Genomic DNA, 144,179 nt, shown 5'->3' with positions numbered 1-144,179 from the left:
CCTGTGTGAATCTAAGTGTGCGTTCTCTAATTCTCTCCTTCTCTCTTTCTTTCTCTCTCTCGGAGGACCTGAGCCCTAGGACCTGAGCTCCAGGACTACCTGACATGATGACTCCTTGCTGTCCCCAGTCCACCTGGCCATGCTGCTGTTCCAGTTTCAACTGACCTGAGCCCTAGGACCATGCCCCAGGACTACCTGACATGATGACTCCTTGCTGTCCCCAGTCCACCTGGCCATGCTGCTGCTCCAGTTTCAACTTCCACCTGACTGTGCTGCTGCTCCAGTTCAACTGTTCTGCCTTATTATTATTCGACCATGCTGGTCATTTATGAACATTTGAACATCTTGGCCATGTTCTGTTATAATCTCCACCCGGCACAGCCAGAAGAGGACTGGCCACCCCACATAGCCTGGTTCCTCTCTAGGTTTCTTCCTAGGTTTTGGCCTTTCTAGGGAGTTTTTCCTAGCCACCGTGCTTCTACACCTGCATTGCTTGCTGTTTGGGGTTTTAGGCTGGGTTTCTGTACAGCACTTTGAGATATCAGCTGATGTACGAAGGGCTATATAAATACATTTGATTTGATTTGATTTGATTTGACTTCCAGTTTGGTGTGGCGCCATTTCCGTTCCAATTTTCTGGAAGCTTGCTTCAGAGCTCAGGTATTTTCTGTGTACCAGGGAGCTAGTTTCTTATGAGAAATGTTTTTAGTTTTTAGGGGTGCAACTGCATCTAGGGTATTGCGCAAGGTAAAATTGAGTTCCTCAGTTAGGCGGTTAACTGATTTTTGTCCTCTGGCATCCTTGGGTAGAATCTGGAAGGACATCAAGGAATCTTTGTGTTGTCTGTGAATTAATAGCACGACTTTGATGTTCCTTGGTTGGGGTCTGAGCAGATTATTTGTTGCAATTGCAAACGTAATAAAATGGTAGTCCGATAGTCCAGGATTATGAGGAAAAACATTAAGATCCACAACATTTATTCCATGGGACAAAACTAGGTCCAGAGTATGACTGTGACAGTGAGTGGGTCCAGAGACATGTTGGACAAAACCCACTGAGTCGATGATGGCTCCGAAAGCGTTTTTGAGTGGGTCTGTGGACTTTTCCATGTGAATATGTCACCAAAGATTAGAATATTATCTGCTATGACTACAAGGTCCGATAGGAATTCAGGGAACTCAATGAGGAACACTGTATATGGCCCAGGAGGCCTGTAAACAGTAGCTATAAAAAATGATTGAGTAGGCTGCATAGATTTCATGACTAGAAGCTCAAAAGACGAAAACGTCATTTTTTTTTGTAAATTTAAATTTGCTATCATAAATGTCAGCAACACCTCCGCCTTTGTGGGATGCACGGGGGATATGGTCACTAGTGTAGCCAGGAGGTGAGGCCTCATTTAACACAGTAAATTCATCAGGCTTAAGCCATGTTTCAGTCAGGCCAATCACATCAAGATTATGATCAGTGATTAGTTCATTGACTATAATTGCCTTTGAAGTAAGGGATCTAACATTAAGCAGCCCTATTTTGAGATGTGAGGTATCATGATCTCTTTCAATAATGACAGGAATGGAGGATGTCTTTATCCTAGTGAGATTGCTAAGGCGAACACCGCCATGTTTAGTTTTGCCCAACCTAGGTCGAGGCACAGACACGGTCTCAATGGTGATAGCTGAGCTGACTACACTGACTGTGCTAGTGGCAGACTAGAAACATATGGATATGGGAAGGTACTAGAGACACTTTTGAAAGATCTTGCACAATTGGAGGAGGAAGGACTATTTATTCCTGTGCTGGGAAAGATACTGAAGGGCACTGTTGTTTGTGTGGCGGCAGATCATCTTGGAGCCCACACTATTGGTGGATTTGTTTGGCTGAGCTGTCTGAGATCCAGGTAAAAGAAATGAGAACTGGGGCATTCCAACCAAGAACAAATACAGACGGTTTTATAAAATCCCACCTTAATACATTGCTATAGTGTGAAAAAGCAGTGTGTTTTAACTGAAAAACGTAAACATTTTGATGTGATGTCTGGCTATCCACCAGATGTGCCGCATGACTTTTTTGAGGGAATCCTGCCTCTGGGACTGGCACTGGCTTAAAAGTTTTAATCAAGAATAAATATTTTACTCTGTTGGAACTCAACAATTGTATCACACAGTTCCCCTATAAGTAGAGTGATAAAGCTGACTGCCCACAATCAATTCCTCTTGACATGATGAATCCAAGGAAAATAAGTATCGGAGGAAATGCTCATGAAAACTGGTGCCTACTGCGTCTGCTTCCATTCATTATAGGAACTAAAATACCTGTAGTTGAACCATCATGGGAAATTCTTGTGGACCTCAAAGATATTGTTGAAATTGGTTTCGCCAATTCACATAGAAGAATCAATTTGGTACCTTGACAGCAAGATATCTGAGCACAGGCATAGATTGTTAGAGGTTTATCCCCAGGATAGTCTTATCCCGAAACATAATTTCATTGAACACTACCCGCAGCTGATAAAGACATTTGGACCCCTTATGGATTTGTGGACTATGCGCTTTGAAGCTAAACACAGCTTTTTAAAGCGGATTGTTCGACAGACCCAAAGCTTTCGAAACATTTTGCTATCTCTTTCAGTTAAGTATCAAATAATTTTGTTCAGAAGGCAAACACACTTTCCAGCGTGGTACCAACTACTCGGTTGGAATGATCCTAACCTACAGATCCACTGGAGGTCTACCAGACTTTGTTGAAATACTTCTAATGGTCGTTGTTCATGGTGAACTTGCTTTTATTGCCAAGTGTTAGAATGTTTGGTATAATGAGCACCGTAGGGGATTTGAGCTGGAATCCACACAGAAACTTAAGGTCATTGAGCAAAAGGAATTGGCAGACATCTACCCACTAACAGCATACGCTGTTGGCCAAAAGCGCATGCTAACCATGAACCACCATATTTGCCTGCAATATTAGGTAAAACTCTTTTAAGATTGAATAGTTTTAAATGTGGTGTATTTATACACGGGTTTAAAAACAATGCATTGTTCATAGAGTTCATGCCAAATTTAGTATTTGGTATAGAATAGAAATGCTTTGGTTTTTTATTATTATGAGATCTAGTAAGCAGCACTTGATATCGATTTAATGGGATACCCATGTTTGACATCATACCCATTTGATAACATTTATGCATTTTTTTCTTGACAGGATCACTTTCACTACAACAGAACAGAAATGTCTGCCAGGCTACGGGTCCTATTGGAGGGCCCTGATATCAGTAAACTAACATTGCCTTCTGGAATCCCTGCTACTGTGGCTGAGCTTGGCTCAATTGTGCAAGAGACATTTCAGCTTCAAAAACAATTTGTTCTACAGTACATGGACAGTGAATTTGGAGATCAGTTCTTTTCTTTGCTTGATACTGAAGACCTAAAGGATAAAGACACCATCAAAAATTGTTGACCTTGACCGCTCACTTCTTATTACCTGAAATGTACAAGAACTCAATAACAGCTCCACAGAGACATCGGATGAGAGGGGCTCCCTTGGATCACGTGATACTGTGATATTGTCCTCTCCAGAAAGTACCTCTTCCCAACACTCCAGTCCGTGGCCATCTGAGTCTGAAGTTCCTTGCTTTGCTTATGATACAGAGCTCATTCTTGAGGCAGCTAATGAAGCACACATGAAGGATGGAACACTACTCAACAACCTGTCTGTGAAATCAGACATCCTGAAAAAATTGAAAGGATCTTCCAGTTAACAGCCTATCCGTCATGTCTACATATTTGTCAGGTTACAGAAGCTTTGGTAAAAAAGTACCCATGTCTTAAAGAGCCTGGGTCCTTCTCAGGCCTGTATGGATGGCAAACCAGCCTGAAGTATAAGGTGGGCAATTACAGATCGAAACAGAGAGGAATTGGTTGCCCAGAACTGAAAGTGAACTCTGTTAAGAGAAAATCACCAGAGGACAGGCCCATTGCCAAGAACATTAAAAAAAACAAAGAAGACGGAGGTAAATTACCTCCCACCCCACCCTGCTGGAGAAACAGATGAGACCCTGGAGAGGGAGCAAGTGGATCTACTGGGAGAAGTACAAATACATGACAACCACAACATTGTGTGTGCCAAAATGGCAAAGACCTTCTCATATCAAAGACAAGATGTCATTCAGGCCTTTCCTGTGAAGGACTTCAGGGTAGCCTAGTGGTTAGAGAGTTGGACTAGTAACCAGAAGGTTGCAAGTTCAAACCCCCGAGCTGACAAGGTACAAATCTGTGAAAATAAGAATCTGTTCTTAACTGACTTGCCTAGTTAAATAAAGGTAAAAAAAGAAAGATGGCCAGCCCTGTTTAAGCCCACTTAGGTAAAAAATACAGCCAAATGTCAATGTAGGTAAAAAATTGTATATTGATTTAAATATTTTGTGATGTCTTGACCTAATATTCTAATCTACAATTAAAATGCATTACAGATTAGTCTGAACATTCTCACTCTGCACATGCTTTGGGAGGGGTTTAACAATAGCATTATGGCTCTCAGATCATCTTCTGTCCTTATCTGTTCAGAATTCTCTCTCACTCACTCAGATTAAGGAAGAGTTCAGAAGAATTACAACTGTTGCTCTTGAGTCCACCTTTATCCAGAATCTGGACGAATATACACCAAAACTATTGGACTTATTTAAGTCCAAAGGAGGTGCTGTAAAGGCGGACATGCAGAACATCCTTGAAGTTCTGTACGGGGTATGCACAGTAACACCTTCACAATAGTATGTAGGTTATACTGTGTATTTAGTTGCCGGTATTAAATGCAAATATTTGAATAACATCATATTACAGTGCGACACCATCCAGGAAAGTAGAGACAGTGTGATCCGTATCACAGAATACAAGGTAAAGGTTTTTATTTTTGTTTCCTTATTTATCTCTAAATGAGGTATCTTCCTTTCTTTCCCTCTCCCTCCTCTCAAGTTGCACAGTTAATGTAATAGCCTAGTCTGTTATTTCTTAATTTTTTCACTCAGGATGCTGACGACACCATGATCCGAGAGGACCTTGTTCAGCATGTGATGAAAGTGTTCACTGTGAAGGATCTGCACCAGAATATAGAGCATGGGTTCTGCACCAGAATATAGAGCATGGGATCTGCACCAGAATATAGAGCATGGGTTCTGCACCAGAATATAGAGCATGGGATCTGCACCAGAATATAGAGCATGGGATCTGCACCAGAATATAGAGCATGGGATCTGCACCAGAATATAGAGCATGGGATCTGCATCGAAGGAGCAGAGGTCCTGGCTGGTATTCCCAGTCTTACACGGTCATGTGTGTTGCTTATTAGCCTCATCTATGGCTTAGACCTAAGGTACCCCAAAGAACTGAAATATACCTTTGAGGTGTTCCAAAAAGTATTCTCGGAACTTGATGATCTCAGGACCTCCCCACGGATCCAAGCTCTAAAGATGAAGTTACTTGTTTTCAGATATATCTAAAGATATCGATGAGATCTCTCAAAGGGCCACTCACAAACTGTGATCTAAACGCTACTCAGTAAGATGAAAATAAATTGTTGCTAGGTGTTTAAGGAGCTACAGTTTACATGCTGCTCTTTGTCAGGTGAAATCATAAGAGACATTGTCAATTACTGTTTAAAAAACAGCTTTGTTTTAAAACTTACTCCATATGCACTAGTGGATATCTGAGATTATTTGTCAGGTGCAAGCTGTCTGGATGTGACTTTACCTAAAGAGGCACGCTGGGGTTATACCCAGAATGCTTATACCTGTCAAAATAATATGTCCATATGGGCTTCACTAGTGCGTAAGGAGTCAGCTTAACTTGCAGTACTGAGTAGCTTGGATGAATAAGGTGCCCATAGTAAACTGTCTGTTACTCAGGCCCAGTTGCTAATATATGCATATCATTAGTATATTTGGATTGAAAACACTCTGAAGTTTCTAAAACTGTTTGAATGATGTCTGTGAGTATAACCGAACTCAAATGGCAGGCAAAAACCTGAGAAAAAATCCAACCAGGAAGTGGGAAATCTGAGGTTTGTAGTTTTTCAACTCCTTGCCTATCAAATCCACAGTGTCTATGGGGTCACATTGCACTTCCTATGTCTTCCATTAGCTGTCAACAGTCTTTAGAACCTTGTTTGATGCTTCTACTGTGAAGTGGGGGTGAATGAGCGGGGAATGAGTCAGAGGTCTGCCAGAGAGGCATGAGCTAACCACGCGCGTTCACCTGATAGTTAGCTTGCTTTCCATTGTAATACTACAGACAAAGGAATGCTCCAGTTGGAACATTATTGAAGATTTATGTTAAAAACATCCTAAAGATTGATTCTATACATTGTTTGACATGTTTCTACGGACTGTAACGGAACATTTTGACTTTTCGTCTGCACCCAGTGATCGCGCGTCATGACGTGCGAACAAAAAGGAGGCATTTGGACATAAATTATGGACTTTGTAGAACAAATGAAACATTTACTAAGGAATGGAGATTCCTGGGAGTGATTAAGCTCATCAAAGGTAAGTGAATATTTATAATGCTATTTCTGACTTCTGTTGACTACACAACATGGCGGATATCTGTTTGGGTTGTTTTGGTCTCTGAGCGCTGTACTCAGATTATTGCATGGTGTGCTTTTTCGGTAAAGCTTTTAAAAAATCTGACACAGCAGTTGCATTAAGAAGAAGTTTATCTAAAGTTCCACGCATAACACTTGTATCTTTTATCAATGTTTATTATGAGTATTTCTGTAAATTGATGTGGCTCTCTGCAAAATTACCGGATGTTTTGGAACTACTGAACATAACGCGCCAATGTATACTGAGATTTATTGAATAAATTTGAACTTTATTGAACAAAACATACATGTATTGTGTAACATGAAGTCCTATGAGTGTCATCTGATGAAGATCATCAAAGGTTAGTGATGAATTTATCTCTATTCCTTCTTTTTGTGACTCCTCTCTTTCGCTGGAAAATGGCTGTGTTTTTCTGTGACTAGGCACTCACCTAACATAATCGTTCGGTGTGCTTTCGTCGTAAAGCCTTTTTGAAATCGGACACTGTGGTGGGATTAACAAGTGTATCTTTAAAATGCTGTAAAATACTTGTATGTTTGAGGAATGTTAATTATGAGATTTCTGTTGTTTGAAATTGGCCCCCTGCACTTTCACTGGCTGTTGTCATATCGATCCCGTTAGCGGGATCTCAGCCCAAAGAGGTTTTAAGGGACAATTTAGCAAATATTTTGTAACAATATGTGCAATGTATGTTTTGAAAACCCATGTTTTGATTCATATAAAACCGTTTGAATGAGGTTGTATTTGAGCTAAAGTTCATATTGTGCATTGTGTAAAGTCTATGAAGACAAAGGGTCAATTTACGTTTCTGTTAAATTGTCAATTTGTTGTTAAGGGAAACACGGACCACCAGGGAATTCTTGCCAAACTGTACAAGATGCGAGGTCAAAGTGATAATCCCAAACTATCACCTAAAATTTGTAGTCAGGTGCAAGCTATCTGGATGTAACTTTACCAAAGCAGGCAGGGTGAAGTTATACCTAGAATCCTTAAAGATGACAAAATAATGGGCTCTCCACAAATGCCCAAGGACTAGAGTTTAAGGGGTAATTCGAGATTAAAGTTTGAAGAAATGATGAAATGATAACATTTATTTTATTCAAAATAAAGGTGCTGAAGTTTTGAAGTTGAACACTGTTGTTTCTTTTTGCATATTCCCTTGTATTGAAATAATATTTTTTGGTAAATTATCCCAAATATATTGAGGTAACTATTTGCATCAGCTTTTTAAATATCGTTGTGAGTATATATTTGAGTAGTAGGAACCCAATTTATATACATTTTACTAACCTGAGTACCATAAGTAACTGAGCAAATAACATTTGAAGATAAACCATAGAATATAAATTACGATACTGAGTAAATTCAGCAAATTAAACGTATAATATTAGTTTTGTAACTGATTACATTAAGTATATCAAACTTATAACATTAGTTCTGGGACTTGAGGGGTTTAAGCAGGTCAAACAAACAAAAATGGTTCTAAACCTGATAAAATTAAGTTGAATGTGTCACGCCCTGACGTTAGAGCCTTTTTTTATTCTCTTTTTGGTTAGGTCAGGGTGTGACTTGGGTGGGCAAATCTATGTGTTCTATTTCTTTGTTGGCTGGGTATGGTTCCCAATCACAGGCAGTCGTCTATCGTTGTCTCTGATTGGGGATCATACTTAGGCAGCCTGTTTTCCACCTGAGTTTGTGGGGTCTTGTTTTTGTACAGTTACTGTGTAGCCTGCAGAACGTTATGTTCGTTTATCTTTTGTTGTTTTTTTGGTGTTCATCAAAATAAAGAAAGCTGTACGCTTACCATGCTGCACCTTGGTCTCATTCTAATAACGGACAAAACAGAATGAAAGACATTTTTGAGATCCAGTTAGTTGTTTGCACTTCATATATTTGAATTTGTGACACAATAAAAGTGAAGTTTATTATACTTAAAATATCATTCTTGTTGGATTTACATAAAAAGCTGATATTTTATTTTAATTTTTTACCCTTTAATTTTTATTTTTTATTTTTATTGAAAACAATCAGAATGAGACACATACAGTTGAAGTCGGAAGATTGCATACATCTTAGACGAAAACATTTAAACTCAGTTCTTCACAATTCCTGACATTTAAATCCTAGTAAAAATTCCCTGTCTTAGGTCAGTTAGGATCACAACTTTAGTAGAGAGAATGAGTAATAGTAGAGAGAACGTTTTATTTCTTTCATCACATTCCCACTGGGTTACCCATTTGGTAACATTGTCTTTAAATTGTCTAACTTGGGTCAAACGTTTTGGGTAGCCTTCCACAAGCTTCCCACAATAAATTGGGCGAATTTTGGCCCATTCCTCCTGACAGAGCTGGTGTAACTGAATCAGGTTTGTTGGCCTCCTTGCTCGCACATGCTTTTTCAGTTCTGCCCACACATTTTGTATGGGATTGAGGTCAGGGCTTTGTGATGGCCACTCCAATACCTTGACTTTGTTGTCCTTAAGCCATTTTGCCACAACTTTGGAAGTATGCTTGGGGTCATAGTCCATTTGGAAGACCCATTTGCGACCAAGCTTTAACCAAGCTTTAACTGATGTCTTGAGATGTTGCTTCAATATATCCACATAATTTTCCTACCTCAGAATGCCATCTATTTTGTGAAGTGCACCAGTCCCTCCTGCAGCAAAGCATCCCCACAACATGATGCTGCCACCCCCTTGCTTCATGGTTGGGATGGTGTTCTTCGGCTTGCAAGCCTCCCCCTTTTTCCTCCAAACATAATGGTCATTATGGCCAAACAGATCTATTCTTGTTTCATCAGACCAGAGGACATTTCTCCAAAAAGTATGATCTTTGTCCCCATGTGCAGTTGCAAACCGTAGTCTGGCTTTTTTATGGTGGTTTTGGAGCAGTGGCTTCTTCCTTGCTGAGCGGCCTTTCAGGTTATGTCGATATAGGACTCGTTTCACTATGGATGTAGATACTTTTGGACCTGTTTCCTCCAGCATCTTCACAAGGTCATTTGCTGTTGTTCTGGGATTGATTTGCAGAACGCGTCTTCTTCCTGAGCGGTATGACGGCTGCATGGTCCCATGGTGTTTATACTTGTGTACTATTGTTTGTACAGATGAACGTGGCACCATCAGGCATTTGGAAATTGCTCACAAGGATGAACCAGACTTGTGGATGTCTACAATTATTTTCTGGGGTCTTGGCTGATTTCTTTAGATTTTCCCTTGATGTCACGAAAAGAGGCACCGAGTTTGAAGGTAGGCCTTGAAATACATCCACAGGTACTCCTCCAATTGACTCAAATGATGTCAATTAGCCTATCAGAAGCTTCTAAAGCCATGACATCATTTTCTGGAATTTTCCAAGCTCTTTAAAGGCACAGTCAACTTAGTGTATGTAAACTTCTGACCCACTGGAATTGTGATACAGTGAATTATAAATTAAATAATCTGTCTGCAAACAATTGTTGGAAAAATGACTTGTGTCATGCACAAAGTAGATGTCCTAACTGACTTGCCAAGACTATAGTTTGTTCACAAGAATTTTGTGGAGGGTTGAAAAATGAGTTTTAATGACTCCAACCTATGTGTATGTCAACTTCCGACTTCAACTGTAATTGTTACCCAGAAATTATTTGATATTGAAATTAAAACGTCTACATTGGACCTTTAAAACCATTTTAGATTAATCAAGTGCAGCAAAAACTTGTATGCATTTATCTTTGAATTACAATATACATAACCATCTAGCATTTGCAGAAAATGTATATGTTCATGTCATGCCAAAATGAAGGAAACTGCATGCTTTTTTGGCAAAACACGCACAGTGAATCACGGTGAGAGAAGAAGAAAGGAGCTAAAAAAACAAAATACAGATGAATTCATATTTGCAGGGACACTGATCCATGCTACACCTGTTCTGTTTTATGAAAAGATAGAAGATACCTTTTTTTTGTCAAATTGACCTTTAGACAAATAGCAGACTGTATGGTCATCCCAAAACAATGGGAGAGGGGACTGTTTGAAAAGGAAAATAACGAGACACACAATGAGAGACACTTTCAGAGGTTTAACTGAAGGATCAAAGCGGTGAACTGTCCTGTGTATTGTTAATTAATGTAGTTGTATTGTACATGCTGTAGAACTCTGCTGTCCATTCATGGCAGCAGGAGAGTCACTCATGGCAACTGTGGTGGGTGTTTCAAACGGATTCCTGCTGTTCCATTTGAATGTTTCAATATCTCAACATACACCTACAGTATGTTATCCCTATTTATCTGCGCAAAACATACCGACATCATCTCAACTGAACTACACAGCTGACTTTAATGACAGCAACATCATCTGCCTAGTCAGAGTCATAGTTGATCAGATGATATATCGCTGATTCATAACCTTTACTGCTAAGCATGACACATTCATGGATCAGCTTTCATTTATGATTGACAGAAGTGGTCATATAATATGGTAAATACACATGTTTATTATAGGACTATTTGTGCTTTATGGTGCAAAGTTCATGTTTCAAGTCATAAAATATATTTTTAGGTCAAGTAAAGATGCGTGATATGTAAAAAGATATGCGGACACCCCTTCAAATTAGTGGGTTCGGCTATTTCAGCCACACCCGTTGCTGACAGGTGTATAAAATCGAGCACACCGCCATGCAATCTCCATAGACAAACATTGGCAGTAGAATGGCCTTACTGAAGAGCACAGTGACTTTCAACGTGGCACCTTTCCAACAAGTCAGTTTGTCAAATTTCAGCCCTGTTAGAGATGCTCCGGTCAACTGAACGGGACCACCATGTGCTGAACCGCGTAGTGTGTAAAAATAGTGTAAAAAAAACTAATAATGGTCTGAGGCTGTTTTTCATGGTTCGGGATAGGCCCCTTAGTTCCAGTGAAGGGAAATCTTAACTACTGTGACAATACAGAGGCGGATGCAAGATGCAAGCAACGATGGTTTAATGAATACAGTTTACAGCAGCAACAGGACAGACAGACTGTACTCAGATGGAATCCGACCCAGGGACTAGGGCGCATCTTCCTATGGATAGCGTGCTGAGAAATCCAGGGGAGTGTGTCCGGATGGGTAGGAGGAAGCACAGCAGATAATCCACACAAGGGCGGTGAGAGATGAGCACAGACACACGACACAACCTCAGAGAAGTAACAACGATCTGACAACAAGAAACACTGGTTACAGAACATATAAAGGGAAGATAAGTGATTCCAGCTGGCTCAGACAATCAGGCCGAGATTGGGAACCACGCCCACACAAACACGAGAGAGAGAGAGAGAGAGAGAGAGAGAGAGAGAGAGAGAGAGAGAGAGAGAGAGAGAGAGAGAGAAAGGGAGGCAGTGGATTCATGAACCGTGACAACTACAGCATTCAATGACATTTTAGACAATTCTGTGCTTCCAACTTTGTGGCAACAGTTTGGGGCCCTTTCCTGTTTCAGCTTGGCAATTCCCCTGTGTACAAGGTGAGGTCCATACAAAAATAATTTGTCGATCGGTGTGGAAGAGCTTGACTGGCCTGCACAGAGCCCTGACCTCAACCCCATCAAACACATTTGGGATGAATTGGAACACTGACTGCGAGCCAGGCTTAATTGCCCAATATAAGCGCCCAAACTCACTAATGCTCTTGTCGCTGAATGGAAGCAAGTCCCCACAGCAATGGTTCAACATCTAGTGGAAAGCCTTCCCAGAGGAGTGGAGGCTGTTATTGCAGCAAAGAGGGGACTAACTCCATATTAATGCCCATGATTTTGGAATGAGATGTTCAAACAAACAGTTGTCCACATACTTTTGGTCATATAGTGTATTTTTGATTTTCAGTGCCAGCCACAAGGTCCGATAAGTGCTTGCTAGCTGGGAAATGTAAATAACACCTGTAGAACACACATTATTACAAAACAACTTACATGCTAAAGTAGAAAGCCATCAGTATTTCCAGTGTTGATACCTGATTCTCAGACTCAGACATTGGCTAGCTCTGTGTTTAAAGTGGGAAATTCTGCCCCATAAACGCCATGATTGTAATTGCATTAAATTGATGTCTATGTCATTAAAGTTGTTCTGCACTCTTATCTCTGTCAGTATCTTCATTGAGTATGGCTGTGGGAGAGGAAGGAGTTCTGTACTTGACGACAGAGTCCATTTAAACTTCAGTAAACAAATAAGTCAAATTCAAACAGCTCGTAAGAGTTTATGTTGGGAAATATTATTTTGACTCCAATTATGAAGACCCTATCATTATGATTTTCCTGGCAGAGGTTGAAAACAGTCAACATGCCCTCATTATGTAGTATACGGATGAAAAGTTATATTTGGTCTGGTATTTACATTTTCCTAGTTGTGTTTTGCATGCAAGTGTGTGTATATGAGTGCATAGGGGTAAGAGCAACATGTTATGATATGGGGGGGAAGGTTAGTGTTAGGACATAGACAAACACACTACCCAGGATACACTTCCACACCATCCCCTAGGTGGCAGCAACCAGGTCTTTGTGCTGAGCCAAGGTTCGATAAGCACATCAGGTGCTGCCAATAAAGATCATCATTGAGAGTACCAGCTTGCAAGCTGTAAGGCTGCTGGTTTTGTTTGGTAGCCAAGAGGCCTTTCATTTGTTTTTGAGTCTTTAGTTTGGACATGCCTTTGGTATTTTACCTTTTTGTACATATTTATGTTTCATCACCATCTGAACAAATAATAATTTGATTCAACTGGCCGACCAAGAGGTCAAGATAGACAGAGCTGGCCCTGGACCAAGGTAATGTTGCTGTCTCCCTGGGCAAATGTACATTCAACACCTAGGCACATACACACATTTCTCACAAAATGCACACATTCATTCAGGTTACAGACCACTAATCCTAGGACCCCTGGACAAAGTGTCTAGCTATTGGTTTTGTAACAAACACATGAACAGGAGCTGTGTGTCTATATTGCATTTCAATTCTACCAGGCACAACACAGAGCCAAACAGTCTAAAGATAGACAAACACAGAGCCAAATAGTCTAAAGATAGACAAACACAGAGCCAAACAGTCTAAAGATAGACAAACACAGAGCCAAACAGTCTAAAGATAGACAAACACAGAGCCAAACAGTCTAAAGATAGACAAACACAGAGCCAAACAGTCTAAAGATAGACAAACACAGAGCCAAACAGTCTAAAGATAGACAAACACAGAGCCAAACAGTCTAAAGATAGACAAACACAGAGCCAAACAGACTAAAGATAGACAAACACAGAGCCAAACAGACTAAAGATAGACAAACACAGAGCCAAACAGTCTAAAGATAGACAAACACAGAGCCAAACAGTCTAAAGATAGACAAACACAGAGCCAAACAGTCTAAAGATAGACAAACACAGAGCCAAACAGTCTAAAGATAGACAAACACAGAGCCAAACAGTCTAAAGATAGACAAACACAGAGCCAAACAGTCTAAAGATAGACAAGGAAGCACACATACACTAACACTTCAGAAACCCTTCTCTGTTGTTCATATGCATTTGCTACCTAATGGGGCAACTGGGGCCTGTTGCACAAAACTAGGATAAGGGATTAAGCCAGGATATCTTGGTGATCCTGGCTCAATTGATCCGTAATCCGGTTGCACTAAAGATGGATAGGGGGCAGGAGGATATGTTATGGTATAAATTACCATGGAGATTTATTCTGTGGAGCTAGCCTGCTCCAGACCAGGCTAAATTCCAGGATCTATTTAATCTCATCCCTAATGTCAGTCAGCAGTCACCACAAATGGAAACCAATAGTTATTTCACTGCTCACTATACATTGTTATCACATATAACTAGACCCACTGTTATTATTTAAACGTTTGTGATCATTAATTTCAATGATTTTGGATAAAAAATGATTTTTAGATGATGTTGCTATCATTAGATAATTTACAGTTTCCCATAGACTATAAGGCTATATATAAAATGATAGAATATTAGGGCCACAGAGGGGAAAAAAAACACAAGTCATAATATTGTAACAGTTGTTTTAAAGGAGGACAGTTGTTAAAATGACAGATGTGGGGCATTTCGTGAAATTGTACTTCAGTATGGTTTCATAAACAAAGACATGCTGATGTGCCAGAATATTAAGTATCACAAGTATCAAAACTGTAAAAACAATATGTAGCTTTTCTGCAGAAAGAACCAGCCTCATAAATTTATGACTTTATCCTTTTTCTTCAGTGTGGCCCTAGTACTCTGTCATATAAACAAATACACATTCCATATGAATATAAAAACACAATGTGTAACATTATGTTCCTTTATTGAATAAGGACAAAACAAAGCAGGTAAACCATCAGCTCCTTTCGAAACTGAAGTCACAGTGACTCTACAAGATGGAAAGCACAGAATCCAAGCATATTATACAAAATGATACATACACATTCAAAGGTCTGTATATAACACACCCTGCATGTCTGCACACTAAAATAAATGCAGGACAAATCCATACACATCAACTGAACAGACAAATGAATGGATGCAGTAGCCTCCCTGCAGCCTTGTATTACACACAGTATACCGCACAAACATCATAAGAGGCCAAATTCGTCAAAAACGAACCCAAAAAAACCCAAATTCCTCTGCCACCGCAGGACATATTTAACCAAAATTGAAAGCACACATACTAACTAAAATAATTCAACACATATTGGTCCCTCAGCAGCCGACCACTGTCGTCATCAGGGAAGATTGCCGGATTGTCCCAGTCCATGGCTGGTGGCACTCTGGGGGCCCTCTCCTTCCTCAGGCAGGCCACATTGTGGAGGACAGCACAAGCCACAGTAATATCACATGCCCTAACAGGGCTGACCCTTAATTTGTGAAGGCAGTGAAAGCGTGCCTTCAGGAGGCCAAAGGTCATTTCAACTCTGGCCCTGGTCCTGGCATGGGCATGGTTGTAGGCCTGCTGTGCTTCCTGGGGGTCTGTGAAAGGTGTCAGGAGAAAAGGCTGGCAGCCATACCCCTGTCTCCCAGCAACACACCAGAGAATTCACCTGTCAACACAAAATCTCATCATTACTACCTCATAAACACAGTGATATTCTTGACACAGCCATGATGGTTATAAATGGGGGTTGTGTGGCTTACCTTGTGATAGGCACTGATAGATTTCAGAGGCCCGAAAGATTCTGGAGTCATGGACTGAGCCAGGCCATTTCGCCACAACATTGCTGATCACACAGTCAGCATTGCAGACCATCTGAAATCATAAGATGAGGAATATTACACAAATCAATGCACATCACTGGCAATGCAGAGTGTTCGTCAATGGACAATATCAAAAAGTTATGTTCACCTGAACATTAATGCTGTGAAAGGATTTCCTATTCACAAAATCGGCCTCATGGGCACCTGAGGGGGCTTTTATCCTTATGTGTGTGCAGTCCACTGCACCAATGACATTGGGGAAACCTGTCACACAAAGTAATGAGTATCCTACTTTGTGTTAACAGTTGTCCTGTAATTTGTAGATCCTCTTACCTGAAATCCTATAGAACTCCTCTTTGATGTCACAGAGTCTTCTGTGGCCAGGGAAGGAGATGAAGACATCTGCTAATGCTTTGATAGCCAGACACACACTCCTTATTGTGCGGCAAATTGTGGCCTTGTTCAGCTGTTCTGCATCCCCCACTGAGTACAGGAAGGCTCCACTAGCAAAAAAGCACAAGGCCACACAAACCATTTGCTCCACACTCAGTGCATGGCTCCGTGCAGTGCGGTGCTTAATCCTGGGACCCAGTAGTCTGCATAGATACCTGATGCCATCTGCAGAAAACCTGTATCTTTCATATAGATGGTCATCAGGGAAGGCCAGTGGGTCCAACCGGTCCCTGAAGACCCTTTCTCGCCTGAAGGCTCTCCTCAGCACAAGTGCTTCTTCATCCACCTCATCTCGCACGAATGGGCATGCCATTGTCAGAGCAGAAAGGAACACACAATTTTGGGCCTTCATATAGGCTAGTGGCCACACCTGGTGCTGGGGGTGGGCAAAAGAGGGCGATGCCTTATAACGATGACTTGGTTGTACTGATTGCTGGGAAAATAAAAAAACCTTAGAAAGATGCCACCGTCCTGTGTGCTCACAATAAGAGCTCATATGTCATGGCTCACTTGACTTTACGAGAATATACCTAATTTTTATTTTGAGCTGTGTCATCTTCTTGGAGCTGGGGGAGGAAAGAAAAATAATGATTAATACATTTGTGTTACAGTTAGCATACAGTGTACATTGAAGGCATATCTCACCTCCCTCTCAAGTTTTTTTATTTCAAGGTCCAGTTTCCTAATTGTCCTCTTTTTTATTTCGAACTCCAGTGCAAGATTTTCCATCTTTTTCTTCTTGTACTGAATGTCTATGTCTGCCAGTTCTATTTGGCGCCGGAGGTGGTTGCCATACAACTTTCTGATAGCTTGTGAGCTCTGTGAACACAATACAATTAGCGCAGCTGGAATTTGGCAGGATGTGGTGTCCTTTTATTAATACGCACTATGTTGCCAGGCTGGTTTTCCCACTGTATAGCATCTGGGTCCTGTAAAAGAAATTAGATTTTTTGATTTTGATGAGGACTCCTCACCATTGTAGAGTAAATAGTACTTTCACAGTCTTAACATGATACCTCATGCCTTCTGGAATCCAGAGAGATGGTCTCCTCCTCCTCATCGTCTCCATCATGTGCTGTTGCTGCTGCACTGGGGCCTTCACCCTATCACATTTAATCGGATTCATATTGAAGCTAGTAGACAAGACATGCCAGGCCTACAGTATGCCTTTGATGGAGTACTCACTGGATCAGCATCGTCTGGTGCTTGTGCTGGTGGCTCTAACAGGAACACAGTGCTGCCAGACACTGCAAGGCAATAGGTAAACCAAAGTCAGACAGTCCAAATTGATTCAATATGAATGTGGTTGTATCCCATGTAGAGATGGAAGGACATACCTTGAATGAAGCGGGTGGCATCTTGGGAGGAACCTATGCTCGTCTCTTTCCCCCAGGGATCCCCTCTAAGACGGGCCTGCCTTTATTTAGCTCCAAGGCCATGTCCTCTGCTGGGGTAAGGTCAGCCTTTGGTGACCCACCACCCGTGCCTTGTCTGTGGGTATTCTTTTTCACTGCTAAAACAGTACAGACAATGTGTGAGCAGGCACCTTCTGGGTACAATATATGCTTGTGCTTTGTTAAATATTAGTCAGGGACCATACCATTCTGCAGAATGTTCTTGTATTTGATTTTGACCTGCTGCCATGTCCGTTTTGGCCCGTTCATGTTTAATCTACACACACACACACACACACACACACACACACACACACACACACACATTTAATGGAGTCACACTGCAAAAATTACTTGGTATTTTTGTCTTGTTTTCAGTAAAAATATCAAAAAATGTATCATAGCTTTATACAGTGTGATGGAGTTACTTTACACAATTTCACTCATATCTGCAGTGCATTTAAATAAAAAAATGTAACCGTTTCATAATTACAGTACAACTGCATTTTTGGAGATGTGAATTAAATATTTGAATTGTAATTGTGATGTTTCAGCGGAGCGGTGAGTGTGTAATTGTGCACTACTTACGCATTCAGGCGGTCTGCAATACTTTGCCACGCTTTTTCTCTTTGCTTTATCACTGTGGCGGTGTTGCCTTTCTTCTTAATTATATCTTTTACCTCCTCGTATGCCTCCATGAGGATTTGTGCTTCCGACGGGGAAAAGTATGCGGCTCTAGTTGCCATGGTAAATCAGTTAATCTGTGATCTGTGGCGGGGTCTATTTGAGTGAGCCGTGAGCGCGCACCTATCCAGGATTGGTTTCACCTGGCTTAATGAATCCGTGTCTGCTCATCCTGGCTTGGTCTTTGTGCAACCAATTAAGCCTGGACGCACATGTTTTGGCTTCATTGAGCTCAGCTGAGTCATTTATCCCGGATGTCTTAATTCTACTTTTGTGCAACAGGCCCCTGGTGAGTAAACTGGAGAAACTTGAATCCAGTATTGTTGCCATGCTGAGGGGTTGCTGTTGACCTGAGTGACTCCTGTCTGGCATGCGATGTGGGCTGCGGGATAAAAAGTGTATGACTGAGTCCTGAGTCACACCCACCTCCCTGCTTGACTAGTGTTAAAGTTTAGTTTAGTTTATTAATTCAGCCATTTAAAAAACAAGCACACATACAACTTGAAAAAGCCATACATGCATGTAAAATCATGGAGGATAACACAATACATTCTGGGACTTAATTCCATTGTGGTCCTCTTGAAACAAGATGGCTTGTTAGGCAAGATCCAACATGGTTGAACACAGTATGACAGTGAGATAATAAAAACAAAGAAGAAGAACATCTATCTCATCATTGCAGTTACATCATAGGGTACATTGTGTTTTTATGGGCAAAGGTAACTCATTCCACTCTGAGGCTCTAGTCATTCAAGAAAGTACATTTCCCAGCATTACTCCTGAACCTGTATGAGCAACACAGTAGCAACACCTGATCTGGTGCTGTGATTGTGTGCATCCCTAACACGGGGAAAGTAATCAGTTAGATATCTGGGCGCAGAACCATAAATACTCCTGTAAACCAAACCCAGTCTAATCTGGGACACCCTAGCCTCAACAGGCAGCCAGTTGGGTTGCTGAAAGTAGCTCCTGCCTATGTGTGTACGTGGACTCACCTTCAATACTACCCTGATCAGCTTATTCTGGGCTATCTGGAGACACCTTCAGAAGCTTAGATAAGCCCCCAAACCAGGAATACTAGCATAGTCAAAACTGCATTGAATGAGGGCAGTAGCTAGCACTCTCATGGAGTCCTTATCAAGCAGCTTGGACTTTCTAGCCAAAAACTTAGTCCTGGCATTAACCTTCCCTAGCACTTTAGTGGCCATGCTCACACCTCCAAAGCTTCTATCATGGATGCATCCCAGGTAGCTAACAGAGGTTTTAATTGTCAGCACCTCACCCCCTAACACCACTCTGATTTCAAACGACCTACACAATTTAGGTCTGGACCCAAAAATAATTGCCTCAGTTTTACCTATTTGCAGAGATAGCTTATTATCTCCAAGCCATTTGCTGATGTTAGTAAGCTTTGTGTTAAGTATGCTCTCCAACATAGTTTTACTTTTGTGGGACACCAGAAGTGTAGAGTCATCCGCATAAAGGAAAAGACGGCAAGAACAAGCATCTTTCATATTGTTTATATACAGTAAAAACAGTAGAGGTACAAGCACGCTCCCCTGCGGAATGCCGCAACTCATTGGTTTTGCCTTAGACAGTGAACTATTAACCTCTACCACTTGCTCCCTACCTGACACATAGGACTTTACCCAGTGTAGAGGGTTATCGCTTAACTCCAGTGCCTCCAGTTTGGAGATTTGGAAACAGTGGTTAACTGTATCAAAGGTCTTCTGTAGGTCAAGCAGTACCATTCCACAGAAATGTCCCTCATTAATCTCTTTCCTGAGGAAGTCAGTCAAGTAAAGTGGACAGGAATCAGTGGAGTATGTTTTTCTAAAACCTGACTGAAAATCATACATTGGACTGTGTTTGTTGACATACTCATAGATTTGCTCATGTACAACTCTCTCCAGGATCTTTGATGTTATACGGAGGATAGATACAGGCCTATAATTCCCATGGTTAGACTTTAGCTTGTTCCATGTCCCTGGGAAAGATGTCTTGTTCAGGAGAGAGATTAACAATATGTGTAATACAAGGGACAATTTGCACAGCATAGTCTCTATGAAACATTGCAGGAATATTATCCAGGCCTGTGGCTTTGGAGCATTTAAGCTCTGCTAGCATACTGGCTATTTTGTCTGTTGCTACCTTTGCAAAATAACTGAGAGGACAGAACTGGTGGACAACTTGCTAACCAGCTTGCTGGCAACAGAAGTTAAAAAAAAATAGTTGAATGAATTGGAAACCTCTGCTTTTTCATATACCATCTCCCTCCTGATATTCAATCCAATACTGTGTAGTTTGTTTTTATAGTACTACTACAGCCTAGTTCCATGAATTATTTCCAAAGCTTTTTAGGGTCATTTTTGTTGTCATTGATTTTATCAGCAAACTAACCCCTCTTAGCTTCATCCATCCTGCTCTGTGATTTATTTATGTGATGTTAATATAGGAAAAAATCAGGCTTCTCTTGAGAGTTCTTCAATTTCTTAAAGGCCTTATTCCTTGCTTTGATATATTCTAGAATCTCATGATTAAACCAAGGTATAGATCTCTGCTTTACCCTGACCCATCTAATGGGAGCCATCACATTCACCACATCAAGGAATCTACATTTAAAGGCTTCCGAGGCACTGTCTACCCCTACACTATCCAGCACAGTTGACCAGTCCATTTTACACACCTGCTGCCTAAACATTACAACACGGTATTTTTGAATCCCCTGATTCTAACAGTTTTGTGACACTTAAATATATCTTTAAAAACCCTCCTTGTGCAAAACAGTAACTCTGGGTAGATGTACACAAGGAGACCACCATCGGGGGTTTTCTACAGTAGTTGGCAACCTAGAGCTCCCCAGAGAGATATAGTAACACCAGGTCTGAACTCACTGACCCATTTCTTAGTAAACCTATATCATCTCAAGTAATAGTCAAAAATAGATCCCATGGGGGAGTTGATATGGTAAAATCAAGATGCTCATGCTTGTTGATTGTGACCCACTGGATTAGCGGTCACGGTCATCTGTAACCTAAGAATTTAAACCCTTACATAATGAGGACTGGGATCATGTTCATTGTGTGTCAATGAGGTTGGGACCCATGCTTAGCACATACAGAGACCTAGTGGAATAGGATTCTAACAGAGCTGGTGACAAGTCCTATGGGATTATGACGTGGACACCAGCCTACAAAGGTATGCTTGTTCTTGCACAAGACCTGTGATGGCTAGCATGTGTCTCTCTATAGGTGGTCATTAGGGAGTTGACACAGCAATAATGGAGGATACTGTCTTTCTTTTACTGTTTGATCTAATCGTGGGACAGTTGAGCAGGGCGGCTCCCTTACTGGTCTATTTTCCGTGGATGCTGATTCAGAACACGTGGCGTTTACGGTTTACAAGCAGAAATTGTGTTCTAGCTTTTAATGGACAAATAGGATGTAACTTCATCCAGGTTTGTAAAAGTGGGACTTTTTGTTCTTTCATTAAGGTATTTTTAAAGATAATTTTAATTGATATATTTAAGACAAGTCTAACTCGTAATAACGGTTTGGGGTTAAAGTCACAATTTGAATAGGTGAGTGTGAAGAGGGCATTTTATTGAATTCAATGCATCTTCCCTTATACAGTATATTTTAAATGTGCAATTTTGTTATATGTGTGTTAATTGGGCCCAAAACAGTGTTTTATTATTCAAGCCATTTCATATACTGTACAGTATGTACCTGTATACATTTACCATCAACTTCATTCTCAAAAGTCAGTAGTTTGTCTTGTAAAGTGTGTTAAGTGTGTTAAGTGTGTTAAGTGTGTTGGCCGTGCCTAGTAATTGGCCGCATCTGATCTTAATTACACACTGAGAAAAGAGGGTTCCTCAAGGGTTCTTTGGGAAGGGTAATGGTTCTATGTGGAACCATACTGACACAAAGAACCCATTGAGCCCCTGCAACCATAAGTGTGTGTCATTCCAGTTAATCTAATCTGTTGTGTTATCCCATTACATTTTTTTATATGACTATGGCCAGTGAAGGTGGCTGGTGAAAGACTCACATATGACCTTGTGTCAATTGAGAACGGTTCACTAAGTCAGTGGTTCTCAATTCTCTGCTCAGCGACCCCCAGCTGTTCCAGAGCTAGCACCCCTGATTCAACTTGTCAAATAACACAGTAACATTTTAACAATATAAAATGGCTAACCAGAATAAAGAATCCTGTATGGTTATTCAAAAGGATCTAAAAATAACCTTAGGGTTTAAAAAGAGGTTAAAATACAGACTGTGCTAAAAGGTTATTAAAACAACAAAAATCTTTCTTTCAAAGCATATAAAGGATAAAAAATATATAGCATGTCTACCTCTTCCAATCATTTTTCCCACTGTTCAAACAAACACCTTTTCAAGACACACAAACACTACACACTAAAAACAAATGGTGTATCTTAATGGAATCGGTATGGCGCTATAAAGAACCCATTCCTAAGGTTCTATAAAGAACCCATTCCTAAGGTTCTATAAAGAACCCATTCCTAAGGTTCTATAAAGAACCCACTCCTAAGGTTCTATAAAGAACCCACTCCTAAGGTTCTATAAAGAACCCACTCCTAAGGTTCTATAAAGAACCCACTCCTAAGGTTCTATAAAGAACCCACTCCTAAGGTTCTATAAAGAACCCACTCCTAAGGTTCTATAAAGAACCCATTCCTAAGGTTCTATAAAGAACCCATTCCTAAGGTTCTATAAAGAACCCATTCCTAAGGTTCTATAAAGAAGCTTAATGTAATCTGTATGGCGCTATAAAGAACCCATTCCTAAGGTTCTATAAAGAAGCATGAATCAAAAAAATCTATATACCACCAAGAAAGGGTTTCGCTATGGTTACAACCTTTTGTTGGTGCTACAGTATATAGAACACTTTTTTTATGGTTCTTTATAGAACCCAAGGAATGGGTTCTTTATAGCACCGTACAGATTCCATTAATATCCACAATTTGTTATTAGTGTGTAGTGTTTGTGTGTCTTGAAAAGGAGTCTGTCCTGCCCTTTAATGATGTCATCCTGTGTGGGGATATAGCAGAGATCCCACTCTGAAGCTGTGATATGCCCATATAGTATATATTGAACATTTAGCCAAATCAAAAATGGTTCACAAACTAATGTAAGAAAATTGTTATTGAAGTCGAAGTTGTGCCCATATTACAGAGCAAACTGTAAAACTTCATATGACACCAATATTTGCTTATTTGCACCTACAGATTATTATCGAGTCTTTAGGGAGGTCTAGGTAAGGCCAAAATTCCAAAACTATACTAACTTTGATTCAGTGTTTCTCTATTATGCTTTAAGATACAAATGTCAAAGATATGTCAACAAACCTTTCTCCAACGTTAAATATTGATTACATTTCCTGAAAATCCCCAAAATCATTGTCTTTTATTCCTTCTGGTTTCGTGAGGAATTTACTGCATATGTGCCAGTCAAACCAGAAAAAAATGAATTGCATATGTTACAAATTCATACAGGCCGTGCCTGTTTATTCATACATGTGTATGGTGAACATACCTGCTAATACCATATTGAGAAATCCATTTATTTTGAAATACTGTCCTGTTTATATCCAAAGACCTTTCATCTGCCATAAAAACAGCTTTGTCATTGCAAGAAAGTTCACAATAAGTACTAAAAATAGCATGTTACAGGAAAGATTGATTTGGCCATTGACCTGCAATTAGTAACCAAGTACAATAAATGTGTGTAAGATACTAGATTTATCAGCAGTAAAATAATATTCACGGAATTGCTGAGGACCTGTTCATCAATAGAGGATGTGTCAATAGTGTTCCTTGGAGTTACAGTGGAAATAATGACAGTTTGTGTTTGCTGCATACTCATACATGGAACTACTTTACTGTGTGTTGTAAAAGTGTATAGTAATTCCCCTGATCGTATAAAGATAGCAATGTCTGGATAGAGTTTTATATGATCAATCAGGACAATGGCTGAACATTCTCATTCTGATGGTATCATACAATGATGTGCAATGATTTCTTTATCTCAAGGTCACCTAAAGCTAGAGAAAATGGGGACCTTTGACTCAGGGTCATTGTACATTGATAAAACAGACTATATCAGGCGTACTTAATTTAATATTTTTTTACAACGTGCCAATGGGAATTTCTGAAGTAGTTGTCTTATCTACCGTCTGGTGTTCTATGAAAGGCAATAAAACAAAGAATAAAACTATTATGGTGTGTGTTTGTGTGCCGCATGTGTGTTTGAGAAATAGAGTGAGATTTAGTATGTGATGAGTTGTGAGGGGCTTCTTGTTAACTCTTTTCACAGCTGAAAACACCAGCGAGGCCTTTCCCACCTCCTGACAGCTGTGTTCTGCTCTGTCACGCCATGGAGGCTGGTCCTACCACTGTTCCCGAGCAGCTTCGTGGAGGCCAGCCCTAACACTAACCATGTTCCCGAAGTTCCACTGTCCCCTAGCGCCACTGCTCCCTAGCTCCTACAAGAGAGACCTAGACCCCTCTATTCCTCTCCTTCCATTTCTGACTTCTCCTTCTTCTCCTCCTATGTCTTCTGATCCCAGTCTTATCTCGTTTATCATGTACCTCTTTGATACTGTGCTCATTTCAAAAGGTTCCTGTTCCCCTGTCAGAGCTCACAGAGTACTCACGGAGTTATATTGCCCACATCAAAAGGAAGCCACTGGGTCCCTATGTGTCCCTTTGGGCAGAGATCTTAATCATTTCTTAGAGTGCTTGATGACCGGCCTGTCAGGGTCATTTGTATGGGTGTGTTCCCCCACTTAAGGCAGAGTACACTTGATAGTGACACACAGTAAGTACACTTGAGAGACTAACTGCTGTTGTATAGCCTTAAATAACAGTCTAAGTTAGTATATTACATTGGTTGAACAATAGCCGTTACAAAGTGATGGCTTTCAGTGGTTGATGACTTCGTACAGTAAAGTTGAACTGTCAATGTGCGTCAGTGAAAAGAGAAAAAGGTGTTACCTAAGTATGGCTGTATATCAATGATCAACTTGTCAGAAACATTTTGAGGTAGTATCTGGCAACAAAAAACATGTTTCAAACTGATTATGTCAGTGCAGTGCGTGTTACCAACGTGTTTGTTTCCAGGAGTTCAATTTGGATTTTGTACGTAGTGAAATGTCCCAAATTTTCTCTCAGGTCATTTTGTAATTTCCCAATGTACTCCGTTCCACTTTGTTCCCTGTCAAATCAAACTGCCGTTACAGCTTATTAGCAGCTAAAATGAGACCATTCTCAGAACGTATGTTCTGTCAATAGAATCCCCAACGGGTGTCTTCTCTTCACATAAGCTTGTTGTGACAGAGTTACTCCTGCGTATCAAAAGAAGGCCGGGGTAGATAAGATGCAAGGTGTGCCATTGAACTCAACCACATGGATATTAGCGCTGCAGGGTCTTCCCGGAACACTGTGTGGACGTCTCAGAACTGAGGAGGTGTTGACTGAGATCTGTATAGCCTTGCCAAGAGAGCAGTAGAGGAATCTACTGAGCCAGACAGCAACGAAACTAACGTGGCCAGGTCAAATAGAGGTTATACTGTAGGAGAGGGTTGGGATGAGAGAAAGCACTTTGAGATGTGTGTATGTGTGAATGCAGTTAAGAGTAGGAAGGTGAAGTTTGGGCTTCTTCATTGGTGGCCACCTTCGGACGATCTGAAGGGCAGGTCTACACACACATATGCACGCACATGCACACGGACACGGACATATACACACAGGATGTCCCCATCCTTGCCAATTCCTGCCCTGTTCCACCAGCTACTCGCTCACAACTGATGTGGCTGACATACTTGACACCTGGCAGTCCTTTACTCACGTTCCACTGTTCCTGGTTACCAGAGCAGCCTGGCTGTCTCATAACAACAACACCCACAGTGGCAATTACAGACCACTCTGCCTAGTGAAGCTCTGTGGCAGGGAAAGAAGAGGGCAAAAGATGAAGATGATGGGGAGCAAAACCTGGATGGGGAGCAAAACCTGCAGTTACTAAACAATAATCTGTGAAAGCTCACACGGGTGGTGGCCACTTGACATTGCATAAAAAGGTATCAGTGATTAGGAGATGAGTGGCTGTACATTTACTGTGTGAACAAGACACTGACCCTTGCAGCGAATATCCACTCAAAAACCTTTGGTATTTTTGGAATTAGTCCACTGTTGATACAGTCCCGATATGTTTTGCATGTCAGCAGTCAAGTTGTCAAGATATTGGACCTTCAAGAAGGAATGTGTCACCGACCACATCATCATGATCATGCAAAATGCTGCATTTTGATGTGGCTGGTGAAACTTTGCTTCTTGAAAGTATACCAACGTTTTTGGGGTCAGTGTCTCGTTCACACAGTAAATGTGCAACCATCCCTTTAAATATGGGTGTACCTTTTAGACAGAGTTTTATCGACAGACTCACTAGAATACATCGAGAGAACAGGTTCAGAATATTAGGGATCAATGAAAGAAAGACATCTAAATATATGCATGTCTCTGTTTTCTTCAGAAGAGAGAGATAGAGAGAGAGAGCGAGAGAGAGAGAGAGAGAGAGAGAGGGAGATGTTTATACTAAACAGTATGACTCTATATGAGGGAGGGGGAGAGAGGAAAGATATTTATGTTGGAAGAGTACTGTGAGCTGTTGAAACATCAGGTGAGCTTGACTGTTGGCCAATAGTAAAGGTTAGATGAGTCACTACACATTACGTTGGAGGGACACAAACAACACCAATAGGAAGGACGAAACCAAAACATTGACACATCTTTCATTAGGAAAATGGTACGGAGGTGGAGATCCCTCTGTTTATTAGCCCGACTGCTGGAACTATGAGATAAAGGCAAATACAGTATAAATACTGTCTAGATAACACTTTACAATAAATGTTGTTAAAAAGATGTTACAATAGAAGCTCTACTCATGTTTCATAACTTAGCTACATGAAGGCACCATTTGCATCCACACACAGATGTTCTGATATGATATCACTATTATTACCCACCTGCAATAATAAAAATCAAATCAAATCAAATTATATTTGTCACATGCGCCGATTACAACAGGTGTAGACTTTACCGTGAAATGCTTACTACAAGCCCTTAACCAACAATGCAGTTCAATAAATGGAGTTAATTAAGAAAATATTTACTAGATAAAGTAAAAAAATAAAAAGTAACACAATATGATAACAATAACGAGGCTATATACATGGGGTACCGGTACCGAGTCAATGTGCAGGGTACAGGTTAGTCGAGGTCATTTGTACATGTAGTAGGGGTGAAGTGACTATGCATAGATAATAAACAGCAGTGTGTCAATAGAAATAGTCCGGGTGGCCATTTGACTACTGTGCGGTAGCAGAAAGAACAGTCCATGACTTGGGTGACTGGAGTCTTTGACAATTCTTGACGCCTCCTCTGACACTGCCTAGTACATACGTTCTGGATGGCAGGAAGGTTGGCCCCAGTGATGTACTTGGCTGTACGCACTATCCTCTGTAGCACTTCGTGGTCAGATGCCGAGCAGTTTCCATACCAGATGGTGATGTAATCGGTCAGGATGCTCTCGATGATGCAGCAGTAGAATTTTTTGAGGATCTGGGGACCCATGCCAAATGTTTTCAGGGTCCTGAGGGGGAAAAGGTGTTGTCGTGCCCTCTTCACGATTGTCTTGGTGTTTTTGGACGATGATAGTTTGTTGGTGATGTGGACACCAAGGAACTTGAAGCTCTCAATCCGCTGTACTACATCACCGTAGATGTTAATGGGGGCCTGTCCGGCACTCCTTTTCCTGTAGTCCATGATCAGCTCCTTTGTCTTGCTCACATTGAGGGAGAGGTTGTTGTCCTGACACCACACTGCCAGGACAACAACATGCATTAAAGCGTATCCACTGCTTCACTATGGATCAACCCACTTTAGTGTGATCTCCCTCTGCTGTGATAGAAACAGGCAGGTCAGGTTCTGATTGTCTAGACTCTAATGCATGTAAATGAGTGAATATGTCTGTGCTGTTCCCAGGGAGAGAGGGACAGTAGTGCCACTAAAGATGAGAGGGAAGATACTGACAGCACACACAAATAAAGTCTGGCTTTATAGGGTATAAGGGGGTGATTTACAGGGTTGAGTTGGATTATCTAAATGAACAACAGAGACTGTCCTCTGGTAACGTGTGATAGTGTGTAGTGTGAGTAAGGATGAGCATTCTCTACCAGCCTAAGGCCATTGATCTAGCCATCTAAAAGGTCAGTGGCACTGTCCTATGTATACCTTTTCACTCTATACACTAGTGTATTGTGATGTGTATGAGGTGCTATACTGTGTTCTGATTGTTTGCTGGGATTCGTTCTCACAGTGGTCTTATAATAGTGTTCATACACACCCCCTACTGGGCATCAGAAGAATGATGTGTAGATGAATACTGTGCATCAACTGGATTGGCCAATAATTGCATTATATTAAGCCCTTATTTAACGTGTGGGATAATTTCTTTCAATGATATGTTTGCTATACAATAGAATCAAGATTCGTAGAAGAATATGAGCATGAACCTCTTTTTTTATTCAACAGGTGTTTAATTTAACAGTTTTAATGTAACGGTTTAACACATTTCACATTATTGTCCTTCACCTACTTTGCCACTTACAGAAAAAAAGGAAATATTCCCTGTGAAAATGATGATTCAGAACAAATGTATATAAAAAATACAAATTCCTTCCTACACAATCACTCCATTCACATTGAACAATAGCTGGCCTCTTTCCTAATCTAGCTCATTATCACACAGCAAATGAATCCACTGTAAGTAAGAAACAAACACTCAATGTTCACTTAACCATAACCATATGTCAGCAGGGAGTGTGAGGTTAGTTCCCACTGATGTTTCAGCGGGGACATGAAAACCTGTGGAACAGGACCAGGGTCTTTCTAGGACCATACCAGGCCCGAGCCCCAGCTTTATTGTTCTAACCGAGATTGTTAAAACCTCCATGTTTCTGTGAAAAATAAGTTTCCCAGAGTGCTAGAGGTGGTCCTAATGCTATGCTGGACAGAGGCTGTAAGTCTTGCTTAATGGAAGGTCAATATTAGTGCAAAGAGCCAGCACTGTGTCCTTTTCATTTCTATACCTCTGAGAAAGGCAATACACACACACACATTCACACTGTTACGCTCGTTGATGGAAGGATCGGACCAAGGTGCAGCGTGGTTTGCGTACATCTTAATATATTAAATGAACACCGAAAAAACAACAAATACAAACGAAACGTAAAGTATAGTAGGGCTAAACAGCACAATACCAAAACAAGATCCCACAAACTACAGGTGGGAAAAGGCTGCCTAAGTATGATCCCCAATCAGAGACAACGATAGACAGCTGCCTCTGATTGGGAACCACCAACAAAGAAATAGAAAACATAGATTGCCCACCATAGTCACACCCTGACCTAACCAAATAGAGAATAAAAAGGCTCTCTAAGGTCAGGGCGTGACACACACAGCTGTCTGAAGTGGTATAAAGTGTAAGATCAGATGGACTATAGCTATTTCTGATTGGTCTGTCTATCTGTTAACTTATAGTATGTCTACGTGATGTAACAGGCTTAGTGGCGAAGGGCTCTCTCAGTCAGAGCTCTAAGCCACAGGTTTTCTATTGTATTCTTCGAGGACTTCCAAGAACATGATGGCATGGTTCCCCCTCTTGTCTCTCTTGTATCTCTATGGCTAGTCATTGTGTTCAGATTTTGATCCAGGATTCTCACAGACCAAAATCCACATTTTGATACCGAGCTCTGAAAATCATCTGTGATGATCCAATACTGACAAAATTATGTCACCATCAAAATCTATCTTTCTATCAAGAAACGTACGGCCACAGAGTCCTATAATTCACGACATCTCTATGCATACAGCATCGGTATACAAAGTCCTATTCATGACACAGAAAAGTCAACTTTACCCTCAGTACCCATAGTAACTGCACTTAAAGATAGATAATACCCATGATAACCTATGCAAGCAATGAAAATGACACTCCTTGCTTTGACTGACAAACCGTTCTTCTACAGGGCCAGCTCAAAATGAACCGCAGCAAACATCTCTTGCTCTGTTTACATTCTGTTCCTGTAGCTCTGAGTAAAGGGTTAGACTCCCTACTCCACTGTTTATACTGCCTGTTTCCTGTGTGGCTGCCTGGTCAGGAGCAGGAGCCTATGGGGGGAAGACTCTCAGATACAAACCAATCAAACATAAACACCAAACAATGGGCTGAGGAATAAAGAGGTTAGGCTACAATCCCTTCTTCCCCACGCCTGATCCGACCCATCCACTGGGGGGTGTCTGTGACAGTGCCATACAAGGACGTCTGGACAGATGCCATGCCTCCATGATGCTTCTGTCAGCTAATTCTGGTAGTATCCAGCAACTGAACTGGAGGCCATAATGTAGCTTTCTAAGAGACCACCAGCGTAGTTGACTGAGTCCTGTGTCAGGACTCCAGAGAGTGCCTAGAATCACTCTAGAATCTGCAGTGTCCTTCTAGAATCTAGATACAGGCATGTGGAAATCTAATTTCCCAGTTATCCCTCCCTAGCATTGGTAAAATGGACCAAAATCAACAGATTTTTCCTGACTGCCTCCTGTGTGAGTCAGGGTCATTAATCAATATGTTGGTAATATCCCTGTTGGCATTTAGTGGCCGTGCTTGGTGTGAACGTGCCTTTAATGACAGAACTCCATGACTCTCTTGGGTCATTATGCTAAGTTGTATGTTTATGTTCACTAACTGGCCCCATGATGCCTTGCCACTAACCACAGCAGACCAGGGTTCAAATACTATTTGTTTTCTTTCAAATACATAAGCTGTGCTTGATTGAGTTTGCCTACTGTAATGGAGCCAGCAGTACAGTCTGCAAAAGTGCAAATCCCGGCCATTTGGCACTCCAGGCAGGCTAAAGTAAACTATAAACGCTTTTGAAAGATTTCAAATACTATTTCAACCCAATCATGGTATGGGCTTGGGCCAGGGACACATTACATTTACACAGGGTGAATGCCATGCCAGGCAACTCTGTCAGATTGTGATACTGATCCGTCAGTCTATCAGAAAAACCCAGGCAGCAGCATTAGAGAACTGTCTCTCTCTATACTCCTAGGAGAACGGTTGTCTTTCTTATCAAAGCAGTAAGGACTCTGTCCACTGACTCAGTCTCTGCAGCACTCAGCAGGAGCTCAGTCTCAGTGCTTGGGTGGTCCCAGGCTTAGCCTCTGTAATGGTGGTGGAGGGGAGTCGTTCCCAGAACAAGTGGAAATGCAGTGAGAATGGTTCATTTAAAACCGAGAGGGATAACCTGATAAAACTGATGGAGCTGATAAGGCAAAGGTCGGACTTGTTTCTTGAAATGAACTGGGGGAGACGGAGAGCAAGAGAGGCATGTTAACAGCCTACCCACTGCATATTTCAGAGAGGGTGTGGGGGGATGTAAACAGTAGAGGGGAAAAGAGGACAAAGGGTCTCCCCCTGCACCCTTCTGTTGACCATTTCAGACTAAAGATCTCTCACTCTCCTAAAGTACTCTCCTTTCTCATAGTTTAGGATGCACAGGATGTAATGTATTTTTCTCATCCCAGAGAAATCGTTGTATACATTGTATTTGTTTAGTTTATCACGACAGAGTTGACTGTGTTGGAGTGACCGTGTGGACCATTTCACAGGAAACCATTGTTTACTTACCATAGCTCTCTGCTAAGTCTGGAGAGCCCAGCTATCGTCACCCAGGAGCAGCTAGCTACGGGGAGCACTGGGGTCAGGTACGGGGTCAGGTAATAGGGAGCGGGGGATGATTGAGAGGGGGAGGCGAAGGTTTAGGGGGTTTAGGCATTACTTGCTTCTGCTCAGCGTCTTTCCTGTCACATTCCCGTGTCCCTGACCCTAATCCAGGACACTGTTTAGGGGGGTGGGGATCGAGGAGAAAGGGTTGTTCCTTGTTCCCTACCACATTTCCTGCCGTCTACACTATGCTGGCTCTAATTGGAAATATGGGTGGCCCTGTTTATTTGCTCGGTAGAAATGCGAAAAGCGAGGTTGTATTTATATTTTCGTGGCGCGTTCTCAGCAGTGCAGCATTACAGGGCCTTCCCCAGAGATTCCATGGGGGGGGGCTAGGTTCGATTAGGTCGATTTGTGTCTGTCGGGGAGTAGAAGGATAGGGGGTGGGAGGGACTAATAAGGGGGTAAAAAGGGTTGAATGATGTCTTGGAGTCATACTGATCATTGTCACCTGTTTAGTTAGATGGATTTCTGGAATAATTTTTGGCTTTGTGAGAAGTGAGACTGCAACCAGAACAGGGTGCATCGTGGTACACCAGCAATTATCATCCATATGATTCTACATGACTAAGCATTTTCACAGAGCAAAGAATGACTGGTTTTCTCTAAGAACATTTAGAAGGACATTTAAAAAAGAGAGGAAGGAAATGAGGTCCCCTTATTATGTCCTTGACTGGCCATGTTCTGTATACAGTACATGACATTAACACACCAATCTAAATCTATTATAGAAGGGAATTATTCTTCAGATTCTACCCCAGAATCTCTCTCTCTAATACCATAGGCACCTTATACACTACTGTACATGCGGCACCAAAGCATCAGCCCTAAGGCCCCATAGGTCCAGGAATAAAAGACATGTTGAGAAGAGCCATATGAGTAACTTGTTGGTGTGTAGAACTTTGTGTATTTATTCTCTGTACAGCAGAGCCAGGACCAGGGGCTGCTGCTGCTGCTGAGTGGCTTAAAAACAGGGCTGTCCGCTGGGGCTGAGGCTGCCAAGTGCCTGGGCCAGGCTCTGGATAAAGTAAACACACACACACACACTGGGGCTCTTTCCCTCTCCCATCCTCCTCCCCGGCCTGCCCATCAGCTGGAGACCACACAGCCAGACCACACAGAATCTGAGCTCGACCCAGGCCCCTCTCACGCAAAACGACCCGCAACCCGCGAGCTGTCACTCTGACCCCCCTACACACACACACACACACACACACAGAGAGAGAGACAGACAGAGACCCACACACACACGTATGAGAGGAAGAGAGTGGTAGTGTATGTATTTCTGTGGTTATTACACATTGAAAAAAGTTATGAATCAGTCTATTGAAGTTGTTGGGTTGGGATTTCCTCACAAATCTAGATGTCAATTCTGTCAAATATGGCCCAGAGCAGAGCTTTGGTGTTGACAGGAGAACCTCTCTTCTTGATTGATTTCATGGTCCTTCCTTTCTCTCTCTGTTTCATGGTCACATGCGAGTGGTTTCACTTGACTCATGGACCAAGAACAAATATACAACCATTGGGCTAAAATTCATTTCAAGCGTCAGATGCCGATATCTGTGATATGTAATTGGGCATCTTATTTTAAAGAGATGTTTAATTGAAGGAATTAGATCCGAAATGTGATATTTGAATAAAAATGTCACAATTTTATTATACTGGAAATGTTAGTTATATTAATACCGTAACTGGAGTACTGTGTGTGAGTATGTGCGTGTAGATGATTATGTGTGGGCTTGTGTGCTGGAGGTCAGGGTGTTAGCAGACGCAGGACTATGGGTCATTAGCAGAGATCAGAGGCTGTGTAAATGCGTGGATTGTGGGGCTCTGGCGGTCTCAGCGTAGGCTCTCATGGTGGTCATTCTGCCGCAGGGGTGCTTGTTTCTTCTCTCTCTCCAACTGTCTTTTTTACCACAGCTGACTAATCACATACTGTATCACTCCCTGCTGGTTATACCGTGTATTGCACCAGTCTTCATCTATAACACTACTGAAGAAAAGCAGGATGAAATACTTCCTGACCAATTAAAGGGTAGAATCAATGTAGGGTTACTGTCCTTATAGTGTACTGTAAGGACAGTAACTGAGTGCTGGAGTTGCTCCCACCTTATCCAAAGAGAAATCTTCTATTTTAATGAATACATTTCTGATATCACCGAGTAACTCTCCCCAAGCTCTCCACTGGCCTCAATGGAGCCACATATTTTCCCCACAGTGTTTACAGAAACATCCTTCTCCTCCTCCAAAAGCCCCTGCCATCCCTTCCTAACTCTAAACAGGCAGGAGCCGGCCCCAGTCTGCACTTCTCTCTGCCAGGTAGACTAGTCTACAGTATTGTTCTGCTCGACTCTGATTCCATCTGTATACACAGAGGCCTGTGGTCATTTGCGTCTTTCCCATTACATTACTGTTTTTATTATCTTCCGACAACTGTTATTGCTTTCCTGACGTTGCAGTTGAGTGGTTTGCTTTCATTGTTATCTGAAGTGGGTCAAATAAACAATCAGCGTCTGCATAACAATGCAAGGTGGTTAATTGTGGCGATAAAGTTTTGTTTGTTTCTAGTGAATTCATCATAAAGTGCCGGAGACTATTCTCATGCCACTCAGAGCTCGCTCTACAAGGGCAACATTTGTGATTGGATGAAGGAAGGTAAGAAAGGTACTTTTAACCACCGGTTTGATAACCACTGCTGTGATGTCAAACAGCTCACATTAATGCATAACTCAACACATGTAATGTATGTGCCGTTACCCATCACCCCCTGCTTCATGGGAGCAGGACATCTGTGATTGGCTGGGAGGTGTTGACAGGGGGGCATGTAATGTCAGACTCAGGGGTCAGAGATCATGAGCAGGGTAATGGGGTCAAGAGGTGTCAACGACCCCCTCTGACTGGGGCCAGTCAGACTGTTCTGGGGTTAGAGGGGATTGGTCATTTTGTCAGCACCCTGGATGTGAAACTGTGAGAAGTGTCTCGCCCTTCACCGACCCTAAACACACAGAGGTTAGTGACACAAGGGTTCAGACATACACCCACATTCATCCAAGAGGTACATGTACCTGGGTCATCTTTATTTTGTCATCCCTGGATCAAGAAGTCCATCAACCAATCAGACAATAGTCTGCCTTGTGACATCATCAACACTTGCAGTGCTACCTGCCCCACCCCATTAATTAATTTAATATTCAAATCCGAGTCAATGTGATGATCTGTGAACAACACAGATAAATGGCGATGGATGATCAACACACCTAAATGATGATCAAGGATCAAAACTTATATGGTGATCCAGGATCAGCACAACTAAATTAAGATCCAGCTGGTCGACTGGGCCCTGAACATTATGGTAAACATTTGTGTGTGTGTGTGTGTGTGTGTGTGCGTGGTATAGCTTGTACAGTTCAAGCTCAAGACAGTTCAAGTCTTTAACCTACAGTTCCTGTACCTTTAAAAAATCCTCTCACTGAGTGAAAGGGTTGTCTCACTCTCACTCTCTTTCTCTCTGTATGTGTAGTCACCAACCATTCATGTGGTTAAGTTAAAGGTCTAGTCCAGATGGTGTATACAGAAGGGTAAAAAGTGTCCCCATGCAGCCCTGTAATTTGCCAAGTGTTTTAGTGCTGCTGTGACCACCCATGGAGGTATGAAAATGATATGCAAGCCACCCAGTAAGATGTCGTTCCTCCTTCACATACACAGACATGCTGTACACACACACACAAACACATGCACGCAATTGTCCCCTTCAAATCAATTTCTGGATATTCAAGTAATTGTTACAAGCTCTTATTGAAGTATTTCTTTTAAAAAAAGAAGAAAAAAAGAGTTTCTCAGCGTAGATCGTTTGACATCTGTCATATCCAGCAGAGGTCAGTAATGTACAAACTAAATCAGTATTTAAAGAGAATCTGAATCATCTGTATCACCTTAATTGTTTTGCAATCCTTGTCTTTATCAGTAAACCATTCCGGTCACTATTAAGATGTATATTTTTTTATCACTCAGATATACATTTTTGGTTACGTTATTTATGTCAGCAGTTTATATGATAGTTTAAGAAATTGCATTGGAAATAGGAAATGACATGGTAACAAGCCTTCGTAGCCTACCTAATTTTATTACATTGGGATTTTCTGAATAAAAAAACATGTTGTACCAAACAATTCCCATTTTACCACATAATTTCATAGTTCGAATGAAGATATTTGCCATTGCATTGACAATAATTTCTAAAGCAATCAAAAGTCAGTACATGGTTATCTTGTATTTCCACCATGACATGTTTCCCCCCCACGGGACAGTTAAGCTAACGTAGGCTAATGTGATTAGCATGAGGTTGTAAATAACATGAACATTTCCCAGGATATAGACATATCTGATATGGGCAGAAAGCTTAAATTCTTGTTCATCTAACTGCACTGTCCAATTTACAGTAGCTATTTCAGTGAAATAATACTGTTTGAGGAGAGTGCACAATTATGAACTTTAAATTGTATTAATAAACCAATTAGGCAATTTGGGCAGTCTTGATACAATATTTTGAACACATATGAAATTATTCATTGGATCAGTCTAAGACTTTGCACACACACATTGCTGCCATCTAGTGGCTAAAATCTAAATTGTGCCCGGGCTGCAATAATACATTATGGCCTTTCTCTTGCATTTCAAAGATGATGGTACAAATGTGTTATATTCTCCTACATTAATTTTACATTTCCACAAACTTCAAAGCGTTTCCTTTCAAATGCTATCAAGAATATGCATATCCCTGCTTCAGGTCCTGAGCTACAGACAGTTAGATTTGGGTACGTCATTTTAGGCAAAAATTGAAAAGGGGTGGATCCATTTTAACAGCCATTGGTTAGAGACTAGTTAGAGACCGAGTCGCCCACACAGTACAGACAGTGTAATTTCTCTGTAAAGCCTGATGTGTTATGATGGGGGAACAGGTCTCTGGTCTCTGGTGCTAATGCTCTGTATCCTGTCTGTCTGTCCTTCTCAGTAACCTTGATTGAGGTGAGAGTTGTCAGGGCAGCTCATAGATGGAAAAACTCAAGCCTCAGTCTTTGCTTCCTGCGAAGGGGGGAAGCACCCTCTCCCCTTTGTTAGTCTGCTTGCGTTTTATCATATTCTGTAGACTAGCTGGATATAATCAGATGTGGTTGTAGATCAAATTAGATATGGTGTATTTATCGCAAGTATGTTCGAATTTCAATCAAATCCTCTCATGCTCCATCATCATAGATTGATATGGATTTTTTCTTTAAGATTTTCAGTTATTTTTGGAGAGTCGGTTTCTTTTTCTTTTTGAGTCAGTAATCTGGCTTGGGATGTTCCAAATGCATTGTTTTACTGTACATTAATTAGTGTGTGTGTGTAAGTCACTGATGTGAGCAGATTATTACCAAGCATGTAGGTGGGGGAGTCACATGTGTTCTCCTTTCTCCTCAAATGTCAAGCTCTTAGAGCTGTGCTAGTGGTCCACCCCCCCCCACACACACATATACACATACACATACACATACACATACACATACACACACACATCAAGCAACAGCGACTGGGGGTCAGACCCAAACACTGACTTTTACAAGAGCAATATGAGTCTACATCAGTCAGATGGCTCTGGTTCATTTAAGTTCATACAACTTGGTAATTCCCTAAGTGTAGTCCAAATATGAACTAAATAACATCTTATTTTAGCCCAGAGAATGAGGGAGAGTGATTGGAAGAGGTGGTGGGGATTGGGGTTTCTGAATCACAGCAAATCAACAGTGAGTTTGGTTTTGACGGCCCACAGTGAAAGTAAAGTGGTTAAAGTGTGAAGGAACTCACTCTTAGGGACCGAAACTGGACAGTGAGAGCGAGAGAAAAAACAGGACCCTCATCGTTACTCACACTTCAATGTACAGAACTGTCTAATTTCATGTTATTGTATGTTTATGTAATGTTATGTCTACTCCTGTAGTGAGCATTGTCCACCTGGGTAACACTTTAGTCAGATAACCCATGTATAGATGCTCAACAAATGATCAAGACTATCAGTAGCATGTGAACTGCATGTATGTGGACTTGTAACAAGGAAGCATCTCCCTGTGTGATGCTAGCTCAGAGTGGGAAGGGAACCAACCTGAAAGCTCCTGTCTTGGCTGGCCCTACTGTACATGGAAACCACAGATAGTTTTCCTTCCCGTTAGCCTGCCCACCGGTTTCGAGTCATGGGGAAGAGGTGTAGTTTCTTCCCATCAGTGAAACATGACAATGGTGATGCTTTCCTGACAATCCTGTTCTGACAGTCACTGTCTATACATTTGACATTACAATAACCGGTTCATAATACCTGCTTCATACAGTAACAACCTATCGGTCAGTGTCCAACTTTGTTTCCAAATCATTACTTTGTACAAAATATTTTCAGTATTGATAGTAAAACTGTAAACCTTGGCTAATGGGTCAAAGACGAGAAGTGTAAATTTGGTGTCTGAATGCCATCGATTTAACATAAAACGATAAATATATATAAATATAATATTAAATCACTCAACTCTTACCCTTCTTTTTACCCAGAAATATTTCTGTTGCAAACTATTAAATAAGTGTAAGGCATGACGCTGGAGATGAGAAGCAGGTACAGGGATTCAAATATTTAATCTGGAACAGACATAGAACAAGACAGGAACTGCGTCAGCACACGGGTAACACGCACATATGACAAACAATGCAGCAGAGCTGGGGAACTGACAAATATAGGAGAGGTAATAAACAGGTGATTGAGTGAGTCCAATATTGCTGAAGTGTGTGACGAGGGAAGGAAGGTGTGTGTAACTGATGGTGGCAGGAGCAGGCATGACAGTACCCCCCCTCCCCCCCAGGGGCGTCACCGGCGATACATAGGCGCTGGGCAAGCCGGCTGGGGGTAAACTCGTGGGAGGCGTGGGAGCCTGGCGAGGCGGCTGAGGCATAGGAGCCTGACGATCCAGCTGAGGCATGAACGCCTGTCGATCTCACTGTGGCGTGGAAGCCCGATGATCCGACGGAGCATGATGTGGTATGGGAACCTGCCGAGCCAACCAAGGCAAGCAAACCTCTCAAGCCAGCTAGGACGGGGAAGCCCAACGAGCTCAGCTGCGAAATCCAAGCCCGACGTCACCAACAAAACAAGAAAACTCCTGGGCCGGCTGGGAGAACAAGACCTGACGATCCGGCTGAGGCCCAACGTGGGATGGGCACCTTCCGAGCCAAATGGGGCAAGGAAACCTCTCGAGCCAGCTAGAGCGTGGAAGCCCGACGAGCTGGTTAGGCACCCATGGTTCCATCAGCAGTGACCCAGGACCGACGTCACCACCATCCGGAACACCAGTACTCCCCGATGCTTTGTGTGACGGCTGAGGTGTTCTGTAAAGAATGACGCTGGAGATGAGAAGCAGGTACGGGGAGTCAAACATTTAATCGGGAACAGACATAGAACAAGACAGGAACAGCATCAGCACACGGGTAACATGGACATATGACAAACAATGCAGCAGCGGGGAACAGAGCTGGGGAACTGACAAATATAGGAGATCAAATCAAAGTGTATTTGTCACGTAAGCCGAATACAACAGTACAATACTTACAGTGAAATGCTTACTTACAGGCTCTAACCAAAAGTGCACAAAAGGTATTAGGTGAACAATAGGTAAGTAAAAAATAAAAACAACAGTAAAAAGACAGTGAAAAACAGTAGCGGTAATAAACGGGTGATTGAGTGAGTCCAGTTGAGTCCAATATTGCTGAAGCGTGTGACGAGGGAAGGCAGGTGTGCGTAAATGATGGTGGCAGGAGTACGTAATGCAGTACAGCCTGGCACCCTCGAGTGTCAGGGGGGAAGAGCGGGAGCAGGCATGACATTAAGGGAGTTATTGAGCTCTAAAGTGTCAAAATATCCTCCAGTGTAATTGTCTGGGTTAAAATTGTAACAAAAAAAGTTTAAAAAATTTAGAAATTCCTCCTAAAAATATAAATGAAAACCAATAATTGTGTTAGTGTTTGTAACAATATATAGAATAATTGTATCACATACTGTATTTAAAAATTATTTTAAACTTTGTCATTTGTCAATGTCATTCAGTATAACAAAGATAAAAAACATTTTAAAGCATATCACATGATGGTAATCATGGGACAGTGTGTGACATCAGAAAGAAGACCCTCTATCAATGTGATGAGGTGAGTAAATCTCTCTGAAATATTTGATGATTTCACCTTTTCACTCTCTAGTAACATACTTTTAATGTTATTATTTTATGAAAAGCTATATTAAATATGAAAAGTAAGGATAATCTTTATAGGTCAAGGTCATTACTTTATATAGGTGGCCAAGGAACGGCCTGTTATATATGTTTATGTTTGACATCCGTCCTTCAGTATTACGCTTTTGTCCTTCAGCACAACAAACGTTTCGTGTTATACCACAATGTCACCCGTTATACTGAATGACAGTCGCTTTTTTTTACGGGTAGGTGTTGCTATGGTGACCAGTAGGCTGAGATAAGGCAGTTCTTTACCAAGCAAAGACTTATAGATGACCTGGAGACGGTGGGTTTGGCGATGAATATGAAGCGAGGGCCAGCCAATGACAGCATACAGGTCGCAGTGGTGGGCAGTATATTGGGCTTTGGTGACAAAATGGATGGCACTGTGATAGACTACATCCAATTTGCTGAGTAGAGTGTTGGAGGCTATTTTGTAAATAACATTGCTGAAGCCAAGGATCGGTAGGATGGTCAGTTTTACGAGGGTATGTGTGGCAGCATGAGTGAAGGAGGCTTACTTGCGAAGCCGACTATAGATTTAATTTTGGATTGGAGATTATTAATGTGAGTCTGGAAGGAGAATTTACAGTCTATTCAGACACCTAGGTATTTGTACTTGTCCACATATTCTAAGTCAGAACCGTCCAGAGTAGTGATGCTTGACGGGCGGTGGGTGTGGGCAGCGATCAGTTGAAGAGCATGCATTTAGTTTTACTTGCATTTAAGAGCAGTTAGAGGCCACGGAAGGAGTGCTCTATGGCATTGAAGATCGTCTGGAGGTTTGTTAACACAGTCCAAAGAAGGGCCATTGTCAAGGCTGTGGGTAACTGGTGAAGGAGTCAGGCGCAGGAGAGCTGAGATGCGTGGACAAGGTATTTAATACAAGATATCACCCGTATAAACACAATACTATGATGCGGGAACAATACCGGTACCATGAAATAAACGGGCGTAATAACAAAACCCGGCAACAAAATACCAGCCGTCAGTAACAGCCTGAAAACAAACACGCACAAACATGGGGGAAACCAGAGGGTTAAATAATGAACATGTAATGGGGAATTGAAACCAGGTGTGTAGAAAACAAAGACAAAACAAATGGAAAATGAAAAGTAGAACGGCGATGGCTAGAAGGTCGGTGACGTTGACCGCCGAACGCCGCTCGAACAAGGAGAGGGACCAAATCCGGCGGAAGTCGTGACAGTCATAAGTATACAGAATGGTGTCATCTGCGTAGAGGCGGATCAGAGAATCACCAGAAAGATATCAACTGTTTCGTGATGATTTTAAGCAAAACTACAGTTTTTTACACAATGTTTATGGAATGTTTTTAAATTAATGCTTTGTTTGAAATGTTCAATGCTGATTTAATCCTAGGTGAATTAAATTGTACCTCATGTGTCAGTTAAACTATGTGTCAGTAAAACCCATGTTTTTATGTGTGTGGCGTATGGGTCATTTCTCTCTCTCTCTCTCTTGTATGGAAGAGATCAAAGTTCAGCTAGCATGCACATTTTGAACATCTTATCCTGTTTTTATAACTAAAAAATTGCTCAAAGAAAAATACTGTTACTGCTACTATTAATAGTTCAACGGATCATTGTTGTTATTGCTGAAGGAATCACATTAAATCAATATTTGTGGGCGGTAGTGATATGTGTCATTCAGGGTAACAAAATATTGTCATACAGTATGACACCTGTATTTTATAATAAAATACAATAACTTCACTTTGTTTACTCAGAAAGACAAAAACAAATCTCAAAAGATAAGGTGAAAGATATTTTCATATATGTGCATTTGTTTCAGTGTAAGGCAGGATGATTTTGTAAAAAACCTTCAACAAATTTTGAGTTGTACCTGTGACACACCAAATATGTAGTATTCAAAATAAAATTGTCATTTTTTCTGGGTAGTTATATTTCTACCAGTCTAAGCATGGATATATAACTGTGTGATTATGAAAAAGGGCATAAAATATATATTTTTAAACAGTGTTGTACTGAATTACATTTTACTAGGGTACAAATCTCAATAAACATATAAATCTCAATAAAAAATTAATCATTCTTGAATATTACTAATATAAGGGCATAGGAGACACTTTAACATAAAAAAATCATTTTAGAGAATTGTAATAGCTATTTAATTTTTTTGCTACTTTGAAAATCTTATACGTCTTTGACCCAAATACAGACAAACCACCAAACGTTGACTAATTTCTTATATGACTAGCTAAATATTGCCTGGTGGGCTAGCTAGTTAGGCACCTTGGTTGGCTTGTTGGCTACATTACTGAACGTTATCTAGCTAACGTTGCACCGTGTCTATCTGGGGTGTAGTCAGACTTTTCCGAATGAGCTATTATCACTAATTAGCTCAAGTTAAATATCCCTGCACTGGTGAACTAGCTAGCATGTGACCACCCGTGGGGTCTGGGGAAAGGTCTGACAACATGAACGATGAGCTAACATAACTACCTTCCGTTAGCTAAATATCCCTACCCTGGAGGGCTAACATTAGCTAGCATGTCACCATGTGGAATGGTGTGACTATGCGAATGGTGAGCTAACATTAACTAGCCGAATAGCTAGCTCACAAAGGACAGGTGGCCACAATGTTTTCCCATACAAAACACATGGTTTTGTTCCACGTGTGCTTCTGTTCTATATGACTAATCAAATGACCTGTGAAGTCAGTTAAACATGTCAACAGGAATGGAAATTAAGCTAGCCCAAGGCTAGTACTCTTCAAACTGGGCTAGTAGACAATTTGTCAAACTAGCCTGACACAGCAGTGAAATGGTTATCAGAAAATGTGGCAAACTAGCCAGAGACTGCAGTGAATTAGGACCTGAATGTTACCCGGTCTAGTGTAAATCGCGGTCTGCTGGCCAGTGCACAAAATCCTTATCGCTGCATGTCAATACATATCAAATGATCCCACTATCACTGTTAGTCCTCCTTAGTGACCTCACGGCTGACGGTTTTAACTTTCCTCTTGAGAATTAGAATCATAGGTAGAGTTATATAGCTCATCGCAATACACCATCTCGTTGGGCAAGTAGGATTTTAGATGTGCACATAGACCAAAGCCCAGTCTATTTTACCTTTACTATAGTCAAGTCTGTGGGTTATTGTTTTTTAATATAGATGTTAACATTTTAGTAATCAACCTAGTTAGCTAGTAAACATATACATATTTTTGTCTTTCAGATGGGTGGATCAGAAACCCAGTGACAAAACTCGGGTCTGCATCTGCCATTTTCCAGTGGGAAAGAGAAATTGCCCTATATTTATCAGAAACAGTAGCTAGCTCATCCACCATGGCAGAAGAGGACGATCCAGACTGTTGATTGGGAAACAAGAACAAACAATGAGGCATGAGGATTGGGTGTTGAGGGATCACTTGTCACAATGTTCAAGGTGGGTTTGTGTTATGATAAACAATGCATTTTCTGTCCAGATAAAGATGTTGATACGGCATTGAAAAAGACCCACCACTGACCAAATGTCCCTTTGTTTTCCAGTCCAACAGGAGTGCATCCCTCGGGCCATCCGGTGCATGGACATCCTGTGCCAGTGTGATCGGAGCACAAGCGTCCAGTTGTAGAGACTACAGCAGATCGAGCCGGTGGACGGACAGGTCAGTAACTCATCAAATGTGATACAATATTGTGTAAAACATTGAATTTGTCGATGCATCGAAATTTTGACTATATGACCTCTTTTCCAAATGTTTTAGACATGACACGTGAAATACGGAACATCAGGCCCACTCCACAAGATCAGTGCATGATCAACACTACCCTCAGCAAGGAGATCTGATGGAAGTGATCTCTCTCTTTCACTCTGGGGGTAAGACATCATCTAAACATCACAGATATAAATTCCCACTGTGCATTACTTTAGTTGGCTGCTTTGATGAAGACTTCTATGCAATATAACCTCTTCTAGAAGCCTAGTGTGTGTATGATTTCTATTCATTGTTCACTTGTTTTTCAACAATGTCAGATACAGGCAGGGATGACTGGGGCCTTCAGCAAGTAAAACACATGGGGTAAGAAATAATTTGAACTTCACAGATGTAAATTCCCACTGTGCCCATGATAAAGCTAATTACAGTGCGTTACTTTAGTTAGCTGCTTTGAGCAAAACTTTAATGTAATATAACCTATTCTGGGAGCGTTGTGTGTGTATGAACTATGTGGAATATTTTTAGACCATTGGAAAAAACAGATACTGACAGGAGGAGCAATATGAGTCTGTCAGAGGTCATCACCCTGGATGGGGATGGTGATGGTGTCACGGCTTTCGTCGGAAGAAGAAGAGGAGTCATTGGACTAAAAAGCAGCGGGGTACGTGTTCATCTTTATTAGCTTAACTGACTGAACACTGAATACAAAATAACAAAAGAATACCCGAAACAGTTCTGACAGGTGCAACCAACACTAAACAGAAAACGAAAGACAGCTGTCCCTGATTGAGAACCATACCAGGCCAAACACATAGAAATACACAACCTAGACATACAAACATAGAATGCCCACCCACATCACACCCTGACCAAACAAAAAATAGAAACATACAAAGCAATCTACGATCAGGGCGTGACAGATGGAGGCTTTGGTGGTCCTTAAAACAAAGAAGCAGGTGTCCCTTCCAGTGATGTGGAGTTGACCCTTGGACCTTATGCCAGTAAGGATGGTCTTCACAGAGGCGGGAAGACCCTCCCTCCTTGATACAGAAATTCGTTGACTTCACTGCCTCGTCAATGGTAAGGTCCTTTGCACCATAGGGACACTTGACCTCCACCACTGCTGTGGTCCCCACCAGACCAGCAGTGAGGTACCCAGGATCTCAGACCCCTTGACCCAAAGCCCTGACTCCTGCACATCCATCCCTGTAGCCATTTTGAATGCCTCCTCTTCATTATCTGTGTCCCATTTTACAGACAGCACCCCATTTAATGACTGATCTGAAGACCCTTTTCAGCAGCAACGGAGTAACGAGCTTGGCCCTAACCACTGCTCCATAATTGCTGTCAGTCTCCTCATGGTGTGCCAGTTGCAGTTGGTGCCTGCATACCCCAGGTGCCCTTATTTTTTAACAATGTCTGGTACAGACAGGGATAACAAGGTGGGTGTCAGTTGTTCTATGCCATTCCACTGAACCTGCCCCAGAGACGGTTCCTTAGCCAATAAAGTTCCTCCTCTGTGAGCTCTCTGGACAGAGGGTTGTAGTCTTCGGCTGGGTATACAGTGCATTCGGAAAGTATTCACACCCCTTCCTTTTTCCACATTTTGTTACGTTACCGCCTTATTCTAAAATGGGGATGGTGATGATATAAATACAAATCCTCATCAATCTAAGCACAACACCTCATATGTATTCTGACCCTTTGCTATGAGACTTGAAATTGAGATCCTTGAGATGTCTCTACAACTTGGAGTCCACCTGTGGTAAATTCAATTGACTGTACATGGTTTGGAAAGGCACATCTTTCTATATAAGGTCCCACAGTTAACAGTGCATGTCAGTGCGAAAGCAACACCATACGGTTGAAGGAATTGTCCGTAGAGCTCAGAGACAGGATTGTGTCAAGGCACAGTACAAAAACATTTCTGCAGCATCAAACGTCCCCAGGAACACAGTGGCCTTCATCATTCTTAAATTGAAGAGGTTTGGAACCACCAAGACTATTCCTAGAGCTGGCCATCCGCCCAAAGAAGGACAACCATCTCTGCAGCACACCACCGATCAGGCCTTTATGGTAGAGTGGCCAGAAGGAACCCACTCCTCAGGAAAAAGCACATGACAGCCCGCTTGGAGTTTGCCCAAAGGCACCTAAAGGACTCTCAGACCATGACAAACAATATTCTCTGGTCTGATGAAATCAAGATTGAACACGTTGGCATGAATGCCAAGCGTCACATCTGGAGGAAACCTGGCACCATCCCTGCTGTGAATTATGGTGGTGGCAGCATCATGCTGTAGGGATGTTTTTCAGCGGCAGGTACTGGGAGACTAGTCAGGATCGAGCGAAAGATGAATGGAGCAAAGTACAGAGAAATCCTTGATGAAAACCTGCTCCAGAGTGCTCAGGACCTCATACTGAGGCGAAGTTTCACCTTCCAACAGGACAACAACCCTAAGCACACAGCCAAGACAACGCTTGAGTGGTTTCGAGACAAGTCTCTGAATGTCCTTGAGGGGCCCAGCCAGAGCCCAGACTTGAACCCTATTGAACATCTCTGGAGAGAACTGAAAATAGCTGTTGATCCCCATTCAACCTGACGTAACTTGAGATAATCTGCAGTGAAGAATGGTAGAAACTCCCCAAATACAGGTGTGCCAAGTTTGTGGCATCATACCCAAGAAGACTTGAAGCTGTAATCACTGCCAAAGGTGCTTCAACAAAGTACTGAGTGAAGGGTCTGAATACTTCCGTAAATGCTATTATTTAATTTTTTTGTAAAAATATGCAAGATTTCTAAAAACCTGCTTTTGCTTTGTAATTGTGGGGTATTGTGTGTAGATTGATGAGGGGAAAAACAATTTAATCAATTTTAGAATAAGGCTGTAACATAACATAAAATGTTTAAAAGGTCAAGGGGTCTGAATACTTTCCAAATGCATTGTAGGTCCTACACTGACTGCACCTGGTTGGACACGGCTGGCTTCCTCCACTCGCGTTCCACATCCGTACGGCAGATATTGTGAACTGCCACATTTGGCTGCATAGCTATACTTTTGAGCTCCACAGAGGCATTCATTCGTATGTGGTAGAGAGAATACCCTGGTCACCTATAGAGACCTGCCAAGAGGAAGGATTGTGCTATATAAATAACATGTATTTGATTCATGACATTACAGCTGTAGAATATTTAATTAACTGTCATTTTCACGAGGACAAGTGCAGTTTTTCCATAAACGTTTAATTAATAACTTGGGATTTTATTACTTGACATATCAATCGTATAGTGGGAAGGATCCTATAAATCAACCACTCAGAATAAATAAATACTGTAAATATTTGTCTCTGATCATGAAACGACAATACAGACTGGATGTCTAAATAAAGTCAATTCTGAATGTCAATAGATTTTTAGGTTCAATCTCATCAATGACAACATCCTAGAACTGAGTTATGACTCATCTGTCTGGTATCCTTGGTGATCTGGTTTATGATTATATAATTGAATAAGTGGCTCTATCCTTGTAGAATGTTGTCAGCAGCATAGAACACATTGTATTGCTAAGATGCTCAAACTTAAACTTAATAGAGCTACACTCACTGACACAGGATATACTTTATCCCTCATGCCTAAACTCACTGACACAGGATACATTTTATCCCTCATGCCTAAACTCACTGACACAGGATAAACTTTATCCCTCATGCCTAAACTCACTGACACAGGATAAACTTTATCCCTCATGCCTAAACTCACTGACACAGGATAACCTTTATCCCTCATGCCTAAACTCACTGACACAGGATAAACTTTATCCCTCATGCCTAAACTCACTGACACAGGATAAACTTTATCCCTCATGCCTAAACTCACTGACACAGGATAAACTTTATCCCTCATGCCTAAACTCACTGACACAGGATAAACTTTATCCCTCATGACTAAACTCACTGACACAGGATACACTTTATCCCTCATGCCTACACTCACTGACACAGGATAACTTTAACCCTCATGCTTGCCCTCTCCAAACCGGTAAGTTGCCCCTCACTATAGCTGCACTTCTCCACATGGCCAGACTTATAGTCTTCTCCCCTTTTAATGCTCTTATGCTCATCCTTCAAAAATCCTTCATAAGGTCTGAAATAGACACCAAAGTTGACATACTGTACAAATAAGTCAGTGGCTAGCTAAGACAGAGAAAAGGGATGGAAGAAGTTCCACACTGTAACGTCTGCGTCCAACTCACATTCCCAAACACTTCGATCCCGGAAACGCAGACCACTTTCCAGCTCACTCTCCAGATCCCAATCACTGGTATTCTAATCACCTGTTTACACACCTGCATGTCATCATCCCACACTATCTAGTTCAGTTCCTTGCACCCCATACCTGTGAGGTGTTGTTTTTTCCCGTCCTTCTCTCCTCCCGTTTTTTGCCTGCCTCACTCATGACATATTTGAACTACAATTCATATTCTACCAGGCAGATGGAGTTGACAGTTTAAGGCTGTGACCATGGTGATTCCAATATTGTTGGTTTAAATCTATCAAAAGTAAGGAGCTTTACAGACCATGAGTGGTCTTGTTGCACTACATGTAATGATGAAATGAATAACGAGTCCAAATGTATCAAATCTCCAGACACATCGTTTAGGAATCACAGTTCTGAGAGAAATATTCTTTAAGAGTCAGAAAGGGCTATTGCAAGACACTACATAAGATCATTTTCAGTTAATATTGACCGTTTTTGGAATTTTAAACACTTTTTTGGAGAGTTTAATATTGGGATCCTTTGCTCCGGACAAGGGCATTTCCAGGCATAGAGCTGACGTGGAAATGTATAATGTTCAAAGTGTTTTGGGGGGCAAAGCTTGTGGGCCCCATGTGGTGTGTGCTACGCCAGTGTCCTCCATCACATCCAGCTGCCAAGGGGAAACAATTTGTTATAACAGCTTCCTCCCCTCCACCACTAGACAACTGATAACAACAATTTCTCTCGAATTGGAGTTGTATATTACTGGTACATGTACAGTGCATTCGGAAAGTATTCATACCCCTTGACTTTTTCCACTTTTTGTTACGTTATAGCCTTAGTATAAAATTAATATAATTGTTTTTTCCCCTCATCAATCTACACACAATAAATACCCCATAATGACAAGCAAAAAAAGAGATGTTCGATAGGGTTCAATTCCGGGTTCTGGCTGGCCCACTCAAGGACATTCGGAGACTTGTCCCGAAGCCCCTCCTGCATTGTCTTGGCTGTGTGCTTAGGGTTGTTGTCCTGTTGGAAGGTGAACCTTCGTCCCAGTCTGAGGTCCTGAGCGCTCAGAGAGAACCCCTTTCATAGATTGTTTGATAAATGGGTGAAAATACACTACACAGAAATTCTCTCTGTGTGAGACACTTCAATATATCAATGATCCATTTGTATTCTTCATTCATATACATTTGGCTTCTTCTTTCTTCTCAAGTCTTAATTTCTCATAAGGGCTACTCTTCTTCCTGTGCACCTGTGACTTGTGCTTCCTGCTTCTGACAGTCCCTCTCTGCTTCACATTGGTCCCCCATCACCCACCCTAAACCCTAAACCCTCTACCCCAAACCACATCCTATACACTGTCACCATGTCACATGCACACAAATACACATGCATCCCCCTCTCGTTGAAAGAAAATGAGAGAGAGGAGAACGAGAGAGGCTAAGTAGTGGGGTTCTCCCTCCCACACCACTATCACAGGTCAGGAGCTTTCCCATCAGCACCCACAGATGTCACAGGAATACGAGTAACACACATCACCTCATGTGATAGGCCTACACGCCACCTCTTGTGATAGGTATTCACTTTTTCATATCATTTAATAGAACAACAACAAAAAATGGTTGATTACAAAAATAATTGTAAGGCTGTACAAACTAGGATTCTTTAAGCGCCCCCATTTTTAACATTGATCATTGGCTCAAACTGCTGACACTGACGATGGAGGCACAGTCCAGTCTTACGTTGAAATTACAGTAAGGTATTTTAGTCCAAGACCTCAGTATACTGTACACTATGCAGGAGAAGCGATGTAAAGCTCATTGGTCAATCTACATTCATGTCCATGGCTCCTGGGGCCTGTTTGTGTGTTACTCCTGCATGTGTTGCAGGGTCCTCTGGTAGTCTCCTTGAGCTAGAGGGGAGCTCTGTTGCAGGGTCCTCTGGTAGTCTCCTGGAGCTAGAGGGGAGCTCTGTTGAAGGGTCCTCTGGTAGACTCCTGGAGCCGGAAGGGAGATCTCTGTGTGTCCCTGTAGCTCATAGTCCCTCAGGCAGTGACTGCTGCTCTGCTGGCTGAAGTATATCATGCCCCTGGCAAACATGGGCTCCACCTGCAACACATGCAGGGGTCACACCATGAATGATGAAAAATGAATAAAGATTGCTCCCATTTACCTAATCTCTCTTGGGCAGATTCTGTGTGTAAATGGAGAGAATCTATCAGGGCTGTAATCGAATGGCTGAGATAACTAGTAGCAGTAGTTTCTGTTTTGGGGTTTTCGTCTCTATTTGAAAAAAAAAATCACAATTGGGCGAAGGCGGTGCTTCAATATATACATGGGAGGGGGGGATTTCAAACCTGTGTGCGCAGTAGTTAATAATTGGAGGGGGGAGACTTTCCTTTACGAGGATGGAGACATTGCTTTCTCCCTGGTACAATGGAACTCTCAATTGTTAACACGTATTGACCAAGAAGTAAATAAGGAAGCTGACCAAATTTCGCAAGAATTTATTTCTGGGTAACCAAGAATAGCAAATACCAAATCTCTCCCTTCCCCTCCCCCTTGGACCTAACTTTCAGTTTCTGAAAATGTGTAAGGTATAAGCAATACGCACTGCACTTCTTATACCTATCCAGATCCTACAGATTTGCAAACATCGATGGGATAGGGCCAAGAGAGTGGGGGAAGAATCGATTTGGACGTGTTGATATAGTCCTTTGTTTATCATCATGAGTAACAAGTCTATATTTTGTTTTCTTTTTATTCCAGCCTTTATCACGTTGGACTGTTATTTTAATGCACTGTTGATTCCAACCATAATAAGATAGCGAGAGTCTGTAATGTACTGTACCTGTGCTGTGATCATCTTGGCCTGGCGCTGGGGGTCCGGGTACTCGTCTCCGAAACACAGCACCACCTGGTGCCTGGGCATGGGACGGCCATGGTGGGCATACCCCTGCAGCTCTGGAAGGCAGGATGGAGGGAGTGTACAATGATTTTATCACCTTATTTCACCCACAATTCACCAATTCGCCCCCTAACAGCTGAAAACATCTACTTTGCTCATGAAGGAAGGATGTTCAGCTTGAGAGAGATGGGTATTGTGATTCAGTATCACTGCATAGAAAATGCTAAAAATAAAAGGTTCACAGAATGAGAAAGAGGAGTCAGAGAAAGCTTTTTCCAGTCATTTGCAAGGAAGTCGTTGGTGTGAAAAATGAGTGGTTCACATGTAAACTGCAGCTAGACCACAGGAGGTGGGCGGGGGCTGTTTCATGGAGACTCCACTGACAGGCCGCCGCTGAGAACGTGACAGGTCGCATACCCACTGATACCACAGCATGGAGAGGGACTTCACATTCTACAGTAGGTATCCTCACCACCATCATCAACGTTCAGCACCATCATCATCATCATAATCAGCTCACAATCAAAATACTGTTTCTCACCAGTGAGGAACTGCTGGGTGTCAAACAGCTTGCAGGTCTGTTCTTTCTCCAATTTATTGGGTTTGTCCGTGTAGGGTGCCAGCGGGCCTTCCCAGTACACTCGGCTCTGGCACAGCCGCTTGGCATAGAGCCCATCTAACGTCATCCACAGGAGCACGCCCCTCTCCAGGACGTTGGGTAGCTTCTCTGCCCCTCTCCTCTGAGACTGGGGGTAAGGGGAGGGGAACTGCACCGTCTCTGCACCACTGTACAGCCTGTCCTCGTGGCAGAGGGAGGACGGAGAGGAAGATGAGGAGGAAGAAGAGGTGATCCGGCAGCCTTCAGGACTAGAGGTGGTTACCTTCTTGACCAGAGACTCACGGTAGAACAGGGATACGTGCAGTCGGAAGTCTGGAGGAAAGAGGGGGGAAAATGTTAGAGAATGAACCAGTAAGTAAAAGTATTCCAAATGAAAGAAGATTGACAGCTGTCTGAAAACAAATGCATTCTTTCCATGTGTGAAGTCGTAATAAACATCTGAATCCGTTTTTGATATGAAGATGTGCCTGGGGAGTTGAAATCCCTTTCAATGGCCAAAAGTCAGTTTCTTCTTTTATTAAATATACTCTATCTTGCAAACAGTGTATATAGAAAGAAAGTGAATGAAGGACGTTAGCAAACTGCTGAACTTTACAACTTTCTTAATCAGCCGAGCGAAACATTAAATACTGTTCCATTTACAGACAATGCAAAAGGAGCCACTTCTGTATTTTCAACACTGATAAACAGTCAATGAATTTGATATAATACTGCGTATGTTACTGTAACTGTAGTGGTCCCTGCAATCACCCATCTAAAATATCAACAACATACAGTTGAAGTCAGAAGTTTACATAAACTTATATTGGAGTCATTAAATCTCGTTTTTCAACCAATCCACACATTTCTTGTTAACAAACTGTAGTTTTGGCAAGTCGGTTAGGACATCTACTTTGTGCATGACACAAGTAATTTTTCCAACAATTGTTTACAGACCGATTATTTCACTTATAATTCACTGTATCACAATTCCAGTGGGTCAGAAGTTTAGATACACTAAGTTGACTGTGCCTTTAAACAGCTTGGGAAATTCCAGAAAATGTCATCATGGCTTTAGAAGCCTCTGAGAGGCTAATTGACATAATTTGAGTCAATTGGAGGTGTAACTGTGGATGTATTTCAAGGCCTACCTTCAAACTCAGTGTCTCGTTGCTCGACATCAGGGGAAAATCAAAAGTAATCACCCAAGACCTCAGAAAGACAATTGTAGACCTCCACAAGTCTGGTTCATCCTTGGGAGGAATTTCCAAACGCCTGAAGGTACCACGTTCATCTGCACAAACAATGGTACGCAAGTATAAACACCATGGGACCACGCAGCTGTCATACCGCTCAGGAAGGAGACACGTTCTGCCTCCTAGAGATGGACGTACTTTGGTGCAAAAAGTGCAAATCAATCCCAGAACAACAGCAAAGGACCTTGTGAAGATGCTGGAGTTAACAGGTACAAAAGTATCTATATCCACAGTAAAACGAGTCCTATATCAACATAACCTGAAAGGCCTCACAGCAAGGAAGAAGCCACTGCTCCAAAACCACCATAAAAAAAGCCAGACTACGGTTTTCAACTGCACATGGGAACAAAGATCGTACTTTTTGGAGAAATGTCCTCTGGTCTGATGAAACAAAAGTAGAACTGTTTGGCCGTAATGACCATCGTTATGTTTGGAGGAAAAAGGGGGAGGCTTGCAAGCCAAAGAACACCATCCTGACTGTGAAGCATGGGGGTGGCAGCATCATGTTGTGGGAGTGCATTGCTGCAGGAGGGACTGGTGCACTTCACAAAATAGATGGCATCATGAGGTAGGAAAATTATGTGGCGATATGGAAGCAACATCTCAAGACACCAGTCAGGAAGTTAAAGCGTGGTCGCAAATGTGTCTTCCAAATGGACAATGACCCCAAGCATACTTCCAAAGTTGTTGCAAAATGGCTTAAGGACAACAAAGTCAAGGTATTGGAGTGGCCACCACAAAGCCCTGACCTCAATTCTATAGAAAATGTGTGAGCAGAACTGAAAAAGCATGTGTGAGCAAGGAGTCCTACAAACCTGACTCAGTTACACCAGCTCTGTCAGGAGAAATGGGACAAAATTCACCCAATTTATTGTGGGAAGCTTGTGGAAGGCTACCCGAAACATTTGACCCAAATTAGACAATTTAAAGGCGATGCTACCAAATACTAATTGAGTGTATGTAAACTTCTGACCCCCTGGGAATGTGATGAAATAAATTAAAAGCTCAAATAAATAATTGTCTCTACTATTATTCTGACATTTCACATTCTTAAAATAAAGTGGTGATCCTAACGGACCTAAAACAGGGCATTTTTACTCGCATTAAATGTCAGGAATTGTGAAAAACTGAGTTTAAATGTATTTGTCTAAGGTGTATGTAAACTTCCGACTTCAACTGTATATGAATGGAATATCATTAATTTGAGCACTGTTTCCAGTTCCAACACTGACAAATACCTGACCGTATTAAAAGCCAGATTAGGGAAGTAATTGTCCTATAGAAACAGCTTTTAGTTTCTGGTGGTTGGCAACACGAGATAATAATTCAGTACGCTCCACTACATCGTACTAATCTTGTCTTTGTGTCTATCTGTCATTATCACTGGTCAGTGGTGTGGAATTACAATACAATACACACATGCCGTGTGCACAATAACTGAAAAAGGTGTGCGGGAATAATTCCCTGATATCTTGAAGGAAATGAAAAGACTAGCTAGAAATGGTAGTAGTAGCAGTAGTAGCAGCAGTAGAAGTAGTAGCAGAGGTAGTATTAGTAATATAGTTAGCAGTAGTAGTAGTACAAGTAGTAGCAGCAGTAGTAGGAGCAGTCGTAGCAGAAGTGGGAGTAGTAGCAGTAACAGCAGTAGTAAATTAGTAATCTAGAAGTATAGAATAGCATGTACCAGAAAGGGTAGACATGTTGTGGTCCATTTTAAATGCTGTGGGGTGAGACTCTGAGGAAGAGTAGGAACAGAAGGAGCCAGTAAACTGATAACCTGAGGGGAGAAGATAAATAAATACTGTTGTTAACCAATGAATGGGTTATTTCAGTGTACATATCATGGAGGATGAATTACTAGAACTTGTCTAAATAATTTCCTATCAGGAGGAACCTGACTAAAGACAGTTAAATGAAGACCTCACTATTTTGGAGAACTGGGGGTCACCAAAGCATTCACTGTCAAACTGTAGCTGTTTTAACAACTTGTGTGAGTGTGCGTCACTCAGATTAACATATGTCAAATTTGTCATACAGACCACTGACCTATACTATAGCCTTTCATTATCTGAAACCAAGTTAACATGAGAACTAGTGAAGTATGGTGTTCACATGGCTTCATCTCTACCTGGCTCCTCTGTACTTGCACTGAAGGACATATACTGTGGAGTCTTATCTCTCCATGATATTTTCATTCCTATAATCAGTGTCTTCCCCATGGTGATGCCATGTCTCACCATTATCTGTGTGTGGCCCGGTGTGCCAGGGTCGGCTGAGTGGCTGTGGGTAGTGGCACTGGCTGTACTGCAGCTCAGTGTGGGGTGGCTGGTGAAGCTGAGGCTGGTCCAGTGTGTGGCTGTAATCCCTCCACTCCTTCCTCTCCTGAGGAATCATGAATCCGCCAGACACCTGGGGACAGGCCAGGGGGAGAGGAGACAGCTGTTAGTCAGGTAGTGGTGGGTTCCTGATCCACACCCAGCAGGGAGAGAGCTGTGAAGATCTTTGAAGGTACAATTGAAGTCAGAAGTTGACATACACTTAGATTGGAGTCATTAAAACTCGTTTTTCAACCACTCCACAAATTTCTTGTTAACAAACTGTAGTTTTGGCAAGTCGGTTAGGACATCTACTTTGTGCATGACACAAGTAATTTTCCATCAATTGTTTAAAGAAAGATTATTTCACTTATAATAAACTGTATCACAATTCCAGTGGGTCAGAAGTTTACAAACACTAAGATGACTGTACCTTTAAACAGCTTGGAAAATTCCAGAAAATGACGTTGTGGCTTTAGAAACTTCCGATAGGCTAATTGACATAATTTGAGTCAATTGGAGGTGCACCTGTGGATGTATTTCAATGCCTACCTTCAAACTCAGTGTCTCTTTGCTTGACATCATGGGAAAATCAAAAGAAATCAGCCAAGACCTCAGTAAAAAATTGTAGACCTCCACAAGTCTGGTTCATCCTTGGGAGCAATTTCCAAATGCCTGAAGGTACCACGTTCATCTGTACAAACAATAGTACACAAGTATAAACACCATGGGACCACACAGCCGTCATACCGCTCAGGAAGGAGACGCGTTCTGTCTCCTAGAGATGAACGTACTTTGGACCTTGTGAAGATGCTGGAGGTAACAGGTAAAAAAGTATCTATATCCACAGTAAAACGAGTCCTATATCGACATATCCTGAAAGACCTCTCAGCAAGGAAGAAGCCACTGCTCCAAAACCGCCATAAAAAAGCCAGACTACGGTTTTCAACTGCACATGGAGACAAAGATCATACTCTTTGGAGAAATGTCATCGGGTCTGATGAAAAAATAATAGAACTGTTTGGCCATCATGACCATCGTTATGTTTGGAGGAAAAAGGGGGAGGCTTGCAAGCCGAAAAACACCATCCCAACCGTGAAGCACGGAGTGGCAGCATCATGTTGTGGAGGCGCATTGCTGCAGGAGGGACTGGTGCACTTCACAAAATAGACGGCGTCATGAGGTAGGAAAATGATGTGGCGATATTGAAGCAACATCTCAAGACATCAGTCAGGAAGTTAAAGCTTGGTCGCAAATGGGTCTTCCAAATGGACAATGACCCCAAGCATACTTCCAAAGTTGTGGCAAAATGGCTTAAGGACAACAAAGTCAAGGTATTGGAGTGGCCATCACAAAGCCCTGACCTCAATCCCATAGAACATTTGTGGGCAGAACTGAAAAAGTGTGTGCAAGCAAGGAGGCCTACAAACCTAATTCAGTTACACCAGCTCTGTCAGGAGGAATGGGCCAAAATTCACCCAACTTATTGTAGGGAGCTTGTGGAAGGCTACCCAAAACGTTTGACCCAAGTTAAACAATTTAAAGGCACTGCTAGCAAATACTAATTGAGTGTATGTAAACTTCTGACCCACTGGAAATGTGATGAAATAAATAAAAGCTGAAATAAATCATTATCTTTACTATTATTCTGACATTTCACATTCTTAAAATAAAGTGGTGATCCTAACTGACCTAAGACAGGGAATTCTTTTACTTGGATTAAATGTCAGGAAAAACTGAGTTTAAATGCATTTGGCTAAGGTGTATGTAAACTTCCGACTTCAACTGTACCTGTTGCAGGGGTAAACACATGACCTTACCTGGCTCTGTAGAGATGGGTATAGAGAGTGCATAGGGTAGCTGTTGACTGAGCTCATGTGGGACGTTGTCTCTGGCATCTTGATCCCTACATTACAGAAACGTAACACTAGACATCACATCATAGAACTCTCTATGGTCTAATGCAACATTATGTGGTGGTCCCTCCAGAAATATGTATGTCCTCAATAAGAAGTCAAATCAAATTAAATTGTATTCATTTGTCAACTGTCATCCTTACAATTAGAGCCTTTTCAACAGAGTTCAAGGCCATTCAGCCTCTTCAAACAGTTGAATACAGAAACTATAGAGCCACGCGATAACAATATGTGTAAAGTGTCTCAACCCCTAGGTTGCAGGTTTGGCCTCGAAGAGTCAATCCTAACTGAGACTGCCATGTGAGAGTGACAAAGGATTCTTCTGATGGTGGAGCATTCAGCCTTCGTTATGCAAGCCTGGAGGTTAAGTATGTTTGCTGTGCATTCTGCACTGGGTAACTGAAGCCTTCTAAAAAAAGTGTCAAGGCCTTTTTGGTACACACATTGGCTTCCTCTCTGCTTCCTGCCTCATCAGACGATGGAGGCTAAATGAAACATTGCCGGCTGTGTGTGTATGTCTGCTCGGCTAGGTTCAGAGTCAGACAGCATGAGTTTGGGCTCACCCTCTATGTAAGCAGGGGGGGGGGGTTCTAGGGAGGGGTAGACTACAGCACTTCTCAGAAGCACAAGTTACGGCAACGCAGGTGTAACTTGAACCCTAGTGCATTATTACCTTTGACACATGAAATCTGTATCAACTGCCAGTAGCCTATATCACTTCACTATGGCACAGTACAGTACAGTCAGAACAGTAGGCATTCATGACATGGACTTCACTTTGGTAATACTACAATAAGATGAACAAAACGTGCCTCTCTTAGCTCCCTCCGGTATGATTCTGTAGACTTTGAAAGGATCGGATATGTCCAGTTGGCTTCGCTCCACCAGCTCATCAAAGTCATTGCTTTTGTTCAGAGCACATCGCAGTCTGGTCTTCCATGTGGGGGGGTCTGGTTTGTCCACTCCTTCCCTATGTTTCCCTTTGAACAATGCCCAGGCCTGCAATAATCAACAACATAATGATTTGACTTCATCTCTGTATTCAATTTCAATTTACCTGGCGATTAGTAAGGCATTATGGGCCTGCATCAAAATCACCATGTCATGGTCTCTGCCTTGAATAAATACCCACTGCCTTGAACAAAGATCATCACTTGCTATACTGTAGTAAAAATCAACAGGTAGTCTATAGCAAATACTGTAAATTACACCAGACCAACTAGACTTGGTTTGGAGATAAATAAGTATGAATATGATTGAGTTAGCTATACTTTATGGGGTTCCTGCACACTATATTCAATATTCACGAGTTGTAAATAGTAACTTAAAAGTAGAAGAAAAACAATAGGAGAAGTCGGGTAAAGTGAAGGTGTGGGTCCTAACGCACCTTGAAGAGTGCAGCATCCTCGTCACGATTGTAATCCTGTTTGCCCGCATGTTTCCACGGAATCCTGAAAATGCTTTTCTCTTCATTCTCCCAAACCAGTCCGGGATAGATGCTGCTGTCAATCTGATCGATCAGCCACTGTCTAAGTTTCCCATTGCCACAAATCACTGACAGGCCGCTGTCCCCCTCGAAGTTCATCTCTTTCGAAAAACGCATGCAATAGAAGGATGGGCATAGTGGTTATGTGGGACCAATGAGTCGGTTATGCAATGCAAAAAAAAAAAAACATTGTCAGTTGGTGTTGAGTGATGGTGGTTAATGTTATTAGGTAAATCATGTTTTTATCAAATGTAATGCATTCATATATTGTCACTGATCATTTGAGAGTATAATCATTGAGATTATTACATATGTTTAATCCCCTCCAAATATCACAAACAATAAATTAGGCCTAATTTAAGAATGAAACACTTCTGGATTTGTTGGTCATCTTGATTCAAAGACAATTAAATTCATATTTTGTAGGCTCATAATTGCAATCCGAAAAAAATAAATGTTATAACACATGCATAAAATAAATAACGTAATAGCATAGTGTTAACTGCATCAACATCACTGCGTTCATTTCAGGACGTTTACCCTCTCGTATGTTCACTATGAATGAGAATAAACTCCTTACCTCTAACCATGTGAGCGTCTCTGAAAAGTAATGAAATCGATCTCACCGACACTGTTCTCAAGAGAGAGCATGGGATGACCTATTCTTAAATATTGTCACATCTTTATGGCGGTGTCTTGACTAGGAGGAGCCTATTCACTTTATGCGTGCAGCACTATGCGCTACATTTCTTTGAAGCTTATCAGAGAACAACCTACATACAGTAAGTAGCCTACAGTAAGTGGATGGGGAATCCCTCTCGACTGGCAAACACAGGATGCAAACACCGCCATGGAATGGAACAATTACCTGCGCTCAATATCAAAACAGAAACTCCCTAAAATCGTCATTATATCAATAGATTGCGTTACCATTCTAAGTTTATACTTTGAATAGTCTACTGTATTATGAATCCTAAAATATAATGTTCTTGAGTTTACAGGGCATTTGGAAAGTATTCAGACCCCTTGACTTTTCCCACATTTTGTTAGTTACAGACTTATTCTAAAATGTATTAAATTAGTTGTTTTCCTCATCAATCTACAAACAATACCCCATACGTTCAATTGATTGGACATGATTGGACAGGAAAGGCACACACCTGTCTATGTGAGGCCCCACAGTTGACAGTGAATGTCAGAGCAAAAAACAGCCATGAGGTTGAAAGGAATTGTCTGTTGAGCTCTGAGACCGGATTGTGTCAAGGCATAGGGAAGGGTACTGAAACATTTCTGCAGCATTGAAGGTCCCCAATAACACAGTGGCCTCCATCATTCTTAAATGGAAGAAGTTTGGAACCACCAAAACTCTTCCTAGAGCTGGCCGCCCGGCCAAACTGAGCAATCGGGGGAGAAGAACTTGGTCAGGGAGGTGACCAAGAACCTGATGGTCACTCGGACAGAGGTCCAAAGTTCCTCTGTGGAGATGGGAGAACCTTCCAGAAAGACAACCATCTCTGCAGCACTCCACCAATCAGGCCTTTAAGGAAGAGTTGCCAGACTCAAGCCACTCCTCAGTAAAAGGTACATGACAGCCCACTTACAGTTTGCCAAAAGCCACCTAAAGACTCTCAGACCATGAGAAACAACATTCTCTGGTCTGATGAAACCAAGATTGCACTCTTTGGCCTGAATGCCAAGCGTCATGGAAACCTGGCACAATCCCTACAGTGAGGCATGGTGGTGCCCACATCATGCTGTGGGGATATTTTTCAGCGGCAGGGGCTGGGAGACTAGTCAGGCACGAGGGAAAGATGAACAGAGCAAAGAACAGAGAGATCCTTGATGAAAACCTGCTCCAGAGCGCTCAGGACCTCAGACACCTTCCAACAGGACAACAACCCTAAGCACACAGCCAAGACAACGCAGGAGAGGCTTCAGCACAAGTCTCTGAACGTCCTCGAGTGGCCCAGCCAGAGCCGGGACTTGAACCCGATTGAACTGAGGAGACCTGAAAATAACTGTGCAGCGACGACGCTCCCCATCCTACATGACAGAGCTTGAGAGGATCTGTAGAGAAGAATGGGAGAAACTCCCCAAATACAGGTGTGCAGGCTTGTAGTGTCATACCCAAGAATATTTGAGGCTGTAATAGTCTTTAGGTGGCTTTTGGCAAACTGTAAGTGGGCTGTCATGTACCTTTTACTGAGGAGTGGCTTGAGTCTGGCAACTCTGGCAACTCTTCCTTAAAGGCCTGATTGCTCAGTTTGGCTGCCAACGGTACTTCAACAAGGTACTGAGTAAAAGGTCTGAAAACCTAAGTAAATGTTGTATTTCATTTTTTATATATATATATACATTTTTTTTTAAATCTAAAAACCTGTTTTTGCTTTGTCATTATGGGGTATTGTATGTAAATTGATGAGGCGGGGAAACAATTTAATCAATTTTAGAACAAGGCTGTAACGTAACAAAATGTGGAAAAAGAGAAGGGGTCTGAACACTATCAGAATGCACTGTATATATTTTTCATATCTTTGTTATATTGCTTTTAAAATTGAATTTCTATTTAATTTAGTCAACCCTCCTGATATGTGATTACAGTATTACACTGATATAGTATATTTTAGTGGAGAATAGTGTATTAATTTCATTAACAAATAGCCTACAATATAGCCTAAATTGGTTATACTATGGCAATACTGCTGCCCTCCAGTGGTTGTGAAATGTGCATAACTTTAAATATCATCTGGGTCTATTTCATAGACTGTGTGATATATCTATTGCAGGTCTACACTATAGGTAAGCTGATGGGTAAGCTACAGACAAATTAAATGTAGTTACTTTTCAGAACTAGTTGCACTCATGCCCAGCCCTCTCTATCCCTCCGATGCTGACAGTGAAAGTTGGCTGAAAAGGTTGTTTTTACTGCTGTCATGCAAGGCTTCCTTTGCATTAGACACAAACAGGAAATAGACCCGAAACAGAGAGCACAGAGAATGTCTTTCTGTCATCACATGGTATCTGACAGCACACACAGCAGTTAATAACCATTTAATCACACAGTGACTTGAATCCTTTTATTATTGCACAAAAAGCTCACAAATGGCTTCAAGAAGAAACAAATGACATGGTAACAATATTATACATTTTGAAGATTTAGAAAAGCAAGTACAAATACAGAACGTGGTATACATAGCTATATACATAAAATAGGGGTAATAAAACCAGTAGTATTAGCCATAATAAAACATCAATAAACCTTCTCAAAATGGTGCATCAATCGGCCCATCCTCCCCCAGTCTTCTCCAGCAAAGGGACAACAACAGAGAGAGAGACTGGTCCAACGGCGTACTGACAGAGAGAGAACCCCCCCCCTCTTGGGACCAGAGTGGTATCATCCCACAATGCAAGACTTAAGACCTAGATAAGGGGTCTCAGGTACCCTGCAATCCTGGAGGGGTGGGCGGCTCAATATTCACCTCCACCGCCACCCCGTTGGGTTTGAGACTCCTTGTCAACAGGATGCGGATGTCGTCCTCGTCATTGAAGGGACTCTCTTTGTACTCCTGCCGAAGCCACTCCCTGTACTGGAGAGACAGACATACAGTATGTCAATTCTCTTGTCTGTTGAGGCAGCTTTATTCTATTCCTCAAGTAACTACAAGGCTACTCCACTCTCTGAAGGCTTTAATGCTTAGCACATACATTTTTTATGATAAGAAACTCCTTTTTATTGAACTTCCATCCCCTCCAAGAGTGCCTGCATCTCTTACACTGTCACCTGTACCTAGACTGACATCTTTTCCCCTGTCCTCCCTCTATCCCCCTCTGTATTGACCTGGTCAGCGTGAGTGGTCTCAAACTCCTGGAGCTGGCGCTGAAACCCCAGGTTGGGGCCAGCGCAGGGCCGGGCCACCCTCACAGCAGCCAGAGCCTCCTGCCAGCCCAGCCCTGTCACTGTCATGATGTAGGCCACCACCAGGGAGACACTCCGAGACACACCCGCCAGACTGCATGGAGAGAGGAATGGATGGTTAACCTCTTAAATGTAATGGCAAAGTGTAGATTCCCGCCTAAATAGACTTACCCAAAAGTAACTGCTATTCATGTGTAATTACATGATTCCGACATGCAAAAACGTGGCATATTTGGAAAGAAGACATCTGGGAGATTTTGAGGAAATGATCAGAAGATATATAGGAGTACACAAGATCAAGTGCACACAAAATAACTGTTATTTTATTGACAAGCTATAAGTGAATAATTCATGACTAGAGCTGAAACACATCAGATGGCTTCTACAACATGTGAACAATATCAGAAAGCAAATGGGATTGATAGACCTAACAGCTAGAAATGGGCAGATGTTTTAGTAAGTGGTGTCAGGTGTGGACGTTTCCAAGTGTCCCTAAACCTCTCCAAAGTGGCATATGTCTGTAAATTAGATCATTCCACTGCTAGTACATATTTTCAATCCTTAAATGCTATTTGTTCATTATAAAAACACAATGTCTACCATATCAACATTCAACTGTCCTTTCAACCTCTCCAAAGTGTCCGAATGTGGTAATTGCCCTGTTTTTGCACACTGGGGGTGCCTAAAAGTTATTGTTCTTTATAAAAATGAAATTTCTTAAACACCATCCTCTCACAAACATTGTGGTGGTTTTGGGGGACATACAGGGGATTTCAAGTGTTTTTGTAGCCTCTCCAAAGTGCCTGAACGTTTAGCGTAGGCATATCCAATGTATTGGTCTGTGGTGGTTGTGAGGTTGCTTTGGGCCCCAATTCAACACCAGCTGCTGTTGGAAGGCCAACTGGGAGAGAGGGGCTTGACCTTTGCTTTGGCCATCTGCTTGTGGAGAATAAAAATATTTACTGTAGCAATATCCACAAAGTGGTAAAAAAAAAGTATTATACCACTTTCTGGTCTTGTGGAGGACCTGGTAGTAGCCTATCAGAGCATCAGATAGGTCGACACCCCTCATGCTGGCATTGTAGTCCTTCACAGAAACAGGAATAGGGACATTCTTCCTCACCCATCACCCATTGGCATTTTTTACGCTTCTTGAGACATGGTCGTTATTGAATGCCTTATGCTGTGTGGTGAGCATAGTTACTTCCGTAGCAGCTTGTTAGTCCTGATCCAACGTATGGCCCCCCCTCTCTGCAGTCTTTTCATGTTGTTTACCTTGGTCTTGGGGAAACCGAGTCTGTTAGGACGAATGGTGACACAAGACCCTATTTTCTTTTTCAAGAGGTCTATGAAAACTATGGGACTAGAATAAAAATGGTCCACTAAGAGCTTGTACCCACCGCCAACTAACGGGAAGTCCATCAACTGCATAACAGAAATGGAATAATGTGTCCCTGAACAAAGGAGGGGTCAAAATCAAAAGTATTAGTCCGTATCTGGTGTGGCCACCAGCTGCATTAAGTACTGCAGTGCATCTCCTTCTAATGGACTGCACCAGATTTGCCAGTTCTTGCTGTGAGATGTTACCCCACTCTTCCACCAAGGCACCTGCAAGTTCCCAGACATTTTTGGGGGGGAATGGCCCTAGCCCTCACCCTCCAATCCAACAGGTCCCAGACATGCTCAATGGGATTGAGATCTGGGCTCTTCACTGGCCATGGCAGAACACTGACATTCCTGTCTTGCAGGAAATCACACACAGAACGAGCAGTATGGCTGGTGGTATTGTCAGGCTGGAGGGTCATGTCAGGATGAGCCTTCAGTAAGGGTACCACATGAGGGAAGAGGATGTCTTCCCTGTAATGCACAGTGTTGAGGTTGCCTTCAATGACAACATGCTCAGTCCGATGATGCTGTGACACACCCCAGACCATGACGGACTCTCCACCTCCAAATTGATCTCGCTCCAAAGTACAGGCCTCGGTGTAACGCTCTTTCCTTCGACGATAAGCGCGAATCCGACCATCAACCCTGGTGAGATGAAACCGCGACTCTTCAGTGAAGAGCACTTTCTGCCAGGCCTGTCTGGTCCAGCAACGGTGGGTTTGTGCCCATAGGCGACGTTGCTGCCGGTGATGTCTGGTGAGGACCTGCCTTACAACAGGCCTACAAGCCCTCTGTTCAGCCTCTCTCAGCCTATTGCGGACAATCTGAACACTGATGGAGGAATTGTGCATTCCTGGTGTAACTCGGGCAGTTGTTTTTGCCATTCTGTACCTGTCCCGCAGGTGTGATGTTCAGATGTACCGATCTTGTGCAGGTGTTGTTACACGTGGTCTGCCACTGCGAGGATGATCAGCTGTCCGTCCTGTCTCCTTATAGCACTGTCTTAGGTACGGACATTGCACAGTACGGACATTGCAATTTATTGCCCTGGCCACATCTGCAGTCCTCATGCGTCCTTGCAGCATGCCTAAGGCACGTTCACGCAGATAAGCAGGGACCCTGGGCATCTTTCTTTTGGTGTTTTTCAGAGTCAGTAGAAGGGCCTCTTTTAGTGTCCTACGTGTTCATAACTGTGACCTTAATTGCCTACCATCTGTAAGCTGTAAGCTGGGGGTGGTTGAAGAGGAGTGGGGTCTTTGCGGAGTAGTGGTAGTAGAATCATCAGACGGGGTGATTGACACTGCAGTGGGGGTGGTAAAAGAGGAGTGGGGTCTTTGTCAAGTGGTGGATGTAGAACCATCAGACGGGGTGATTGACACAGCAGTGGGGGGGGCTTGACCGTCGGGGTGGCACTTGCAGGGAAGGGGTGGCTCCCAAAAGTCATCATCCAAATCTTCTGCATCCTCCACTCTGTGGTGAATAAAATAAAGGGATATATTGTTGTGAGACACAGAATTACAGTTGACTAAATTTACAAAATGACATTACTGTAAAGTAAAAACACCAAGCCTAAACTTTATCTGTACAGTGACTCTCATATAAGGTGTGAAGCACACACACAATGCAAACAGTAACACAAAGGCAGAGGTGACAACCACAAATAAACAATGGCCATGAGAGTTTAGTGGCCTCTCCAAAGTTACAAAGATGAAACTTAGAACAGCAAACAGTGAACTAATATGAAACATAGACAATAACTACTTTGGAAATATATAACATTGAAATGACTTGTTACATAGGCCTATGGTAACTGAATCCAAAGCACAAAAAGCAGAACATTTGTAAAAAAAAACAATCCCTATAGTAAATATATAAAGTCATGAAAATAATTTACTTACAGATCTAAAAGTGGATCCAATCCTTCTAGAAAGAAATCTTCGTCGGCCAAGTCGAAATCTTCATTCCCCTTTTTTATATATTTTTTTATTTCACCTTTATTTAACCAGGTAGGCAAGTTGAGAACAAGTTGTCATTTACAATTGCGACCTGGCCAAGATAAAGCAAAGCAGTTCGACACATACAACGACACAGAGTTACACATGGAGTAAAACAAACATACAGTCAATAATACAGTAGAATAGTAAGTCTATATACGACGTGAGAAAATGAGGTGAGAAGGGAGGTAAAGGCAAAGAAAAGGCCATGGTGGCGAAGTAAATACAATATAGCAAGTAAAACACTGGAATGGGAGATTTGCAGTGGAAGAATGTGCGAAGTAGAAATAGAAATAATGGGGTGCAAAGGAGCAAAATAAATGAATAAATAAATACAGTAGGGGAAGAGGTACTTGTTTGGGCTAAATTATAGATGGGCTACGTACAGGTGCAGTAAACTGTGAGCTGCTATGACAGCTGGTGCTGAAAGCTAGTGAGGAAGATAAGTGTTTCCAGTTTCAGAGATTTTTGTAGTTCGTTCCAGTGACTGGCAGCAGAGAACTGGAATGAGAGGCGTCCAAAGGAAGAATTGTTTTTTTGGGGTGACCAGAGAGATATACCTGCTGGAGCACGTGCTACAGGTGGGTGCTGCTATGGTGACCAGCGAGCTGAGATAAGGGGGGACTTTACCTAAGCAGGGTCTTGTAGATGACATGGAGCTAGTGGGTTTGGCGACAAGTATGAAGCGAGGGCCAGCCAACGAGAGCGTACACGTCGCAGTGGTGGGTAGTGTATGGGGCTTTGGTGACAAAACGGATGGCACTGTGATAGACTGCATCCAATTTATAGAGTAGAGTATTGGAGGCTATTTTGTAAATGACATCGCCGAAGTCGAGGATCGATAGGATGGTCAGTTTTATGAGGCTATGTTTGGCAGCATGAGTGAAGGATGCTTTGTTGCGAAATACGAACCCAATTCTAGATTTAACTTTGGATTGGAGATGTTTGATGTGAGTCTGGAAGGAGAGTTTACAGTCTAACCAGACACCTAGGTATTTGTAGTTGTCCACATATTCTAAGTCAGAACCGTCCAGAGTAGTGATGCTGGACGGGCGGGCAGGTGCAGGCAGCGATCGGTTGAAGAGCATGCATTTGGTTTTACTTATATTTAAGAGCAGTTGGAGGCCACGGAAGGAGAGTTGTATGGCATTGAAGCTCATCTGGAGGGTTGTTAACACAGTGTCCAAAGAAGGGCCAGAAGTATACAGAATGGTGTCGTCTGTGTAGAGGTGGATCAGAGACTCACCAGCAGCAAGAGCGACATCATTGATGTATACAGAGAAGAGAGTTGGCCCAAGAATTGAACCCTGTGGCACCATCATAGAGACTGCCAGACGCCGGACAACAGGCCCGGCTGGGGGCAGAGGGTGGTCTATAGCAGGCGGCAATGGTGAGAGACTTGTTTTTAGAGAGGTGGATTTTTAAAAGTAGAAGCTCAAGTTGTTTGGGTACAGACCTGGATAGTAGGAGAGAACTCTGCAGGCTATCTCTGCAGTAGATTGCAACATCGCCCCCTTCGGCTGTTCTATCTTGTCTGAAAATGTTGTAGTTAGGGATGGAGATTTCAGAGTTTTTGGTGGTCTTCCTAAGCCAGGATTGGCAGAGTGTGCTAAAGCAGTGAATAAAACAAACTTAGGGAAGAGGTTTCTAATGTTAACATGCATGAAACCAAGGCTATTACGGTTACAGAAGTCATCAAAAGAGAGTGCCTGGGGAATAGGAGTGGAGCTAGGCACTGCAGGGCCTGGATTCACCTCTACATCACCATAGGAAAAGAGGAGGAGTGGGATAAGGGTACGGCTAAAAGCAATGAGAATTGTTTGTCTAGAACATCTGGAATAGAGAGTAAAAGGAGGTTTCTGGGGGCGATAAAATAGCTTCAAGGTATAATGTACAAACAAAGGTATGTTAGGATGTGAATACAGTGGAGGTAAACCTAGGTATTGAGTGATGATGAGAGAGATATAGTCTCTACCAGGAGATGTCATCGCATGCGTGGGTGGTGGAACTAATAGGTTGGATAAGGTATAGTGAGCAGGACTAGAGGCTCTCCAGTGAAATAAACCAATAAACATGAACCAGAACAGCAATGGACAAGGCATATTGACATTAAGGAGAGGCATGCTTAGTCGAGTGAGTAGTGAGGTTGGTTGGGGTCATGGCGATTCAGACAGCTAGCCGGGCCATCGGTAGCAAACTGGCAGAGGATGGAGGTCTGTTTTTAGCCACCTTGTGCGTTTCCATCGGTAGATTAGTGGGGTACCGTGTGGTAGAGGGGAGCAATCCAATTGGCAAAATAGATATAGTTATAGTGACCCAAGAAAATTGTCCGATAGACCTATTCAGATAGCAGCCGATAAGACAGCTAACGATTAGCAGGCCGCAGATGGGCGTTCAGGTAACGTCGCGACGGAGGGGCCAGTTGGATAACTCCCTCGGGCAAATAACGTCGGTAGTCCTGTCGTGAAGGCCCAGTGGGGCTCTGCATCGGCAGTAAAACGGGTCCGGATAGGTGATTGTAGTCCAGGAGTGGCTGATGGAACTCTTCACCTGGCTAGCTCCAGAATAATTGATGTTTGCTCCGGGACTGACGTAAGCCAATAGTCACTCGGATAGAAGCTAGCTAGCTGCAAGATCCAGGTGTAAATGTCCAGAGCTTGCGGTAGAAATCCGGGGATATGGAGAGAAAATTGGTCCGGTATGCTCTGGTCTGAGTCGCGTTGTACAAAACTGGCGATAGCTTTTCGAGCTAAAGGATAGCTGATGACCACCAACCAACCAAACTGGCTAGCTTCTGGCTAGCTTCTATTATGGATTTCAGATTTGAGGTGAATAATACTTTTTTTTAAATTGGTGAGGCGGGTTGCAGGAGAGAGTTTTGAAGTTGAGATTTTTAGAAAAAAAGATATATAAAAAGATATGCGAAGAAAAGATGTAAATATATATTTACACGGGACACGACAAGACGAGGAGAAAGGACGTCTGACTGCTATGCCATCTTGGGAATGAAGGATCCGAGTCCGACTCCAGTATTTTATTCAAAGCTTCTATGTCGGTATACTTATTCATAGTTGCTTTCTTTTTAGGTTTCTGTTCGATATTCTTAGTTTTTACCTTTTTTTACCCCTTGAGAAGCATTTTATGTTAAAGTGATGAAATCTGTTTACAATGTAATGTAGTGTGCGTCTCGTCTCTGATCCAGGTAGCAGTAGTTCGCATTACGCATAAAAGGTTCTAGGCCTTGCTTTGTCCCATCCAGGTCAACTACATATCCCTGGAAAGCTTACCTCATTGGCTACAAGACTGTCAAGGTGCCATAGTAGCCAATTCCCTGTGTAATGGATGCCTACAGCGCGTCAGCCGGCAACATCATAGTTGCCGGCTATAGTCATTCGGTGGACATTGGCCATTCGATCTTGCCATTAAGTCATACATCATCAGATAACATTGGCAATAAGCTAGATTTGCTCCTACCAACCTAGGGATTAATTTCATATGCCCCATGTAGCGAAAACACAGACCAAATCAAAGCTTACCTTGTAAGACCCATGAGGATTTGGCATGGGTCCCCGTAAACCGCTACAGAGGGTAGTGCGTACGGCCCAGTACACCACTGGGGGGCAAGCTTCCTGCCATCCAGGACCTATATGACCTGGGGTGGCAGGTATCCTAGTGGTCAGAGCGTTGGACTAGTAACCGTAAGGTTGCAAGATCGAATCCCCGAGCTGACAAGGTAAAAATCTGTAGTTCTGCCCCTGAACAAGGCAGTTAACCCACTGTTCCTAGGCCATCACTGAAAATAAGAATTTGTCCTTAACTGACTTGCCAGGTAAAATAAAAATAAATATAATAGGTGGTAACAGAAGAAAGCCCATAAAATTGTCACAGACTCCAGTCACCCAAGTCATAGACTGTTTTCTCTGCTACCGCACGGCAAGCGATACTAGGACCAAAAGGCTCCTTAACAGCCTCTACCCCCAAGCCATAAGACTGCTGAACAATTAATCAAATAGCCACCTGGACTATTACATTGACCCCTTCCATTTTTTTTACACTGCTGCTACTCACTGTTTATTATCTAAGCATAGTCACTTCCCCTCTACCTACATGTACAAATTACCTCGACTAACCTGTACCCCCTCACACTGACTCGGTACCGGTACCCCCTGTATATAGCCTCGTTATTACTTTGTTATTGCGTTACTTTTTATTATTTTTCCTTTCCTTTATTTTGTAAATATTTTCTTAACTCATTTCAAGCATTTCACGGTAAGGTCTACACTTGTATTCGACCCATGTGACAAATAAAGTTTGATTCGATTATAATTTGTTTGATGAAAACGTTGGGTAAAATAAACATTTTGACTCTCGGCACTGGTGATCAATAACAGTAGGTCACAGGCAGCTGAATAACATATCCTTATGATCTGCGGAGTCACGGCTTTTGGTGTTTATCAGTGTATTCCGTGTTTATTCCGTTTATGCTTTACAACGCTAACCGGAATGAAGGTAGCAGCCATCTTGAAATGAGGTTATCGGCTCGGCCACCCCTTATAAATCCGTATGCCCATATATGGTAGTAAGTCACACCAAAGACTTTAAGGCGCCGATCAATAGCCAAGATACTCAGCTTTCCGCAGACATCCTGGTTTTGCAGATAGGGTCTACCATTCTCATACCAGCCCTCAATTCAATAAAACAAATCAAATAGGGTCCCCAAATATGGGGACTTTACATTTAAGAGGGAGGGATGGATAGGAGCTGGCATGGCCATGATAGAGATAAAGGGCTGTCTTCTGTATTTCTCAGAAGACCCTCACCAGAGATACCTCAGATAGTTGAACAACACAACACATTCAAATCAAGATTGTTGTTTGGGGAAGTTCAAGAATAGCCTTCTGCGTTATCTGTCTATGTGCTGCTTACCATAGTCACACATGGGTTCACTTGTGAGCACTCAGATTAACCCGGAGATACAGTAACAGATGGACAAAGTTTATGACTCACCAGTGGACCAGACAGCCCTCTCCTTTCAGCCGGGACTCGTGCATGAACATGATGCTCTGTTTGAAGTGCTGTGTCCTGAGAATGACACACATACAGGTTATGTACAGTCATAAGCAGGTCATAACACAATAACAAACCAGTTACCATTCCCACAGTAGTAACAACATTGTATTTGTTGTGGAAGACAAAGAATATAGGACAAGTAACATTAAATTTGACAAAAAAGCTGTAAAACGGGCCCTCCACCCCAGTCATAGAAAGTGGGGGGATGAGTGGGTAACGACTCATAATGCTGAGAGGAGAACAACTCATAATAATGGCTGGAATGGAGTGAATGGAAAGGTGGAAAAACACACATGGAAACCATGTGTTTGATGTGTTCGATACTATTCCATTTATTCCCTTCCAGGTATTACTATGAGCCCATCCTCCCTAATTACGGCGCCAACAGCCACCTGTGGTGTGTGAGCAGTGAAGGGTATGGGTGAGGGGAGGGCCGTAGGGGTGAGCATGGGTGTGTTCTTCTAGGCCCTAGGGCCATCTATCTATCCTCCTGACAGGACCAGGATGAGCAAGTGGTGTCTGTCCATCTTTGGCTAGCCAGGGCCAGTTTAACATTTCACCTGCAGGTTTCACACACCTTGCTGGAGAGGCAAGGTGTGGGAGTAACAGGGGACTTGACAGCGACATCTGGGTGCCTGGGTGTTAGTGTGTGCGTGAGTCTTTTTCGGGGGTGTTATAAAAATAGAGGCGAAGTGCAGACGGACGTGGCAACTCATAGAGAACCAGAGACTTCCTGTTCCTTCCTGCATAGAGGACCAGGCCACCTGCACTCTATGCACTCAACCAGAGGAAATGTGTGTGTGCATTTGTGCATGTTTTTACAGCATCTATCTATCCACCTATTTATGTATGTATATGTTGGTATGTCGGTGCTCACTACATCTCTGCATGTTTATTGTCTTAATCCTAATGAGTAAAACGCATTCCATGATTTCTCATTAGGGAAATAAGAAGCCGAATCGCCTAGTCAGCTGGTGATTTATTCAGTGCTTTGATTCACAGTCAACTGGTGAGCATGTGAAGCATATCATTTTCATATCAGGAGAACATGAACTAGAGACGCCCACACAGAGTGTGTGTGCTAGATAGAATGGATCTGACTGGTCTAGTCTGCTTCAGTCCGGTGCTGTTCTGTTCTGTATGGTAGCCTTGTGTACTGTGTGGTGCTGTGTGTTGGGCTACTTACAGGTTTTGTGTGGGCAGGTCCGCTGCTGAGATGCATAGATAGGTAATCTCCTGCAGGAAAACATACAACTGTTATACGCTCTAACACAATTACAATCTAACAGGCAAAGCATGCCGACAGGATCGTTGTAAACACCACTCTGTACACACTATTACATAATGCTCTCAGTCTTACAAGTGTGTCTGCAAACAATAACAACCATTATGTAAGCTTACACACCAGGTCCTATCCTATAGACTGTGTTTCTGATGTGGTGATTGCAGCTGTAGTGGGGAAGTAAAGGAACGGGACAGACTGTGCTAGTTTCTATAGGGAGTAGTAGAATATGAGAACACCAAATCCCACACAAGCTAGAGCCAGAGCACTGGGTCAGAAACTAAAAAGAATACTCCTCTCTACCGCCTACACCCTCCCACAGAGCTCATACAGGCTCCAACAAATGATTTCTATTGATGTAATGTGAACCTGTTTTGTTTGGGATGGGGCCTAGTCTAATATTACACACTAAGCCACATTCCCATACTGCTGTCCTGAATTATCTGACAGGCTGGTCCAGGGGCAAACATATACCATGCTCTTATAGGAAGAGCAGTCATGAGGACTGACATGGGGACTGTCAATTTATTTGCTTAACCAAACTGTGTCCGCATTCTTGGATGCAAATCTTGATTTGTCACATTAACATCCATCCAAATTGGATTTTGAAACTGGATTTTGTGTGTGCATACGCTACAGACAGGCATTAAGGAACGTGTGTTAATGCATGTGTCAGGTGTCATTAGATCACGTACATTCATATAATATCATGCTGAAAGGAGGTCTGATGCGGTATTTAGCCATTTTGATCTAGCGAATGGTCCACTGGGAATTGTTTTCTTACCGGCAGGATAGGGGCTGCACTGTCATGGATGGAGAGGATGTGTGTGATGTTGTTCCTCGCTAACTGCTCTCTGTCCCTCGCATCTAAAGGAAAACAAGTATTGAATGACAAAACACATGAATCATCTATTAAATATTCATAGAATGTTCTCAAATATGAATGTGCCACTGAAATGTACTGGAAGGGAAAATGGTGAAGGGGTGTCTTCATTGGTCTTATCCTTAGCTCAAGCCTTTGACCAGTACAGCTGGGAAGAAACACTTACCTTTGAAGTTTCCCAAGTACAAGTCAGGCAGGACCTATGGGAAGGTAAGAATTGAATATTATTGTGTGACCTGTTGTTTACATTCACTAGTGTTCTTAAACCTGACATAATTACAACAAGCATTTCATTCATTACACAAATAACTAGGCTAAGCAACAATATTACTACTTAAACACAAGCCCCTGGGCCTATACTCCTGTGCCACTATTGACAGCAAAGACGAAACTCAAATATATAGCCTGTGTTCTCAAGGAAAGACAACATGGAGGTGCAGAGACTGTATATTTAGTTTGACACCAAATACCAGAGGCGAGTGAGCTCACATAACCGACACAGTTCACTCTGATGATAGTGATAATAAGACATGTTAATGTAGGATCTGTGTGTGTGTGTGTGTGTGTATACTACCATTCAAAAGTTTGGGGTCACTTAGAAATGTCTTTGTTTTTGAAAGAAAATCATTTTTTTTGTCCATTAAAATAACATAAAATTGATCAGAAATACAGTTGTAGACATTGTTAATGTTGTAGATGACTATTGTAGCTGGAAACGTCGTAATAATACTTGAAAGTACTACTTAAGTCGTTTTTTGGGTTATCTATACTTTTTACTCCACACATTTTCCATGTCACCCAAAAGTGAAAAATGGTCAATTCACACACTTATCACCCCTACTGCCTCTGATCTGGCGGACTCACTAAACACAAATGCTTTGTTTGTAAATTATGTCTGAGTGTTGGAGTGTGACCCTGGCTATCCATAACATTCCCTTTTACTTGAGTCATTGGGTACTTTTTCATCCACTGTGTGTGTTTATGTGTGCGTGTGTGTTTATGTGTGTGTGTGTGTGTGTGTTTATGTGTGTGTTTGCGTGTTTATGTGTGTGTGTGTGTGTGTGTGTGTGTTTATGTGTGTGTGTGCATGTGTGTGTGTGTGCCTGCGTCCCTCATACCTCTCCTCCCCCATCTCAAACCCAGCTGGAATAACAGTGATGAGAGGTGCAGAAAGCTTTTCCAATTGAAATGAGTTGATGACACCTGTTGTGTACACCAAGTACCAAGCCAACATTTGAGAAGGTCAATTGCTAAAGTATCCATGATGACACGGAGCCTACAGTATGTGATAAGACACAGCAATGCATTACACCCATAAGTAATATCATCAAATGTAGCATGCTTTGCTTTAGCAACATTTTCAACAGAAATCTGTCCAATGTGTAGCCAAGGAGTTGGTATGTAAAAGCACAACGCCTACACACCGGGTGTGTCTACTTTGATAGACAGCTAGAGTCATTAAAGTGTACAGTGTACAGTAGCATACATACAGCGACAAACAGACACTCTTATGGCAGATGGCCTGAAGTGGAATATGCTATTATGCAATTGTGCACCGATTCAATATAAATGAGACGCAATACGTGTTCATAACACCAATAGAACACACGCATTAAACACATTTGACTACACGCGTTTGATTGACATTCTATATTCATTGAAACCCCCTGTCTACAGAACTACTGTAGCCTACTCAGCGACCATGCGTAAACTTTGCTTTAGGAGCGCATGCATAGGCTGTATATCAACGAATAACATACCTTATTGAGCCCATTACCCATTCTAAACGAAGAATTCTGTAAAACCAACAAATGGAAATTACGGCATTTATTGTTGTACTCTTGTTTCGAGAAGTAGGTCTCCAACGGCTTTCCCGAGAGCTCCCCAAATTGCGAGCGATCGAATACTCACACAGTCTGCAGCAGCGCTGTTCCCTAAAGCTCCCGATGTTTTCAATGCTTCCTGGGATATGTAGTTTTTTCTCATCTAGAGAGGCATGGTCTCTGTAAATGAAGGATGGCAGGCCTACGCTTATTTTTATATTCACAATTTGTATACAGTCTATGCCACAGACTCTATGGGTAGACTTCACCGACAGTGGGCTCCAAAATGACTGTCACCCCTGACTGGCAACGCACAAACAATACTTAAAAATATATTTAAAATATAATTAGAGATAAACTCAAAATACCAACATGTGAGAAATACTGTACATTATTAATGTTTCAATGAAACTAACCAAAATCATACAATTATTTAATACAAAATACATTTCACCAACATCAAGGTTTCATAATTATTGGCACTCCTCACTCAGTACTTAGAGCAACCACCTCTGGCAAGGATAACAGCAAGGTTAAGTAACACATTTGGAGGGATTTTGGACCATTCCTCTACACAGATCCTTTCAAGATCCTTCACATTTTTTGGTTTCGCTTATCAACTGACCTCTTCAACTCAGCCCACAGGTTTTTCATTGGATTGAGTTTCAGCGACTGAGATGGCCATGGCAGAACATTGATTTTGTTGTCACAGAACCATTTCTGTGTGGATCTTGAGGTATATTTTGGGTCATTGTCTTGTTGGAAAGTCCACCTACGGACAAGTCCCAGCCTTCTGGCAGAGGCAACCAGATTGTCAGCCAAAATTGCCTGATACTTGGTGGAATTCATTATGCCATCAATATTAACATGTGCCCCTGTACCTCTGGAATTAAAACAGCCCCAAAACATCACTGACCCACCACCATATTTCACCATGGGTATGAGGTGCCTCTCCTTGTATGCATCTCTGTTTTGACGCCAAACATGCCGATGCTGTATCTGACCAAAACGTTCAATTTTGGCCTCATCTGACCAGAGAACCTACTTCCAGTCATAATTGAAATGACGTTTGGCAAACTCCAAGCGCTTGCGTCTGTGTCTTGCGGTCAGAAAGGTCTGACCCCAAGACGCCACCAAGGCCTGCAATTATTTCACAGTGATTCTTGGGGATTTTATTGCTTCTCTCACCATCCTCCTCCCTATCCTGGGGGGGATGCATTTCCATCTACCCGTGAGGCTTTCAACTGTTCCATATTTTTTATCTTTAAAAAAAATAATTGCCCTGACAGTGCTCAGTGGTATAATAAATCATTTGTGGATCTTCTTGTAGCCATTACCAGATTTATGAAGGTCTATGACCATCTGTCTCTTTTGAACTGCCAGTTATTTTGTTTTTCTTCATGGTGTTGGATGATAAAATATATTGCATGCGTGTTACCTCATTTTTATACCCTAGTGAAACAGGAAGTGATGTAATGGCTCAATATAGTTCCGTAAGACTTCGATAAACATAAATAAGTCGAATTTAATTCCTGGTTTAATTTTGGTAGATGTAATTTACAATAGTCTTTAAGGGTGCCATTAATTGTGAAACCTTGATTTGGAGGACATTGATTTTTAATTAAATCAATACATTATTTTGGTGGGTTCCATTGAAACATTAATAAAGTACAGTATTTCTCACATGTTGGTATTTTGAGTTTATCTCCATAATTATATTGTTTATATTTTTTAAAGTATTGTTTGTGCATTGCCAGTCAGGGGTGCCAGTCATTTTGGAGCCCACTGTATAGGCAATAGGCATACAGTCAAAGATCTCTCAACTCATGAATGAAGGAATGGACATAGAGTTGTTTTCTCTTGTGTCAAAACAAAAGTATTCTAATTTCACAACATACATACTCATGGGTAAAAGCCACTCACTGAACATTTTTGTTTATCATTATTTTTTTATATATTTTTTATTTCGCCTTTATTTAACCAGGTAGGCTAGTTGAGAACCAGTATTAATTTACAACTGCGACCTGGCCAAGATAACCCAAAGCAGTGTGATAAAAACAACAACACAGAGTTACACATGGGATATACAAATGTACAGTCAATGACACAACTGAAAAATCAGTATACAGTGTGTGCAAATGAAGTAAGGAGGTAAGGCAATAAATCGGCCATAGTGGCGAAGTAATTACAATTTAGAAATTTACACTGGAGTGATATGTGTGCAGATGAGGATGTGCAATTAGAAATACTGGTGTACAAAAGAGCAGAAAAACAAAAACAAATATGGGGATGAGGTAGGTACAGTTGAAGTCAGAATTATCATACTGTACACATTAGCAAAATACATTTAAACTCAGTTTTTCACAATTTCTGACATTTAATCCAAGTAAAAATTCCCTGTCTTAAGTCAGTTAGGAACACCACTTTATTTTAAGAATGTGAAATGTCAGAATAATAGTAGAGAGAATTATTTATTTAAGCTTTTATTTCTTTCATCACATTCCCAGTGGGTCAGAAGTTTACGTACACTCAATTAGTATTTGGTAGCATTGCCTTTAACGTTTTTAACTTCGGTCAAACGTTTCAGGCAGCCCTTCACAAGCTTCCCACAATAAGTTGGGTGAATTTTGGCCCATTCCTCCTGACAGAGCTGGTGTAACTGAGTCAGGTTGTAAGACCTCCTTCTGCCCACACATTTTCTATAGGATTGAGGTCAGGACTTTGGTGATGGCCACTCCAATACCTTGACTTTGTTGTCCTTAAGCCATTTTGCCACAACTTTGGAAGTATGCTTGGGGTCATTGTCCATTTGGAAGACCCATTTGCGACCAAGCTTTAACTTCATGTCTGATGTCTTGAGATGTTGCTTCAATATATCCACATAATTGTTCCCCCTCATGATGCCATCTATTTTGTGAAGTGCACCAGGCCCTCCTGCAGCGATGCAATGCTACTACTTGCTTCATGGTTGAAATGGTAATCTTCGGCTTGCAAGCCTCCCCCTTTTTCCTTAGAACATAACGATGGTCATTATGGCCAAACAGTTCTATTTTTGTTTCATCAGACCAGAGGACATTTCTCCAAAAAGTATGATCTTTGTCCCCATGTGCAGTTGCAAACCATAGTCAGGCTTTTTTATGGTGGTTTTGGAGCAGTGGCTTCGGCACCAACCATCTGTGGCCGCAGATGTCACACTGCCGTTCGGTGCCAGGTTGGTTCCTCTGGGGATCGAGGCAGCAGGTAGGGCGCTCTGGCGTCACCCCAGGTGAGCTGGCACCATTCTCACCCAGAGCACTCTGTTGCACATATGTTTGTGTATGTCACTTTCCCTGAGTTTTCCCCGCATTCCCAGCATAAGGCGCTCGTCGATTCCGGTGCGGCTGGGAATTTTATTGACAGAGCATTAGCCTATAGTCCAGGGATCCCCAATGTTCCCGTGGCTGTGCCTTTCCCCATTCATGCCTTAGATAGGCGACCATTAGGGTCAGGGTTGATTAGGGAGGCCACCGCTCCTCTGGGTATGGGGACGCCGGGGGGTCACAAGGAGAGAATTAGTCTCTTCCTCATAGACTCTCCTGTGTTTCCCGTGGTGCTGTGCCTACCCTGGTTAGCTTGTCATAACCCCACTGTTTCTTGGCCACAGAGGGCTCTCACGGTGTGGTCACGAGAGTGCTCCGGTAGGTGTTTAGGGGTTTCTGTTGGTGCTACTACGGTGGAGAGTCCAGACCAGGTCTCCACCGTGCGCATTCCCCCTGAATATGCTGATTTGGCTCTCGCCTCCTCTAAAAAGAAGGCGACTCAATTACCACCTCATCGAAGGGGCGATTGTGCGATAAATCTCCTGGTAGACCCTGCACTTGCCAGGAGTAACGTGCATCCCCTCTCACAGGCGGAGACGGAGGCTATGGAAACATATGTCTCCAAATCCCTGCGTCAGGGGTACATTCGGCCCTCCACTTCACCCTCCTCCGAGTTTCTTTTTTGTGAGGGAGATCTGCGTCCGTGTATTGACTATCGGGGTCTGAATCAGATCACTGTGAGGTATAGTTACCCGCTACCGCTCATAGCCACAGTGATTGAGTCAATGAACGGGGCGCGCTTCTTCACCAAACTAGATCTCAGGAGCGCTTACAACCTGGTGCGTATCCGGGAGGGAGACGAGTTGAAGACGGCTTTCAGTACCACTTCAGGGCACTATGAGTACCTCGTCATGCCGTACGGGTTGATGAATGCGCCATCAGTCTTCCAAGCCTTTGTAGACGAGATATTCAGGGACCTGCACGGGAAGTGTGAGGTGGTGTATATTGATGACATTTTGATATACTCCGCTACACGTGCCGAGCATGTGTCCCTGGTGCGCAGGGTGCTTTGTTGCGTGTTGGTGCATGACCTGTACGTCAAGGCTGATAAGTGCCTGTTCTTCCAACAGTCCGTCTCCTTCCTAGGGTATCGCATTTCCACCTCAGGGGTGGAGATGGAGAGTGACTGCATTTCAGCCGTGCGTAATTGGCCGACTCCCCCCACGGTAAAGGAGGTGCAGCGGTTCTTAGGGTTTGCCAACTACTACCGGGGGTTTATCCCGTGTTTTGGTCAGGTAGCGGCTCCCATTACCTCACTGCTGAAGGGGGGCCCGGTACGCTTGCAGTGGTCAGCTGAGGCAGACCTGAGGGCTCTGTTTACCTCGGCTCCCGTGCTGGCCCATAGATCCCTCTTTGGCATTTATAGTGGAGGTGGATGTGTCCGAGGCTGGGATAGGAGCTGTGCTCTCACAGCGCTCAGGTACGCCACCAAAGGTCCGCCCCTGTGCCTTCTTCTCGAAGAAGCTCAGCAAGGCAGAGCGAAACTATGATGTGGGGGACCGGGAGCTGTTGGCTGTCGCCAAGGCCTTGAAGGCGTGGAGACATTGGCTTGAGGGGGCTTGACACCCTTTTCTCATCTCGACTGTCCACCGCAATCTGGAGTACATCCGGGCAGCGAGGAGACTGAACCCTCGCCAGGCAAGTTGGGCCATGTTTTTCATCCATTTTGTGTTTACCGTTTCCTACAGACCAGGCTCCCAGAACGTTAAAGCAGACACATTGTCCCAGCTGTGTGACACAGAGGAGCAGCCCTTGGATCCCACTCTCATACTCCCCACCTCCTGCCTGGTGGCGCCGGTAGTGTGGGAGCTGGACACGGACATTGAGCAGGCGTTATGTGCGGAGCCCGCTCCCTTCCAGTGTCCCGCTGGGCATCTGTACGTCCCGTCTGCTGTTCGTGACCGGTTGATATATTGGGCCCACACGTCACCCTCCTCTGGTCATCCTGGAATCGGTCGGACAGTGCGCTGTTTGAGCGGGAGGTACTGGTGGCCTACCTTGGCTAAGGACGTGAGTGTTTATGTTTCCTCCTGCTCGGTGTGCGCCCAGTGTAAGGCTCAGAGGCACCTACCCAGAGGTAAGCTACACCCCTTACCCGTTCCACAGCGGCCTTGGTCGCACCTGTCGGTGGATTTTCTGACTGATCTTCCACTCTCACAGGGTATCACCGTGATCCTGGTCGTTGTGAATCGTTTCTCTAAATCCTGTCGTCTCCTCCCTCTGCCAGGTCTCCCTACGGCCCTACAGACTGCGGAGGCCTTGTTTACACACATCTTCCGGCACTACGGGGTGCCTGAGGATATAGTGTCTGATCGGGGTCCCCAGCTCACGTCTAGGGTCTGGAAGGCGTTCATGGAATGTCTGGGGGTCTTGATCAGTCTTACTTCAGGGTTTCACCCTGAGAGTAATGGGCAGGTGAGAGAGTGAACCAGGATGTCGGTAGGTTTATGCGGTCCTATTGCCAGTACCGGCCGGGGGAGTGGGCGGCGTTCATGCCCTGGGCCGAGATGGCACAGAACTCGCTCCGCCACTCCTCCACTAACCTCTCTCCCTTCCAGTGCGTACCGGGGTACCAGCCGGCCTTGGCATCAGGGTCAGACCGAGGTTCCTGCGGTGGACGACTGGATCAGGTGCACGGAAGAGACATGGGAAGCCGTCCGTGTCCACCTTCAGCAGGCCGTGACGCTCCAAAAGAGGAATGCACCGCAGTGAGACCCCGGTGTTCGCACCCCGGTGTTCTGTTTTCTGGTGGGTTTCTTGTTATTAAACTGCGCCGTTTGGAAACACAGTTTTTGCTCTCCTGCGTCTGACTTCTCTGCCGCCAGTACGCAGCCCATACAGGAGAAGATACGATGGGATTCGAAATGGTCGGTTATCTGGCCTGTTATTAATTACAGGACTTATTTCTTATTATTTTGGAGATGAGGCAAGCAGTGAGATACTGCAAACTTATTTTATCTGTCTTCACATAAACCATAATATACATATTGTTGAATAATTGCAATCACATATCATGACCAGTAATAACATATAGAGGGATATTTGCTTTGAATGAAAGGCTTACCAAACTTATTGAGCTTTGCTGTGGGCAGAAATTGTTACAATGCTGGCCTATACAAAATAGGCATCAGGCCAGACAATAGTACATTTAGGCCTATTGCACCCATACAGTTATTGATTAAACCACTCATTCACCCAGACTCTATTACAGGCAGACAATAAGATCCAGTTAAAACAGTGGATGCCAGGGTTACTTACTGTAATGACCATGAAAGAGAACCCAGAGAAATGGCAAATGATGATGTGAAATACTTTGTTGTGGCTTTAGTGTGTGAGGACAGGCAAAGAATATAGCGAAGGTCGGGGGCGTTTACAGAATATAGGCCTACTCCAGATGCACTGTAGGCTTTGGCCTAACTCTGCACATTCAGTGTAGTCTAGTCACTTCACCCAAAACCATCAGAAGCCCAAAACCTTCAGAAGTGCTACAATTCAGGTGGTTTCCCATTCTGGTTTCAGAGAAAATCTGACTTTATCAATGGATCATAATCTCTTTGTTTTTGTGAGTATGTTGCTTTAATTCAGTGTGGTTTGGCTGTGTTGAGTCATTGTGCCGGTAAGGGAAAGTGTCTTGTTATTTCCTTTTTAGTGTCTGTAAAGTACTCTGAGGTAGATTATGAAAAATGTTCAGGTTATTTCGAGGGTAGCTATTTTTACCTTTAACATATTATTCTGTTTTACCTGCTGCCTGTGGGTTCCACTGCCATAGGTTTTATTGATGTACTGTATGTCATTACTTGAGAAGTCAAAAAGGTCAAAGAAGTCTTAAAAAGTAAAATTGAGACTGTCCAAAAACTAAACCATCTGGTGACAATCCTTATAAAAAATAATCTAGTGCAGTCTTTCACAATGCCATGGCTGACATATCCTTGCTCAGCACGACCCATTGTCCATCAATGGCAAATGACTTCCAAGAACAGCCAGGCTATAAGGGTAAAGTGGCCTACATGTTTCACATGTCTCTCTCTCTCGCTCTCTCTGTTTCTCTCTCTCTGTCTCTCTCTCTCGCTCTCTCTGTTTCTCTCTCTCTGTCTCTCTCTCTCTCTGTTTCTCTCTCTCTCTCTCTCTGTTTCTCTCTCTGTTTCTCTCTCTCTGTTTCTCTCTGTTTCTCTCTCTGTTTCTCTCTCTCTGTTTCTCTCTCTTCTCTCTGTTTCTCTCTGTTTCTCTCTGTCTCTCTCTCTCTCTCTCTCTCTGTTTCTCTCTCTCTCTCTCTCTCTCTCTCTCTCTGTTTCTCTCTCTCTCAACACACACACAAACAAAGGGTAAAGTCCCCCAAAAGTCAGGCGATACTTGGTTGTGAATAATGTAATGATGATCCATGTTCTCTTCTTTGGAAGATGAACTGTGATAGAGGCATACCTCCAGTAGGCGGTGATAGTGCTTTATGTTACTGGACAATTTTTACTTTTATGGGCTTTTGCCTCCTGATCTGACATTGGCTACTATGCAATTTTATGAACATGTGAGTTGTTTTGTGAACACAAAAGTTGTCCAACTGTGTTATCATTGAGTTTAGCCTAGCCTATTGCCCAGGCTAGGAATCCGTCTTTGACCAAAATGTTCAGCTCCATTCACACTTTATAATATAAACCGCAGAACAAAAATGTTGAAAATGGTAAAATAAAGTTTTTCTCCTTGGACTTGTGGTTAGAGTGCCTTCCCTAAAGTCAATCCCTGGCAGAGTCACACCAAATACTGTACAAATGGGACCTGATGTGTCGCCTCCAAACTCGTCATCAAGCTCGAGACCCTGGGTCTCGACCCCGCCCTGTGCAACTGGGTACTGGACTTCCTGACGGGCCGCCCCCAGGTGGTGAGGGTAGGTAACAACATCTCCACCCTGCTGATCCTCAACACTGCGGCCCCAAAAGGGCGCGTTCTGAGCCCTCTCCTGTACTCCCTGTTCACCCACGACTACGTGGCCATGCACGCCTCCAACTCAATCATCAAGTTTACGGACGACACTACAGTGGTAGGCTTGATTACCAACAACGACGAGACGGCCTACAGGGAGGAGGTGAGGGCCCTCGGAGTGTGGTGTCAGGAAAATAACCTCACACTCAACGTCAACAAAACTAAGGAGATGATTGTGGACTTCAGGAAACAGCAGAGGGAGCACCCCCCTATCCACATCGATGGGACAGTAGTGGAGAGGGTAGTAAGTTTTAAGTTCCTCGGCGTACACATCACAGACAAACTGAATTGGTCCACCCACACAGACAGTGTTGTAAAGAAGGCGCAGTAGCGCCTCTTCAACCTCAGGAGGCTGAAGAAATTTGGCTTGTCACCAAAAGCACTCACAAACTTCTACAGATGCACAATCGAGAGCATCCTGCCGGGCTGTATCACCACCTGGTATGGCAACTACTCCGCCCACAACTGTAAGGCTCTCCAGAGGGTAGTGAGGTCTGCACAACGCATCACCGGGGGCAAACTCCCTGCCCTCCAGGACACCTACACCACCCGATGTCACAGGAAGGCCATAAAGATCATCAAGGACAACAACCACCCGAGCCACTGACTGTTCACCCCGCTATCATCCAGAAGGTGAGGTCAGTACAGGTGCATCAAAGCAGGGTTCGAGAGACTGAAAAACAGCTTCTATCTCAAGGCCATCAGACTGTTAAACAGCCACCACTAACATTGAGTGGCTGCTGCCAACATACTGACTCAACTCCAGCCACTTTAATAATGGGAATTGATGGAAATTATGTAAAATATATCACTAGCCAATTTGAACAATGCTACTTAATATAATGTTTACATACCCTTCATTTCTCATCTCATATGTATATGTATATACTGTACTCTATATCATCTACTGCATCTTTCTGTAATACATGTATCACTAGCCACTTTAAACTATGCCACTTTGTTTACATACTCATCTCATATGTATATACTGTACTCGATACCATCTACTGCATCTTGCCTATGCCGTTCTATACCATCACTCATTCATATATCTTTATGTACATATTCTTTATCCCCTTACACTTGTGTCTATAAGGTAGTAGTTTTGGAATTGTTAGGTTAGATTACTCGTTGGTTATTACTGCATTGTCGGAACTAGAAGCACAAGCATTTCACTACACTGGCATTAACATCTGCTAACCATGTGTATGTGACAAATAAATGTGATTTTTGATTTGATTCTTGGCACTCAGCATTAAGGATATAGATTGGGGGTTAAGGCCCTGCGATAGACTAGCACCCTGTCCATTCACCAAGCTGCCTCACGCTACAGAAACAGGATTTGTAGGCTCCTGCCCGTTCCGGCTCGCACACGGCTTCTTACGTGCTGTAGTCAGTGACTATTTGCATATAAATCATATGCTCCTTTCTCGATTAGCTACACTGGTCTGCAACTAACTTCCACAACATATTTTTAGTTGTTTCACTATTGCGGAAGCAAGGCAAATCCCAGAACTATACGTCTACCCGTGGAATGAAAAGGTAGGTTATTTATCTATAATTAACGATTTAACCTACATATTTTATCCTATTGAATACATAGACCTATTTACCTTGAATATTAAACTGGATACATTATTGATGTTATCCACCCTATGTGTTGACAACTCTTTAACAGAGCAAGTTACAGTATTGGATTTCCGACTACGTCTTTCACTTCCATATTCAGTTTTGTATTTCGAGTCAATGTAACGCCGCTGAAGCTCCTCAGCCTACTCCTCCATTCGTTCGGAAATATATTATTGTTACTATTTACATGATGGGAGATTGTGATTGACCAGTAATAGACCAATGTATCCATTAGTCTCGTATCAACGCTAGAACAAAATACCCGACCGAGGACCGGGTAGCAAGCCATGGCTACTGCGCAGGACTCCATCTACATGAAATCCGCTGACCTTATCAAAAAGGAGCCTCTGGACTACGGTGGATTCGGTACAGTGTATCTGTGCTATCACAAAACCCTCGGCCAGGTGGTTCTGAAGACCATCTACACCGGGCCACCGCGTAATGAGTGAGTATAATGGGCTATGGTAGAGAGGATGCCCCCTGTGTCTGTAAGTGTTGTGACTGTCACGCTCTACTAAGTTTCATATTGTAGTCTACACCAGGGATTCCTAAACTTTTTCACTCAGGGACTCCCTTCCAGCATTGGGAGTACCAGCGGGTAGTTCTAGGCTACACTTATCCTTTCCTGTGACAGAAAGGACGATAAAACCAGAGAAATTGGGTGTCTATAGACATGTTCCTGTGATGTCTATAGTGATAAAGTAGGCTACAGTAGGCGGCCCAGTTAATACATAGGGATACATCTCCAAGTGAACATATTTCCCTAGCTCGTAGTCTTGACCAAGCCTTCCTCCCTCTCTCCCTCAGGGGCAGTAAGCAGTCCCTGCTAGAGGAGGGCAGCCTGATGAGCAGACTGAACCATGAGCGGGTGGTCAAGCTGCTGGGGGTGATCCTGGAGGATGGGGACTACTCTCTGGTCATGGAGCTCCTCCCTAAAGGCAACCTGCTGGCCATGCTGAACCGGGTGAGAGGAGATCACAAAAACAGTTCACTTAGTCTACAATGTCACTATATGAATGAGGTTAGGTCCTGGACTCACTGCAGAGATGGAAGGTTTTCAAACAGAACTCCATATCAGATTTTCTCTATGTAATATCAACAAGCTATTTTCTCTCTGGGCAAACAACTTGTATATATGCCTGTCTTTTCTCCAGGTACCTGTGCTGATATCCATCAAGGGCAGGATCATACTGGAGATTCTGGAGGGGATGGTGTACCTGATGAAGAACCGTGTCATACACAAAGATCTCAAACCAGAAAACATACTGGTGGACCAGGATTTTCACATCAAGGTACAGCACACACTGTATAATATGCTTTATTACTGTTTATATCATTGACTTTACGGTTTGTGTGTGTGTGTGAAGTCCCACAAGAATAGTAAACAAAGACAAATTTGACCAACTGGTCAAATGCTATTTCTAGGTGGTTACGGTTAGAATTAGGTTTAGTGTTAGGCGAGCTAGGGTTAGGAGCTAGGGTTAGGGATTAGGGAAAATAGGATTTTGGGACTGAATTGTGGGTCCCCCACAAGGTTAGTTATGCAAGACTGTGTGTGTGTGTGTATCCATGTGCATCTGTGTATTGATGTCTCTGTGTTCGATGTATGCGTATGAAAATGGATGTGTGTGTAATCTGTGTATGCAATGCATGTACATGTATGAAAATGCATGTCTGTATCTGTGCTCCAGATTGCAGACCTGGGCCTGGCCACCTGTCAGACGTGGAGCAGGCTGACTAAGGAGGAGTCTCGCAGGCAGAGCCGGTTGGCGCGTCCTGGGGCTGGGGGAGTGGGGGGCAGGGCAGCCGGTACTCTGTGCTACATGGCTCCTGAGCACCTGGACAGCATCCACACACGCTCCTCTGAGAAGTCTGACGTCTATAGCTTCGCTATTGTCGTATGGGTCATCCTCACTGGCAGTGAGCCATATGAAAGTGAGTGTTGCTCACTCACTCTACAGAGGACTGTTGCATTCAAATGAATCTGATGCAATTTCAGCCATATATATACTGAACAAAAATGTAAATGCAACACCCAACAATTTCGAAGATTTTACTGAATTACAGTTTGTGTACGGAAATCAATCAATTTAAATGAATTTACTGGGCCGTAATCTATAGATTTCACATGACTGGGAATACAGATATGCATCTATTTATCAGAGATACCTTCAAAACACCGGTAGGGCGTGTATAAGAACACCAGTCAGTATCTGGTGTGACTACCATTTGCCTCATGCAGCACGACACATCTCCGTTGCATAGAGTTGAAGAGAGTTGTCCCACTCCTCTTCAATGGCTGTGCGAAGTTGCTGAAGACTGGCGGGAACTGGAACACGCTGTCGTACACGTGATCCAGACCATCGCAAACATGCTCAATGGTTGACATGTCTGGTGGTGAGTATGCAGGCCATGGAAGAACTGTGACATTTTCAGCTTCCAGGAATTGTGTAGAGATCCTTGCGACATGGGGATGTGAATTATCATGCTGAAACATGAGGTGATGGCGTCAGATGAATGGCACGGCAATGGGCCTCAGGATCTTTTCACAGTATCTCTGTGCATTCAAATTGCCATTGATAAAATGCAATTATGTTCATTTTCCGTAGCTTATGCCTGCCCATGCCATAACCCCATTGCCACCATGGGGCACTCTGTTCACAATGTTGACATCAGAAAACCACTCAACCACTCACTCATTGCCATACATGTGGTCTGCAGTTGTGAGGCCGGTTGGACTTACCGTCAAATGTTCTAAAACGACATTGGACATTGCACCTGCTTATTGTGGAGAAATTAACATTACATTTTCTGGCAACAGCTCTGGTGGCCATTCATGCAGTCAGCATTGCAATTGCACACTTCCACAACACTTGAGACATCTCTGGCGTTGTGTTGTGTAACAAAACTGCACATTTTAGTGTGGCCGTTTATTCTCCCCAGCACAAGGTGCACCTGTGTAATGATCATGCTGTCTAATCAGCTTCTTGATATGCCACACCTGTCAGGTGGATGGATTATCTTGTCAAAGGAGAAATGCTCACTAACAGGGATGAAAAGACCATTTGTGCACATTTGAGAGAAATAAGCTTTTTGTGCATATGGAACATTTCTGGGATCTTTTATTTCAGCTCATGAAACCAACACTTGACATGTTGAGTACATTGTTTTGTTCAGTGTAGTTTGTGAACTCAGATATATTTTATAGTAAGAGGTCCTTTGTTCTTTTTTTATGAATGGATAAGATTTGAGATCAAATTTGAATGCACTGAATTAATATTGGATAAGTGGATTTCAGATGCTCGGAGTGAGGACCATATCTGCCAGTGTGTCCGTAAAGGTGATCGTCCTGATGAAGACCTCATCTCTGCTGATACTCCTGTAGAGATCACAAAGCTAATGAAGAGATGCTGGCATCAGGATCCACAACTACGACCAACATTCCAAGGTGCGTGTGCATGTGTGTAGTGAGATTGAGGTACGGGAATTCCTAAACACAGTACAATGCATTACAGTATACACAATGCCAATCAATACAATGTTATTTGTATAGCACTTTGTCCCAGCACAAATCATGAAACCCAAACCTAACCCCCTTGAATAGCAAGTTCAGGTCAACAGAAGCTTGGTATCTGAAAGGTCTGGCAATAGGTAACGATGCTTCGTGGGAGGCAGTTGTTGTGTTCAGAGGGTCACTGTTTCGAGCCGAGGTTGGGGCAAGGAGAGGGACGGAAGCAATACTGTTACACGTGTACAGACATGGCATTAAAATGGGTGTATGTTTCTCTCACATACATACACACACACACACACACACACACACACACGCACAAACACACACGTGTATATACACATACATACATACATACATACATACATACATACATACATACATACATACATACATACATACATACATACATACATACATACATACATACATACATACATACATACATACATACAGTGGGGCAAAAAAGTATTTAGTCAGCCACCAATTGTGCAAGTTCTCCCACTTAAAAAGATGAGAGGCCTGTAATTTTCATCATAGGTACACTTCAACTATGACAGACAAAAATCCAGAAAATCACATTGTAGGATTTTTAATGAATTTATTTGCAAATTATGGTGGAAAATAAGTATTTGGTCAATAACAAAAGTTTATCTCAATACTTTGTTATATACCCTTTGTTGGCAATGACAGAGGTCAAATGTTTTCTGTAAGTCTTCACAAGGTTTTCACACACTGTTGCTGGTATTTTGTCCCATTCCTCCATGCAGATCTCCTCTAGAGCAGTGATGTTTTGGGGCTGTTGCTGGGCAACAGGGACTTTCAACTCCCTCCAAAGATTTTCTATGGGGTTGAGATCTGGAGACTGGCTAGGCCACTCCAGGACCTTGAAATGCTTCTTACGAAGCCACACCTTCGTTGCCCGGGCAGTGTGTTTTGGATCATTGTCATGCAGAAAGACCCAGCCACCTTTCATCTTCAATGTCCTTCGTGATGGAAGGAGGTTTTCACTCAAACTCTCACGATACATGGCCCCATTCATTCTTTCCTTTACACGGATCAGTCGTCCTGGTCCCTTTGCAGAAAAACAGCCCCAAAGCATGATGTTCCCACCCCCATGCTTCACAGTAGGTATGGTGTTCTTTGGATGCAACTCAGCATTCTTTGTCCTCCAAACACGACGAGTTGAGCTTTTACCAAAAAGTTATATTTTGGTTTCATCTGACCATATGACATTCTCCTAATCTTCTTCTGGATCATCCAAATGCTCTCTAGCACACTTCAGACAGGCCTGGACATGTACTGGCTTAAACAGGGGGACACGTCTGGCACTGCAGGATTTGAGTCCCTGGTGGCGTAGTGTGTTACTGATGGTAGGCTTTGTTACTTTGGTCCCAGCTCTCTGCAGGTCATTCACTAGATCCCCCCGTGTGGTTCTGGGATTTTTGCTCACCGTTCTTGTGATCGTTTTGACCCCACGGGGTGAGATCTTGCGTGGAGCCCCAGATCGAGGGAGACTATCAGTGGTCTTGTATGTCTTCCATTTCCTAATAATTGCTCCCACAGTTGATTTATTCAAACCAAGCTGCTTACCTATTGCAGATTCAGTCTTCCCAGCCTGGTGCAGGTCTACACTTTTGTTTCTGGTGTCCTTTGACAGCTCTTTGGTCTTGGCCATAGTGGAGTTTGGAATGTGACTGTTTGAGGTTGTGGACAGGTGTATTTTATACTGATAAGTTCAAACAGCTGCCATTTATACAGGTAACGAGTGGAGGACAGAGGGGCCTCTTAAAGAAGAAGTTACAGGTCTGTGAGAGCCAGAAATCTTGCTTGTTTGTAGGTGACCAAATACTTATTTTCCACCATAATTTGCAAATAAATTCATTTAAAAAATACTACAATGTGATTTTCTGGATTTCTTTTCTCATTTTGTCTGTCATAGTTGAAGTCTACCTAAAATTACAGGCCTCTCATCTTTTTAAGTGGGAGAACTTGCACAATTGGTGGCTGACTAAATACTTTTTTGCCCCACTATATATACATACATACATACATACATACATGCATACATACATACATACATACCGTTGAAGTTGGGAAGTTTACATACAGTTAGGTTTGAGTCATTAAAACACATTTTTCAACCACAACCAATTTTTCCAACAATTGTTTACAGACAGATTATTTAACTTATAATTCACTGTATCACAATTCCAGTGGGTCAGAAGTTTACATACACTAAGTTGACTGTGCCTATAAACAGCATGGACAATTCCAGAAAATGATGTCATGGCTTTAGATAAGCTAATTGACATCATTTGAGTCAATTGGAGGTGTACCTGTGGATGGATTTCAAGGCCTACCTTCAAACTCAGTGCTTCGTTGCTTGACATTATGGGAGAATCAAAAGAAATCTTTTTTGGAGGCTTCGTGCCATATTTTTATAAAGTGACATCTCCAGATTGACAGGCGACAAAATCACAGCTCCAATAGAGAAGGGGTGACTCCTCACGCTCCATACTAAGCCAGCTGCATGCCGGAAGTGCGTCATCCAGCAGAAACGTAACAACGCGGAGGTTAGCGGCCCAGTAATAAAATATAAAATTTGGGAGAGACAATCCTCCTTCCATCTTGGATTTACAGAGGTGTTTTTAACCTATCCTGTGTGTTTTATAATCCCAGATGAAAGGATTGATAATTGAGTCCAGTTGTTTATGAAAGGATTTAGGTATGAATACTGCGATGTTCTGATATAGGTAGAGCAGTTGTGGGAGGAAGACCATTTTAATGGGATTAATTCTTCCGAGCAGAGAAATTGGGAGAGTTCTCCAAAATAGTATGTTTGCTTTGAGTTTTTGTATCAGAGAGGGGAAATTCTCTTTAAATAGTAAGGAGTATTGTTTGGTAACTACAATTCCTAGGTAGGTAAATTTTTCTGAAGATTAATTCACACTTGTTCCAATTTATTCTGTATCCCGAGAAGGTACCAAACAAATTGATCACATCAAGAATAGCTGGGATACTAGCCTGGGGTTCTGTTACATAGAGGAGGATGTCATCTGCGTATAGGGAAATCTTATTTAGAGTATCTTTAGTATTATAGCCGTGTATTGCTGCATGAGATCTAATCGTCTGAGCGAGCGGTTCGATAATTAGGGCGAAGAGCATAGGCGACAGCGCACAACCCTGCCTTGTCCCCCTGTTAAGGTTAAATCGGGGCGACAATGATTGGTTAGTGAGTATTCTGGCACAGGAGTTCCTATATAAAAGCTGGATCCAATTTATGAACTCATCTCCAATATTACATTTCTGTAGGACCTTGAATAGATAGGGCCACTCAACTTGGTCAAAGGCCTTTTCGGCGTCGATATGAGATATGAGATATGACGAGATATGACGGCAAGGTCCACGTTGGGTAACCAACCAATATTGAAGAGGCGCCTGAGATTGAAGAATGAGTTTCTGTTAGGGATAAAGCCGGTCTGATCCGAATGGACCAATTTGCCAATTAAAGTGCTAAGCCTGTTAGCCAGAGTTTTTGCTAAAATCTTTTGGTCTGTATTAAGGAGAGATATTGGTCTGTATGACCCTACCTCTTCTGGATCTTTACCCTTCTTATGTATAACTGTAATGAACGCTTCGTCCAAAGTAGAAGGGAGAGCTCCATCCTCATTGGCCTGAACCAACATTTTGTGCAGGTAGGGAGAGAGCATGTTGCTGAATGTTTTATAGAATTCACCAGGGTATCCATCTGGGCCCGGGGTCTTGCCACTCTTTAGAGATTTAATTGTTTCTCGAATTTCATCAAGAGATATTTCCTTATTCAGGAAGTTAGAATCTTCCTGGTTCAGGGCAGGAAGATTACAGTCCTCCAAAAATGTTTGCATAATTAAGGGGTTAGGATCCGCTTTAGATGTGTATAGAGTCTCATAAAACTGCCGGAATCTGTCATTGATGTCTTTGGGGGAAGAGAGTAATTCCCCAGATGCAGATTTAACTTTGTGAATCATTCGGTCACTCACATTTTTTCAAAGTTGTCTGCTGAGTAATTTGTGTGGTTTGTCACCAAACTCAAAATATTTTTGCTTGGCATAAGGAAAAGATTTAGCAATTTTAGCTGAGAGAATCTGATTGTATTCAAATTTTAAAGAGGTAATCTTTTTATGTTTCTCCATAGATGGGTGGCTAGCATTCTCCCTATCCAGTAAGTGGATTTGTCCCTCCAGTTCTGCCAGTTTTCCTCTGTTTTGCCTACTCCTGGCAGCCTGAAAGGAGATGATACAGCCTCTCAGATAAGCCTTCAGTGTTTCCCACAATAATAATGGGGAGGTCTCTGTGTTGTCGTTGGTATCAAAGAAAAATGTAATTTGGTCTTTAAGATATTCACAGAATGTTGGTTCTGTGAGGAGCTGAGGATTCAACCTCCAGACCCTCTCGTTTGGTACAATGTCACCCAATCTCAGGGAGAAGGTGAGTGGACTGTGGTCCGAGATTATAATATCATGATACCTCACATTACAGGTATAGGGGAGTAGTCTAGCATCCAACAAAAAGTAGTCAATTCGAGTGTAAACATTGTGAAAATGAGAGTAAAAGGAGTATTCCCTACCTGTAGGGTTAGCAATCCTCCATATATCAAATAAGTTTGAATTTTTTATGTAGGTATTCAAGAATTCGCTTGAATAGGAGGTAGGGGTTCGCCGGGTAGAGGATCTATCCAAATACTGGTCTAGCACACAGTTAAGGTCCCCTCCAATGACCAGGTTAGTGTGGGAGATATCTGGAATCAGGGCAAGGACTCTTTTGAAAAAAGAGGGGTTATCAATGTTTGGCCCATAGATATTTAGTAGAGTTACTGAGGTAGAGTGGATTTCTCCTATTACGATCACATACCGACCCTCTTTATCCGCAATAGTGGTTTTATGTAGAAAAGGAATTCCTTTCCGTACCAGAATCGCTGTGCCTCTCGTTTTGGCAGAGAAGTTACAGTGATACACTTGCCCCACCCACCTACACTTAAGTCTGCTATGAGAGTTATTCTTCAGATGGGTTTCTTGTAAAAATATAATATCAGACGAGAGTGCTTTCAAGTGGGCTAGGACCTTGCCTCTCTTAATTGGTTCGTTTAAACCCTTGACATTCCAGGAAGTGAATGTAAGCCCCGCCCTCCTCTCGTTTGTAGTTCCTATGGTGGCCTGCATACCATGTAACTTGATAAAAAGGTAAGAAAGCGCACCAAACCATCACGATCAGCATATGTAGCACCTACACCCGAGCACCCCACCCCTCCCCCCCTGCAAGCACCTTTACTTCCCACCCTGTTTCCCTAATTTCCCCAACACTTACCCCCCCATCAACCCACATTTAACAGGCATGCACAAACAGGAGAGAAAAAAAGGAAAAATAAAAATAATAAACACATTGTCTGGCCGATGCCAAAAAAGCACGGCGCGACCTCGAACAAGAGGTAAAACAAAAATAAAGTCCCAACTATACGTTCACCTCTCACTATCCTAGAACTTCTACTAACATATGAACTGAGGAGGCTCCCGCGAATAAAGTGTTCCGTTGGCATCTAATAAACCTAAACAGAATAAGTTGCAACTTAAACATATTGCGCATTTAAGCGTCATCCTGGGTCAATCCCAGAGATAAGCAAGATATAGCCTCAAGATTATATTGCTAAGCACTGCCAGTCAAAAAATAAACCATCCGCAACCGACAATCAGTCGTACCTTTACATACTGTGGGTCAGGAGATCGGAACAAGGATTTGCTAAATTAAACGTTCCCCCCATTAAAAATAAAATATTTAATAAAAATAAATAAATAAATAAAATTAAAATATTAAAATATATATATATATATACACATACATACACATATGCATACACACATACATACACATATATACACATACACATACATACATACACAAAAAAAGCATATATATATTTAAAGAATATGTATATACATCCATATGCACATATTTTTTTATTTCACCTTTATTTAACCAGGTAGGCAAGTTGAGAACAAGTTCTCATTTACAATTGCGACCTGGCCAAGATAAAGCAAAGCAGTTCGACAGATACAACGACACAGAGTTACACATGGAGTAAAACAAACATACAGTCAATAATACAGTATAAACAAGTCTATATACAATGTGAGCAAATGAGGTGAGAAGGGAGGTAAAGGCAAAAAAGGCCATGGTGGCAAAGTAATCCCAGAGGTTTGTAAGACCATGGGTATAATAATAATAATTAGGCAGACTCAGCTTTATGCAAAAGATTAGTACAGTTTATTCAGAGAACGTTCTGAAGTCCATTATACAAAGACATCCATTTTATAGCTGCGCACATACTTCCACAAAGACAGTAGGTATCCTACGCACATACATACACACAAACAGATATCCTACACACATACAGATTTATCCTTCTCCATAGTTCTCACCACTGTGTATCACTACCCAGCCGACAGTTCCATTCCCCCGAGATTAGGGGAACCTTGAGAAGTACTCCCTATGCTATCATAAGTTTCCCAGAGGCCTAGCCAGGTCGGTCCAAACACAGTTTAATTGTTCTCTGTTTTTTTTCTTCGGCACACCCATACAAGTTCAAATCCTAAGCTACGCCTTGCTCAGACAGTCTGTGTTTTTCCACTATACAGATACATTGTTTAATCTAATTCTGACTAAAACTACACACATCATCAGATTATAATTTTATGATTCTAATAAATGTCATACAATTATAAGGTTTCAGAGTGGAATTATTTTATCATTATCTTTTATCAGACTATTCTGTGGCTGTTGCTATGTTAGTCATATGACTGCTCTGATTTCACATGTTCTCTATTACAGAGGGCTACAACACCTTCCTGCCCGTCTACAGGGAGAAGTTAGAGCCAGATGTAGAGAGGGACTCACTTGGTCTCAGAGTAAGTTGCTTGTGTGAACAAAGTGACAGCATTGTCATGAGTACATTATTGAATGAACCAAGTGCACAACAAATCAAAGACCAAAACAAATACAGTAACTAAATGAAAGATATTAATGGGTGTTTAATATTACCATAATATTACCAAATATATCATAAGGTCCATAACACTTTTTTAAACTGATCTGTTTCATTGGCATGCAGGACTTGTACGAGGGGCCAGAGGAGCTGGTGGAGAAGATGAAATCTTTATCCATGTCCCCTGAGAGCCTTAAAGCAGGTGAGCAGTCTGAGCACAATGTGAGGCAGGCTTCATGACCCTGGCCCTCTATAGCTCTCAGTCTTATGAGTCTACACCGCTCTCTGCATCTTTATACATGACGTACACCTCCAGACCACTATGTCTTACAACTCCACTCACTGCCTTGTTAAACAGTGTCAGCGTGGTGTAGGCTTTGTCAAGTTTAATATATAATATACTTTGCCTGAGCCCACGGATACAAAAGTTTGGACAAAGTGCACTGAACTATTGGACATGAAAGAAAAGGGATACAACAATTCAATGGGATGGGATACACAAAGACCTTTACTTGAATTTTTCCAGTATTTTATAGGTTCAGCAAATCCCCTTCTAGTTTGGGATACCTTTAAATGTACCTTCAGGGGTCATTCAATATTCATCAATAATAAAAAGCAGTTTCTGGCTAAAGAAACAAGACTAATAAGGGAAATCCATGAACTAATAGTACAGGTAGATAGCAATAAAAACAATAGTACAGAGATACAAAATAAGTTAGAGGAAAATCAAAAAGAACTTGAGGAACTTATTCAAGAATGATCAAATGTAATCTATTACAAAAATAAAGCAAACTGGATGGAATATGGAGAAAAATGCACAAAAATCTTCCCAAATCTCCAATACAGGAACGCTAACAAAAATAATTGCAGAAACTCGTTACTGATGACGGAGTCATCTATGATTCTCCGAATGGTATTTTAAAAGAGGAAGCTAATTATTTTAGGCAGATGTTCTCTTTTCCGTCTCATCCTCTCCCACTGAATGAAGGAGGCCCCTTACACTTGCAAAAATACTAGCAAAATGCATAGCACTCAGAATTAAAAGGGTTTTACCAGGTATTGTTCATCCTGATCAGACAGGTTTGTTACATGAATGATACATTGGAGATAATATACTACAACTACCTGACATAACAGAACATCATGAAGCCTATAAGCAGCCAGGAATGATATTTATAGCAGATTTTGATAAAGTAAGACTGGATTTTATTTATAAATGCCTGGATGTTTTCAATTTCATTAATTCTCTTGTAAAATGGGTAAAAATAATGTATAGCAACCCCAGGTGTAAAAAAGTAAATAACAGCTACTTCTCAGAGAGTTTTGAATTGTCAAGAGGAGTTAAACAAGGGTGTCCGCTGTCACCATATATATTCGTTATGGCCATCGAAATGCTAGCTATTAAAATCAGATCCAATAACAACATTATAGAGGATTAGAAATCCAGGGCTTAAAAACAAAGGTGTCCATGTATGCCGATGACTCAAGTTTTATATTAAGTCCGCAAGATAGATCCCTGCAATGTCTCATTAAAGATCTAGATAACTTTTCTGCACTCTCTGGACTACAACCTAATTATGATAAGTGTACAATATTACATATATGATCCTTAAAAATACAACTTTTACATTACCTTGCAGCTTACTTATAAAATGGGCTGATGGTGAAGTAGACATACTCTGTATTCATATCACAAAAGATATAAATAAATAAGCTCTCCACAATGAATTTCAATAGAAAACTTGTAAAAATAGACAAGATCCTGCAACCATGGAGAGGGAAATACCTGTCTATTTATGGAAAAATTGCCCCGATTAACTCCTTAGTCATCTCAGTTTACTCACTTACTTATGGTGCTGCCTACTCCTGATGATTTGTTGAGCTTTTTTTTCTCGCTTTATCTGGGACGCTAAACCAGACAAAATAAAACGTACCTATCTATATAATGCATAGGAATTGGGTGGGTTGAGATTGTTAATTATAATAGCACTAAACCTCTCTCTAAAAGCTTCATTCATTCAAAAGTTTTATTTGAACCCTAAATGGTTCTCAAGTAGATTAATAAGAAAAGCTCATCCATTGTTTAAAAATTGTCTTTTTGCCTTTGTGCAGATTGCCATGTATCATTTTCGTTTAATTGAAAATGATACTTTTTTCAAAGTATCTGTCTTTTTCAAACAAACATTGCAGAGCTGGCTACAATTTCAATTTCATCCCCCTGAAAAGATAGAACAAATATTATGGCTGAACTCAAATGTGTTTGGTGACGAAATATCTGTATTTATGGGAAATGATGATTGAAAAGGGTATTTTGTTCTTAAATATATATTGTAATGGTAGAGTAATGTCCTTCATGGAGTTATCAGAATTGTATTGGAAGGTCTGCTCATTCCAAGAGTACAACCAATTGAATACAGCATTGCCCCAAAAATGGAGGAGGCGGGTGGCAGCGGGAGGAGGTAGGGAACTGGTCTGTTTGCCCAATATAAAGGATCAAAACTGGCGGAGGAATAAAAATAGCATAAATAGGAAAGTATACCAGTTTCATTTGAGGACCAGGATGTTGACAACTGTGCCATACAGATTACAAAATAGTTGGGAAGAGATTTTTGATGTACCGATTCCATGGTACAGGGTGTATGAGTTGATATATAAAACAATGCAAGATTCAAGACTTCGTGCTTTTCAGCTAAATTTTTTTACAGAATTCTTGCCACCAATTTTTTTTTTTATATATTTGGGGCGTAAAATCATCGAAGCGCTGCAGATTTTGTTGTGAAGATACAGAATCAATAGACAATTTATTTTGGTATTGCCCTCAGGTAGCCTGTTTCTGGTCTCAGGTTCAGGAATGTCTGAAAATGCATAGCATTGATCTAAAATACACCCTAGAAATAGTACTGTTAGGAGATCTGGAGAGACCGGGTCAGTCAATTACTAATACTCTTAGTAAAAGTATTTATCTCCAACAAGCAATCTGTAGATTCTATTCGATTAGATAGATTGAAATTGTACGTTAAACATATGTGAAAGATATTTGTTGTGTAGAAACACAAAGTGGGTGGCCAGCAGAGATAGATGGGATGGGCTGAGGGAAGCTGAGGGTTGGTATGTGGAATTGGAGACAAGTGGGAGTGGAGTTGCTGTGTGTGAGAGAGAATGATGGTCAAAAGATAAAGGGGGAAAAAAAGTCTAAATAAAACATAAAAGTAGATTTGAATGACACTTTTTAAAATTTATTTTTTATGCAACTAATCTCAAATGGTTGAGGGACAGGTATTGGGGAACTGTGGGGGGATCTTGGAGGGTTCGGGTTTCACAAGATTGTGATCATGAAAAAGGAAATGAAGACATTTTATATCACTATCATGCACACGCACCCTCACACATAAGGATGGCTCTGTTGCATGTTTGATAGTGTCTTGATGATGTAGTGTTTGTCCTTCATGTTATAATACTTTAATGTTACCACTTCCTTGTGTTTTTTTGTAATAAATAATAAAACAAAATTTAAAAGACCTTTACTTGAGATCTTTGCCCGTTTCTAGATTTTCCATTCAAATCTCTCACTCTCATCAATAATCAAACCATTAATACGACAAGTTGGATCTTTATACGACAACACATTGATCTTATTTTAGAATTCAGCTATTCAAAATGAACCCTCTACCCCTTCTCCCTATAGACCGGCTGGCTCCCTTACTGAGCTCAGACAGTGCTAGGGCTGTTCGTATAGAGGCTGGTCCAGTGGAGGCCTGCATCGAGGACCTGAACCTCTTCCTCCCCTGTGAGCACTCCCTTATCCAGCCAGATGTCCGGGCCCTCAGCCCCACCTCGGGCATGGAGCTCAAAATGGTCAACGAACTCTCAGCCCTGGAAATCAAACTAGCCCAGCAGTTGGAATATCACAAATACGCCAGCTACAGCCAGATGGACCAGCTTGACTTCAGCCCCTACCATAATCCTCACCCTTCCACCCCACAGCGCCTCAGCTCACAGGACCCCACCGCCAACAGAGGGCTCCCCAAAACCCAGGCCATCCAGCCCAGCAGCGTGGAGGTGAACCCCCACCGCCGTCTTTCTAGCCTAGGAGTGTACAAGGCCGCGGACCTCTCAGGGGCCACCACACCCAGGTGCCAGCTTTCCAGCCACATGCCTGAGTCCTCCAGCAGCCCCTCTCTAAGCCAGGGCAAGTACTCCCCCCAGCAGCAGTATCCCAACGCCCAGTACTACCGCCTCCAGTCCTGGCCAGCATACCCAGTGCCAGAGTCAGCTGCCCCAGACCTCACTGCAGGGCTGCGCCTGAACTCGTGTGCCATGGTTAGACCTCCACAGGACCCAGGTAGGGGTGAAGCACAGAGTTTACAGTGCTTGATACCACTATCACCATTACTAAAGCTGATGCAGATTCCCCAATCAGCGTGACAGCGATCTACCACTTCAATTAGAAAAGCATTTATGAGAAACAGTGTGTGTGTGTTGGTTTCAGGAGGCCTGTTCATCCAGAATGCCAGAGGGATCCAGATAGGGAGCAACAACATACTCAGCATCAGGGACCACAAGTCTTACAGCAGGTCAGCCAGCTCTCTCTCCAATGGGGCAAACTCACACTCTCTACTCAAAGAGACCCTGCAGATGAACGGTAAGAATAGAAACCTGCAAAGAGGAGCCTACTTCCTGAAAATAGACATCTTCCTATCTTTCTATGTCATGTTTTCTACTTTTAGTCCCATATTTTGTATCTAGCCACAATATAAGGTTCTTACATTGTTTGTTTACTGGAATGAATGGAAAGTTCAAATGTTGTTTCCCTGTGTTTGATACCATACCAGCCATTTCAATGAGCCTGCCCTCCTATATCTCTTCCCAACAGCCTCCTCTGTTGGGGTTATAGTTGGGTTGGGTAGTTCAACTAAGACCATGGGGCATTTATAACTGGTATTATTTAACAGTAAATTGCTATGTATCATTAATTGACATTAAATTATCAAAAACTCTTATATCACAGACAAGGGTCTTTAACTTCCATTTTACACAACATATTCTGTTGTGTCCTGTCCCGTGTTCAGAGGACCAGGCAGTGACTGAAGAGCACCTTGATCTCCTGAGAGAAAACATCGGGAAGGAATGGAAGCGCTGTGCCCGTCGTCTGGGCCTGAGCGAGGTGGAGGTGGACACCATCGACCAGGACTACCATCGTGACGGATTGCCTGAGAAGGTGCACCAGATGCTGGAGCGCTGGAGGATGAAGGAGGGCTATGTGGGCTGCACAGTGGGCCAGCTCTGCAGAGCACTGGAGAACTGTGTCAAAGTAGACCTGGTAAAGAAGCTTCTTCATGCCTGCAGGACCAATACTTTTCCATAGGTACAGTAGACTATCTATTCCAGTACCCCCTACCCCTAACCCAGAGAGAGACTTTCTACTCCAGCACCCACCCATGAGTGTACAGGTTATACGGAACCCAAACCGGCTGCACACGTGTGCCATCATGCATATCATGCATACATTTATTTTGTCCCCCCACATCAAATGTGATTACGACACGCAGGTTAAAATATCAAAAACTCTGAACCAATTACATTAATTTGGGGACAGGTCGAAAAGCTTTAAACATTTATGGCAATTTAGCTAGCTAGCTTACACTTGCTGTTGCTAGCTAATTTGTCCTGGGATATAAACATTGAGTTGTTATTTTACCTGAAATCCACAAGGTCCTCTACTTCGACAATGAATCTACAAATAAAAACGGTCAACCGAATGATTTCTAGTCATCTCTCCTGTCATGCCCTGACCTTAGAGATCCTTTTTATGTCTCAATTTTGGTTGGTCAGGGCATGAGTTGGGGTGGGCATTCTATGTTTTGTGTTTCTATGATTTTCTATTTAGATGTTTTGGCCGGGTATGGTTCTCAATCAGGGACAGCTGTCTATCGTTGTCTCTGATTGGGAACCATACTTTAGGTACCCTTTTTCCCACCTGTGTTTGTGGGAAAATGTCTTTGTTTGTTGGCACTATTGCCTTTAGCTTCACGGTTTGTATGGTTTATTGTTGGCGTCATTGTTAAATAAAGTAAAATGTACGCTCACCACGCTGCACCTTTGTCCTCATCCTTCAACAGCCGTGACATCTCCTCCTTCTAGGCTTTTTCTTCTCTTGACTTTATATTGCGATTGGCAAGTTCCATAAATTAGGTGCATTACAGCCACTGACCTCGTTTGTCTTTCAGTAACCCACGTAGGTATAACCAAATGAGGAGATGGCACGTGGGTATCTGCTTCTATAAACCATTGAGGAGATGGGAGAGGCAGGATTTGCAGCGCAATCTGCGTCACAAATAGGACTGACTTCTATTTTAGCCCTTGGCAACGCAGACGCTCATTGGCGCACACAAGCAGTGTGGGTGCAATAATTGAATAATATAGATTTCTAAAATGTATTTTATAACGCTTGCATTCGCAACGAGAGCGGTGTAGTCAGCCTATTATTATTTGACCATGCTGGTCATTTATGAACATTTGAACATCTTGGCCATGTTCTGTTATAATCTCCACCCGGCACTACCAGAAGAGGACTCGCCACCCCTCAGCCTGGCTCCTCTCTAGGTTTCTTCCTAGGTTTTGGCCTTTCTAGGGAGTTTTTCCTAGCCACCATGCTTTTACACCTGCATTGCTTGCTGTTTGGGGTTTTAGGCTGGGTTTCTGTACAGCACTTTGAGATATCAGCTGATGTAAGAAGTAGAGGTCGACCGATTATTATTTTTCAATGCTGATAACGATTATTGGAGGACCAAAAAAAGACGATACCCATTAATGGGCCGATTTTAAATTGTATTTATTTATAATAATGACAATTACAACAATACTGAATGAACACTTAACTTAATATAATACATCAATAAAATCAAGTTAGCCTCAAATAATTAAACATGTTCAATTTGGTTTAAATAATGCAAAAACAAAGTGTTGGAGGAGAAAGTAAAAGTGCAATATGTGCCATGTAAGAAAGCTAACGTTTAAGCTCCTTGCTCAGAACATGAGAATATATGAAAGCTGGTGGTTCCTTTTAACACGAGTCTTCAATATTCCCAGGTAAGAAGTTTTAGGTTGTAGTTATTATAGGACTATTTATCTCTATACCATTTGTATTTCATTAACCTTTGACTATTGGGTGTTCTTATAGACACTTTAGTATTGCCAGTGTAACAGTATAGCTTCCGTCCCTCCCCTCGCTCCTACCTGGGCTCGAACCAGGAACACCATGACAACAGCCACCCTCGAAGCAGCGTTACCCATGCAGAGCAAGGGGAATAACTACTCCAAGTCTCAGAGCGAGTGACGTTTGAAACGCTAGTAGCGAGCACCCCGCTAACTAGCTAGCCATTTCACATCGGTTACACCAGCCTAATCTCGGGAGTTGGTAGGCTTGAAGTCATAAACAGCTGCTGGCAAATGCACGAAAGTGCTGTTTGAATGAATGTTTACGAGCCTGCTGCTGCCTACCATCGCTCAGTCAGACTGCTCTATCAAATCATAGACTTAGTTATAACATGATAACACACAGAAATATGAGCCTGAGATCATTAATATGGTCGAATCCGGAAACCATCGTCTCAAAAACAAGACGTTTATTCTTTCAGTGAAATAAGGAAACGTTCCTTATTTTATCTAACGGGTGGCATCCATAAGTCTAAATATCCCTGTTACATTGCACAACCTTCAATGTTATGTCATAATTCCGTAAAATTCTGGCAAATTAGGCGGCCCAAACTGTTGCATATACACGGACTCTGCGTGCAATGAACGCAAGAGAAGTAAGATGTAAGAAAAATAATTGCCAAATCAGTGTCCAAAAATACAGATTTCCGGTTGTTATGAAAACTTGAAATCGACCCTAATTAATCGGCCATTACGATTAATCGGTCGACCTCTAGTAAGAAGGGCTATATAAATACATTTGATTTGTCAATCTCAGCCCAAACCCGACAGGACCAGACTTCAAATTCTGTGAATTGATTTGGGCCGGGTGGGTTCCCGTGCTGTATTAAGAAAAAATGTGCTTTGCGTGTCTGTGCATCTTTTAGCTCTTTCTCAGCACCAGCAGAGCCTGGATTCCAATATTGGCTGCGCCAGAGAAATTTGTGGCCATGATGAAACTTTTTTTCTGATGATTGAAATTTTTCTAAATTCAATACAAATAAGCTGGAGTGTACTCAGGAGAATGATAATCCACAATACCACGACAGGCAGCACATCTCAGTATCAGGAGAAGCCCATATTCCAATGGCATCTTTTAATGCCTATACATTCTAACAAAATACACCCTTTGTCTGCCCTGCTAATGTGCCTTGCAGGACCTTGTAAACTATCAAAAGTGTGCCAAATGTTTTCCTAATCAAACATGCATTCAAAACACGGGGCTTTTGAGTGATTATTCAAATGGATGTTTAGCAGAAAATCTAGTTATTTATTGTTTAATTATTCAAGGCTCCCTTTGTTATTTCATTTTTTTTTAAATGAAATGCTTGATTGTATTTAAAGGCATGAATGACTTGTATGCTGTGGAATGACTTGAATGAATGATTGAAGTAGGCTGTTACGCTAAGACATAAAACAGGACACGCTCTCACGGCTCAATGGTGGATAGATCATCCTATAAGGCTTAGGCTACTACGTGAGGCAAGAGCAAAATAATAGTCTACATTGATTAAACACTGTTAAACTCTGAGTGGTGGTTTTGGGCCCTTACCCGTCCTGGTGAAAATAAATAATCAGAAAATAGAAAGTGACAGCCATTTTTCTTTTTGGAAATCGAACTCAAATCTTACTGCTGGCAATGTCATAAGAATCTTCTCCCCACCACCCCCCATAAAAGGCCATAAATCATGGTCAAGTCACCAAAAATACAAACATTTAGTTTGCATCGAAAGACCCTGATGGTCATTGTAAAGCAATGCCTTTCCTTCTCCATCCACATGACCTTCTATACATCCTCCACGCGCACCGTTTAGCTAGCTCATTGTTTACAATAGGAACAGTGAATGGGACAAGAAGTTTGAAGGTTCTTCACCTGTCTGGGTCTTATAGATATATATAAAAAAACTAACTTCAAAGCCTGATTGCTAAGGTAATTTTAAGATGTCAGGCTTGAAAATCCCTTCAGCCATTTTAGCACAGCGACTCACTACCCAAACCAGACACAACTGGTTTTAAGTGGCAAAGAGACATATGATCTACTGCACGAACTGAGAATCAGACAGAGGATACAGTGGGGCAAAAAAGTATTTAGTCAGCCAACAATTATGTAAGTTCTCCCACTTAAAAAATGAGAGGCCTGTAATTTTCATCATAGGTACACTTCAACTATGACAGACAAAATGAGAAGAAAAAAAATCCAGAAAATCACATTGAAGGATTTTTAATGAATGAATTTGCAAATTATGGTGGAAAATAAGTATTTGGTCAATAACGTTTATCTCAATACTTTGTTATATACACTTTGGTGGCAATGACAGAGGTCAAACATTTTCTGTAAGTCATCACAAGGTTTTCACACACTTTTGCTGGTATTTTGTCCCATTCCTCCATGCAGATCTCCTCTAGAGCAGTGATGTTTTGGGGCTGTTGCTGGGCAACACGGACTTTCAACTCCCTCCAAAGATTTTCTTTGGGGTTGAGATCTGTAGACTGGCTAGGCCACTCCAGGACCTTGAAATGCTTCTTACGAAGCCACTCCAGAAAGACCCAGCCACGTTTCATCTTCAATGCCCTTGCTGATGGAAAGAGGTTTTCACTCAAAATCTCACGATACATGGCCCCATTCATTCTTTCCTTTACACGGATCAGTCATCCTGGTCCCTTTGCAGAAAAACAGCCCCAAAGCATGATGTTCCCACCCCCATGCTTAACAGTAGGTATGGTGTTCTTTGGATGCAACACAGCATTCTTTGTCCTCCAAACACGACAAGTTGAGCTTTTACCAAAAAGTTATATTTTGGTTTCATCTGACCATATGACATTCTCCTAATCTTCTTCTGGATCATCCAAATGCTCTCTAGCACACTTCAGACGGGCCTGGACATGTACTGGCTTAAACAGGGGGACACGTCTGGCACTGCAAGATTTGAGTACCTGGCGGCGTAGTGTGTTACTGATGGTAGGCTTTGTTACTTTGGTCCCAGCTCTCTACAGGTCATTCACTAGGTCCCCCCGTGTGGTTCTGGGATTTTTGCTCACCGTTCTTGTGATCATTTTGACCCCACGGGGTGAGATCTTGCGTGGAGCCCCAGATCGAGGGAGATTATCAGTGGTCTTGTATGTCTTCCATTTCCTAATAATTGCTCCCACCGTTGATTTCTTCAAACCAAGCTGCTTACCTATTGCAGATTCAGTCTTCCCAGCCTGGTGCAGGTCTACAATATTATTTCTGGTGTCCTGTGACAGCTCTTTGGTCTTGGCCATAGTGGAGTTTGGAATGTGACTGTTTTGAGGTTGTGGACAGGTGTCTTTTATACTGATAACACGTTCAAACAGGTGCCATTAATACAGGTAACGAGTGGAGGACAGAGGAGCCTCTTAAAGAAGAAGATGTGATTTTCTGTATTTTTTTTCTCATTTTGTCTTTCATAGTTGAAGTGTACCTATGATGAAAATTACAGGCCTCTCTCATCTTTTTAAGTGGGAGAACTTGCACAATTGGTGGCTGACTAAATACTTTTTTTGCCCCACTGTATATGGTATGGCAAATTGCCTAAACACTGCGTTCCAATGGGAATTGGTCCATGTTTAGAGCACCACCATTAGGTAAAAGTTTGAACAACATTTTTCTTAATTTTTTTAGAATTCCTTTTGGAACAGTAATTGGTTGAACAAAAAACATCAGCTTGCACACACCCAGAGAAAATTATTTTATGTAGACGGCAAATAAACTATAAGCTATAACAATAGAGTTGCACACTATATATAAACTCCCAGTAATTTATTGGGTGATTTCTTTTTATAGCTTATCGAACAGTAATTGGTGACATATTTTTCTCAAAACTAGACGTTCAAATCTCTTATGCCTCAAAATGTGGGACCCTCCGAAAAGAAAAAGTACATTAAAGTTTTTGGGGGTCTGCTGTATCTCAGGTTCTGTAGTAGTCACATTGTTTATGATACCTGTATCTGATTCCCACAGTTCTTACCTTTCTAACTGTACTATATGTGTTTGTAGGACTTATAATTTTGAAACCGAAATGTACTTTGAGGGTAGTATACAATAGTGTGTGTCATTTAGAAAATGCTACTAGAGGGGGTCAGAGTTTAACAGTTGATAGGCTACACTTGATTTAGACTAAATTATTGCATGCTAAATGTTTCTGATCAGTGATAGATGACCAAACAAATAAATGAGCTACCACCTTCTCTTGCCCAGCCAGAGATCAATGAACCAAATATACAGACAGAGATTCAGTGATATAAAATCACATTGATTAATTATCAGTCACAGGCTTTTGGTAGGGAGTAGGACACTGTTCATACTGTAATTTTTGGTATGTTACTTTTACCATAATTCTTTTTGAATACCCAGTTCTTTTTGAGTTAGCATTAAATATTGTACTCTCCCCTTTATTTTAGATTTGGACAAATAAACATTCTTTGGAAAAATATGAATGTCTAACATCTGTTTCATGCTACATAGCCCTGTACAGCTTAAATAAATATCTTCTGTGAATCCATAAAGGCAGACAAATTTTGAGGCTTGATCGAAAAGATCCATATTTAATATTTGGTCCTTTATCCTGTGTAGGTACACTGGCAATGGTGGGCTGTGGAAGCAGAGTGCTTGTGGCGAATGATCTTGTTCCGTCTGCAGTGTACGAAGATTTGCTGATACTGCACGTCTCCTGGAAAGACATGGTTGTGGTTTTAACATTTGACACTTTTGTGGAAGGGACGTAGGGAAACACACCTTTGTTGGTATCAGTGTCAACCGATTGGGACCTACAGTAAGTGTTTAGAGACAGACTAGTGTATATTGTTTAGGGACAATGAATGGAAAGATCAGTCAACATCTGGGGGGGGCTGCAGAAGTTGCCTTAGAAGGGCAGTTTTTACACATTATGTATTGTTGTGTATGGGAGATTGGGGAGAAATTGCACCATTCAATCCTTCTCATATACAACTTTACATCTACTGTAACCCCCTTCCTCATCTCAAAAACCTATTTGTAATCCCCCCCCAGCCCAATTACTTTGACAGATCATTCTTGTCAATTTTTGGAGACATGTCTTTGCATTGTGTTTTGAGAATCTGCAGAGTGAAGAATGAAATGGTTGTGTCATTACTATTGTCTTGATTTAATACCTTTCAGTGTCCCTTGCTTATTTTTGTCCCACAATCTTGTTGCACTCCATAAGTGCAAGGTGTGTCCCCACCCTCATGCCGACGCTTTGGGGTATTTTTCAGCAGGGCCTGTGGAAGGACTCCAAGTAACCGGAGTTTTACAAAGAGAAAAAAGGTAAGAAGAGAACAGGGGTAGTACACTAAATGGATCACTTGGACTGGAAGGTACTCTGTGGTCCTCAGGCTAACCACCTGTAACCCCATAACACAAACAATACCCAATTCATGTTTATGCCATGTTTACTATAAATGGAGCTATTTTAGCTGTCAGCTTGTAAATATTTTGCCACCTTCCTTCACCTTGTGCAGAGCTTGGGGTTGGAATCACATTATGTACCACCTACAACAACAATAATACACAATTTAACCACCCCACCAGTTGTATTGATCTCTATTAGACTGGCGTGCTTACCATACCTAACATGGACATCGCAATATTGTCAACATGCTGTTAGCATCACTAAATTGGCAGGATTGCTAGCCAGCTGAGAACCAACCATAAACAATTTATACACATTCATCATTACTACCAACACACCGACAGTGAGTTAGTTATATCGGCAATTCTATTTGGCTACCAGATTGAGTTAGTCTTATTTGCTAACGTTTGCTATCTTACGTTAGCCAACATTAGTCAGAGATAGAACGAACAGACAAATATGTTTACTCTGCTGAAGGTAGCTACAAGTCTAGCAGTGACTACCAGGACTGTAAAGTTAGCTAACGTAGCTAATTTACCTAGTCCAGCTAACATTTATGTATAATCATTGTAAATTATATCATAAATGGGACTGGTGGAGTTGTCACACATGCAGACAACAAAAATATATGGAAATGTCTGCTCCACTCAAAATTACAAGCAACTAATTGCAGCATCACCGTAAAAATGGAAGAGGCAATTGTGAGGGGGAGAAAGTAAGGAACTTGTCTGTCCGCCCTGCATTAAAAGACCAAAATTGGTTAAAGAAAATTGTGATAAATAAAAAAAATGTATAACAGATTCATTTGAGGACTTAAATATATTTTTTACTGTATTTTACTGTGCTGTATAGATTGAAAATAGTTGGGAAGAGATTTTCACTGTACCGATTCTATGGCACATGTTTTATGAACTGATACACAAAACAATGCTGGATTCAAAACAGAGTTTTTCAATTTAAATTATCTTACAAAATTCTTGCAATCAATAGAATGTTTATATATATATATATATATATATATATATATATATAGGGGATACAACCATCCCAGCTCTGCAGATTTTGCTGCGAAGAGGCAGGATCATTTGTTTTGGTACTGTCCATATGTATCTTATTTTTGGTCGCAGATTCATGAATGGCTGAAGAATTGCAACATTTACCTAGAGCTTTTATAGCACTGCTGGGTGATTTTAAAAAGCCATAGTCAAATCAATAACATTAATACTCTTAGCAAAAATGTTTCTTTAATTTACAATCGGTAGAAACTATTAGAATAGAAAGGTTCAGAACTTTTGTGAAACATCAAAGCACAGCTGAAAAATATATGGCATATAGAAATCAAAACTGGATGGTGTTCAGAGATAGATGCGAGGGGTTGAGTGGAGCTGAAGGGTGGGACTAAAAACACAAGATAAATAATGTAAAATATATTGTGTCCGTAAAATGTGTATAGTATGTATAACATGGAAATGGAGGCCTAAGTGTTGTTGTCCATCCGTTTACTCCAATTAGGGGAGGTTTGGTAGGGTTAGGGAAAAATAAAATGAAAATATATTTAAATATTTGATATATACTGTATATTTACAAAAAATATATGGGGAATTGGAAATGATGCAGACAATTACTTTGATGGAAGCCACAATCTATTTGCAATATTAAAGCTTATCTACCCACAAATAAAAAATAAAAAACATAAAGGATGGTAAAGGATGATATCGCATTACTTCTCAGGTGATGTCTAATATCTGTTCAGTCTGCAAATCCCTCTGATAATCTTTGCTCACCATAAGCATTATAGCCCCAAACCATTGACAGCATCTGGTTAAATCTCTGGTAGGTAGAACGGTAAAAAATCAATAATTTTCCCGCTTGTTTGTAATTAGCCAAACACACCACATGGGCATGATGAAACGTTAGCGAAAAACAAACAAACAAATCCCTAGAGAAGTTCTGATATTACTATGTTTTGGTTTGTTTGAAGTAAACGCCATGAACCAAGTTCGTGGACATGCCCCATCTTCCTAATCGGGCGGTATCTGCATTCGCTGTGAGTGCTGAACTTTGTGGTTCACTATGAGCAGTTTAATACACAGGAAGTCACGGACTACAAAAAGAAAACCAGCCAAGTCACGGACACCGACGTCACACAACCAGCCAAACTAAACACCTTCTTTGCCCACTTTGAAGATAATACAGTGCCACCGTCGCGGCCCGCTAACAAGGACTGCCCCCCCCCTTTCGATGGCTGACGTGAGTAAAACATTTAAACATGTTAACCCTCGCAAGGATGTTGGCCCAGACGGCATCCCTAGCCTCATCAGAGCATGCGCAAAGCAGCTGGCTGGTGTGTTTACGGACATATTCAATCGCTCCCTATCCCAGGCTGTTGTCCCCACATGCTTCAAGATGGCGAATATTGTTCCTGTACCCAAGAAGGCAAAGAACTGAAATAAATGACTATCGCCCCGTAGCACTCACTTGTCATCATGAAGTGCTTTGAGAGACTAGTCAAGGATCATATCACCTCCACCTTACCGGCCACTCTAGACCCACTTCTGTTTGCATACTGCCCCAACAGGTCCACAGACGATGCAATAAGACTGCTGTTCATTGACTACAGCTCAGCATTCAACACCATAGTGCCCTCCAAGCTCATCATCAAGCTGGAGGACCTGGCGCAACCCCGCCCTGTGCTATTGGATTCTGGACTTCCTGACGGGCCGCCCCAGATGGTGAAGGTAGGACACCTCCACTTCACTGACCCTCAACACTGGGGCCCCATAAGGGTACGTGCTCAACCCCCTCCTGTACTCCCTGTTCACCCATGACTGTGTGGCCATGCACGCCTCCAACTCAATCATCAAGTTTGCAGACGACACAACAGTAGTGGGCTTGATTACCAACAACTACGAGACAGCCTACAGGGAGCTGAGGGTACTCGGAGTGTGGTGTCAGGAAAACAACCTCTCACTCAACTTCAACAAAACAAAAGGAGAGGATTGTGGACTTCAGGAAACAGCAGAGGGAGCACCCCCCTATCCACATCGAAGGGACAGTAGTGGAGAAGGTGGAAAGTTTGATGTTCCTCGGCGTACACATCACAGACAAACTGAAATGATCCACCCACACAGACAGTGTGGTGAAGAAGGCGCAACAGTGCCTCTTCAACCGCAGGAGGCTGAAGAAATGTGGCTTGTCACCCAAAACCCTGAAACTTTTACAGATGCACAATCGAGAGCATCCTGTCGGGCTGTATCACAGCCTGGTACGGCAATTGCACAGCCCTCAACCGCAAGGCTCTCCAGAGGGTGGTGCGATGTGCACAATGCATCACCAGGGGCAAGTACATGCCCTCCATGACACCTACACCACCCGATGTCACAGGAAGGCCAAAAAGATCAAGGACATCAACCACCCGAGCCACTGCCAGTTCACACTGCTACTATCCAGAAGGCGAGGTCAGTACTGGTGCATCAAAGCTTGGACCGAGAGACAGCTTCTATCGCAAGGCCATCAGACTGCTTAACAGCATTCACTAACTCAGAGAGGCTGCTGCCTACATTGAGACAATCACAAGTCCCATTATACAATGCCACTCTAAATAATGCCACTTGAATAATGTTTACATTTCTTACATTACTTATCACGTGTTACAGTATTTTATACTTTCTATTGCACCTTACCAATGCCGCTCGGCCATCGCTCATCCATATACTTACATGTACATATTCTCATTCACCCCTTTTAGATTTGTGTGTATTAGGTAGTTGTTGGGGAATTGTTAGATATTACTGCACTGTCGGAACTAGAAGAACAAGCATTTCACTACATTTGCATTAACATCTGCTAACCATGTGTATATGTGACAAATAACATTTGATTTGAAGTTGAAACCGGTCCTATCTGGCCAGCTGATTGACCCTATCTGGCTTGCCGACTGGTCTTATCTTGCCGGCCGATTGGTCCAATCTGGCTACTACGTGAGGCCGGTGTAGGCCGTCATTGTAAATATGAATTTGTTCTTAATTAGGTTCAATTAATTAGGTTCAATTAAAAATTAAAAACTACATAACATTCTAATAAAATGTTCGGATCAGCTAGTATAAAGATGATCTTGAGCACCCACCTCAACTTAGATAACATTTTGCCAGGCTAATTATGACCAAATATCCAAAAGGAGATTCGGTGAAAAATCTATCAATGTCTGATTTTGGTTATCAAGAAGAGTCTGCATGCTTGTCTCAAAGCAGCACGATGGCTCCGGCCCAACCAAAACGGTTCTGAGGTAACCACACACGACTTTGCTGTAAATTAGTATATCGGTTGGAAATGACTTTGGGAGTTTTAGTAAGCAACAATTTGATACATGCCTTCAATTGCATTAGCCTACTTTATTCCAATATTGTCATCATTCAGTTGACTATAACGAAAGTGAGTTTCTCGCTCTGCATTTTCTTCTTGGCACAATGGCTGTTTCCTCATCTCCTCACTCTGCTGCCACTCGCCTCTGACACATTGTTCTCAACAAAAGTTTAAAACAAATATAATCTGTTTTATAGAAATCAGGCTTTTTGTTTACAGGTTCGGGCTCATTTATTTTATGTAATGTCGGACCGGGCTCAGGCTGCATTCAACTCACCGGGCTTGGTTCGGACCGGACAAAATCAGTCCGGTTGAGAACTCTACCAAAAGGTGTAGAATCTTAATTTGTGCCAGTTCTCTTCAGCAAGAAAATAATCATTACGCAACCAAAAATGTGAATTATTGGAATAATGTCTCAGCACCAAAGGAGTGGAATTGTGTCATTATTCTGCCAGTATAATTGACCTTGGTCTAGGAGAGCTACATGGTTTGCAGTCAGTGCACATAGAAATAATATGAACTCATTCTAATTCTATGGGTGTGCAGCCATTTGTTCTAGCTCAGCACCAACGCACTCTGATTTAAACTAATCGTGCAATCATTCAAATTAGAGACGTTGATTATTTGGGTTGGCATTAGTACAAAATTACACCATGTAAAAGTAGCTTTCTAAGAACAGAAAAGAGAAGTAGAGACATCCTGTGTACAACAAGCATGTGACCAATATAGACGTTGTTGCTGTCGCCCTGCTCTCTGCTAGAGGACAGTAGACTGTATATTCCCTGCCAGTTTCCTTTCATAATCATGACGCACTAGCCGCACCTGAGGACTCCAACCTTACACTCTTTATCCAGATACAGCGGCCAGTCAGGAATTGGCTTCTCCATCCATGGACGTTTTTTTCTCCCAGTGTACGGCAAATGAAATATGAATGCTTATGAATTGAGGCAATTGCCTATTCGACAGACTAAAGGCCCTACCAATGAGCCACTGTTATTAAATCCTCTGTCTCTAGGCTAGTTTAAATGAATCATTGTAGTGTGTTTGTAATACAGATCAGGAGACATGCATTGCAGTGGCCTCATGGGTGGAATGTTATTCATATATTTCACAACTAATAAAACATTAACACTGAAATACCAGTGTTATGTCAAACAGTTTTGTTTTATTTGAGTCTGTGATAAAGTATATACAAGTGTAATATCGGGATGCAAATTCAAAATGGAATACATTTCAACTATATTTGACATGGTACAAGAAGTTCTTTTTTGTAAGCCCATAACCATGTGTGTGAGGTGTATACTTTTGTTTCAAATTAGATTTGTTTAAGAATACCAAAAAAAACTGTGACCCTTATTTAGTACACTGCACTAAAAGGTTCATGTCTGCTATTGGACATGCATGTCAGTGAAGTGTTTATTATGGTGCGTATGTGTTTTTACTCGTATTTGTGTGAGAGGTATCGCAAAAAGAGCTGGTGGTGCCACTTTTCACTGTCTTGTTAAATAAGGTCTGTTCCAGGAAGGTGTGTTTTGTCATAATTATGCTCACATCTAGTGGTTTGCAGTCCATGACTCACTAAACACCCCTCAGTCTTTGTAGTGAAGAAAACATTTACTTTACTGGAAATACATTTTTGCATGATAGTATTTTTTTTCCTTTAACAATTATTTAACACTAACACTTATGTTAAATGTGGATCTCCCATTCTATTACATGGGGACACAATTGTTTTTCCTGTCCCGGACAAACTCCTGGCCCCGCCCCTAATGATGAACTAGTGTGCCCAGACAGCAATAACAGAACAGGACTTGGGTAGAGCCTAGATTAACTAGTTTGCCTAGGCAGCAAAAACAGAAACGTGGGTAGAGCACAGTTTATGAAATAGTTTGCTCAGACAGCAAAAGAAACTTGGGTAGAGTCCAGATGCATGAGATTAGAAGACCATAGAGCAGCTGTGTTCAAGAAGCTTCTCCTTGGGGGTCGGACTCAACCAATCCCAGATCTATCCAAACGCAGTGGACCAACTCTAACCACCACATGGTTGCTGCTGTGAAATTACTTAATTTAATGTTTTAAAAAAGATTAGGTATAAGTAAGCGATAAGATCAACACATTGTTTAAAGACATTGATTTATGTTTCGTGGCAACCTTCCCATATTGTAATACTAATATTCTAATCAAGGCTGGAGCCTGTTGCTTTCATGAATTCCCTACGCAAACAGGAAAAAATTAATCTCTGCATGAATGACTGATGACTAGATCAGCTAACGTGGATTAGCGTCGGTTCTCCACCCAATAATTACATCCATCAATTTTAAGGTTGTTTAAATCAACATTGTTTCAGTTGCACCCAAATGATTCACTCTAAGTACAACTGTTTACTTTAACCAAGACTACAAAACAATATTTTTATCTTTGCATCAATATATTCTCAAATAGGAAGTTAGTAATTAAATGAATGATTAAAACACCAGAGTTCAATAGTTACCCAGAGAGAGAAGGTGCATGGCAAGTTAGTTAAGTTGTGGAAAACGGGAGGAAGGTTCAATTGCTTTGTAACAGGATTGGAGGGAATCGACATCTTGTAGATATTTTTGGGGGGGACCTGTGTGATGGAAGACATCCCATGCAGATGACTGTCATGCATATTTAACAACCAGTTCACACACACACACACACACACACACACACACACACACACACTGAGTCAATACCAGAAAACACATGTTTCTGCTTGTTTTGTCCTCCCCACTCTCTCGTTGACTTTGAATTGGACTATTTGTTTATTTGCCTTGCTCACGCTCTCCCCTCTGTATTGCACTTTTATACAGTTGTTGTGTTATTGTTGAGTGAGTAGCGAATTCACTCGTCTATTGTCATCTCCTCTTAAAGTATCAGTATGTACATCTGTTTGATTCTCTCTCATCTCTTTTACACATCCAGACAACAATGTCGTTTCATGTTGAGTAAAGCCACGCTGTACTAAACCAACCTGTTATCTACATTAGTAATCCAGCATCCATGGACCTGCAATAGCAACGTGTAAACAATGGTTTAAATTGGGGTGTAGAGGAAGTTGGACTTATGTGAAAGTTGGTTGGGCTTTCCATCGTCATGTGTCCAACCAATTATTACCGGACACAGAAAACAGTATTGTACCGGTTCTTGCCAATCCATCAGATCCTTCACTTCTGTTCCACTGTAATCACCTCCAGCCCCCATGAATCCCTGAGGGACAACCCAGGTTTTTAATAAGTAGTATGTTGTTTTAACAAAGAGTCCATGTCTATCTTGACAGATAAACATATTTTAAATTATGGAATTTATTTATATATCAACTGCAAAATATAGACCAGCGATGTAAAAAAAAACTATAAAACCAGAATGAATATTTAACATTTTAGGGCCAGGCCACTTTAGCGTGTTCCGGCACCATCTCAAAGTTGATCTGAAGGTTGTCGATTTCTGAGGTCCTTTTGTTGTGCTTGGTGGCTCGCAGGGACTTCTTATGACACGCTTCCTGCTTTTTCTGCGTCATCGACTGCAGCTGGGGCTCTGTTGAGAGCTGATCCTGAGGTGTGTAAACTTTGGCTGAGGAGCTGGGGATGTTGGTACCGCCATGGCAACCTCTTGGGTAGTGTCTGAAGCACTCGAAGGCATCGCTGCACTTCTCGCAGGCGCTAGTGCAACCTCTGGACCCGCCCAGGGCTTGGCGGGCGGACGAGGTGGGGGAACAGGACTGGCCGTGGCCTGGACGTCTACAGAACGATTGGAGGCTGACCCGGACCACCAAGTGGGAGTGGCACTTCCCCACAGCGCCCCGGGAGCAGGAACACAGGCAGCCCTTCAGAAAGGCCCTGCAAAGGCTCACCAGGTCTCGGTACATCACCCTGCGGAAGTTAGGCCTGAGCAGCAGGTAGATAATGGGGTTGTAGATGGTGGAGGACTTAGCAAACATGGCAGGCACGGCGAACGCCAAAGGTGGGATGTTATCCATGTGTCCGAACGCTGCCCACATCGACACCACGGCATAAGGGCTCCACGCTGCGAAGAAACCGATACAGACAGCGACACAACTGGAGAAGAAAACATTTAAAAGAAAAGGGGGGGAAGGAAAGAGAGCACAAATGTAAACAGTTCAACAAGGTCTATTGGCAGATTGCACTCCATACCCAACTGGCTGACTCCCAAGGATTAAATGATTGAAACAGGCCATTGAGATTCTTTTAATGTCAAGGTTTAAAGCAAGGGACATCAGAGCCTACCTGACTGCCATTGATTGGATGGAGAGAGTAAAAAAAATATAGGTGAAGCATTGTTGTATGGATCACAGCATGGCCGGGGGTTGCCGAGGAGTATTTTTCACCCCTAATAAAAGGCCTAGTTCACAGATTTTTGAAAAAAAGTAAATGTAAAAGCTTTGAGGGTGAGCAGTCAATACGTTTTGCGTTCAGCCAGTGTGTTACTCTGGCTCAATTTATTTTGACTCCATATACGTAGGAGATTCATTTTTTTTGTTTTGGCTCATTCCAAGGGGAGGAGAGTTATAGAAGCATATGTGAGTTTTTCAAAACTTGTGAATTGTAGACAACTATAAAAATAAATAAATATATGTAAAAATAAAAAAAATAAAAAGGAATTAACCCATACACACACAGTGCATTCAGCAAGTATTCAGACCTTGACCTTTTTCACATTTTGTTATAGCCTTATTCTAAAATTGATAAAATATCCCACCCATCATCATCTACACACATTACCCAATAATGACAACGCAAAAGCAGGTTTCTCAAATGTATAAAAAAGCGGAAATACCTTATTTACATCAGTATTCAGACCCTTTGCTATGAGACTCCAAATTGAGCTCAGGTGCATCCTGTTTCCATTGATCATCCTTGAGATGTTTCTACAACTTGATTGGAGTCTAACTGTGGTAAATTCAATTGATTGGACATGATTTGGAAAAGGCACACACAGTTGACAGTTCATGTCAGAGCAAAAACCAAGCCATGAGGTCGAAGGAATTGTCTATAGAGCTCCGAAATAGGATTGTGTCGAGGCAGAGATCCGGGAAAGAGTACCAAAAAATGTCTGCATCATTTAAGGTCCGCAAGAACACAGTGGCCTCCATCGTTCTTAAATTGAAATTTGGAACCACCAAAACTCACCCTAGAGCTGGCTGCCTGGCCAATCTGAGCAATCAGGGGAGAGGTACCTTGGTCAGGGAGGTGACCAAGAACCCGATGGTCACTCTGACAGAGCTTCAGCAGTCCTCTTTGGAGATGGGAGAACCTTCCAGAAGGACAACAAACACTGCAACACTCAACCAATCAGGCCTTTATGGTAGAGTGGCCAGACAGTAGCCACTCCTCAGTAAAAGGCACATGACACCCACTTGGAGTTTGCCAAAAGGCACCTAATGGACTCTCAGACCATGAGAAACAAGATTCTCTGGTCTGATAAAACCAAGAATGAACTCTTTGGCATGAATGTGAAGTGTCACATCTGGAGGAAACCAGGCACCATCCCTACGGTGAAGCATGGTGGTAGCAGCATGTTTTTCAACAGCTGCAGGGACTAATCACGGCTAGTCAGGATCGAGGTAAAGATGAATGGAGCAAAGTACAGAAAGATCCTTGATGAAAACCTGCTCCAGGGCGCTCAGGACCTCAGACTGGTGTGAAGTTTCAACTTCCAACAGGACAAGGACCCTAAGGACACATCCAAGATAACGCAGGAGTTGCTTCGGGACAAGTCTCTGAATGTTCTTGAGTGGCCCAGCCAGAGCCCCTTGAACAATGTTGAACATCTCTGTAGAGACCTGAAAATAGCAACGCTCCCCATCCAACTGGACAGAGCTTGATAGGATCTGAAGAGAAGAGTGGGAGAAACTCCCAAATACAGGTGTGCCAAACTTGTAGTATCATACCCAAGAAGACTCGAGGCTGTAATCACTGCCAAAGGTGCTTCAACAAAGTACTGAGTAAAGCGTCTGAATATTTATGTAAGTGATATTTCAGTTCTTTATTTTTAATACATTTGCAAAAATGTCAACCTGTTTTTGCTTTATCATTATGGGGTATTGTGTGTCGATTGAGTAAGAAAACAAACAATTTAATCAATTTTAGAATAAGGCTGTAACGTAACAAAATGTGGAGGAAGTCAAGGGGACTGATCACTTTCTCGTAAAAGCATGTCTGACATGTATTGGGATGAACAATCGTGGATTGATTTAAACCAGTAGGAGAATCTTAAAAGTAATTATAAAACTCACAAGCAAGCCAGTGCAGAGACCTTAAATCGGTATAATGTGTGCTCTCCATCTTGTCTTGGTCAGTACCCATGCTGCAGAATTCTGTGTGCTTTGCAGTGTACCAATAGCTTTCTTGGATAGACCAGACACGGCCTGACTCTCCCTGTGCTTTGGCTCCAACAATAAGTACCTCAGTCTTGTCTTGATTTAGCTGGAGAAGCTTCCAGTATTTAAATCACATATGCAGTCTAATTTTTCCATGGAGCTAAAATTCTCTGAAACAGAAATGCAACGTTGTGTATTGTCTGCGTAGCAGTAAAAATGAATGCTGCGCTTTCTGAACAGTACCAGACCCAAAATCAAACCTTGTGGAACGCCACATGCGATATGCATTTGAGTTATGTTCACTAAGTGAGACAACACACAACAAATAGGTCCTGAAACCAATTCAGAACAGGACCGGAGAGGCCAACCCACCTCTCCAGTCTGTCCAGAAGGACATCATGGTCAACAGTGTTGAATGCAGCACTTAAAGTACAAGGAGAGAGAGCTGTTTGGCAACTGCGTTGGCTCTAAGATCATTTACTACTTTAAGGCTGTCTCTGTGATGTGGTGGGCCCAAAAACCTGATAGGAATTTTTCTACAGTTGGCATTTAAATAATGTAGCTGTTTGAAAACCAATTGATCCAGAACTTTGCTTAAGAATGGAAGGTTGGCGATTTAGCCATTTTTGACCAGAGCTGAAGAATATAGATTACTTTTGGAGAGAGAAACAGAGGGAGATGGGGCTGAGCGTTACAACGGGTCCCCTGTCTCTGAGATGCTTTGATTTGGATGGCTAGTAGATTATCCCCCAGCAAATCTGTCCTATCGCTTTGTTCCTCCAAATTAGTTTTATTCTGACCCTGGGCCCTCTTTTTAATATGCCGATGGCGTTGGAATCAAGCCTCAGAGAAGAGAGTCCCCAGCCAGTGTGTTTCACGATAATATTTGCACCAATAATTACAGGTATGAATGGATGAGCAAGGGCCGTCACCCCTGAAGCAGGGCTGGTAGCAAGGCGAAGGTGTGTGTGTGTGTTCTATTGGCACATACTGTACAGGACGGAGAGGATGAGTGCTCTTATGGGGTGATTATACAGGAACACAGTAAAGCAGGTTAGGGAGAGAGAGCAAAAGGACCAAATGAAGCATCATTATTGTTAGCCATTTTCTGCAGTATTAATTAGGGAATGTCTTGAGTGTACTGACTGAGCGTCCTATTCATGGCATTAACCCAGACAGGACACGATACATCTGTATAGTGCCATTCTCCTATTCCCTGTCCAACTACAAACCTCCTATTACAATATGTGAAGTGGCCCTAGTTGTGAGTATACAGTAGGGAATTTAATTACTTTCCCAAAATGGATCAACCAATCAAATGTATTTATCCCTTTTTAAATCAACAGTTGTCACAGCATGCTTTACAGTACCCCTGTGAGACCACACCATGCTCACCTTCACAATAACATCCTGGATGTTGCTCATCTTGGTCTGCCGGGCCTCGTGATGCTCCATGGCCTTATGGGAGGCTCGGACCGTCATCAAGATGCCCGTGTAGGACGCCACGATGACACAGCAGGGCACGATGTAGCACAAGACAAAGAGCACCGCCGTGTAGGAGCGGGCCACGGGATGCAGGTTGGACAGGCGCCAGTCGATGCAGCAGGCTGTGCCGTAGGGCTCCAGACCATACTCACCCCAGTGGGCCAGAGGGGAGCAGGCGAACACCAGGGCCCAAGCCCATGCACAGGCTATCAGTAGACGGCCGTGGGCGGCGTTGAACCGGTTACCTGGACGGGGATAAGGAGAGTCAGTTTAAAGCTGCAATATGTAACTTATTTGGCGACCCGACCCTATTCACATAAAAATTTGTTATAGATCTGGCATTCGCATAGAAAACAAGTCAAAGAATCCATCCATCGGTTCTCTGCTTTCTGTTTCATTTTAACGGCTTTTACTTTCAGTTTTGTACACCAGCTTCAAACAGCTGAAAATATGATATTTTGGGTTATTGAAAATATATATTTCACAGCGCTTTAGATGGTGCAATGATTATCATAAACTGAAATTAGGCAAACCATTCGCATTTTAGCAACCAGGAAGTGGCAGCATGATTTCTGCATATTGCACCTTTAATAGGGTAGCATGGTCATCATTAGAGAATCTGGGGTGGATTTGCGGAGGAACATGATGTTTCTCAAAGTGAACATGTTATAGGGTAATATTTTGAGAAGTACACATTTTTCTGAACTGTTTAATGCTACGAGGGGTTATAACCCAATTCCCAGGCCTGGATATGTATAGTGCACATGGAATTTACTAAATATATGGATAACTAACCCATTATATTACATACTAGGCCCATTTCAGAACAGCAATGAATAACTAAATTGTTCAAATTGGTTAAGTGTGTCTCGGGCTAAAACATCCAAGCAGATGCAATTTCAGTACCATTGCAAAAAAAGGACATTCTCAGAATTAAAAACTGAATAGCACTGTTTTTTGGCAACATCATAAGCCACACTAATTGAGTGTTGGCTAGTCGCTAGTGGACACTCATTAGCCATCAAAGCAGTGGCTGATGAGTGTTTGGTCACTGTGGAATTATGTAGTTCTTAAATTTTCACAGTCAATAAATCAAAAGTCACCCACTTAGGATCAGTACATTTCAAAACTATGTCAATTCCATGGGCAAGACTAAGGCCAGGCTCTTTGATGTCTTACCGTAGAGAGGATAACATACCTTCACATAACACACCATGCTCAACAGGGTGAGAGTTGTCAGACTGCAGACTCCAAACAACATGCCGCAGAACGCATAGATCAAACACACTGTTTTCCCAAACAGCCACCTGAGAGAGGGGAGGGAGAGGAGAGAAAGGGGTAGAGACCGAGAGACGGGAGGGAGTGAAAGAGGAAAAGGAGGAAGAAAGTGTGAGAATGACCGAGACAGAAAGAAAGAGTCGGAGATGGAACACTAGTAATTTGTTTAGCACTCCACTGTGGCTTGGCAGTACTGTAAGTGGCCTTTCATGCTGAACCGAACTGCACTGTGCTGGCTTGGAAATGTCCTTTTCACTTGATCCTTTCCAGGAGGTTCTAGTGGATAAGTAACCAGGTCAGCACAGTTCGGCTTGGCTGGAGTGTAAAATTGCATACAGTACCAGACCTGGGTACTTCCTAATTTCACTGTTATTTGTACAGTACCTGTGGTCGATATTTGCTAGGCTTGGCTATGTAGTGTAAACAGGTGTGTGCAGTACCTATGGTAGATGCTGGAGGTGATGGCCATGGGGTAGAGGGACAGGGTTAGACTCATGTCGCTGATGGCCAGGTTGATTATGAAGAACTCAGCAGGTTTGAGCAGGTGCTTCTTCTTGTAGGAGATGTATAGCAGTGTGCTGTTGCTAAACAGAGAGCACATGCCTGCAGACCAGAGAGAGATATCACTCAGTATCCTGCTGTGAGAATTACCACAGACAGACAGCTGAAGACAACAACTAGAGGTGTATACTGTTGAGGTCGGAAGTTTACATACACCTTAGCAAAATGCATTTAAACTCAGTTTCACAATTCCTGACGTTAAATTATATTAAAAAGTCACTGTCTTAGGTCATTTAGGATCACCACTTTATTTTAAGAATGTGAAATGTCAGAATAATAGTGATTTATTTCAGCTTTTATTTCTTTCATCACATTCCAAATGGGTCAGAAGTTTAAATACACTCAATTATTATTTGGTAGCATTGCCTTTAAATTGTTTAACTTGGGTCAAATGTTTTGGGTAGCCTTCCACAAGCTTCCCACAATAAGTTGGGTGAATTTTGTCCCATTCCTCCTGGCAGAGCTGGTGTAACTGAGTCAGGTTTGTAGGCCTCCTTGATCGCACACGCTTTTTCAGTTCTGCCCACACATTTTCTATAGGATTGAGGTCAGGGCTTTGTGATGAGCACTCCAATACCTTGACTTTGTTGTCCTTAAGCCATTTGCCACAACTTTGGAAGTATGCTTGGGGTCATTGTCCATTTGGCAGACCCATTTGCGACCATGCTTTTAACTTCCTGACTGATGTCTTAAGATGTTGCTTCAATATATCCACATAATTTTCCTGCCTCATGATCCCATCTATTTTGTGAAGTGGACCAGTCCCTCCTGTAGCAAAGCACCCCCACAAAATGATGCTGCCACCCCCGTGCTTCACAGTTGGGATGGTGTTCCTCAGCTTGCAAGCCTCCCCCTTTTTCCTCCAAACATAACGATGGTCATTATGGACAAACAGTTATATTTTTGTTTCATCAGACCAGAGGACATTTCTCCAAAAAGTACAATCTTTGTCACCACGTGCAGTTGCAAACCGTAGTCTGACTTTTTATGGCATTTTTGGAGCAGTGACTTCTTCCTTGCTGGGCGGCCTTTCAGGTTAAGTCGATATACGACTCGTTTTACTGTGGATATAGACACTTTTGTACTCGTTTCCTCCAGCATCTTCACAAGGTCCTTTGCTGTTCATCTGGGATTGATTTGCACTTTTCGCACCAAAGTACGTTAATCTCTAGGAGACAGAACGTGTCTACTTCCTGAGCGGTAAAAAGACTGCGTGGTCCCATGGTGTTTATACTGGCATACTATTGTTTGTACAGATGAACGTGGTACCGTTGTGCGTTTGGAAATTGCTTCCAAGGATGAACAAGACTTGTGGAGGCCTACAAAAAAAATCTGAGATCTTGGCTGATTTCTTTTGATTTTCCCATGATGTCAAGCAAAGAGGCACCGAGTTTGAAGGTAGGCCTTGAAAGACATCCACAGGTACACCTCCAATTGACTTAAATTGTCATTTAACCTATCAGAAGCTTCTAAAGCCATGACATCATTTGGGGGAATTTTCCAAGCTGTTTAAAGGCACAGTCAACTTAGTGTATGTAAACTTCTGACCCACTGGAATTGTGATACAGTGAATTATTAGTGAAATAATCTGTCAACAATTGTTGCAAAAATTACTTGCGTCACGCACAAAGTAGATGTCTTAACCGATTTGCCAAAACTATAGTTTGTTAACAAGAAATGTGTGGAGTGGTTGACAAATGAGTTTTAATGACTCCAACCTAAGTGTATGTAAATTTTCAACTTCAATTGTACATACGTAGAACTAAAAATACTAGAACAGGAATGGATGTACTGTCAAGTGGCCATCGTCTGGGGGTATGTCCATTCTAGTAATTCTATTTATATGCCTAAAAACAATACAGTTAAGGAACATGTTTGAAATTTAAAAAAATCCCAGTGATCAGAAGGAATATTAAGTGAAGTGTTCAGAGACACTGATATGGTTTAACAGATCTCTTCACAGCTTAATGCTATAGTCTGTATTAGATATGAAAAGTTTCCAGTAATGCTTTCAAGATCAAAGCCTTAGGTGGAAAGCTAGCTAGTCAATCGGTGAGATTTCTACAGCGTTGTGGCCTTGGCGCACAACTCAACCATCGACAGAACTAACGCCCCACGGCCTCATCTCTTTTCAGAACCCAAGATGAGACACGTGTATTTCTGTGTGTCATGGGGAATACAGATTCCCTCCACACTCTTACACACAAACTTAGTCCCACTGTATCGTCTGGAATCATGTTGAGTTGGTGGAAATGTCTCAGCTGAAGCAGAATTATCCTCACAGCAGGAAGCTGACTGAGAGTAGGTCATGTTACAGTACAATAAGAATCTTCATCCTCTTGTTTCTGCCTACAGTACATTTATTTGAATTAAAGCAGCCTGGCTCTGTTTTCCGTCACAGGTGGCTAACTGGGGGTGTAAGTTAATCCTTTTTGAAGAGAGAGCTTTCTTACCAAACACTGCATACACTATGGCTACTGTTATATCTGCTGCCACGGGTATGTTTGAATGGAATGCAATGTCGTCAATGCTCGCTAACACGCCCATCTGAAATGGAAGAGAAGAGAAAGAGTTACAGTGCCTTGCGAAAGTATTCGGCCCCCTTGAACTTTGCGACCTTTTGCCACATTTCAGGCTTCAAACATAAAGATATAAAACTGTATTTTTTTTGTGAAGAATCAACAACAAGTGGGACACAATCATGAAGTGGAACGACATTTATTGGATATTTCAAACTTTTTTAACAAATCAAAAACTGAAAAATTGGGCGTGCAAAATTAGTGCTGGGACCGAGAGACTGAAAAACAGCTTCTATCTCAAGGCCATCAGACTGTTAAACAGCCACCACTAACATTGAGTGGCTGCTGCCAACACACTGACACTGACACAACTCCAGCCACTTTAATAATGGGAATTGATGGGAAATTTAAATATATCACTAGCCACTTTAAACAATGCTACCTTATATAATGTTACTTACCCTACATTATTCATCTCATATGCATACGTATATACTGTACTCTATATCATCGACTGCATCCTTATGTAATACATGTATCACTAGCCACTAACTATGCCACTTTGTTTACATACTCATCTCATATGTATATACTGTACTCGATACCATCTACTGTATCTTGCCTATGCTCCTCTGTACCATCACTCATTCATATATCCTTATGTACATATTCTTTATCCCCTTACACTGTGTATAAGACAGTAGTTTTGGAATTGTTAGTTAGATTACTTGTTGGTTATTACTGCATTGTCGGAACTAGAAGCACAAGCATTTCGCTACACTCGCATTAACATCTGCTAACCATGTGTATGTGACAAATAAAATTTGATTTGATTTGAGCTAGTGAGGGAGATGTGTTTCCAGTTTCAGAGATTTTTGTAGTTCCTTCCCATCATTTGGCAGCAGAGAACTGGAAGAACTGACTTGCCTAGGTAAATAAAGGTTACGAACAAATTATTGTAATGCCAGCCTACCAAACGGCTGAAGCCCTCCTGCCGGGACGGGGACTGGGATTGAAAATGAATTAAATAAAAATAGGACAAATCACATCACGACGAGACAATTTGAAGACCTATGCAAGCAAGGCAGCAACAAAACATGGAACAAACATTGGGCACAGACAACAGCAAAGGGCAAGAAGGTAGCGACAACAATACATCACGCAAAGCAGACAACTGTCAGTAAGAATGTCCATGATTGAGTCCTTGAATGAAGAATTTGAGAACTGTCCCGTTTGAGTGTTTGTTGCAGTTCGTTCCAGTCGCTACCTGCAGCGAACTGAAAAGAGGAGCAACCCAGGGATGCACATTTCAAAGAAAATGATCAAACCATTGAATACAATCAGAAAATGGTTTTCGAACCGAGTGGGGACGTGGATGGAGGATGACTGCATGCAATGTTTGAAATTATAAATGAAGCCTTACATACCATTGACATGGTGTTTTCTGTCAGTCAATTAGATTTTTTTTAACCTTTATTTAACTAGGCAAATCAGTTAAAAGAATTAGGCTACAACATAAGTTAATTGCATATCCCCCCACGTAACCTTAAATCGATTCGAATGTAAGGATTAAGTCAAAAGCGCATACATTTTCAATTTGCCACAGAAAACGACATTGGTCATACCTTGAAAGATGAGTTTAATTATACTGAAACAAATTGTATCTATGGAGACCGGGGGAAGTTACCTGTTTTAAAGGTGCCACATGGTCAATCTGACGTCTGCATTGACCGTGGAGCATTTACAGTGATATGGCTTCTGTAGAAGTCAGGCATTCTTACTTCTTGCGCTTCCCAGCGCAGAGCTGTTGGGAAGGAAGTGAAAGTGTTCATACAGGACCTCCCGCCCTCACTTACGATCAACCAATCGTTAGTCTGCATTGTCAGTTCTATTTGTGACGCAAATCGCGCTGCAAGTCCTGCCTCTCCCATCTCCTCATTGGTTTATAGAAGCAGGTACCCATGTGCCATCTCCTCATTGGTTATACCCACGTGGGTGACTGGAAGATGAGTGAGGTCTGTGGCAGTAATGCACCAAATTTATGAAAGTTGCCAATCGCAATATAAAGTCAAGAGAAGAAAAAGCCTAGAACGAAGAGCGATGACTAGAAATGTGTGGATTAATTGTCGGAGTAGAGGACCTTCTGCATTTCAGGTAAAGTAACAACTCAATATTTATATCCCAGGACAAATTAGCTAGCAACAGCAAGCTAGCTAAATAGGACAAATTAGCTAGCAAGTGCAAGCTAGCTAAATTGCCATAAATGTTTAATGCTTTTCGACCTGTCCCCAAATTAATATAATTGGTTCAGAGTTTGTTTTGATATTTTTTATTTTACCCCTTTTTCTCTCCAATTTCGTGGTATCCAATTGTTTTTTAGTAGCTACTATCTTGTCTCATTGCTACAACTCCCGTACGGGCTCGGGAGAGACAAAGGTTGAAAGTCATGCGTCCTCCGATACACAACCCAACCAAGCCGCACTGCACAGCGCGCATCCAACCCAGAAGCCAGTCGCACCAATGTGTCGGAGGAAACACCGTGCACCTGGCAACCTTGGTTAGCGTGCACTGCGCCCGGCCCGCCACAGGAGTCGCTGGTGCGTAATGAGACAAGGATATCCCTACCGGCCAAGCCCTCCCTAACCTGGACGATGCTAGGCCAATTGTGCGTTGTCCCACGGACCTCCCTGTCGCGGCCGGTTGCGACAGAGCCTGGGCGCGAACCCAGGGTCTCTGGTGGCACAGCTGTAGTTTTGATATTTTAACCTGCGTGTTGTGATCGTGTTTGGTGTGGCGGGACAAAATACATTTATGCACGATGGTGCATGCGCGCAGCCGGTTTGGGTTCCGTGTTAGCCCTTGGCAACGCAGATGCTCGCGAGCAGAGTGGGTGCAATAATTGAATAATATAGATTTCTAAATTTATTTTGCAACGCTCACGCACGCGACGCGAGTGGTGTAGTCCGCCTGTAAGGCACTGCATTGCAGTAATAGCTGTGCTACAAGAGATCCTGGTTTGAGTCCAGGCTCTGTCGCAGCCGGCCTCAACCGGGAGACACATGGGACGGCGCACAATTGGCCAAGCATCGTCCGGGTTAGGTGAGGGTTTGGCCAGCAGGGATGTTTTTGTCCTTTGTCCCATCGTGCACTAGCGACTCCTGTGGCGGGCTGGGCGCAGTGCATGCTGACACAGTCACCTGGTGTACAGTGCTCCCTCTGACACTTGTGCGACTAGCTTCTGGGTTAAGCGGGCATTGTGTCAAGAAGCAGTGGCGGCTTGCCTGGTTGTGTTTTGGAGGATGCACGGCTCTCAACCTTCGCCTCTCCCGAGTCCAGACTGGAGTTGCAGAGATGGGACAAGACTGTACCAATTGGATGCCACGTAATTGGGGAGAAAATACTGAAGACCGGGCTTAAATTCCTTGCTCCAATCCTTCAATTAGTTTCTCCCACCTATTTGTATCCCCTCAGTTATGAAATGACAGTCTCAATAAAATGTCAAAATATTTAAAATAATTTATGCAGTCATATCAGTGATTTGTTAAATACATTTGACCAAAAGAATGTAAGAATAAATCCAACTTAATATGTTGCTCAAAATGTCAGTATCTTTCATGACAATAACAAAAGAGAGCAAATTAGTGATTTAACTCATTAGAAGTTAGACACTTTTTTTGACTTTATGGTTCTTTCACACAATGTTGTATGCATGTTCTGGGGACAGACAGCTCTGGAGCTCACAGCATAGGAATGAAACCCTTCAGATACCACGATTCACTGGGATTGGATGCTAAGGGGTTCCGGCTTGAATTCACCCGCTTAGACACAGCTACTCATCCGTAGCTTGGGTAGAAAAGGATTTCTTTGTCTTCAAACTTGTTGCGTTCTGGGTTAGTTGACTTTTTAGACCTTGGCTGCAGCTTGGGTCACGTAGTCTTGTCTATAAGTTCTATACTCACAGGTTTTATAACCTTGGGTCAGAAGTGGGTGTAACCGCCTTTAGGGCAATTCTCCTGGCGTACCAAGTTAATTAATGAGGCAAGGTCTAGATTTTACTCAAATCCAATTTTAGACAACTAACTTAACATTTAATCTTTACCAAAACATTCCCCTTGATTTGGACATTTTCCACACAACGTACAATGTATAAACATCAAAGATATACTAGGAAAACTCTTCACGTTACAATGTTTTCGTAATAACGTCATCTATTAACCTTCAATAACAAAACAAAAATGACATACATTTTCATATTCCATCTATCGTCATGACCACCATTGTGGCTGACGGAAACCATTGTTCCAAAGTCCCTTTATTTCATGTTTAATTTTCTGAGGCTGGTTCTCCATAGTAACAGGACAATGGAATTTGTCTGTGGCCTGAGATTTACCAGGGGTGTGAGGGGTCATAAAACCCCCACATCTTCAGACCCCTAGATCTCTCCTCCTCTGTTGGGGTGGGAGAGAATCTGTAGGGTTGTGGTCTCCTGTAACCTGACCTGATTAGGACAATCATGACAGCTGGTTTGAACACTGTGTATGACAATGCCTGCCAAAACAGTATAAAATGGCAAATTATCAAATTATTTGATAATTTGCCATTCAGAAAAATTTATCTAATTAACTAATAATGCCCAAGAAGCTGGTGTTTGCCGGATATATTGGCACAGGTGTTGTTCGTCTCAGGCCTGCAAACCGTGCCAATATATCCTAAAAACACTGGCTTCGAGGGCATTATCACTTTTATACAATGGGTTATTAACATATTTTCATTAACGTTATTTTGATGAATTTATTCATACTATTTCTACCTTCCACAAGACATAGTCGCAAAACAAATCTACGGTTGCTACCCAAGCCGGCTGGTCGTTCGTTCTATTGGTTCGGTTGACGGAGATGCGACCCAATCGTTCAGTCTTTTTGTTCTGTATCTATGGGTGCGACCCAGTCGTTCATTCTAAATGTTTCATTGCCATACTGGCTAACAACGTTCTTATACCTTGCTTGCTAGCTAGCCAACTACGGCTAATTTACAGTTACGTCAAACATTGCAGACAGAATAATAACAGTAGTTGCATTTGTTTAAGCTGTTTTCTAACGTTAGTGGCATTTATTTGGATTCATCCATAACATTGACCGAAAGCTGCGCGATTTCGCCTGGCATAGAAAATGTGCTCTCTCGTAAGGACAGTGTTGTTCAGAGGAGCTAGCCAACAACACAGCTAACACTAACTTCAAACTGAAGCTGGAAAGACTGCAAACTAGCTGCACTTTGTTTCGTTTGCCCATTTTCAATTGACATTTCTTTGTATATCCATAAAAACGATGCCAGCTGATTCATGATTTTGACTGGCTGATAAACTTTACCCATTCAGGATTAGACCCGCCCGTTGTATAATTCTGCACTAGACAGGATTCAAAACATCAGATGGGTGTTTAGAAGCTGTAGAGTGAGGAAACACCAAAAGAGATGGTATCTAATTCTGCACTTAACAGGACTGGAAACACCTAAATCGTTTTTTTCAACCTTTCCTGTGAGTGCTCCCAGTCCCTGGAAAGGTGTTGCACAACACTGGAAGTGGTGTTACAACACACCATGTAATGTTTCAAAGCATCTCAGGATAATGTGTACAATACTCCAGCAAAATTAAAGTTTTGTCTCCTTCAAGCTGGTGGCAGCTCAGTTTCAACTAGTTGTTACAAAGCACTTAATTTTAACAGTGTACTTGGCAGTGCAGCTAAACACTGTTTGCTGAACTACACACCCTTATGTATTTATTTGGACAGTGAAGCTTAAACTTTTAATTTGGATGTATACTCCCGCCTTTTGGATTTGAGATCAAATGTTTTATATGAGGCGACAATACAGAATGCCACTTTTGATTTTAGGGTATTTTCATATCAGCGCCCCTCTATCTCTCTACGTGTAGGCCATCTTTCTGAGGCTGTCTGGTCCAAACGAGTATGACATTGTTGTCGCCCGTAGCATTAAAGGCAAGGGAAGCCAGCGAGCATGTGGCCTCCTTTGACCTAAATAATTTATAAAAAATGTGCCTATCAGTGTCAAGCTAAACTGAGCGAGCTCGACTGTGAATGGTCCTGGTGCACCAAAAAGTGTCAAGGGAAGCCAGCTTGGTTTTGGCATCACTCCTATCAAATCGCATTGAGAGCATACGTCATTCACAGAAATTGAATTGTTGTATCTCGTTGTGTTGTCCTGTGGTAGCTAGCCAGCTAGCTAAAATTGGCCCTTTCCTAAATTAGCCATGGATGGAAATATGGATTCAGACTTGTGGTTTTACTTCATTCTCCATACTCGCCAATTATTATAATGACGATTCTGATCCAACCATTAATTCCTACATTGTTGTCCCCCTGGCCTGAGAGGATGGAAGTTCAATATGTAGCTAGATTTAGAAGGCTAATGTTAACTAGCTAAAGTTGCCCATGAATGGAAGTTTGCCTAGCGAGCAAGCATTTTAGCCAGGTAGCCTAGGACAACAAAAAACAAAAGTATTCTACTGTATGACAGAGTGATAGACCGTTTCATCAACATGAAAGAGGTTGGCATTAGTGTTTTTCTACAAGTAGGATGTTATTCTACTTGCAAGAACGCACATGCACACAGAAATTAGAACCATGGACAGCTACATCATATTTAGCTTACATTGATTGGCCAAAATTGTTTTTGGTATATTTTAGTTGTCACTGGATTAGACTAAGCAGAGGTGATTTGATGTTGAAATGGTGCTGGAATAGTGGAGGCAGCTACTGTTTTCTTAGCCACTTGCAGTAACTCTGTGGTTCTTAGTCAATAGTTGTTTAGTGGTCCAATAATGTCGGCAACATTAACTTGCTTGGCCATGCTGTAGGTCATGTTACTGTACATGCAAATGCTTTGTGGACTTCATTGGACAAAGGTTGCTATCCGGTTTTGTGATAAAACAAAAAAGGTGTGGTTGAATTTATTCTGTCACTGTGGTTTCTTATCGTCTCTGCCTTGAGGCCCATATATATCACAGTGATTTTACCCATGCACGGCTACTGGCTAGATGGAGACAAAATTGGAGCTGCAGTACATTGTTGCAAGTGATTCTCTGCCATTGGGTGTGTTAGAGTCAAAACACCAAGATCCTGGGTCAGGCCAGCGTCCAGGATAGTCCTGTATGTGCCCCTGGTTTCCTGCTAAACAGACTCAAGAAGAGTTTTTACTTATCAGTAGGATTGCAAAATTAAGTAAGATTCCTGCTACATCTTTTTCAGTGTGGACCCATCACATCTTTTTTATTTGCAAAATTCCAGTAACTTTTCTAAACTTCCCAGGTTTTACAGAAATCCTAGTTGGAGGATTCCGGATTTCATCTTTATCCCATTTATTCCCTCCTGATTCAGGGAGTCTTTCAACCAGGGTTTCTGAAAAACATGGGAACTTCGAAAACATTTTTAACTCTACTTGTCAGTGATTTTCCCAATGACATAATGTTAGATGTGTAAAGTAACTAACCAGAGGGAGAGCTATCAAAAAAATGCAGGTAATTTATTCATCAAGCAGTGACATGCATTGATCTCTATAATGAGATGTATTCACTGACACGAGTACTGAATTTTCTCTTAAGACAGATCTGTGTGAGAACCAGTTCCAACAGGATGTGGATCCTACAGTATGATTTGTATGAAGTCCTCATCACTGTGAATTAAACTATGGCTGATCAAAATGTCTCAAGAATCCCAACTCAAATTAATATATGTTTAATTTAGTATGTATCAACTGAACAAAGTTTGCATTTTTAATGTGTCCAGTTGCGAATTTAGCATGTAAATCTTGGTGGGAAAAACTTCCCAACATTGTGTTACATGCACGCCAGCAAAGCCACTACACAACACTAAACAATACATTAATTGGACTATAATGATGGTCACAAACTGGTAAGGCCTACATAAGTCCCAACAGCCATCCCAACACCTTACCAATGTTACACCTGGCTAACAGCGGAGCCTTGTCTGGCAGCGAAGCATTTCATTCAGCCTCATTTACTGCTTTTTACAAAAACATAGCTGATATGGCTGACTTGCTTTAACAAATGTGGTTTCTACTGACAATTGAGATGTACAACTATGTCATAAGGGGACGACGAGTAGATCATTTAAAAAATGTAACTAGGCAAGTCGGTTCAGAACACATTCTTATTTGCAGTGACGACCTACCTCGGCCAAACCCTTACCCAGACGACTCTGGGCCAATTGTGCGCCGCCCTATGGGACTCCCAATCACGGCCAGTTGTGATACAGCCTGGAGTTGAACCAGGGTCTGTAGTGATGCCTCCAGCAATGAGATGCAATTCCTTAAACCGCTGTGCCACTTGGGAGACAATCCGTAATTTTGATTAAGACATTAATGAGTGAGCTAGGGCGGATGTAGTCAATATAACTATTTGTTCAGCACTTTTGAAATGTACAGCAACAGAATTCTGAACATGGGCCGTTCTAACAGTATTCTCCCTGTACACCAAGTCAAAACCGTATGATAAATAAAAAAGGCATATAACCAGACAATGAAAAATCTTACAATATAGCATGATGACATTACTCTAAAATAGGCTACATGTGCACCACCAAGTCAGAACAGTAGGCTAAATTATGAGGGGGAAAAGGGACCAAATTCTTAGGGTGAGGCACATGGGCTACTAACAGCTTACTACACAACATACACTTAGTATTACTTTCTTAGCTACAGTATACTGAGGGTCTGCTGTCCGGACCTCTGGCAGTCTCTATGGGGGTGCCACAGGGTTCAAATCTTGGACCAACTCTCTTCTCTGTATACATCAATGAGGTTGCTCTTGCTGCTGGTGAGTCTCTGATCCACCTCTACGCAGACGACACCATTCTGTATACATCTGGCCCTTCTTTGGACACTGTGTTAACAACCCTCCAGGCAAGCTTCAATGCCATACAACTCTCCTTCCGTGGCCTCCAATTGCTCTTAAATACAAGTAAAACTAAATGCATGCTCTTCAACCGATCGCTACCTGCACCTGCCCGCCTGTCCAACATCACTACTCTGGACGGCTCTGACTTAGAATACGTGGACAACTACAAATACTTAGGTGTCTGGTTAGACTGTAAACTCTCCTTCCAGACCCATATCAAACATCTCCAATCCAAAGTTAAATCTAGAATTGGCTTCCTATTTCGCAACAAAGCATCCTTCACTCATGCTGCCAAACATACCCTTGTAAAACTGACCATCCTACCAATCCTTGACTTTGGCGATGTCATTTACAAAATACCCTACTCAACAAATTGGATGCAGTCTATCACAGTGCAATCCGTTTTGTCACCAAAGCCCCATATACTACCCACCATTGCGACCTGTACGTTGTTGTTGGCTGGCCCTCGCTTCATACTCGTCTCCAAACCCACTGGCTCCATGTCATCTACAAGAACCTGCTAGGTAAAAGTCCCCCCTTATGTCAGCTCGCTGGTCACCATAGCATCTCCCACCTGTAGCACATGCTCCAGCAGGTATATCTCACTAGTCACCCCCAAAACCAATTCTTTCTTTGGCCGCCTCTCCTTCCAGTTCTCTGCTGCCAATGACTGGAACGAACTACAAAAATCTCTGAAACTGGAAGCACTTATCTCCCTCACTAGCTTTAAGCACCAACTGTCAGAGCAGCTCACAGATTACTGCACCAGTACATAGCCCACCTATAATTTAGCCAAAACAACTACCTCTTTCCCTACTGTATTTTTAAATTTTATTTATTTATTTATTTTACTCCTTTGCACCCCATTATTTTTATTTCTACTTTGCACATTCTTCCATTGCAAATCTACCATTCTAGTGTTTTACTTGCTATAATGTATTTACTTTGCCACCAAGGCCTTTTTTTGCCTTTACCTCCCTTATCTCACCTCATTTGCTCACATCGTATATAGACTTGTTTATACTGTATTATTGACTGTATGTTTGTTTTACTCCATGTGTAACTCTGTATCTGTCGAACTGCTTTGCTTTATCTTGGCCAGGTCGCAATTGTAAATGAGAACTTGTTCTTAACTTGCCTACCTGGTTAAATAAAGGTTAAATAAAATAAATAAATAAATACATATCTCCCTGGCATATTACATCATTTATCCAGCTGCATACAAGACATTTTTTGGACTCTCCTTGTTGTGCTCACTTGAACAGGATTGTGGCGCGGTGGTCCTTCGTGGGAAAATTTTGTCATCAAAGTCTGGCATTCTCTGGATTTGTGGCGCATTCAAGACAACTGGGAGCACAGAAAAACCAGGTTGAATCATAACGTTAGTGATCTTCAGGTCGGAGCTTTAGAAAGAGGCCAGAGTTCCCGACTTGGAATTCTGAGTTGTATGACCATTCAAAATGTATTTTCCCCAGTCGGAGCTCCCCCCCGTTCCCAGTTGTTTTGAACTCAGCAGAAATCATGCTGGATTGACAGCATGGCCAATGTTAAATGTTTATCCTTTTAAACTTGGAAAAGAGACCCTTTAAACCCAGACTTGGACCACACATCCACTCCACTGAAAATCAGGCTACTAATGATTGCTTTGCAATGCTTGCAGTTAGCCACTGATTTCTTCCAAACCACACATTGTTGAATTTGCGATTTCCTACTTCTTGTCTAACGTTTATTTCCAATGGCCGATGAGCACCGATACATTTTATCTTTAAGTTCTCTTCATAATTTCTCTTCAAACGTAAAGGATTGAAAAGGATTTGCCAGTAGATTTTCAACTTGATTCATGATGATGACTGCTAGCTATGATTTTGAAAGTATGATGTTGACATGTTATATCTACAGTAGCTTTTGATTGGACGTGATTTAATGTCATTTTGTCTGTGGCCAATGACCTTGAGCTGCCTTGGATGGGCATTTCTGTAACTATGGCAGAACCCAAGGTGCTTGAATTTTCGAGCTCTCCCTGTATATTTTGCGGTGACTTAGGGTCCCCATGAGTGACAGAACACTGAGCCAATCACAGCGGAACCTGAGAACATTAAATCAAATCAAATTTTATTTGTCACATACACATGGTTAGCAGATGTTAATGCGAGTGTAGCGAAATGCTTGTGCTTCTAGTTCCGACAATGCAGTAATAACCAACAAGTAATCTAGCTAACAATTCCAAAACTACTACCTTATAGACACAAGTGTAAGGGGATAAAGAATATGTACATAAATATATATGAGTGAGTGATGGTACAGAGCGGCATAGGCAAGATACAGTAGATGGTATTGAGTGCAGTATATACATATGAGATGAGTATGTAAACAAAGTGGCATAGTTAAAGTGGCTAGTGATACATGTATTACATAAAGATAAAGCCTTCTGGATGAATAATGTAGGGTATGTAAACATTATATTAGGTAGCATTGTTTAAAGTGGATAGTGATATATTTTACAGGGCTGGAGTGGCTCGCCACTCAATGTTAGTGGTGGCTGTTTAACAGTCTGATGGCTTGAGATGATCTCTCTCGGTCCCAGCTTTGATGCCTTCCTGTGACATCGGGTGGTGTAGGTGTCCTGGAGGGCCTGGAGGGCAGGTAGTTTGCCCCGGTGATGTGTTGTGCAGACCTCACTACCCTCTGGAGAGCCTTACGGTTGTGGGCGGAGCAGTTGCCGTACCAGGCGGTGATACAGCCCGACAGGATGCTCTCGACTGTGCATCTGTAGAAGTTTGTGAGTGCTTTTGGTGACAAGCCAAATTTCTTCAGCCTCCTGAGGTTGAAGAGGCGCTGCTGCGCCTTCTTCACAATGCTGTCTGTGTGGGTGGACCAATTCAGTTTGTTTGTGATGTGTACGCCGAGGAACTTAAAACTTACTACCCTCTCCACTACTGTTCCATCAATGTGGATAGGGGGATGTTCCCCCTGCTGTTTCCTGAAGTCCACAATCATCTCCTTAGTTTTGTTGACGTTGAGTGTGAGGTTATTTTCCTGACACCACACTCCGAGGGCCCTCACCTCCTCCCTGTAGGCCGTCTCGTCGTTGTTGGTAATCAAGCCTACCACTGTTGTGTCGTCCGCAAACTTGATGATTGAGTTGGAGGCGTGCGTGGCCACGCAGTTGTGTGTGAACAGGGAGTACAGGAGAGGGTTCAGAACGCACCCTTGTGGGGCCCCAGTGTTGAGGATCAGCGGGGTGGAAATGTTGTTGCCTACCCTCACCACCTGGGGGCGGCCCGTCAGGAAGTCCAGTACCCAGTTGCACAGGGCGGGGTCGAGACCCAGGGTCTCGAGCTTGATGACGAGCTTGGAGGGTACTATGGTGTTGAATGCCGAGCTGTAGTCGATGGACAGCATTCTCACATAGGTATTCCTCTTGTCCAGATGGGTTAGGGCAGTGTGCAGTGTGGTTGAGATTGCATCGTCTGTGGACCTATTTGGGCGGTAAGCAAATTGGAGTGGGTCTAGGGTGTCAGGTAGGGTGGAGGTGATATGGTCCTTGACTAGTCTCTCAAAGCACTTCATGATGACGGAAGTGAGTGCTACTGGGCGGTAGTCGTTTAGCTCTGTTACCCTAGCTTTCTTGGGAACAGGAACAATGGTGGCCCTCTTGAAGCATGTGGGAACAACAGACTGGGATAGGGATTGATTGAATATGTCCGTAAACACACCAGCCAGCTGGTCTGCGCATGCTTTGAGGGCGCGGCTGGGGATGCCAACTACTACACTCCGTATTTTCCGCTGGCTGTCCCACCACCACAGAAATCACTGAGCTAGGCTGAAACACATGCATTTTGAAGCTACCTTACTCAAGAAAGAAAAAAAGAGACCATGTTTGTCTGCGGTTTTATTAACTCAATTATTATTTTTTTTAATGCCAAAATAACATGCAAAACAGGCAAAAAAATATATTTAGTTTAAATGTTTTTTTAATTTAGCTAAACCGGTGGGGCCCTCCAATGACGGGTCACCACTAGTTTTCATTTGAATTTGGCAAGTCAGGATTTAAATCTGACAAGACAAACATTCTGACCATCTAAAATACATTGGAGTAGCCTTTCACCCTGTTTATGAGTGCACTGCAGCCTTAGTCAAGACGTCTGAACCATTTGGCACAGGTGGAAGTGGACTCACTATGATTCCACTCACTCTTGTTCAGACCCCACATCGACTTTTCCTCCTCAATCACTACATTACTGTAGAAAGATTTTTTCCCCATGTACTGCATCACAGGTATATCCCCCAGTTGTTCTACATATGGCCTGCATTTTCCACATGTCATACTAAATGCATGCCTTCAGCTAACGGCTCATGCTCCTACATGGGACCTCCATCTGCAGAACCCAAACAGCCAAGGACTAACCATGTGAAATAACCAGGGCTTTTTGAGTTGAGAGATACTGCTAATTTAAACAGCCTCTTGCCTGCCTGATCCATAGGGCTGCTGGTGAGTATATTGGGAACGGTCAGTTAATGATGGTGTGTTTTGAATACAAAGTGTCTTCTTTTAAAGGAGGCCCTCTCCATCTCCCCTGAGTATCTCGTGCTGCTCTCCTGATTTGAAACTATCAATATTGTGGCAAACTAGGTCAAGGAAGACTAGAAGCTGTGTTTAGGAGTATAAGAGTCTGGTTTCAGTATGGGGGGTGAGGGATTTAAGGTCTTTACTATCACTAAAAGTCATAGGTGTGACAAGAAGACAGAACATATGAAGATTTTTCACTCTAAAGATGTGCTTAGTATGTTACACTCTAATGTATAGTACCAGTAGTCTGTTATTTTTGTATCTGTATTATAACAAGAAACCCCTGCTGACATGCATGTCCAGAACCTTATAGCATGTTTTATGAATGCTGTTCTAAGAATAAGATTTGCTTTCTTTACTTTCGTCTGTATGCCTATGTCTTGGCTCTGTAGCCTAAAGCAATTTCAGGTTACAGTAGGTCAAAGTGGAGAGACACAATGCCAGACGATGGTTTTCAGTAAAGGGGTTACCCTTTCTCCTCTACCCTCACAGACAATTATAGATGTGTGAAGAAGACAGGGAAATAATGATTGGGGGTGTGACGGAAGGAGGTCTTTCCGTGTTGATTGTAGGGTCATTACTACATTAATATGCCAGACCTACCACTCGGTTGAATTGAGCAGTTTTATTAGTGTATAAAAAAAGTGAAACAATTAGTCACAGTGGAAAAACATGTTGACTGCCATTCAAGGTGGAGTACGAATGAGGTTAACATCAAGAACACACAAACCTTTGCTTCAAATCAAATCAAATTTTATTTGTCACATACACATGGTTAGCAGATGTTAATGCGAGTGTAGCGAAATGCTTGTGCTTCTAGTTCCGACAATGCAGTAATAACGAACAAGTAATCTAACTAACAATTCAAAAAAAAACTACTGTCTTATACACAGTGTAAGGGGATAAAGAATATGTACATAAGGATATATGAATGAGTGATGGTACAGAGCAGCATAGGCAAGATACAGTAGATGATATCGAGTACAGTATATACATATGAGATGAGTATGTAAACCAAGTGGCATAGTTAAAGTGGCTAGTGATACATGTATTACATAAGGATGCAGTCGATGATATAGAGTACAGTATCTACGTATGCATATGAGATGAATAATGTAGGGTAAGTAACATTATATAAGGTAGCATTGTTTAAAGTCGCTAGTGATATATTTACATCATTTCCCATCAATTCCCATGATTAAAGTGGCTGGAGTAGAGTCAGTGTCATTGACAGTGTGTTGGCAGTAGCCACTCAATGTTAGTGGTGGCTGTTTAACAGTCTGATGGCCTTGAGATAGAAGCTGTTTTTCAGTCTCTCGGTCCCAGCTTTGATGCACCTGTACTGACCTCGCCTTCTGGATGACAGCGGGGTGAACAGGCAGTGGCTCGGGTGGTTGATGTCCTTGATGATCTTTATGGCCTTCCTGTAGCATCGGGTGGTGTAGGTGTCCTGGAGGGCAGGTAGTTTGCCCCCGGTTATGCCTTGTGCAGACCTCACTACCCTCTGGAGAGCCTTACAGTTGTGGGCGGAGTAGTTGCCATACCAGGTGGTGATACAGCCCGCCAGGATGCTCTCGATTGTGCATCTGTAGAAGTTTGTGAGTGCTTTTGGTGACAAGCCGAATTTCTTCAGCCTCCTGAGGTTGAAGAGGCGCTGCTGCGCCTTCCTCACGATGCTGTCTGTGTGAGTGGACCAATTCAGTTTGTCTGTGATGTGTATGCCGAGGAACTTAAAACTTGCTACCCTCTCCACTACTGTTCCATCGATGTGGATGGGGGTGTTCCCTCTGCTGTTTCCTGAAGTCCACAATCATCTCCTTAGTTTTGTTGACGTTGAGTGTGAGGTTATTTTCCTGACACCACACTCCGAGGGCCCTCACCTCCTCCCTGTAGGCCGTCTCGTCGTTGTTGGTAATCAAGCCTACCACTGTTGTGTCGTCCGCAAACTTGATGATTGAGTTGGAGGCGTGCGTGGCCACGCAGTCGTGGGTGAACAGGGAGTACAGGAGAGGGCTCAGAACGCACCCTTGTGGGGCCCCAGTGTTGAGGATCAGCGGGGAGGAGATGTTGTTGCCTACCCTCACCACCTGGGGGCGGCCCGTCAGGAAGTCCAGTACCCAGTTGCACAGGGCGGGGTCGAGACCCAGGGTCTCGAGCTTGATGACGAGCTTGGAGGGTACTATGGTGTTGAATGCCGAGCTGTAGTCGATGAACAGCATTCTCACATAGGTATTCCTCTTGTCCAGATGGGTTAGGGCAGTGTGCAGTGTGGTTGAGATTGCATCGTCTGTGGACCTATTTGGGCGGTAAGCAAATTGGAGTGGGTCAAGGGTGTCAGGTAGGGTGGAGGTGATATGGTCCTTGACTAGTCTCTCAAAGCACTTCATGATGACGGATGTGAGTGCTACGGGGCGGTAGTCGTTTAACTCAGTTACCTTAGCTTTCTTGGGAACAGGAACAATGGTGGCCCTCTTGAAGCATGTGGGAACAGCAGACTAGTATAGGGATTGGTTGAATATGTCCGTAAACACACCGGCCAGCTGGTCTGCGCATGCTCTGAGGGCGCGGCTGGGGATGCCGTCTGGGCCTGCAGCCTTGCGAGGGTTATCACGTTTAAATGTCTTACTCACTTCGGCTGCAGTGAAGGAGAGACCGCATGTTTTCGTTGCAGGCCGTGTCAGTGGCACTGTATTGTCCTCAAAGCGGGCAAAAAAGTTATTTAGTCTGCCTGGGAGCAAGACATCCTGGTCCGTGACTGGGCTGGGTTTCTTCCTGTAGTCCGTGATTGACTGTAGACCCTGCCACATGCCTCTTGTGTCTGAGCCGTTGAATTGAGATTCTACTTTGTCTCTGTACTGGCGCTTAGCTTGTTTGATAGCCTTGCGGAGGGAATAGCTGCACTGTTTGTATTCAGTCATGTTACCAGACACCTTGCCCTGATTAAAAGCAGTGGTTCGCGCCTTCAGTTCCACACGAATGCTGCCATCAATCCACGGTTTCTGGTTAGGGAATGTTTTAATCGTTGCTATGGGAACGACATCTTCAACGCACGTTCTAATGAACTCGCACACCGAATCAGCGTATTCGTCAATGTTGTTGTCTGACGCAATACGAAACATCTCCCAGTCCACGTGATGGAAGCAGTCTTGGAGTGTGGAGTCAGCTTGGTCGGACCAGCGTTGGACAGACCTCAGCGTGGGAGCTTCTTGTTTTAGTTTCTGTCTGTAGGCAGGGATCAACAAAATGGAGTCGTGGTCAGCTTTTCCGAAAGGGGGCGGGGCAGGGCCTTATATGCGTCGCGGAAGTTAGAGTAACAATGATCCAGGGTCTTTCCACCCCTGGTTGCGCAATCGATATGCTGATAAAATTTAGGGAGTCTTGTTTTCAGATTAGCCTTGTTAAAATCCCCAGCTACAATGAATGCAGCCTCCGGATAAATCGTTTCCAGTTTGCAGAGAGTTAAATAAAGTTCGTTCAGAGCCATCGATGTGTCTGCTTGGGGGGATATATACGGCTGTGATTATAATCGAAGAGAATTCTCTTGGTAGATAATGCGGTCTACATTTGATTGTGAGGAATTCTAAATCAGGTGAACAGAAGGATTTGAGTTCCTGTATGTTTCTTTCATCACACCATGTCACGTTGGCCATAAGGCATACGCCCCCGCCCCTCTTCTTACCAGAAAGATGTTCGTTTTTGTCGGCGCGATGCGTGGAGAAACCCGCTGGCTGCACCGCTTCGGATTGCGTCTCTCCAGTTAGCCATGTTTCCGTGAAGCAGAGAACGTTACAGTCTCTGATGTCCCTCTGGAATGCTACCCTTGCTCGGATTTCATCAACCTTGTTGTCAAGAGACTGGACATTGGCAAGAAGAATGCTAGGGAGTGGTGCGCGATGTGCCCGTCTCCGGAGTCTGACCAGAAGACCGCTTCGTTTCCCTCTTTTTCTGAGTCGTTTTTTTGGGTCGCTGCATGGGAACCATTCCGTGGCACTGGTTGTAAGGCAGAACACAGGATCCGCATCGCGAAAAACATATTCTTGGTCGTACTGATGGTGAGTTGACGCTGATCTTATATTCAGTAGTTCTTCTCGGCTGTATGTAATGAAACCTAAGATGACCTGGGGTACTAGTGTAAGAAATAACACGTAAAAAAACAAAAAACTGCATAGTTTCCTAGGAACGCGAAGCGAGGCGGCCATCTCTGTCGGCGCCGGAAGTAGAACTTAGTTTGTATCCTTGGAATGACATACTGTACAAGACATACATTTCTGAGAATGACTTACTATACAGTCTAATCAGTCTTTTGAATAATAGATTGTCAAGGTAAAAGGAGATACTATAATGTAGTATTGTCTCACTCCAGCCTCTCATTTGTTCTCGTTCACTGTCTCTTCAACAGCAAGGCTGTTTAGGAAAACCTCCCTCCCACTCTGCAAGGCAAAGAAGGTAGTGGAATGTGTGCATTTCCTATCAACAGAATTTAAATTACAGCATTTCAGCAGTGACCTCTTCTCACAGCGTATTTGTTATGCTACAGTCTAAAAGTAGTTACAGTCAATCTCCAAGGCTTTCTTTGGAGCTCAATATACACGTCCCATGTGGATGAGAGAAAAAGACTAGCTTAAATCCCAATTTAGAGGTTCTGTCAATGCAAATACTACAGATACTAAGTTAACAAAAGTTTGTCTCTTTCAAAACGTGTTTCAATTACACAGTTTGAGGAAAAACAAAGTAACTGTTTCAAAAATGATTTAAATGAAGTAATGGACTACATTTACAAACACCTTTGCTTTTTTATCTGTGGTTTGTTACATAAAGATGCAACCACGTTTTTAAACGGAGTACATAACTTTAAATCAAATATTCACTTTGAAAGAGAATGTTACATTTTTCCTATTTATGTTTGCTGAATATGAGTACCATTTATCCATCTGCTATTGTGTCTATAAATTCCATATGGTAACTGATTGCTTTGTTCTTGTTATAACCGCTTGTGAAGCTAATCATAGGATGTACCCAGCTTGCTTTTAATACTGTTTTTACTGAACTCGCTAGCCAGCTAGTAATGTTCTTCCTTCATTAGAATTTCAATTGTGAAACCAAAATAACACACACAGGTAGGTAGCCTAGCGGTTAGTGTGTTCGCCCAGTAACCAATACAGCGCTAGTTTGATTCCCCAAGCCGACAAGGTGAAAATTCGTACAATGTGCCCTTGAGCAAGGAACTTAACCTTAATTGTGGGGGGGTGCGTGCAACTCAATATTAGGAAAGTGTTCCTAATGTTTGGTATACTCTGGATAAGCACCTACAGAATGATTAACATTATACACACGTGCAAGGACGCAGGCATGCAAATACACAAACACCCCACCTTTTTGTGACTCACTCTGTTTTTGAGGGGTAATAATGGCACTACATTTAGTGTTTCAAACTAATATTATTTAAGCTGACGAATTGACCACACAGCACAACACAACAGAGCAAAGAATGTGCCTGTTCATGTACACTGAAAAGCAATTAACCATAAACGGAGTGGAATTTGTCACAAAGCAAACTCCGGTCCAATATCTTCAACCACAAAGAACTCAGCGAATCAGAGAATTCTTTTAACAGAGTGTTTTCCATTAGTACAACAGCTTCTTCTTTTTCTTCAATCACTGTTTCCAATGTTTCTGTTTGGAGTTCTATGCCAAGGAGTGCCAGCACAACAAAATCATCAGTCACAAAGCAAAGCCCTGGCAGAATTAAATAGACTTAAGTCTT

The 144,179-nt window shown here is 42.3% G+C and overlaps 4 protein-coding genes across 6 annotated transcripts; 1 reads left to right on the top strand and 3 right to left on the bottom strand.

Annotated features, from left to right (window-relative positions):
* Positions 1-50,022: 50,022 nt before the first annotated feature.
* LOC112260585 (interferon regulatory factor 4) lies at positions 50,023-59,644 on the bottom strand. 2 transcript variants are annotated; one of them, XM_024435814.2, is made up of 9 exons: positions 59,502-59,644; positions 58,823-59,022; positions 58,248-58,434; positions 57,340-57,425; positions 55,442-55,613; positions 54,889-54,981; positions 51,892-52,281; positions 51,294-51,406; positions 50,023-50,551 (listed from the first exon to the last, which is right to left on the bottom strand). In XM_024435814.2, the coding sequence occupies exons 1-9, from the start codon at positions 59,509-59,511 to the stop codon at positions 50,312-50,314; spliced, it is 1,491 nt and encodes a 496-aa protein (XP_024291582.1). In that variant the 5' UTR covers positions 59,512-59,644; the 3' UTR covers positions 50,023-50,311. The 2 variants fall into 2 exon arrangements, with proteins under 2 accessions (XP_024291582.1, XP_024291583.1); XM_024435815.2 differs by lacking the exon at positions 54,889-54,981.
* A 2,340-nt stretch (positions 59,645-61,984) lies between these two features.
* On the bottom strand, positions 61,985-75,550 carry dusp22b (dual specificity phosphatase 22b). 2 transcript variants are annotated; one of them, XM_024435812.2, is made up of 7 exons: positions 75,364-75,550; positions 73,619-73,652; positions 73,354-73,436; positions 72,474-72,523; positions 71,225-71,299; positions 62,760-62,931; positions 61,985-62,508 (listed from the first exon to the last, which is right to left on the bottom strand). In XM_024435812.2, exons 1-7 carry the CDS (start codon positions 75,436-75,438, stop codon positions 62,356-62,358), a joined length of 642 nt encoding a protein of 213 aa, XP_024291580.1. In that variant the 5' UTR covers positions 75,439-75,550; the 3' UTR covers positions 61,985-62,355. The 2 variants fall into 2 exon arrangements, with proteins under 2 accessions (XP_024291580.1, XP_024291581.1); XM_024435813.2 differs by lacking the exon at positions 75,364-75,550 and adding an exon at positions 75,213-75,357.
* Positions 75,551-84,910: 9,360 nt separating this feature from the next.
* Positions 84,911-108,108, top strand: LOC112260583 (receptor-interacting serine/threonine-protein kinase 1). Its single transcript, XM_024435811.2, has 12 exons — positions 84,911-85,150; positions 85,473-85,682; positions 86,045-86,201; positions 86,392-86,529; positions 86,929-87,172; positions 88,536-88,685; positions 95,613-95,689; positions 95,893-95,968; positions 99,452-100,108; positions 100,256-100,408; positions 100,836-101,131; positions 107,555-108,108. Exons 2-11 carry the CDS (start codon positions 85,525-85,527, stop codon positions 101,129-101,131), a joined length of 2,106 nt encoding a protein of 701 aa, XP_024291579.1. The 5' UTR covers positions 84,911-85,150; positions 85,473-85,524; the 3' UTR covers positions 107,555-108,108.
* An 8,007-nt stretch (positions 108,109-116,115) lies between these two features.
* opn7a (opsin 7, group member a) lies at positions 116,116-124,944 on the bottom strand. Its single transcript, XM_024434244.2, has 5 exons — positions 124,851-124,944; positions 122,277-122,439; positions 121,738-121,865; positions 120,458-120,803; positions 116,116-116,791 (listed from the first exon to the last, which is right to left on the bottom strand). The coding sequence occupies exons 1-5, from the start codon at positions 124,942-124,944 to the stop codon at positions 116,116-116,118; spliced, it is 1,407 nt and encodes a 468-aa protein (XP_024290012.2).
* Positions 124,945-144,179: the final 19,235 nt, after the last annotated feature.

This window comes from Oncorhynchus tshawytscha, linkage group LG10 (genome assembly GCF_018296145.1).
Source record: "Oncorhynchus tshawytscha isolate Ot180627B linkage group LG10, Otsh_v2.0, whole genome shotgun sequence".
Lineage (NCBI taxonomy): Eukaryota > Metazoa > Chordata > Actinopteri > Salmoniformes > Salmonidae > Oncorhynchus > Oncorhynchus tshawytscha.
This window is presented reverse-complemented; position numbering and strand designations above follow the sequence as displayed.

Excerpts from the sequence above, each read along its gene's own strand:
- LOC112260585 (XM_024435814.2), bottom strand. Across the intron at positions 57,426-58,247 it reads ACCGGAGGGAGCTAAGAGAG|GGATCAAGATGCCAGAGACA; the intron begins GCACGTTTTGTT and ends TCTGTAATGTAG. Across the intron at positions 50,552-51,293 it reads CCAAGATGATCACAGCACAG|GTGGAGCCCATGTTTGCCAG; the intron begins GTACAGTACATT and ends CATGTGTTGCAG.
- dusp22b (XM_024435812.2), bottom strand. The coding sequence starts at position 75,438 with ATGAGAAAAAACTACATATCCCAGGAAGCATTGAAAACATCGGGAGCT. Across the intron at positions 72,524-73,353 it reads GTGCAGCCCCTATCCTGCCG|GAGATTACCTATCTATGCAT; the intron begins GTAAGAAAACAA and ends GTTTTCCTGCAG. Across the intron at positions 62,932-71,224 it reads GAGGGCTGTCTGGTCCACTG|TCTGGCGGGTGTGTCTCGGA; the intron begins GTGAGTCATAAA and ends CTCTCCATGCAG.
- LOC112260583 (XM_024435811.2), top strand. The coding sequence starts at position 85,525 with ATGGCTACTGCGCAGGACTCCATCTACATGAAATCCGCTGACCTTATC. Across the intron at positions 86,202-86,391 it reads TGCTGGCCATGCTGAACCGG|GTACCTGTGCTGATATCCAT; the intron begins GTGAGAGGAGAT and ends TCTTTTCTCCAG. Across the intron at positions 95,969-99,451 it reads CCCTGAGAGCCTTAAAGCAG|ACCGGCTGGCTCCCTTACTG; the intron begins GTGAGCAGTCTG and ends TTCTCCCTATAG.
- opn7a (XM_024434244.2), bottom strand. The coding sequence starts at position 124,944 with ATGGGCGTGTTAGCGAGCATTGACGACATTGCATTCCATTCAAACATA. Across the intron at positions 120,804-121,737 it reads GGTATGTTATCCTCTCTACG|GTAACCGGTTCAACGCCGCC; the intron begins GTAAGACATCAA and ends ATCCCCGTCCAG. Across the intron at positions 116,792-120,457 it reads ATTGTGAAGGTGAGCATGGT|TTGTGTCGCTGTCTGTATCG; the intron begins GTGGTCTCACAG and ends TTTCTTCTCCAG.